The sequence below is a fragment of the Rutidosis leptorrhynchoides genome, chromosome 1, assembly GCF_046630445.1.
Source record: "Rutidosis leptorrhynchoides isolate AG116_Rl617_1_P2 chromosome 1, CSIRO_AGI_Rlap_v1, whole genome shotgun sequence".
NCBI lineage: Eukaryota > Viridiplantae > Streptophyta > Magnoliopsida > Asterales > Asteraceae > Rutidosis > Rutidosis leptorrhynchoides.
This window is the reverse complement of record NC_092333.1, coordinates 671,292,272-671,436,450: the sequence shown is the minus strand read 5'-3', so window position 1 is coordinate 671,436,450 and position 144,179 is coordinate 671,292,272. Positions and strand designations below refer to the sequence as shown.

Here is a 144,179-nt window from a genome sequence, read left to right as displayed (position 1 = left end):
ATCCTATTAGTTTTTAAAAAGAAAGAAAAATTATATAAGTTATCCAATTAATAGAATTTTCTGATTTTGCCCACGTTTCGAATAGCCAAAAGATGCAGCAGAGGGGCAGGATTCGTTTGGTCTCAATATAATTGAGGACTCTTTGGCTCCAATAACCCGGTCCACGTACAAATCCAACTATTACTACGAACCAGAAAATTTTGATGTCTATCAATTTAACCACTTAAAATAAATTTTCGTAATTTTAAGAAATTTAGATAAGAAGTAGAATAAAAATCTATGTCCTAAAACTAGAATGACAAGAAATAAGAAAGAAAAAGAGTGCGTCGGAAAAAGGTCGAAAAATAAAAGATCGAAAAAAAAATAAAAGGCGTCGAAAAATAAGAAATAAAAAGAGTGACTTATAAAACTTTAAAACACTTGCCTAACCCAACCTTATTACTACCACTAACTTAAAATTATAATCGCAAATTGAGATTACTAATTGGAATGATAATTGATACATAGGTAAAAGGTGTCTAAAAATATTAAAGCTTACAAGAAAAACTATATCCCAAATGAAAATATCTTAAAAAGAGGTACTAAAACTTAAAAAGGCGTCACAAAATTCTAAGCACCTAAATCTTAGTCTAAAGAAAAAGTACTTAAGGAATTTTACGGCAAAGCCTAAAAATCTAGAAGTAAAAAAAATAACTATGGCAAAAACTATATCTTAAAACTAAATACGAGCGAAAAATACAAATATTACGCTAAAATAATTAAAAAGGGAGAAAATATAAAAATATACAAAAAGTTGTAAAAAGTACAATTTTTATAAAAATATTATTTTTATATTATTTATTTTATTAAACTATTAATTTTATATTTTAATTAAACTAATTTAACTAAAATACAATTTAATTTAAAAACTTAAAACTAATTATAATAATAAATAAGTAATTAGGGTTAATAATAATAAATAAATAATAATTACCCCGTATTTAATGCTGATTAGGGTTTCTGTCACGTGTGTCAGGGAGGCTCCGCGAGTTGCGGTATTCGAAGCTGCAAACTCCGCGAGTCGCGGGGTTCCAAAATTCAACTCAGGTACAGGATTTAATTCGACGTGTTTTTTTTTTTTTTATAAAAACAAAATATTTAAATAAAACTTATATTTTTATAAAATAAAAATAAAGAAACTTTACAAAACTCAAATATTTAACAAATTCTTAAAAATATTTATATTTTTGTTTTCTTTTTATGTTTTCGAATAATTAAAAACGTATTTTTACAAAAGTGAATTTTAATAAAAGTAAACTAAAAATAATTTTTTTTTTTTTTAAATTGAGCGTTACGTTTCCGGCTTTTAAGCTAGATTGTTCCCCGGCAGCGATGCCAAAAATACTTGATGTTATGCGAGGTGTATATAAAATAGCTTTATATTTTACAAGAAAATACTATTAAATACGATACAATTTTACACAAGATATTTATCTATTTATTGAATGGATATACTTAAACCTTGCTACAACACTTATAGGCAGTATACCTAATCGTACAGTAGTGTAGTTTTTAGTAAGTCCGGTTCGTTCCACAGGGAATCTTTTTCACAAAGCTTAACGCTATATTAGTTTAAATTTATAAAAATACAAATATATATATAAGTAATATTATTATTATAAAGGGGGGTTTTTACCGTTTAATGACCGGTTTGTCGATTTTAAAAACTTTAGTTGCAGTTAAAACAAAATATTAAATAAATAAAATACTTAATTTAAAGCGTAAAGTAAATAACGATAATGAAATTGCGAATAATAAAAGTGCGATAAAATAAACTTGCGATAATTAAAAAGTACGATAATTAAAAGTGCAATTAAATACAATAACAATAAATAAAAATGCGATAATTAGAAGTGCAATTAAATATATAATAAAGGAAATTAAATATGAAATAAAAGAATTATGCTTATTTAAACTTCCGTAATCATGATTTTTGACGTGTTGATTTTAGTTTTATGCCCATGGGTTAATTGTCCTTTGTCCTGGATTATTTAATATGTCCGTCTGATTTTGTCCATAACAGTCCATCAGTCATAAATATAAAGTGCGAGTGTCCTCGTCAAATTATCCTTATACTCGAAGTTTAAATATTCCAACTAATTGGGGACTTAAACTGTAACAAGATTTTAAAACTTTGTTTAATAATTACACCAGGATGTCGACTGAGTGTAACCCAAGGTTTTAATACTTTGTTATCAATTATGCCAAGTGTCCTTGTACATAATTTCACCCCTGTTTTAATAATTCTAGTGGCTATTAATCCATTCCCGTGTCCGGTTAAATGAACGATTATTCGTACATATAAATACCCCGCCCATCGTGTCCGATCGAGTGTATGTGGTTATTTATAGGGACGTCCAATTGTAAATCTTTATATTAACATTAACAAATTATCATTTAGTTAAACAAATATAAAGCCCATTAATAGCCCATAGTCTAATTTCCACAAGTGTCATTCTTTTGTCCAAACCCCAATTATGGTGCAAAGCCCAATTACCCAATTTTAGTAATTAGCCCAACATCATGATTACTTCATTTTAAATAAGCATAATAATAACTTAGCTACGAGACATTAAATTAAAAAGGTTGAACATAACTTACAATGATTAAAAATAGCGTAGCGTTACACGGACAGAATTTCGACTTACACCCTTACAACATTCGCTAACATACCCTTATTATTAGGATTAAAATTAAAATTAAAATTAAAATTAAAATATAAATTATAAATATAAATATTACGTATAGATAGATGGATGGATATATATTGATGATTAAAATGATCAGAATTCGTTTGCTTTTATAGGGAATTGAGTTCAGGGGGTCTCCGCGACTCGCGTAATTTTTGCACTGCAAACTCCGCAACTCGCGGAGTTTGCTTTTACAGCTCACACAAGTTTGGAGCCTTTCTTGCCGACGGTTTATAATATATTATATAATATATAAATAATTATAAAAATTATTTAAATATTATATTATATTTATGTGCATAGTTGACTTGTAATTTTTAGTTCGTTGCGTCGAGCGTTGAGAGTTGACTCTGGTCCCGGTTCCGGATTTTCGAACGTCCTTGCGTACAATTTAATATCTTGTACTTTGCGTTTTGAATCTTGTACTCTTGTAATTTCGAGACGCTTCTTATCAATAATTGGAACCACTTTGATTGTATTTTGTACTTTTGAGCTTTTTGGACCTTTGCGTCTTCAATTCGTCGAATCTGTCTTTTGTCTTCACCTTTTATTATTTAAACGAATATCACTTTTAAATAGAACAATTGCAACTAAAAGTTTGTCTTTCTTGAGAAATAATGCTATGAAATATATGTTCATTTTTAGCATTATCATATATATATATATATATATATATATATATATATATATATATATGATTTCAAGTTATTTAGTAAACGATGGTAACATTCGATTATTGATTCGATTGATATTTAGATAAGTTAACTAAAATGTTTAAGATGAATCAGTAAAACACTAAATTGCTACAGTATTTTCGAATTGCTACAGTACCCGAAAAGCTACAGTGTTTTTGAAAATCACTATTTGCTACAGTAAAATACTATTTCAAAATGAAAAATGTATATATGTATATGTATATACTACGAGACGATGATTTATAGAAGTAAATGACCAAAACACTCGAAAGTTTAAGATACATTTTGAGTGGTATAGTTTATGGATAATTTAAGACTATATTTTGACAAAGGTACGATTCGTGAAACGAAAAGTATTAGTTTTCTAAGCATGCGAAAATGCGTTCGAGAAACCGGAACCGGGACATAAGTCAAGTGATGACGTACGACTTATCGGGACAAAAATTACAAGTCAACTATGCACGTGAATTTAATATAATATATAATTAATTATATAAATTAAATATATTATATATAATATAAAAACATGTCGACAACATAGGACAAAAGGGATTGTGAGCTGGAAATGGGGCTCATGCGATCACATGAGATCCCCCACACATTCTCATGCGATCGCATGAGGTGTGTGGACAGGCCAACTCCTATAAAGTTCGAACGTTTTGCATTTTTCAGATTCATTTTCATCTATCTCCCTCGTACCTATATGTATATTTATATTTAAATTATTATTATTATTATTATTATTATTATTATTATTATTATTATTATAATTATTAAGATTAATATTATTATTATTAATCTTATTATTATTATTAGTAGTATTATACATAAAATATTACGACGAGGTCATGAGCGGGTCACTTTCAAAACTAGTTTTCAAACGGGATAGAGCTAAGAAAATTATGAGTTATAGCTATGGAGGTTATGGGCAATATTCATGGGTACTGTTCGCAAGTCAAACCTAGTGTTTATCATCTCTGTTACGTCTACGTACTTTTCTGCAATATTGAATCACAATATTGATATGTAAGCATTTATATTTTATCTTTTATATATTAATTGTGTATCCATGTCTAGTGCTCGAGTATATATATTTATACATGTTTGTATGCTAAATTTCGTCGCTAAACAGTTTATAATGAATCACGAATTAAATACATATATTACTGGTAAAAAGTATATAATATGCATGTTTTTGGAAAGCTGGCGAAAAATCGATGACTTTTCATTTAGATATCGAATAGTTTCGATGAACGGATTAAAAGATATGATCAACTGAATTATGATTGACGATAATTAAAATTGCTTTTGAATATGCAATTAAGATTTAAACAACTTGTTTACAAGATTGATAAAATGGATTTTTAAATACTACCAGCCGAGTAAATGAATCTTTATATAAGGTACATCTCGTTTGTTGAACTATTGTCAAAATTAACTTTTTGAAACAACATTGGATAACTTTTGTATGACGATATCGAGCATTAGGATTGTGATACACTATGACCTGACCTAGCTTGATAGACATTTATTGACCAACATATGTTCTCTAGGTTGAGATCTACGATTATTTGGTAATCCGAGTTTCGGTCACATTACGATGAACAACTTTATATGCTGCTAAGGTGAGTTTCATATGATCCCTTTTACTCAATATATTTTTGGGCTGAGAATACATGCGACTGTTTATAAATACTGAAAATACTAGATTTATATGCGTGAGTTTCATTGCTCCCTTTTTAATTGCTTTTGCAATATATATTTTTGGGCTGAGAATACATGCAATTTATTTTAAACGCAATGGATACAAGTACATACTTAATTCTACACTGAGTTTGAACCGAAAATCCCTTAGCTTTGGTAACTAGTAGCTGCCAGTACATAGGATATGGACTGGTGGGCGCGAATAACAGTATATGGATCCATAGGGCTTGACATCCCCGTCCGAGCTAGAGCGCTAGCCTTTTAACGGACGTGTGTTATTTGAGTTTAGGACACGTTGTTTTGCGTGTATTAAAACGAATGGGGTATTTATCATTATAACGTTAAAGTTTAGTTACCAGGGTGCTCTGTTATGTAGAATCTATTGATAAACGTTTCTGGATGAAACAACTGAAATCTTGTGATCCACTTGTATATACAGATTATGCGAAACACTAAAACTATAAACTCACCAACCTTTGTGTTGACACTTGTTAGCATGTTTATTCTCAGGTTCCCTAGAAGTCTTCCGCTGTTTGCTTATATGTTAGACAAGCTATGTGCATGGAGTCTTACATGGCATATTTTTTAAGGAAACGTTGCATTCACCAAATCATCACCATGTATCTTATTTTGACTGCATTGTCAACGGAAGTACTATTGTAAAATATTATTTACGGTGATTGTCTATGTGTAGAAATCATCAGATGTCGAAAACCTTTGATTTAAATATTTATTTATGGTGTGCCTTTTCAAAAGAATGCAATGTTAACAAAACGTATCATATAGAGGTCAAATACCTCGCAATGAAATCGATGAATGATGTGTTCGTCCATATGGATTTGGAGCGATCGTCACAGTTGGTATCAGAGCGTTGGTCCTAGTGAACTAGGTCTTGCATAAGTGTGTCTAACTGATAGTTGTTAGGATGCATTAGTAAGTCTGGACTTCGACTGTGTCTGCATGTCAAAAGTTTTGTTTATCATTTCTTGTCAGAAATTACCTGTCTATCATCTTAAGTCTAAACGCGTCTTATTGCATTGATTGCATAGATAGTGTATAGACAAAATTCATATCTTGGCATATCTATTACGGTAAACTTTGACTGCCATCTTTCGAAAATTTCTCCGTAATTTACGGGATTTTGGTATTATATATACATATGTAAATTATGTATTGAAGAGTACCAATCAAATTCTATAATCTATTTCATATCAAAAAATTATCTCTCTAATTATACAAGACGGATCCCGTATCTAGTTCAAATTCCTTAAATTCCGACAGCTATTCCGATATGGATATTCACCTGAACTCTGAAGAAAGTGTAACCGGAATGGATCAACCAATCAGCCATCACCTATTCTGGATGAATTGGGGATGGGTTCGTAGCCTACTTAATTATTGGAGATAAGAAGAAGGCGATCCCTTCCATCCACCACATTGCCCTCTTGGCGAAGAACCTGAAGCACTTACCGGCGAACCTGTTCGAGACACCATTTTCTCTCTCATTTCCAGAGTATCTCGTCACGATAATATACTATCTCAAATTCTGGATCTTATTCATCCGCTCGTCCGAACCGCCAATCATCCCGGTGTAGTAGAAGAAGTCAACGAGCTTCGCGCTCGGGTAGTGGCTTTGGAGAATATGGTGCAAAGGTTACAAGCACCAGCAGCATTACCGGCATCAACAGTACCACCGACAACAACACCAACAGTACCATTACCACCACCAACAATATTCGCATCGCAAACCTCAACTTCACAATCTGTTCCACGAGAATCAACGTCATACGCACCGTAGTTACCAAGAAATACCAGCAACAATAACCGATGAAGTATTAACTCATTTCCCCTGAAGAAATTTTATGTATATTTAATATATATGAATTTTGAAATCAAAATAAACCTTTTCATACTAAGCTATTACGTGTGAATCTTAACTGGTAGGTACTACTCGGTTAGTTCATATTACTAATATGCAATGATGTACATCCTTCCATAACAACTTAACCATTGTTAACTACAATCTCTGTTTCAACTTAATGAATTCCATTTCATAATAAACCAAGTGTATTATTCAATTACATAATTGATTTTACATTTTCATTTTCGATATACTCGAAACTTTCCAGAAAACATCATTTTTACCTTACGAAGTTAGCAAGAGTTCCATAAGCACCAACATGATTCACTAAGGAAATATCAATAAAACTGAATAACTAAGTATTGATTACATTAGTAAAATACTCCACGAAGATTATGAAATCTTTAATGTTTTAGAGATTATTCATTTCTAATCCAGCCAAAAATTAAATGAGCTTAATATGATATTAACTCATTAAATCTGTGTTACATCTGAAGAAAACATACATACATATATTTTCATAAAGACGGTAATAAAAATTCTTTTGTACAAAGTATTAATTGTGAAATCTTTAACGGGTAGGTAATACCCGGGAAATATATAAGTTCGTAATTAATATGTTACACTGTACATTCTTCAACTTTGATTCACAAATTTATTAACCATGCTCACAACGATATACAATAGTTTTCATACAAATTCAATTACATATCCTGATATTGACGGATCAGAATCCAAGTCATAACTCTAAACCAGTGACATCATTCTTAGATCACTACATCTTTCAAAACTATACCTTGACTTCAAAACTGTGCAAGATCCTTTAATGTTGTCATTACCAAAAATAATCTTGCAAATCCTTTTCAAAGTATCCAGTTTTACCACACTTCCAACCAGTCAACTTCGACTTTTCAGATCTGCCTTATTATAACTTTGACATATACGTTCTTGTTACTGGGGAACCTTTCATGTTCCACCACATTAGCAGTAAACTTATCAGCAACCGTAATGATCTAGGATTTTCTGAAAAATTGTTATATTTATCAGAACCCTATCATTTACTCATCCACATCTTGTAACGGTAATTGCCATACCAACTACCGGGAATTAGCAATCAGTATTTTGAATCTCGCAACATTTTCTACGACAACAGTTATATATAGATAACATCTATCTTCTAGACTTACATACTTCGAATGTGAAGTTTCTGAAAAACATCCCAAACTATGAAATAGTTCTCTGAAATTGGAACAATGCTGATGAAGCAGCAAAAACTGTAAACGACCCTAACAGTCAAAAGTTTGATGATAAAGAATAGTATGGTGGTAAAGCTGAGAAAAAGAGAAGGTTTGGAACTGAAAAACGGATTGAGCAGACCATGAAGGAGGCTGTGGACAAATCACAAAGAATAAACCTGCCTTAAAAGAATCCAAATGATTCAGTATCTGCTGAAGCCATTAACTAATACCTTGCTTCCGAATCTAAACCCTTGCGGACAATATTCTTCATCATCCTCTGATATTAGAAATTCTAAGATATCATCGTATCTTTCATTATAAATATCCTCCATATTTCTGGAGATAATTCCATAATCATTCTTATCGGAAATCAATTTTCTCCTGGCGATATCTGTGTAACATCATAAAAGAAACTATTTTAGTTTCTAAATTCTGAAACCTTCGAGTTTAAAATATGAATATTTTGAAGTGGTGTTGGGAGCTGAAGCATAAGTTAGTATAATATAATGACACTTGATCAATGTGATTATATTACAGTAAGTCAAGCTGAGTTTCTAATGGAACGTGATAAAGGTTCACAGATCCCACCCTCATCATGAACCATGTTACATAACTCTTTCATTCTATATAATCTCTAAATATATCAAGAAAATATATTTCTTGATGATTCGGTCTTTTCCGGATATTCTGGTAATTTGACAAATCAAGATCGTGTCATTACAATTCTTTTCTTAGAACATTAACCATGTTCATTTCAAAATCCATACCTACGAATTCTGGATCATTATTCGCTTGACTTAAAGTCGGGAAGAGAAATCGAAAACATGGAGCTCTGAAATATAAAGGAGAATATAAGCCCGATAACAAACCCGAAATTTACAAACCGTGTATATCAATGCGTATAGCAATATAAAGACACGTGAGAATGAAAAACACTATAACCCCAAGGTAGTGATAGAAGAAAATAACTTTCTCTGGTGGTAGATGAAAAAGAAGAATGACAGATATGAAAGTTAGGAGTATATCAAGAATCAGAACTGGATGAAGCATTTTCACAATCTTTTGGAAGTATGAAATAAGGAAGAAGATTATAGGAGTGGTAAAAATAAATGAAATGGAAGAGGTCAATTTATAGCGAAATATCAGACATAGCAATCGAGGCAGATTACACATTTAATCAAAGAAAATCCTAATTTCCGCAAATTTCAAAGAATTAAATCTTATTTAAATTAAGAAGATTTTCTATTCCTTAAATTCCGGAAATCAATCGTTACTACGTCAAGAGTTAAAGCGAATCTCTATTTTCTCATTTCACTCTATTACGATAACTTCCCTCATACGCTTCAAGTAATTGGATTGTTTTATCCATATTATTCAACGGTGATAAAACTCTAATTATCAACTAATATTTGTCATGAAAACATTTTTATTGTTAGCTATGACGACCTCACTCAAATTTCGGGACGAAATTTCTTTAACGGGTAGGTACTGTGATGACCCGGAAATTTTTGACCAAATTTAAACTTTATCTTTAAATGATTTAATGTTTTCGACACGATAAGCAAAGTCTGTAATGTTGAGTCTCAAGTTTTGGAACTATATTTGTAGTGACCCAAACTTTTTCATGTTTATATATATATTAAATGAAATTGTTATTTACATGATTAAGTGTTTCCAATATGTTAAGCAATCAAACTTGTTAAGACTTGATTAATTGAAATAGGTTTCATATAGACAATTGACCACCCAAGTTGACCGGTGATTCACGAACGTTAAAACTTGTAAAAACTATACGATGACATATATATGGTTATATATATAGTTAACATGATTTTATTATAAGTATGTATCTCATTAGGTATTTTAACAATGAGTTATATACATAAAAATGAGACTATTAATTTAAGAAACTCGAAAACGATATATATAACGATTATCGTTATAACAACGTCTTACTAGGTACATATGAATCATATTAAAATATTGATACACTTGGTTAATTATGTTAAATGATAAGTAAATATATTATTAAGTGTATTAACAATGAAATACATATGTAAAAATAAGACTACTAACTTAATGATTTCGAAACGAGACATATATGTAACGATTATCGTTGTAACGACATTTAACTGTATATATATATCATACTAAGATATATTATATATCATAATATCATAATAATATAATAATTTAACATCTCATTTGTTATAATAAACAATGGGTTAACAACATTCAACAAGATCGTTAACCTAAAGGTTTCAAAACAACATTTACATGTAACGACTAACGATGACTTAACGACTCAGTTAAAATGTATATACATGTAGTGTTTTAATATGTATTCATACACTTTTGAAAGACTTCAAGACACTTATCAAAATACTTCTACTTAATAAAAATGCTTACAATTACATCCTCGTTTAGTTTCATCAACAATTCTACTCGTATGCACCCGTATTCGTACTCGTACAATACACAGCTTTTAGATGTATGTACTATTGGTATATACACTCCAATGATCAGCTCTTAGCAGCCCATGTGAGTCACCTAACACATGTGGGAACCATCAATTGGCAACTAGCATGAAATATCTCATAAAATTACAAAAATATGAGTAATCATTCATGACTTATTTACATGAAAACAAAATTACATATCCTTTATATCTAATCCATACACCAATGACCAAAAACACCTACAAACACTTTCATTCTTCAATTTTCTTCATCTAATTTATCTCTCTCAAGTTCTATCTTCAAGTTCTAAGTGTTCTTCATAAATTCCAAAAGTTCTAGTTTCATAAAATCAAGAATACTTCCAAGATTGCAAGTTTACTTCCAAGTTTTCTAAATCCATTCCAAGTAATCATCCAAGATCAAGAAACCTTTGTTAATTACAGTAGGTTATCTTTCTAATACAAGGTAATAATCATATTCAAACTTTAATTCAATTTCTATAACTATAACAATCTTATTTCGAGTGGAAATCTTACTTGAAATTGTTTTCGTGTCATGATTCTGCTTCAAGAACTTTCAAGCAATCCAAGGATCCTTTGAAGCTAGATCTATTTTTCTCATTTCCAGTAGGTTTATCCAAGGAACTTGAGGTAGTAATGATGTTCATAACATCATTCGATTCATACATATAAAGCTATCTTATTCGAAGGTTTAAACTTGTAATCACTAGAACATAGTTTAGTTAATTCTAAACTTGTTCGCAAATAAAAGTTAATCCTTCTAACTTGACTTTTAAAATCAACTAAACACATGTTCTATATCTATATGATATGATAACTTAATGATTTAAAACCTGGAAACACGAAAAACACCGTAAAGCCGGATTTACGCCGTCGTAGTAACACCGCGGGCTGTTTTGGGTTAGTTAATTAAAAACTATGATAAACTTTGATTTAAAAGTTGTTATTCTGGGAAAATTATTTTTATTATGAACATGAAACTATATCCAAAAATTATGGTTAAACTCAAAGTGGAAGTATGTTTTCTAAAATGGTCATCTAGACGTCGTTCTTTCGACTGAAATGACTACCTTTACAAAAATGAGTTGTAACTTATTTTTCTGACTATAAACCTATAATTTTTCTGTTTAGATTCATACAATAGAGTTCAATATAAAACCATAGCAATTTGATTCACTTAAAACGGATTTAAAATGAAGAAGTTATGGGTAAAACAAGATTGGATAATTTTTCTCATTTTAGCTACGTGAAAATTGGTAACAAATCTATTCCAACCATAACTTAATCAACTTGTATTGTATATTATGTAATCTTGAGATAACATAGACACGTATACAATGTTTCGACCTATCATGTTGACATATCTATATATATTTCGGAACAACCATAGACACTCTATATGTGAATGTTGGAGTTAGCTATACCGGGTTGAGGTTGATTCCAAAATATATATAGTTTGAGTTGTGATCAATACTGAGATACGTATACACTGGGTCGTGGATTGATTCAAGATAATATTTATCGATTTATTTCTGTACATCTAACTGTGGACAACTAGTTGTAGGTTACTAACGAGGACAGCTGACTTAATAAACTTAAAACATCAAAATATATTAAAAGTGTTGTAAATATATTTTGAACATACTTTGATATATATGTATATATTGTTATAGGTTCGTGAATCAACCAGTGGCCAATTCTTACTTCCCGACGAAGTAAAAATCTGTGAAAGTGAGTTATAGTCCCACTTTTAAAATCTAATATTTTTGGGATGAGAATACATGCAGGTTTTATAAATGATTTACAAAATAGACACAAGTACGTGAAACTACATTCTATGGTTGAATTATCGAAATCGAATATGCCCCTTTTTATTAAGTCTGGTAATCTAAGAATTAGGGAACAGACACTCTAATTGACGCGAATCCTAAAGATAGATCTATTGGGCCTAACAAACCCCATCCAAAGTACCGGATGCTTTAGTACTTCGAAATTTATATCATATCCGAAGGGTGTCCCGGAATGATGGGGATATTCTTATATATACATCTTGTTAATGTCGGTTACCAGGTGTTCACCATATGAATGATTTTTATCTCTATGTATGGGATGTGTATTGAAATATGAAATCTTGTGGTCTATTGTTACGATTTGATATATATAGGTTAAACCTATAACTCACCAACATTTTTGTTGACGTTTAAAGCATGTTTATTCTCAGGTGAATACTAAGAGCTTCCGCTGTTGCATATTAAAATAAGGACAAGATTTGGAGTCCATTTTTGTATGATATTGTGTAAAAACTGCATTCAAGAAACTGATTTCGATGTAACATATTTGTATTGTAAACCATTATGTAATGGTCGTGTGTAAACAGGATATTTTAGATTATCATTATTTGATAATCTACGTAAAGCTTTTTAAACCTTTATTTATGAAATAAAGGTTATGGTTTGTTTTAAAAATGAATGCAGTCTTTGAAAAACGTCTCATATAGAGGTCAAAACCTCGCAACGAAATCAATTAATATGGAACGTTTTTAATCAATAAGAACGGGACATTTCAATATTCATGTAATCAATTATTCTTTGACTATTCTCGAAGATTCACGAACAATATATATATATAACTTAATGTGTGTGTGTGTATATATATATATATATATATATATATATATATATATATATATATATATATATATATATATATATATATATGATTTCAAGTTATTTAGTAAACGATGGTAACATTCGATTATTGATTCGATTGATATTTAGATAAGTTAACTAAAACGTTTAAGATGAATCAGTAAAACACTAAATTGCTGCAGTATTTTCGAATTGCTACAGTACCCGAAAAGCTACAGTGTTTTCGAAAATCACTATTTGCTACAGTAAAATACTATTTCAAAATGAAAAATGTATATATGTATATGTATATACTACGAGACGATGATTTATAGAAGTAAATGACCAAAACACTCGAAAGTTTAAGATACATTTTGAGTGGTATAGTTTATGGATAATTTAAGACTATATTTTGACAAAGGTATGATTCGCGAAACGAAAAGTATTAGTTTTCTAAGCATACGAAAATGCGGTTGAGAAACCGGAACTGGGACATAAGTCAAGTGATGACGTACGACTTATCGGAACAAAAATTACAAGTCAACTATGCACGTGAATTTAATATAATATATAATTAATTATATAAATTAAATATATTATATATAATATAAAAACATGTCGACAGCGTAGGACAAAAGGGATTGTGAGCCGGAAATGGGGCTCATGCGATCGCATGAAATCCCCCACACATTCTCATGCGATCGCATGAGGTGTGTGGACAGGCCAACTCCTATAAAGTTCGAACGTTTTGCATTTTTTAGATTCATTTTCATCTATCTCTCTCGTACCTATATGTATATTTATATTTAAATTATTATTATTATTATTATTATTATTATTATTATTATTATTATTATTATTATTATTATTATTATTATTATTACTATTATTATTACTATTATTATTACTATTATTATTATTATTATTATTATTATTATTATTATTATAATTATTAAGATTAATATTATTATTATTAATCTTATTATTATTATTAGTAGTATTATACATAAAATATTACGACGAGGTCATGAGCGGGTCACTTTCAAAACTAGTTTTCAAACGGGATAGAGCTAAGAAAATTATGAGTTATAGCTATGGAGGTTATGGGCAATATTCATGGGTACTGTTCGCAAGTCAAACCTAGTGTTTATCATCTCTGTTACGTCTACGTACTTTTCTGCAATATTGAATCACAATATTGATATGTAAGCATTTATATTTTATCTTTTATATATTAATTGTGTATCCATGTCTAGTGCTCGAGTATATATATTTATACATGTTTGTATGCTAAATTTCGTCGCTAAACAGTTTATAATGAATCACGAATTAAATACATATATTACTGGTAAAAAGTATATAATATGCATGTTTTTGGAAAGCTGGCGAAAAATCGATGACTTTTCATTTAGATATCGAATAGTTTCGATGAACGGATTAAAAGATATGATCAACTGAATTATGATTGACGATAATTAAAATTGCTTTTGAATATGCAATTAAGATTTAAACAACTTGTTTACAAGATTGATAAAATGGATTTTTAAATACTACCAGCCGAGTAAATGAATCTTTATATAAGGTACATCTCGTTTGTTGAACTATTGTCAAAATTAACTTTTTGAAACAACATTGGATAACTTTTGTATGACGATATCGAGCATTAGGATTGTGATACACTATGACCTGACCTAGCTTGATAGACATTTATTAACCAACATATGTTCTCTAGGTTGAGATCTACGATTATTTGGTAATCCGAGTTTCGGTCACATTACGATGAACAACTTTATATGCTGCTAAGGTGAGTTTCATATGATCCCTTTTACTCAATATATTTTTGGGCTGAGAATACATGCGACTGTTTATAAATACTGAAAATACTAGATTTATATGCGTGAGTTTCATTGCTCCCTTTTTAATTGCTTTTGCAATATATATTTTTGGGCTGAGAATACATGCAATTTATTTTAAACGCAATGGATACAAGTACATACTTAATTCTACACTGAGTTTGAACCGAAAATCCCTTAGCTTTGGTAACTAGTAGCTGCCAGTACATAGGATATGGACTGGTGGGCGCGAATAACAGTATATGGATCCATAGGGCTTGACATCCCCGTCCGAGCTAGAGCGCTAGCCTTTTAACGGACGTGTGTTATTTGAGTTTAGGACACGTTGTTTTGCGTGTATTAAAACGAATGGGGTATTTATCATTATAACGTTAAAGTTTAGTTACCAGGGTGCTCTGTTATGTAGAATCTATTGATAAACGTTTCTGGATGAAACAACTGAAATCTTGTGATCCACTTGTATATACAGATTATGCGAAACACTAAAACTATAAACTCACCAACCTTTGTGTTGACACTTGTTAGCATGTTTATTCTCAGGTTCCCTAGAAGTCTTCCGCTGTTTGCTTATATGTTAGACAAGCTATGTGCATGGAGTCTTACATGGCATATTTTTTAAGGAAACGTTGCATTCACCAAATCATCACCATGTATCTTATTTTGACTGCATTGTCAACGGAAGTACTATTGTAAAATATTATTTACGGTGATTGTCTATGTGTAGAAATCATCAGATGTCGAAAACCTTTGATTTAAATATTTATTTATGGTGTGCCTTTTCAAAAGAATGCAATGTTAACAAAACGTATCATATAGAGGTCAAATACCTCGCAATGAAATCGATGAATGATGTGTTCGTCCATATGGATTTGGAGCGATCGTCACAGTTGGTATCAGAGCGTTGGTCCTAGTGAACTAGGTCTTGCATAAGTGTGTCTAACTGATAGTTGTTAGGATGCATTAGTAAGTCTGGACTTCGACTGTGTCTGCATGTCAAAAGTTTTGTTTATCATTTCTTGTCAGAAATTACCTGTCTATCATCTTAAGTCTAAACGCGTCTTATTGCATTGATTGCATAGATAGTGTATAGACAAAATTCATATCTTGGCATATCTATTACGGTAAACTTTGACTGCCATCTTTCGAAAATTTCTCCGTAATTTACGGGATTTTGGTATTATATATACATATGTAAATTATGTATTGAAGAGTACCAATCAAATTCTATAATCTATTTCATATCAAAAAATTATCTCTCTAATTATACAAGACGGATCCCGTATCTAGTTCAAATTCCTTAAATTCCGACAGCTATTCCGATATGGATATTCACCTGAACTCTGAAGAAAGTGTAACCGGAATGGATCAACCAATCAGCCATCACCTATTCTGGATGAATTGGGGATGGGTTCGTAGCCTACTTAATTATTGGAGATAAGAAGAAGGCGATCCCTTCCATCCACCACATTGCCCTCTTGGCGAAGAACCTGAAGCACTTACCGGCGAACCTGTTCGAGACACCATTTTCTCTCTCATTTCCAGAGTATCTCGTCACGATAATATACTATCTCAAATTCTGGATCTTATTCATCCGCTCGTCCGAACCGCCAATCATCCCGGTGTAGTAGAAGAAGTCAACGAGCTTCGCGCTCGGGTAGTGGCTTTGGAGAATATGGTGCAAAGGTTACAAGCACCAGCAGCATTACCGGCATCAACAGTACCACCGACAACAACACCAACAGTACCATTACCACCACCAACAATATTCGCATCGCAAACCTCAACTTCACAATCTGTTCCACGAGAATCAACGTCATACGCACCGTAGTTACCAAGAAATACCAGCAACAATAACCGATGAAGTATTAACTCATTTCCCCTGAAGAAATTTTATGTATATTTAATATATATGAATTTTGAAATCAAAATAAACCTTTTCATACTAAGCTATTACGTGTGAATCTTAACTGGTAGGTACTACTCGGTTAGTTCATATTACTAATATGCAATGATGTACATCCTTCCATAACAACTTAACCATTGTTAACTACAATCTCTGTTTCAACTTAATGAATTCCATTTCATAATAAACCAAGTGTATTATTCAATTACATAATTGATTTTACATTTTCATTTTCGATATACTCGAAACTTTCCAGAAAACATCATTTTTACCTTACGAAGTTAGCAAGAGTTCCATAAGCACCAACATGATTCACTAAGGAAATATCAATAAAACTGAATAACTAAGTATTGATTACATTAGTAAAATACTCCACGAAGATTATGAAATCTTTAATGTTTTAGAGATTATTCATTTCTAATCCAGCCAAAAATTAAATGAGCTTAATATGATATTAACTCATTAAATCTGTGTTACATCTGAAGAAAACATACATACATATATTTTCATAAAGACGGTAATAAAAATTCTTTTGTACAAAGTATTAATTGTGAAATCTTTAACGGGTAGGTAATACCCGGGAAATATATAAGTTCGTAATTAATATGTTACACTGTACATTCTTCAACTTTGATTCACAAATTTATTAACCATGCTCACAACGATATACAATAGTTTTCATACAAATTCAATTACATATCCTGATATTGACGGATCAGAATCCAAGTCATAACTCTAAACCAGTGACATCATTCTTAGATCACTACATCTTTCAAAACTATACCTTGACTTCAAAACTGTGCAAGATCCTTTAATGTTGTCATTACCAAAAATAATCTTGCAAATCCTTTTCAAAGTATCCAGTTTTACCACACTTCCAACCAGTCAACTTCGACTTTTCAGATCTGCCTTATTATAACTTTGACATATACGTTCTTGTTACTGGGGAACCTTTCATGTTCCACCACATTAGCAGTAAACTTATCAGCAACCGTAATGATCTAGGATTTTCTGAAAAATTGTTATATTTATCAGAACCCTATCATTTACTCATCCACATCTTGTAACGGTAATTGCCATACCAACTACCGGGAATTAGCAATCAGTATTTTGAATCTCGCAACATTTTCTACGACAACAGTTATATATAGATAACATCTATCTTCTAGACTTACATACTTCGAATGTGAAGTTTCTGAAAAACATCCCAAACTATGAAATAGTTCTCTGAAATTGGAACAATGCTGATGAAGCAGCAAAAACTGTAAACGACCCTAACAGTCAAAAGTTTGATGATAAAGAATAGTATGGTGGTAAAGCTGAGAAAAAGAGAAGGTTTGGAACTGAAAAACGGATTGAGCAGACCATGAAGGAGGCTGTGGACAAATCACAAAGAATAAACCTGCCTTAAAAGAATCCAAATGATTCAGTATCTGCTGAAGCCATTAACTAATACCTTGCTTCCGAATCTAAACCCTTGCGGACAATATTCTTCATCATCCTCTGATATTAGAAATTCTAAGATATCATCGTATCTTTCATTATAAATATCCTCCATATTTCTGGAGATAATTCCATAATCATTCTTATCGGAAATCAATTTTCTCCTGGCGATATCTGTGTAACATCATAAAAGAAACTATTTTAGTTTCTAAATTCTGAAACCTTCGAGTTTAAAATATGAATATTTTGAAGTGGTGTTGGGAGCTGAAGCATAAGTTAGTATAATATAATGACACTTGATCAATGTGATTATATTACAGTAAGTCAAGCTGAGTTTCTAATGGAACGTGATAAAGGTTCACAGATCCCACCCTCATCATGAACCATGTTACATAACTCTTTCATTCTATATAATCTCTAAATATATCAAGAAAATATATTTCTTGATGATTCGGTCTTTTCCGGATATTCTGGTAATTTGACAAATCAAGATCGTGTCATTACAATTCTTTTCTTAGAACATTAACCATGTTCATTTCAAAATCCATACCTACGAATTCTGGATCATTATTCGCTTGACTTAAAGTCGGGAAGAGAAATCGAAAACATGGAGCTCTGAAATATAAAGGAGAATATAAGCCCGATAACAAACCCGAAATTTACAAACCGTGTATATCAATGCGTATAGCAATATAAAGACACGTGAGAATGAAAAACACTATAACCCCAAGGTAGTGATAGAAGAAAATAACTTTCTCTGGTGGTAGATGAAAAAGAAGAATGACAGATATGAAAGTTAGGAGTATATCAAGAATCAGAACTGGATGAAGCATTTTCACAATCTTTTGGAAGTATGAAATAAGGAAGAAGATTATAGGAGTGGTAAAAATAAATGAAATGGAAGAGGTCAATTTATAGCGAAATATCAGACATAGCAATCGAGGCAGATTACACATTTAATCAAAGAAAATCCTAATTTCCGCAAATTTCAAAGAATTAAATCTTATTTAAATTAAGAAGATTTTCTATTCCTTAAATTCCGGAAATCAATCGTTACTACGTCAAGAGTTAAAGCGAATCTCTATTTTCTCATTTCACTCTATTACGATAACTTCCCTCATACGCTTCAAGTAATTGGATTGTTTTATCCATATTATTCAACGGTGATAAAACTCTAATTATCAACTAATATTTGTCATGAAAACATTTTTATTGTTAGCTATGACGACCTCACTCAAATTTCGGGACGAAATTTCTTTAACGGGTAGGTACTGTGATGACCCGGAAATTTTTGACCAAATTTAAACTTTATCTTTAAATGATTTAATGTTTTCGACACGATAAGCAAAGTCTGTAATGTTGAGTCTCAAGTTTTGGAACTATATTTGTAGTGACCCGAACTTTTTCATGTTTATATATATATTAAATGAAATTGTTATTTACATGATTAAGTGTTTCCAATATGTTAAGCAATCAAACTTGTTAAGACTTGATTAATTGAAATAGGTTTCATATAGACAATTGACCACCCAAGTTGACCGGTGATTCACGAACGTTAAAACTTGTAAAAACTATACGATGACATATATATGGTTATATATATAGTTAACATGATTTTATTATAAGTATGTATCTCATTAGGTATTTTAACAATGAGTTATATACATAAAAATGAGACTATTAATTTAAGAAACTCGAAAACGATATATATAACGATTATCGTTATAACAACGTCTTACTAGGTACATATGAATCATATTAAAATATTGATACACTTGGTTAATTATGTTAAATGATAAGTAAATATATTATTAAGTGTATTAACAATGAAATACATATGTAAAAATAAGACTACTAACTTAATGATTTCGAAACGAGACATATATGTAACGATTATCGTTGTAACGACATTTAACTGTATATATATATCATACTAAGATATATTATATATCATAATATCATAATAATATAATAATTTAACATCTCATTTGTTATAATAAACAATGGGTTAACAACATTCAACAAGATCGTTAACCTAAAGGTTTCAAAACAACATTTACATGTAACGACTAACGATGACTTAACGACTCAGTTAAAATGTATATACATGTAGTGTTTTAATATGTATTCATACACTTTTGAAAGACTTCAAGACACTTATCAAAATACTTCTACTTAATAAAAATGCTTACAATTACATCCTCGTTTAGTTTCATCAACAATTCTACTCGTATGCACCCGTATTCGTACTCGTACAATACACAGCTTTTAGATGTATGTACTATTGGTATATACACTCCAATGATCAGCTCTTAGCAGCCCATGTGAGTCACCTAACACATGTGGGAACCATCAATTGGCAACTAGCATGAAATATCTCATAAAATTACAAAAATATGAGTAATCATTCATGACTTATTTACATGAAAACAAAATTACATATCCTTTATATCTAATCCATACACCAATGACCAAAAACACCTACAAACACTTTCATTCTTCAATTTTCTTCATCTAATTGATCTCTCTCAAGTTCTATCTTCAAGTTCTAAGTGTTCTTCATAAATTCCAAAAGTTCTAGTTTCATAAAATCAAGAATACTTCCAAGATTGCAAGTTTACTTCCAAGTTTTCTAAATCCATTCCAAGTAATCATCCAAGATCAAGAAACCTTTGTTAATTACAGTAGGTTATCTTTCTAATACAAGGTAATAATCATATTCAAACTTTAATTCAATTTCTATAACTATAACAATCTTATTTCGAGTGGAAATCTTACTTGAAATTGTTTTCGTGTCATGATTCTGCTTCAAGAACTTTCAAGCAATCCAAGGATCCTTTGAAGCTAGATCTATTTTTCTCATTTCCAGTAGGTTTATCCAAGGAACTTGAGGTAGTAATGATGTTCATAACATCATTCGATTCATACATATAAAGCTATCTTATTCGAAGGTTTAAACTTGTAATCACTAGAACATAGTTTAGTTAATTCTAAACTTGTTCGCAAATAAAAGTTAATCCTTCTAACTTGACTTTTAAAATCAACTAAACACATGTTCTATATCTATATGATATGATAACTTAATGATTTAAAACCTGGAAACACGAAAAACACCGTAAAGCCGGATTTACGCCGTCGTAGTAACACCGCGGGCTGTTTTGGGTTAGTTAATTAAAAACTATGATAAACTTTGATTTAAAAGTTGTTATTCTGGGAAAATTATTTTTATTATGAACATGAAACTATATCCAAAAATTATGGTTAAACTCAAAGTGGAAGTATGTTTTCTAAAATGGTCATCTAGACGTCGTTCTTTCGACTGAAATGACTACCTTTAAAAAAATGAGTTGTAACTTATTTTTCTGACTATAAACCTATAATTTTTCTGTTTAGATTCATAAAATAGAGTTCAATATAAAACCATAGCAATTTGATTCACTTAAAACGGATTTAAAATGAAGAAGTTATGGGTAAAACAAGATTGGATAATTTTTCTCATTTTAGCTACGTGAAAATTGGTAACAAATCTATTCCAACCATAACTTAATCAACTTGTATTGTATATTATGTAATCTTGAGATAACATAGACACGTATACAATGTTTCGACCTATCATGTTGACATATCTATATATATTTCGGAACAACCATAGACACTCTATATGTGAATGTTGGAGTTAGCTATACCGGGTTGAGGTTGATTCCAAAATATATATAGTTTGAGTTGTGATCAATACTGAGATACGTATACACTGGGTCGTGGATTGATTCAAGATAATATTTATCGATTTATTTCTGTACATCTAACTGTGGACAACTAGTTGTAGGTTACTAACGAGGACAGCTGACTTAATAAACTTAAAACATCAAAATATATTAAAAGTGTTGTAAATATATTTTGAACATACTTTGATATATATGTATATATTGTTATAGGTTCGTGAATCAACCAGTGGCCAATTCTTACTTCCCGACGAAGTAAAAATCTGTGAAAGTGAGTTATAGTCCCACTTTTAAAATCTAATATTTTTGGGATGAGAATACATGCAGGTTTTATAAATGATTTACAAAATAGACACAAGTACGTGAAACTACATTCTATGGTTGAATTATCGAAATCGAATATGCCCCTTTTTATTAAGTCTGGTAATCTAAGAATTAGGGAACAGACACTCTAATTGACGCGAATCCTAAAGATAGATCTATTGGGCCTAACAAACCCCATCCAAAGTACCGGATGCTTTAGTACTTCGAAATTTATATCATATCCGAAGGGTGTCCCGGAATGATGGGGATATTCTTATATATACATCTTGTTAATGTCGGTTACCAGGTGTTCACCATATGAATGATTTTTATCTCTATGTATGGGATGTGTATTGAAATATGAAATCTTGTGGTCTATTGTTACGATTTGATATATATAGGTTAAACCTATAACTCACCAACATTTTTGTTGACGTTTAAAGCATGTTTATTCTCAGGTGAATACTAAGAGCTTCCGCTGTTGCATATTAAAATAAGGACAAGATTTGGAGTCCATTTTTGTATGATATTGTGTAAAAACTGCATTCAAGAAACTGATTTCGATGTAACATATTTGTATTGTAAACCATTATGTAATGGTCGTGTGTAAACAGGATATTTTAGATTATCATTATTTGATAATCTACGTAAAGCTTTTTAAACCTTTATTTATGAAATAAAGGTTATGGTTTGTTTTAAAAATGAATGCAGTCTTTGAAAAACGTCTCATATAGAGGTCAAAACCTCGCAACGAAATCAATTAATATGGAACGTTTTTAATCAATAAGAACGGGACATTTCAATATTCATGTAATCAATTATTCTTTGACTATTCTCGAAGATTCACGAACAATATATATATAACTTAATGTGTGTGTGTGTGTATATATATATATATATATATATATATATATATATATATATGATTTCAAGTTATTTAGTAAACGATGGTAACATTCGATTATTGATTCGATTGATATTTAGATAAGTTAACTAAAACGTTTAAGATGAATCAGTAAAACACTAAATTGCTGCAGTATTTTCGAATTGCTACAGTACCCGAAAAGCTACAGTGTTTTCGAAAATCACTATTTGCTACAGTAAAATACTATTTCAAAATGAAAAATGTATATATGTATATGTATATACTACGAGACGATGATTTATAGAAGTAAATGACCAAAACACTCGAAAGTTTAAGATACATTTTGAGTGGTATAGTTTATGGATAATTTAAGACTATATTTTGACAAAGGTATGATTCGCGAAACGAAAAGTATTAGTTTTCTAAGCATACGAAAATGCGGTTGAGAAACCGGAACTGGGACATAAGTCAAGTGATGACGTACGACTTATCGGAACAAAAATTACAAGTCAACTATGCACGTGAATTTAATATAATATATAATTAATTATATAAATTAAATATATTATATATAATATAAAAACATGTCGACAGCGTAGGACAAAAGGGATTGTGAGCCGGAAATGGGGCTCATGCGATCGCATGAAATCCCCCACACATTCTCATGCGATCGCATGAGGTGTGTGGACAGGCCAACTCCTATAAAGTTCGAACGTTTTGCATTTTTTAGATTCATTTTCATCTATCTCTCTCGTACCTATATGTATATTTATATTTAAATTATTATTATTATTATTATTATTATTATTATTATTATTATTATTACTATTATTATTACTATTATTATTATTATTATTATTATTATTATTATTATTATTATTATTATTATAATTATTAAGATTAATATTATTATTATTAATCTTATTATTATTATTAGTAGTATTATACATAAAATATTACGACGAGGTCATGAGCGGGTCACTTTCAAAACTAGTTTTCAAACGGGATAGAGCTAAGAAAATTATGAGTTATAGCTATGGAGGTTATGGGCAATATTCATGGGTACTGTTCGCAAGTCAAACCTAGTGTTTATCATCTCTGTTACGTCTACGTACTTTTCTGCAATATTGAATCACAATATTGATATGTAAGCATTTATATTTTATCTTTTATATATTAATTGTGTATCCATGTCTAGTGCTCGAGTATATATATTTATACATGTTTGTATGCTAAATTTCGTCGCTAAACAGTTTATAATGAATCACGAATTAAATACATATATTACTGGTAAAAAGTATATAATATGCATGTTTTTGGAAAGCTGGCGAAAAATCGATGACTTTTCATTTAGATATCGAATAGTTTCGATGAACGGATTAAAAGATATGATCAACTGAATTATGATTGACGATAATTAAAATTGCTTTTGAATATGCAATTAAGATTTAAACAACTTGTTTACAAGATTGATAAAATGGATTTTTAAATACTACCAGCCGAGTAAATGAATCTTTATATAAGGTACATCTCGTTTGTTGAACTATTGTCAAAATTAACTTTTTGAAACAACATTGGATAACTTTTGTATGACGATATCGAGCATTAGGATTGTGATACACTATGACCTGACCTAGCTTGATAGACATTTATTGACCAACATATGTTCTCTAGGTTGAGATCTACGATTATTTGGTAATCCGAGTTTTTGTCACATTACGATGAACAACTTTATATGCTGCTAAGGTGAGTTTCATATGATCCCTTTTACTCAATATATTTTTGGGCTGAGAATACATGCGACTGTTTATAAATACTGAAAATACTAGATTTATATGCGTGAGTTTCATTGCTCCCTTTTTAATTGCTTTTGCAATATATATTTTTGGGCTGAGAATACATGCAATTTATTTTAAACGCAATGGATACAAGTACATACTTAATTCTACACTGAGTTTGAACCGAAAATCCCTTAGCTTTGGTAACTAGTAGCTGCCAGTACATAGGATATGGACTGGTGGGCGCGAATAACAGTATATGGATCCATAGGGCTTGACATCCCCGTCCGAGCTAGAGCGCTAGCCTTTTAACGGACGTGTGTTATTTGAGTTTAGGACACGTTGTTTTGCGTGTATTAAAACGAATGGGGTATTTATCATTATAACGTTAAAGTTTAGTTACCAGGGTGCTCTGTTATGTAGAATCTATTGATAAACGTTTCTGGATGAAACAACTGAAATCTTGTGATCCACTTGTATATACAGATTATGCGAAACACTAAAACTATAAACTCACCAACCTTTGTGTTGACACTTGTTAGCATGTTTATTCTCAGGTTCCCTAGAAGTCTTCCGCTGTTTGCTTATATGTTAGACAAGCTATGTGCATGGAGTCTTACATGGCATATTTTTTAAGGAAACGTTGCATTCACCAAATCATCACCATGTATCTTATTTTGACTGCATTGTCAACGGAAGTACTATTGTAAAATATTATTTACGGTGATTGTCTATGTGTAGAAATCATCAGATGTCGAAAACCTTTGATTTAAATATTTATTTATGGTGTGCCTTTTCAAAAGAATGCAGTGTTAACAAAACGTATCATATAGAGGTCAAATACCTCGCAATGAAATCGATGAATGATGTGTTCGTCCATATGGATTTGGAGCGATCGTCACAATATACATATAACAGTAGGTAAATATATATATATATATATATATATATATATATATATATATATATATAAATAAAAATAAACAATAAGTTATACCTTTTTTCTTTTTTTCGTGTTTGCGAGTAGCCCGAGGTTCTTGCACTTTTTGCGATTCTTGTGATTGGGATTGAGAAGTTGTTTGTTGGGTTTGAATATTATGTTGTGTTTGGTTTGGAACATTTGTTGGCTTTGGAACAATTGTTGTGATTGGTTATGGAACATTTGTTGATTTTGCATCATTTTTTTTTTGGTAAAGGGTTACCCCGGCAAATATTATTAAAAAATAAAGAATGTGAACAATACAAAACCGCTGCTACTAGAGAGCCTAGCAGCCAAGCCAAACAACCAACTAGCAACACACAGCGCCTAAAACAGACGCAAGCAACTAGACAGACCAAACACATAAAATAACAACCTAGCCAAGGTGCCAGTCAACTTTAAGCCGATTCACATCACTAGACGGTTTAAAGCGAACAGTCATCAATTTTAACCGAACATTAAGATAAATGCTCTCATAAACTTGATCCTCCGAACGACGACTTTTCTTAAAAATCCTATTGTTTCTCTCCTGCCAAATGCAATACACAGTCGACGCGAAACAAAGTTTAGTAATCACCATCTTAGCCGAGTTACAGTTTGAAACCTACAATATCGACCCTAAAATGTCCTTCCATTTGTTGCTCAGAATAGGAAATCGAACAAGCCTGATCACTTTACCCCATATCTTAGTCGTATATCTACATTCAAAAAATAAATGATCATGGGAGTCCATACATGACCTACAAAAAACACACTCTAATACCGGATTAGCTTTCAATTCCCACGCTTTAAGCTTGTCTTGCGTCTTTAATCTCTCACCAACAAGTAACCACATAACAAATGCATGTTTAGGAATGCATTGAGAAAACCAAATCACATCAAACCATGGAACCCGATTACCTGCAGGTCTAATAGAGTTCCAAACCACTCTAACCGAACACTTATGAAACACATCATCGTTATCTCGCCAACCCAACAGATCAAACGAATTAGTAATTTGAGGAACACATACATCACGTAGAGGAGGGAAGCAATGGTACCAGTCACGAGGCAAATTCATGCCCTCCTGACTAACGATCTCACACACTTTAGCATTCAGTTGGTAGCCTGCACGAAGGATCTCATACACAGGGATAATATCAGCAATAGGCCCCACAGAATTCCAAGAGTCAAACCACGCTGATGCAGTCTTGCCATCACCAATTTGAAACACAAAAAACTTGCGAACAACCTGTCGAATATTAAGAAGCTTACGCCAACTCCAAGAAGAATCAGGTTTGGCATAAACTTCCCATAAACTTGTGTCAGCTAAACGATACTCATGGATCCATCGCACCCATAAAGATTGCTTGGATGACATTAATCTCCATAAGTGAGAAACCATTAGCGCAATATTCCAATACTTTAACCTTCTAATACCCAATCCTCCTTCCTCTTTAGGGAGACAAACATCATCCCATTTAACCTTAGCTTTACCTTTTTTGAACTCACCTTGGCACCACAAGAAGCCCCGAAGTAACTTTTCAATATCTTTAACAATCGCCATAGGGAGGATAAAGACCGAGCACCAATAGACTTGCATAGAGATCAACACTGAACTAATCAACTAAACTCTACCCGCAAACGAAAGAAATTTGTTCTTCCAATCATTAATTCGGTTACGGACCCTATCAACAAGAAGCTTACAATCATGATACATAAGTCTAGATGATACCAGCGGAATACCCAAATAACGGACAGGTAACGAGCCTTCTTCAAATGGAAGAATCACAAGAATCTGTCTCCTGATAGCCTCTCTAACCTTAGAGAAGAAAGCAGTACTATTCGGAAGACTTGAAGCTAAACCCGAGCATCTTTTGAACTCTTCAAGAGAATCCCGAATAACTTTCACCGAACCCGTATCACCATGGGAAAACAGGAACAAATCGTCCGCGAAACATAGATTCACAATACGCAACTTATCACATTTTGGGTGAAAGCGAAATCCATCCGACCTTGAAATATTACGATGCAACATAAGTGTTAGAACTTCCATAACTAGCGTAAATAAATATGGGGACATAGGATCCCCTTGACAGAGACCCCGCTTCCCTCTAAAGAACCCGTGTAGTTGGCCATTAACACATATCGAAAATGAGGTAGAAGATACACAAGCCATAATCTACTTCACCATTTTACTAGGATAACCAAAACAAATCAAAGTCGCTTCCATAAAATCCCAATCAACGGTATCATATGCTTTCTGAATGTCCACTTTAAATGCACATCTAGGGGTACCCCGGTTAATATGGTAATTCTTCATTATCTCTTGCGTTAAAAGAATATTATCAGCGATTCTTCTACCTGGAATAAACGCTGATTGATTATAACTCACCACCTCCTCAAGACTCCCCTTCATCCTAGCCGTTATGATCTTACTGATACATTTATATATAACATTGCAACATGAAATCGGGCGGTAATCAGTAACTAGGCTGGGCGATTGCACCTTGGGCAAAAGCGCAATAATCGTATTATTCACCTCTTTCAACAATTGACCATTGCAAAAAAAATCTTTAACCGCTCTAACAACATCAGCTCCAACTATATCCCACGCATCTTTGAAGAAACACGCAGTAAATCCATCTGGCCCGGGCGATTTGTTATTACCAATATCAAAAATTGCATCCTTGATTTCCTGTTCCAAAACTGGACGCACCATATAATCACTCTGAGACTGACTAATTCGTTTCGAGAATAGCGAACCTGGGTCTACAAACTCCTCACACCTGCTAGCACGCCCTAAGAAATTCTCGTAGTGTTTAACAAACACGTGAGGAACATCAGAACCTTCAAACAAACGACCATCAGCATCATTTGTTGGTGTTGTAAAAATGCCCATTGTTGTTGTTGTTGTTCATGAGTTAATGGCGGGACGATTTGTGGCGGTTGATTGAACCCAAATAAATTTCTAGTAACGGATAGCAATTGTTGTGGACTTGGTGTATGAAGAGGACGGTTTAACCCGGGACTATTAGGAGTCCCGAATGCCAAAAGATTTGATAACGGACGGGTACTTGAGAGTGGTGCATCGTGCTCATCAACATTTGCGTTTTGTGAATTGCTTGGAGTGTTAGCCATTTTTTTGTAAATAAAGATGAAATTGAGAGTGTTTGAGGTAAATTGTGTGCATTTTTGTTGAGTAAATTGGGGATATATATAATAGTAAAATTAATAATTAGTTTTTTTCCCCAACGGCTACCACTCCCAACGGATCAATTTTTTGCCAAATCAAATCGTACCACGTGGACTAAATGTCCGTTGTAATGTACGTTGGACTCGTCCCAACATCGGCCCAACGCCGGTCGGCAACGCGGCGATACGGCCGCCGGAAGGCGTTTTCGGGTGAACACGTCGGCAACAACGGGGTTGTTTAACCCCCGATACAAATGGTCTAAGGATGTTTGTATCGGGGTTGCTACAACCCCGTCGTAGCATATGTGGCACCCAAAAAAGCCCGACAAAAGCCATATCGCCGCATTGCTGTTTCCTTTTTTCGTGGCGTTTGAGTTGGTCCAACGGAGAGGGCAACGTACGTTTTGGCCTTTTTATTAATTTTTTATTATTATAAAAATATTATTTTTATCCCTTTTTTAATACTTGCCCAATTATACTTTGCCACATCAGCATTCTACTAACAAACAACACCAACATCTAACACCACCACTACTCCACTCACTAACACAACACAAACGATTGGAGATGGGTCTGCTACAGGTTTCTGGAACGAATTATGGGTGGGAAACAACAAACTTTGTGAATTATTTCCAAGAATTTTCAGATTGGAGGCTGAGAAATACGCATTAATCAGCAACAGGATCAGGTTCAAAAGTTTCTTGTGCTGTTTTTTCATGGAATTGGGTTCGTACTCTAAGTGGAAGATCTGCTGCGAGATGGATAATTTGATGCAGTTGTTGTCCGATTTCAGATTCAATCCAGATCACATAGAAGAATGGAGATGGGTTCTTGCAGGAGATAAACCTTTCACTGTTAAAGTTCTTTCATGTCTGATCGATGAGAAGTTATTGTTTAATAACACTGGTACTATTCCAACCTTGCGCAATAACCTAGTTCCAAAAAAACTGGAACTTTTCGTGTGGCCGTTAATTAATAAAATACTTCATGTTCGTTTGGAATTAGACAAAAGGGGCATCGATCTTCATAGTGTTATATGTCTCCTTTGTGATGATGACCTAGAATCAACGGATCATACCTTTATTTTTTGTTCGAATGTTTTGGATGTTTTGAATCGTGTGTTCGGATGGTAGAGGCTTGGGAATTTCATTCTCCTTAGAGGTAATGCATCGACCACAATGACTAGCTTTGGAAAAAAGTAGGTGCTTACGACATTTTAAAAAACCGAAACAATTTGATTTTTAGGGGTAAATCATGGAATTCATCGGTGGCGGTCAACGAGATCCAAATCAAATCCTTTGAATGGATTTCACAAAGATCGAGAGGAAAAAAGTTCGATTGGGCTACTTGGTTGAACAATCCAGTTGTGTATCTTACAAATTAAAATTTATGCTCGTGTCTTGACCGAGTTGCTTCCTTTGCAACCCGCTCAATATTAATGTAGATCTATGTAGTTGTGTATTGAATGATTCTCATCTGTGTTCTAATCTTATATAATGTTTCTTGTGTTTAATAAAATTTCTTTCTTTTCAAAAAGAAAAAAAATTATTACATAATTTAATCAGGTTGGATATATGAATTCCGGTAATTTTTAGTTATACAAATCATGTATGCAGACTTGTATCTAAAATTGTTCCCAAATTAAAACTATTGCCATACCTAGACTCGCTTATTTATTTATCCTATATACTAAATGTGGTCAATTTTTTGGGCATTTTTGCCATTTCCAACTTATCAAACGACAATTAATCAAAATTTACAAAACAGCCCCTAAACTATTGTACAACCTACAACATCTTCAGGGGTCATGTGGCACCTGTTTGTAATAACTTAACATTAGTTGCAATTTACATCGGGTTTGTAATTATCAATTTTGTCTTAATGAAAATGTTTTAATTAATATAATACTTTCGCAACGTAAAAAAATGGCGATGTCACAAGTTGGTATCAAAGCATAGGTTTGGCAGCAGACACATTGTGATTGAATGTCATCTTCTCAAAGTCTATGAAAGTAATGTCAAACATAACACGCAAGGGGATTGGCTAAGTGAATGTTAAGGCCGGAGATATTAGCATCGAAATGGGGGTACGGAGTGGCACGCAACACCGATGGAAACCATCGCCAAGAACACCGGTTACGAAAATGGTAGGTGAAAGAGGAAGATAAAAGATAGGTGGAAGAGGAACGAAATGGGAGTGAAAACCCTGGTCTGTATATATAAGGGATGATGAAATGACGAAAATACCTTCGAATATATTGATCAAATGACAATTCAGTCCAGTCCAAATAGTAACCCAACAACATTAGTAGTTTACCATCACGTACACCTACCGAATAACTCAATTAAGATATTCTAGCAATAAACTATGAAGAATTTCTTGATAAAAAATCTACAAGTACATTTAGACCCATTTATCCTTGCAACAAAACCAAGATTCAACACTTTGCAAATGTGTCATGTATGAAAACATGTGGGGAAAAAAAAATGAAAAAAAAAAAAAAACATGTGAAAAGTAAATATCCGGGTTAGAAAACATTCGGGTCCAAACACCTATTTCGGTACTCAATTCCAGCAGTGGATGCTTCTAGTGTAGCAAAATAAATAAATAAATAAAAAAATAAATAAAAAAATTACGCCGATGGTACCTGTTGTTTGTTAACTTTTTCATCAAAACACCTAAAGTATTTTTCTTGCGCCAATGGTACCTGTGGTTTCAATCTGTTTCTTGCTTAGTATGGCCTCTTAACAGACGTTTATAAACCTCATGGCAGCCCTCACATGTGCCACACATGTGAGGGTATTTTCATCCTTCAGCATTATATACCTATTAAAAGTGCACGTCAGTCCTCGGCATAATCCCAATCGACGAGTTATAAATCCCAAAGCAAATAAACCCTAATTTGACAAAAACCATAATCGGTTCCCATTTAATGAATTCGTGTCATATTCACAAATTGAATATCATAATGATTGTTTGCAGGTGTAGTAAAGCTGATGTAATTCGATGTTAGTGGTCAGATCTTAATCCTGGAAGACGCTATTATGGTTGCCCTATTAAGGTTTGATTATAACTTTTTTTCTTCCTCAGTCTAAACGAAAAGATTGGTACCTGTGGTATAATGGAATTTTTTTCACAGTGGTGGAATTGCCCTTTCATTGCTTGGTTTGATCCACCGATGGGCGAACGAGCAGCTATTGTTATTAGAGGTTTGTTGAAGTCCAAGAACAAGCTTGAAGCAGAGGTCAAAAGGCTTAAACGTCGAGATTTGATGATGAAGATGCTTTTGTTTATCATGTTGGTTGTCTATGTTATGAATGTTTTTTTGGTTGGGTAGATAGCTTATTGAAATTGTTCTTAATGCCCACCACTTTGATCATGTATTTCTTATGTAATGTAATTGAAAAGTGGTTATAATAAATTGTCTTTCACTTCAAATTTCTTGTTCTTTATTCTTTGTACATTGTTCAGATTTGTATATATATTAAAATGTGATTGTATAAGGTACTGTGATTAAGCTAAAGTGTATATGCATTTGGTCAGAAGCATAAGTGCATAAGGTAAAGTGTATATGCATTTAATAAACTGTATATGCATTTGGTCAAAAGCATAAGTGCATAAGGTAAAGTATATATGCATTTAGGATACTATGATTAAGGTACCCTGTATATGCAATTCATACTAAAACTGTCGACATGCATAAGTAGTGTGATGCACTGCCATAGTATTGTAATCCTGTGTGATTTGAAATTGATGGGAAATAGTTTGCAGATTGTATAAGTAGTGTGATGGAAATCGTTTGTTAGTTTGGATCATTTGTATTTGGAGTTTTATGGTTAGTGTATGCACTGCCATAGTATTGTAATGTTTGTGATGAAAATTAATATATCTCACTGTTTGAAAAAAAAAAAAAAAAAAAAACTGTCGACGAGCATAAGTGCATAAGTGCATTAGTCTAAACATGGTCATATTAAGCAAAATAAACATGGTCATATTAAGCATACTATATTGTGTCAACAGGCACTGTATATGCATTTGGTCATTTTTAAACCTGCCATGTATGTCAACAGGCCCTAATAAGCATACTAAATTGTGTCAACAGTCTCTATTGTGCATACTAAAACTGTCGAAACCATGGTCATAAGTGCATAAGTGTTTGAGTCAAAAGCTTGATGTCAACAGGTTGGTCATAAGTTTTCGCATACTAATGACAACACATGGGTGGTAAACATGACCCAAATCAGTCAAAGGTATATGGGTGGTTACCCAAATCAGTCAACATCTTTCTGGGTGGTAAACATGACCCAAATAAGTAAAAAAAAAAAAAATTATGTTCCTCTTTTTTAAGCTTTTTTTTACCTAATGACTAAAATGGGTGGTAAACATGACTCAAATCAGTCAAAAAAAAAATTTAATTTTTTTTTTCTCTGTTTTTCTTAATCTTTTTTAACCTAATGACTAAAATGGGTGGTAAACATGACCCAAATCAGTCAAAAAAATTTAATTTTTTTTTGTTCCTTTTTTCTTAAACTTTTTTAACCTAATGAGTAAAATGGGTGGTAAACATAACCCAAATCAGTTAAGACATTACATATCAGTCAACAACATTTGACCCAAATCATAACAATCAAAATCATTCAATAAAATAAAGGTTCAAAACCATAAGTACTTACATCAGAATCATAAAATCAAAAACATTCAAGGAATCCATCAAGGTTCAAAAGCATAAGTGCATACATTACATCATAAAAAGTAAAATAAAAATAAAGAGATAACTTTGACTTATGATGCTTGCACCAACATGAAACTTTGTCTTCTAAATGCCACCACTTTGCTTCTTCTTTCTTTTTGCTCTACTGCTTTCACCAACATTACCACTCTTGATGTAACAGTAGCAGTACAATTCTGAAAAATATTTGATAACATAATACATCAATGATACAGTAGCAAAAGCATTGGAAAGTATAAACCAAAAATTCTGAAAAAAATCGATGTAACCGTACAATTTCATAAAAAACGAATTAACAGTAGCAGTAGATTTCAATGGAATCGTACCATAAATCAAGTTGACATCAAAGGCGTTTAATTCGTTTCTCATCTTGTATAATGTTGTTTCCATTGTTCAAAATAGCTCTAGGATTCTTTAAGGTTTGTTATTGTGTGAAGAAGAAAACCATACGTCGGTTTTTTTTTTAACATGCCAGATAAGAAAGTCAGAAATTAAACGTGCACTTTTAATAAGTATATAATATAATATATAATATTAATATTAATTATTAATTGACTGAAGGACGAAAATACCCTCACATGTGTGGCACATGTGAGGGCTACCGTGAGGTTTGTAAACGTCTGTTAAGAGGCATACTAAGCAAGAAACAGATTGAAACCGCAGGTACCATTGGAGCAAGAAAAATACTTTAGGTGTTTTGATGCAAAAGAACAAACCACAGGTACCACCGGCGTAATTTTTTCTAAATAAATACTCCGTACATAATTTAAACTCGGGGAAAATTGGGGTTTCTACCACGAGAATCATCCGAAAGAAATTGAGCCAACTGGAAGCCCTAGGTTACGAAATCCTGAATTGGAGTATATCTTTTTCAACGTATCATCAGTCTAAGTAGCTAACAACTAGGGTTTCAACAGCAATTTCAATATGGTAATTAATCGTTTGCACATATCAATTTTAGTTCATACTCTATTATTTTCTACCTCTCTTCGCTTCCTCTGGTTTTTAATTTGAGGTCGTAAAGTTAGTTCTTCATGATCGGTGTATCACTTGGATGTGTTTTTAAGCTAAAACTAGTAACCTTCATCATAATTTATCATACAGTAAGCATGTAATTTTTATTTTCTTTAGTAGGAAAATTATTTATCAATATTTGATGCTTATTATCTGTCTATCGTTAGAAGTTTAAATAATGATTCTTATATTTATGTTGGAACAAGATGAGTGTGTTTTAGCATTACTAGATGGTCACTTGTGCTAATGTGTAGTTGTTTAATTAAAAAGTCATTTGTGCATATGTTTATTGATATAATGAACTCATCTATTATTTAACATGTTCACTATTACTGACAGAACAAATTGGGACGAGGGCAACGCGACAAGATTCAGCAGTTTATGACCATTACTGGTGCAAGGTGTGACCCCCTCCTCTTATTAATCTGTAAACTTGATTCACCTCTTTCACTGCATTTTTAGCGTTGGTCGCCTAATTATATGTAGCTTGTTCCCTATGTTTCTGGTCACAGTGAGAAGGTTGCTCTTCAAACATTGAAGACCAGTGATTGGCATCTTGAAGGAGCGTTTGAGATCTTCTACAGCCAGCCTCAACCTAAATCATCATATATCGACACAAAGCTTATAGAGAAACTTTACAATAAGTACAAAGGTAAGTTTATCAATCTGTTGTTGTTATTGTTTTGTGTTCTGCTATCTTTGGAGGAACTATATATTAATGATTTTTTAATGTGATCGGGTTACTTTTTTTGTTAGATCCTTATGCTGATATGATTATGGCTGATGGTATTAGTACTCTATGCAATGACCTTCAGGTAACTGCATCACACATATGCTCAAACTAATATTCGTTGAGGTTACTAGGGTTCTTGTTTTATATATGCACTACTCATAAGCTAGGTTGATAAACAAGTTTGTTGTTAGTTGGAGATTGTAACCATTAACTTTAGCTTTTTGTTGTTGTTCAATTGATGCTGGAGTCCTTTGTATACTGATTACTGTTCCTCTTACTTACAGGTGGATCCTCAAGATATTGTTATGGTATGTTTAGACTCAAGATGTATATTTATATATAAAGCATGGTTAATATATTTATGTAGATTTATTAATATGTGAGCTTCAACTTAATAAAAGCGAAAGCCGATAAGTAAAAGGTCCGATAGTAAAAGCTATCCCCTGATGTCCAACTCCTTCTGATACATCAAGAACGGCTAAGAGAGAGGGCATATCATTATGCACACATAAATTCTACATAAATAGAACTAATGTTTTGTTTTTGAAAATAATGAATTTTTTTTAATAATATTAAAATAAAGTTCAAAGAAGATAAAACCTCAATAGTGGACCTACAAGGTAAGATGTCTGACACAATTTGGTAATGCTATTTCAGTTGGTTGTTTCATGGCATATGAAAGCTGCTACCATGTGTGAATTTTCAAAGCAGGAATTTATTGGTGGCTTGCAATCTCTTGGGTAAATAAAGTTTGGTTTACACCCCTTTTTTGGTTGAATGTAAACTGAATTTTATCTTGTCTGAATTTTCTCGATCACCTTTCTTTACAGGGTAGATTCGTTGGAGAAATTTCGTGAAAAGATACCATTTATGCGGTCTGAGCTGAAAGATGACCGTAAGTATTATACCTTATCTTTTCTTTTTTTTAAATAGAAACTAGTTTAACTTAGTTGTTGCTCAGTCCATGAACTTGAACCAGTTTAATTCTATGAAAGAGCTGACTTTGAATTACTGAAATTTGTTGCTAATTTTGTTTTCTTTTTGTTATATTGTATCTTGTTACATCAGAGAAGTTCAAGGAGATATATGTTTTTGCATTTGGCTGGGCAAAAGAAAAGGTACTTAGTTGCATATCTTATTCTACTTGCTTCATTTTGTCAATTACGGTTTCCTGCATTTTTATTCATCCATAATACTTTGTGAGGTCTCATTGGGAGTTGGTATAGTAGGTCTTTTAGCTATTTAAAGCCACAAATGGTTGGGGAGTAACCTTAGCTTTAAAATTGGTTTATTTGTGTAGGCGTATAATTACATGAAAACATGTTTGCTTATGTGTATGTGAGCCTTTCTATATGCATACACACATATATGCATATTGCATGCTTACGGAGATTTAAATATCCACCGGGCCCATGTCAGACACGGAGGGGCAGTCGTTTGCACCATTTGTGCAGATATGTGTATATTTTAGTGGTGTGTATCGTATATGTAAATTTACATCTATCTATCTATATGTACGTATGAATTGAATAATGATACCCTTTTTGACTCGTTTAAAACATATTTGATTCGTTATTCGGATCCCGTGGGACAATTAAAGTGGCGTTTCCTTGTTGTGGGATCCTTAATTTTTTTGTTTTAAATTTTTCGGTTTAGACATTACTTTAGGGCTTCTTAATCTTTTCAAAATGGTTGCAACATACCCCTTTCTTGATTTCTTTTCATCAAAGAATCATACCGACGGTTGCTTGTGACATAATATAATATTAAATGAATAACCGGGTTGAATTTATAAACAAATTACTTCCTTTTAGGAATTATTACCAATATCAATCAATGATGATGAGGCCCCTTTGTTGATACAAGCTAAGCTATTATAAAGTGCTTGTATAATAATAATAATTTTTATGATTTCAGGGTCAGAAATCTCTGGCACTGGATACAGCTATAGGAATGTGGCAATTGTTGTTTGAAGTAAAGCAGTGGCCATTGGTTGAGCATTGGTGCCAGTTCTTACAGGTACCATATTATTTGTAATTTGATCATATTACTTATTTGTCTTATGTTACCAGTCTTGGTGATCAATTGATATCGTTTTGCATTGTTTTTTCATTGTAGGCACGGCATAATAAAGCTATTTCTCGGGATACATGGTCTCAACTACTGGAATTTTCTAGAGTAAGATAAAAGGCCTCAATCTTGTGTATAAACTTTATGCATACTTGCATAAATCTTGTCCAGATATGTGCTAGTACCGTTTTATGCATTGAAAATGCGCTTTGAGCTACTTACAACCTGTTTGACCCGTTCTCTTTTATCTATAAAAGTTCCTTATAACTAAATTTTCACTAGGAAGATAAACGGGCCCAGTAATGCTTCTAAGATCTTTTTGTCAATAAGATTTGATACTTTGTCCTTCTAGTTAATCCCCACTCATGCCTAAAGAACTGATATTTGGTCATTTTTATTACACTTTAAAGTATGTATTTTTATTCTGTTCTTTTGATATTCATGGTACCATAATTAGGAAGATAAACGAGTTGGAAACCATAACTTTAATATGTTCAAGGTTTAGATCTATGATGAATCTTTACTGTTGGTCTCCATCGATTTTGATGGTTTCTGTTTAATTTTATGCAGAATGTGGATCCTACGATATCAAATTACGATGCTGAAGGTGCTTGGCCATATCTTATTGATGAATTTGTCGAGTACCTGACTGAGAATGACATAATTCAACAAAAGCCCCGTGTGCTCGATTTGCTTGGCCGTATCTAATTGATGAACGCCCCCCAGAAATTCTAGCTGTCGGCATGATTTGGTGACTTCCAGTTGGTCTGATGCTCCAATTGATTTTACCAATAAGCCCCTCATAGATCCATCATTTAAGAAACAAGATAATATATTTCAAACCAAAGAGAAATAGATTGGTTCATTGCGATTGATACTTGAACGGGTCATATATGTGTAATTGCACGGGTAACTTATTCGGTAATCTTGTTGGAACCTGTAATTTATTATCTTTGTGGAATCTGTTTTTATGGAGTTCGTTTGGGTTGTTATTCCTAGTTTTTTTCTCTTGCATGTTACGAGTAGTTATCCTTCTACTTGTATGACAAGGTCTATGGCATTTATGCAGTAAGCAATTCAGGTGAACATTGTTCTTCCGCAATGAATTCTTAATCGCCTACTTACTCATCTCAACCTTTCGCTTTGAGGTATAGATATCACTTCGATCCATAATGCAAAGTTGATTTGGCATGTATTCCATTGGCGAGCTTATTGCATGGTTGAACGCTTGATATGGTTCAAATTTTTAAATTGCTCGGTTTCACGATATCATTGCTTCTCTTGACATAATGCAATGTTGATTTAGCATCGTATTAGAACCTGGACAAACATTATTGGCCCTTTTGTCCTTCTATTGGAAAGCATCTTGTATGGTTGGAACTATCGGCGTGTTTGTTCTTCCATTGGCAAGCGTCTTGTATGTTCGGACGCTTGGTCTGGTTCAAATTCTCAAAAAGAGCTGTTTCATAAATAATAATTAATAAATATTTTTCCTAAGGCACTGAAAACGACACTGATCGACTTCCCCAATTTCTCCTCAATGTCAGTTTTCAAGTGTCAATCTCGTCAATGTCTAATCCGTTATGAAGACACTAAAAGACATTGAAAACTAATCATCACAACACCCATGCTAGTTACTTCTTTGGATATGATTTGTTAGAAAAACACGAGACTTAAAAATCTGACTTTCTGAGTAAGGGAGAGTATAATTTGATTAGTTAAAAGTGCTTATTTTCAATATTTTAATGATTTTTTCTTCTTTAAATACTTACTACTCAGTACTTCCGTTCCAATTCAATAATCTAAAATTTTGTTTTGAATGATCCTAAATTAAAATTCCACTTTTTATAAATTGATAAAAATGAGTTAAATATTTTATATGTAATTAAGTATTATGCAAAATAAAAAGGTAGTTAAAAGTAAGGTGTTAAAGTGAATAAAATGTATTACTGTATAGTATAAGATGTTAAATTGTGTAATTTTTATTTGAGGACTATCAAACTGAAACAGAGAGTACAAAATAAGATGTTTTAAACGAAGTGTTTGGATTTGTTTCACTACTGTAATTTTATAAACATAAATACCTGAATAAACAATCCCAAACACCCTTTTAATTAGGGATGATTCTAACACACCCTTTTTTAATCCTCACACACCAATTTAAAGAAATGGAGTATTATTAGAAGAGTAAAAGGTTAAAATAGGTATGTGAGGATCAAAAACGGAGTAATTATTAATTAACTGACACAAACTACGGAGTACCATATTTGAAACTGATTTCATATTTTCGTTAGTAGATTTTTGGTAATGTCAAAGATAGTACTCCGTAGCTTGGATGAAAAGGTCAACTTGGATTGTCTAGTAAACTGATCTATAACATATATTTGAACAAAAAGTTCATCTGTTCCACTACTTGCTTTTGGTTCAACACTAACCACATTTAACCTGTTAAACATATTTCCGAATATATAAAGAAACAATGACACAAAGCAAACTAATCTGGTGGCGAAAGGCGACCAGGTGTCCTTTATTTCTAAAGTTATTATCAAGTCATGGCAAATTAGCTACCATAAGTTAATACATCATCATGTAAAAACATAATTCTATACCAACCCTTTTCACGAGAATGGCAAGTAAAAAAAAAATATAATCCTCTTAGTTGGAAGCTGCTGCAACCAACGCCATATGCTCTATCAGGTCCAACACCCGATTGCTACACAAATTCACATGCAGTCACGTCAGCAAAAAATCCAACAGTTTTTAGTAGTACCAAAATTGACAAAACAAAAGATGTATACATTACCTGTAACCCCACTCATTGTCGTACCACGACACCAACTTCACAAAAGATGCGCTTAGTCCTATTCCAGCTTTTGCATCAAAGATACTCGATCTGTGATAATCACATTAACATGAGATAATGATTGGTTACTATAAAATTTTCAATATAACATAAGCTAAATGCACATTTGGGTGGGTATATTTAGCTGGCGGAAATGAATGGACGGAACAGATACTGTAGGAGTATAACACGAGTTATCGTAGAAATTGTAAATTATAAAAATAATAATGCAAAATATTTGCATCTACTCCACCATTTAATAATGTTACTGATCTTTCTATGTGACTATATTACATGTTCAACTTAAATAAAATAATAACAGAAACTTGCATGTTCCAGTATTTTTCAAAAAAATTAATAAAGTAATTTGATAAAAGTTTTGAAATTCATAAGATTTATAAAGAACCTTACAGTTTCTAGTTTTTTTCCGAAGAATAGGGGACAAAATTACGAGGCATCTATGTGTTTACCGCGGATTTCATGTGGGGTCCCTAAACTTTTTTTGACATGCGGGGTCCTCGTACTTTACACTGGTTTCACAAGGGGTCCCTGTGAGCAAGGTTGCAAAATTCGCTATTCGGGGATTAATAGGCCGGGACTTTAAAAGGATTAATCGGTAATTCGGGGATTAATCGGATTGTACTTTATACATTTAAATACTAAATTTTTAAAATTATATGTGTAAATATAGAAAAAAACCATAAATATAAAAATAAACTCTAACGTAATTGTCTAAAATTATCTATTTGTCTCAAAAACTATAAAGTTCTAGTATAAATTCATGTTAAAATGTTAACCATTTTTAACTTTGACCAACTTTGATTACCAAATTCGATTTAGACCCATCAATTGACGTTGACCGTTTAATTAAACGGATTTTTGGAAATCGGAACGGATTGCTCTTAAAAATGATTAATCGGGGATTAATCGGCGAGTAATCGGGTTTTTTGCAACACTGCCTGTGAGTAACGTGCGGGGTCCCCTGTACATTTACACTCGTTAAGTTGTAGTATTTTGTAAACCACATAGACCCCTCGCGAAACGAGTGTAAAGTAAGGGGACTCTACATGTCATAAAAAGGTTTAAGGACCCCACATGAAATCTGGGGACCCCGCATGAAAGCTAGGGTAAACCACAAGGAAGCCTCATGTAATTCCGTCAAAACGTAATAAAGTAATTTGATTAACATTTTGAAATTTTTATATAACTTACATGTTAAATGTTAAAACTTAAATAACATTACAACAGAAACTTACATTTTCAAATTTTATTTCTGAAAAATAATAGTAATTTGATAAAAGTTATGAAATTCATAAGATTTAATGTTTAAAGCAAAAGTAATTGGAAAAAATCACATTTATCATAAATGGTCCACCCATATCCACCACACAAAACAACTCTTTTTATCCAATTAAATGGATCTCTATATATATTCCTTATCGAAATCCATACTATCAAACACACTACATAGATATAGATATACCTCGAATCACCAACAAAATCATTGGAGACAACATCTTCATCAGTGTACCCTAGAATTCCTTGCAGGGGACCCTCCGAAGCATACCTGGAATAACATGAATAACCATTCATATTAATCACAATCATGTTCGAGATGGTAAAAAAAAGAATAAATCTTTAAAAGACTTACTTCACTGCAGCTTTAACATCTTCATACGAAGCTTTTTTCTCAAGTCGACAAGTTAAATCCACAACAGAAACGTTCGCCGTTGGGACTCTAAACGCCATACCGGTAAGTTTCCCGTTTAGTTCCGGTAACACCTTCCCCACAGCCTGAAATTTCAACATAAAACCCAAACATACCAATCATATAATATATAGTAATATATAATATATAATATAATATATATGATCTCATTTTAAACATGGAGATGTTTATACCTTGGCAGCACCAGTTGAACTAGGGATGATGTTTTGTGCAGCACCACGACCACCACGCCAATCCTTCATTGATGGCCCATCAACAGTTTTTTGTGTTGCTGGGCGAATTTAAACATCACAACAAAATCAATCAATCAAAACACCAAACATATAACATGCCCAAAAACCAATAAAAGCCACACACACACACACCTGTGGTTGCATGAACAGTTGTCATCAAACCTTCAACAATACCAAACTCCTCATGAACCACCTGTAAAAAAAAAACAGCATTTCAACATAGATTTTAAATATATTCCCAACCATTATATAAAATAATTTTGATACAAAAAAAAAAAGTTGGGGAAGAATCTAAAAAAAAAAAAATCATACCTTGGCTAAGGGAGCCAAGCAGTTAGTAGTACAGCTGGCGTTAGATACAATATCCATGTTTGGTTTGTATGTAGTCTCGTTTACTCCTACAACAAACATAGGGGCATCGGCAGATGGAGCTGAGATCACCACTTTTTTGGCCCCACCCTGCACATTATTATACCAAAATAATATCAACCCGTGTGTGCAAATATCTTCACAAACATTATGTAAACCAAATCTTACGATTTACTTACCTTCTTATGTGCTGCGGCCTTATCAAGTGTTGTAAAAACCCCAGAAGATTCAACAACATAGTCAGCTCCAAAATCACCCCACGGAATTGCACCTGGGTCTCTGAGCACAACTTATGATATTTAGTAACTAACCATACCCTCATTTGTATATATAATATAATCATCAGCGGAATGTCATTTAATTACCTTTGACTAGTAACTTTAATTTGCTTCCCATTAATTTCCAAAGTTGTCTCGTCAACAACTTTGATGGTTCCTTTGAATAAGCCATGAGTAGAATCATATTTCAACATGTAAGCCTGAAGAAGACAATCATTTACATGGTTATTAAAAATAGATGTAAAACTACCTTACCGCCCATAACTTTAAGCATATAATTATCTGATTTTCATTCTTCCATTCACAATAACCGCAATAAGATACATAAAAAACTGTATCTGTATGACTGGTAGCATGTTAAACTGATAATAAACTAATCCTTGCATAATAAAAACAGACATGAAGATCCCACAAAAAAACAAGTGATCGCTTGAAAAGAAAAGGAAATCAAACTTGTCTACTCGTCTCAATATACAATAAAGGGTTCTTTATCGTTTCATGAGAAGAAACATATTTCTATATTACTACTTTTCATGAAATAGACATCTAAACAGTCAACTAATCAAAAGTATACATGCTTTGTTGACTTATAATTTTTCCCTTTACCATATCTCTCACAAATCTATATTCTTGAAGCTCATCTTACCATGTACTTGGCGTCAATGAAAGGGTCATTGACAGCAACAACCTCAATATCATCTCTAAATGTTGCTATTCTCAATACCAACCTTCCAATTCTTCCAAAGCCTGCAAGGTCCAAACTACAATTAGATTGACCAAAAAATTAATCAAATTAACATATCATTATCAGTAAACATAACATAATGTTCCCATTTTCACACACAGTTACACACCCTAAAAACCAGCTCATACAATAACACCCAAAAACAAGTAAAGCTTGAGAAAACATACCATTGATTCCAACTCTGGTCTTCCCTTTGGTGCTAAATTCTAAGAAAAGTCAAAGTAGGTAAATTATTTCAGAGATGAACATTTAAACTGTTACTTAGGCATTTCATCGAACAGATAGAAGGCATGCTGATTAAGCTACTTACTTGGAACACTAGTTGGTGTCTGGGTTGCAGTAGCTTTGATTAAATTGTTACGGCTTGCATTAGACTTCCTATTATTACCAATCAAGTTAAAATCATTTCTTAATTAACAAAACACAAACATTTGACCAATTATCAACTATCAATATAAAAGAACAAGAATCTCAACTGTAAAGATAAAGATTGCCCAGAAACTGAAGCACCATGTGTGGATGAAAACTTTACAGATGACACCTGAAATAAAAAAATTACAGATTTTACATACAAGAAGGTGAAAATGAGCATAAAGCATTTAAATTTAAGATGTAGGATTATTAAAGAAGCAACTATGTATTGATTAACCTGCAAGCGTGTGGGAGTAGAGATAGATTGATGGGAAGATTGAAGAACAGCAGGTGATGGGTAGGTGGATCTAAGAAGAGATGAAAAAGCCATGAATGAATGTGGGGTTGGTAAAGAGAATAGCAAGAGAGATCTCGGTGGTGGTTGTTGTTTGAAAGGGGGTATTGTATTATGTAATGTGAAGACCAAAACCCTAGAAAGAAATAGTTTAGTATAAAAAAGGTGGCTTTTGGCGTTAAAGAAAAGGTTTTAATTGAGTATTTTTAAATTGGGGGTGAAGATCGGCTGAGATTGCAATGGAAAGGGCAGAGGCGGCTAGAAGTTGTAAAATGATAGTCGACCACCTTGACCACTGTTTATGTCAAAACTCAAAACCCTCAGATGTTCAAGAAGAAAGGGTTTGGTCATATTTTCCAATATTTGACATTTTTTATTTTCGTATTTATTTTTATTTTTATTTTTATACTCTATATATACTTCGACACTAGTTTTGATACGTAAGAATTTAACAATTTAAGGGTGTTAATCGGTTCGATTTTCTATTTACTCGCTTTATTCATTTAGGTTTTAAAATTTTAGAGGCAAAAACGAAAATCGAAATGAATACTAATCTAATTTTGAAAGCGAACTCAATTCGAATTCGTATTGGGTTGGGTTGCGGTTAAAATTGAAAAATTCAAAGAATTGGTATTTTAACCAAAATAATCATAAAAAATCAATTTTAAATTTGAACTTTCTATTCAAAATAAGTAAATCCGAACTCACCATCGAAACCTACATTTTGATATTTTATCGATCAAAATCCAAACCAAGTAGTTGTTAAGCGAAACCAGCTCATACATATCCGTCATACAAATAAAGGTGGTTTAAAAAAATAAGGGTACATTACATAAATGGCTCGCCTGGTTAACCCTCCATTCAAGTTTAGAAGTTAGACCTTTATAATCAAGAATTACACAATTGATCCTTTGAAATATTTGACATGACAATTCCACTTATTTAGTAATAATTTAATATATATTATATTAGTTGAATTCGAATTATTTCATAAATATCTAAATAATCAACAAGTGTACTTTAAAACAAATTATAAGCGATTATATATACATTTTGAAACACCTTCAAATGTTAGTTAAGAGATGTGGTATCGTTGCTGATTAGCGTCAATATAGTAGTAACGTGGTCTTTTTAATTATTACTATGTTACAAACTATGTTGGTTTTGTTTTTTTTTTTTTTTTTTTTAACGGCAAGCTTTGCATCACTGTATCATTAATTTCAACGGCAAACTATTTTGGTTTTAGGTTTCACTATTTGGCCAAAAGACATTAATTAGGAAGTAAATCATTGCTTCTACTCTCCATCCAATTGTAGAATATTGACAGATACATTTTTGTTATTAAAGTCACTCATCTCATTAGAATTGACGGTGAGGATTAGTTATACAGTTTTAGAATAAGAAAATCAAATGCACACCATGAATTTCAGCTTTTGCCATAAATAGAATTAAGATTAAGATGGCATATGCTGCTATGCCAAAATAAATCATTTGATTATTTTATTTCTCATGTTCTTTCTGTTTGGAAGTTTTAGTTGACTATTTCGTTTGATTTAGTATTATGGTAGTTGTTAATAATCCCTTATTATTAGGGTAGTTGTTTTTGAACTTTTCATAGGCACGTTGTTATTAGTGTTGAACCATTACTCTTTGTATGTGTTAAAATATTAATGTTTTTCTAGAAAAATCTAGATTAGTTTAGCATTATTTAGAAATCATTAGATATTAATTGATAGATATTTAAGAAGTACTTACTAGAAGTAAGTAGATGGGTTGACTAGTAAAAATTCTAGCAAATGCTAGATACATCACAACCAACATACATGGCTTATAAATAGGCAAATGGTGTTCCAAATTGTATACACTCAACACACAAACAAATCAACAATTCTCAATAAAGATTCAAACTTTCTAAATACCAAGTCTTCATATTTCTTTAACTAAACATCCCCTCATAAATTTAAATCAATATTAATCAACTACTAATTAATCTAAACTAAAACTACAACAATTCTAACAAGTGGTATCAAGAGCCATATCGGGCGTTCGTTCGAGTACACCATGACTACCGTTGGTGCATACAATATTCCCGTCCCCGTCTTCGATGGAGACAACTATGATTTTTGGAGCATCCGAATGAAGACATATTTCCAAGCACAAAGTTTGTGGGATATTGTCGAAGTCGGATTTACAACTCCAAAAGACGTCGAATCTCTGTCCGCGGAAGAACAAGAAAAATACAACAAAAATGTTGTAAGAAATGCTGCTGCTCTAGGCTATATTCAACAAGCCTTGACACCGTCCATCTTTCCACGAATCATGGGAGCTACGACAGCCAAAGAGGCGTGGAAGATCCTTCAAGAAGAATTTCAAGGAAATGTCAAGGTGAGATCTGTCAAACTACTAACTTTAAGACGGGATTTTGAAAATTTAAACATGAAAGACACCGAGACCGTAAAAGATTACTATTCTAGAATAAAAGAAATAGTAAATCAAATGAGAGCCTATGGAGATTCTATAACTGATAAAAGGATCGTAGAAAAAATACTTATCAGTATGACTGAAAAATACGATCATGTCATTACTGCTATCGAAGAGTCGAAAGACATCGAGACTCTGTCGGTACCAGAATTAATTGGCTCTCTTGAAGCATATGAGGCTAGACTGAGTCGGCGTAGTGAAAACTCACTTGAAAGTGCCTTTCAGTCTAAACTCAAATTACGGTCTCAAAAATTAAACAATGGGGGGAAAAGAAATCTTGAAGAAAATCCGAGAGGAGGAGAAAAACCCAGAACCGGGTTCGATCCGAGAAGAAAAACCTATCCTCCATGTGGTATTTGCAAAAGAAAAAACCACTTGGAGAAAGATTGTTTTTACAAAGGAAAGCCACAATGCAATAACTGCAAAAGATTTGGGCATCTAGAAAAAGATTGCCGTTTAAAACAAAATCATCGAGCTAACTTCACGGAAGAAAGTGAAGATATACCGGAGAACAAAAATCAGCTATTCTATGCCTGTCATGTCGCAAATAAACAGAGGGACGATACTTGGTTGATCGACAGTGGGTGCAGCAACCACATGACAGGAGATGAAAAGTTATTTGATAGTATCAACACGTCCGTAAAGTCCCGCGTCAAACTAGGGAATGGAGCGCTTGTTGACACTAAAGGCAAAGGTACAATTACTGTTCAAACTAATAACGTCACTCGATCTGTTAGTGACGTTCTTCTAGTACCAAGCTTAGCAAGTAACTTGCTAAGTGTTGGCCAAATGATGGAGCACGGATACTCTTTACACTTCGAAGATAAATCATGTGTTATTAGTGACAAGAAAAACAACTATAAATTAATAGCCGAAGTGCCAATGGAGAACCGTAACTTTCCGCTTCGTTGGCAGTATATCAGAGACAAAGCCATGAAAGTTCAAGTCGAAGAATCATGGCTATGGCATCGAAGATTTGGCCACTTTAACTTTCACGCACTAAAAATCCTTCAACAGAAAAATATGATGAGAGACTTGCCAAGCATAGAAGAAATCACTGACACGTGTGAAAGCTGTATGATGGGCAAGCAACATCGAAAACCTTTCCCTCGTGACAAAGCCTGGAGAGCGAAAGGTATACTAGAGCTGGTGCACACTGACGTTTGTGGACCAATGAGGACCCCGTCTCTTAACCAAAACAGGTACTTTATTCTCTTCATTGATGATTTTTCTAGAATGACGTGGGTTTATTTCATGCGTGAAAAATCGGAAGTATTTACGATATTCAAGAAGTTTAAGAACTTCGTAGAAAAAAGCAGTGGCCATTATATTAAAACACTAAGGATTGATAGAGGGAAAGAATACACCTCTACACAATTTAATAAATTTTGCGAAGATGAAGGTGTTAAACGCCAACTCACAGTTGGTTACGCACCAGAACAAAATGGTGTCTCTGAACGCAAAAATAGAACTGTAATGGAAATGGCCAAAACAATTATACATGAAAAAGGCCTTCCAAACAGTTTCTGGGCTGAAGCTGTATACACAGCTGTATATATACTAAATCGATGCCCCACGAAAGCCGTCGAAAACAAGACTCCGATAAAGGCATGGAGTGGAAGGAAACCGTCGGCGAAACATCTGCGAGTATTTAGATCTATCTGCTACATCCATATTCCAAAGGAGAAACGTCACAAGCTCCAAGAAAAATCAGAAAAAGGAATATTCTTGGGCTACAGCACACAATCTAAAGGCTACCGAGTCCATAACCTGAAGACTAATAACATCGTGATCAGCCGAAACGTGGAGTTTGATGAAGACGCTTCTTGGAACTGGGAAAAGGACAAAGTTGAAAAACAAACATATTTGCCTCGGATATCTATGGAAACTCTAGCCCAACAACCACTACAAGTTGAGCATTCTGAACAACAAGAAAGTACTGGTGAAACAAGCCCTGCTACACCAACTTCTCCATCAACAAGATTACCTTTGGCGCAAGACGAGTCAAGTCCAGAGTCAACACCTGGAAGAGTCAAAGCGTTAGCAGAGATATACGAGACTTGCAACTTTACAACTATAGAACCTGAAAGCTATGAAGTTGCAGCCAAAGATGAAAAATGGGTGACTACTATGAACGAAGAAATAAGAATGATCGAGAAAAACAACACATGCGAGTTAGTTGATCCTCCAGAAAATAAAGAAATCATTGGAGTTAAATGGGTTTACAAAACAAAGCTCAACCCTAACGGTTCTATACAAAAACACAAAGCAAGGCTAGTAGCTAAAGGCTACTCACAACAACAAGGAGTCGACTACAACGAAACTTTTGCACCAGTAGCTCGACTTGACACTATAAGAGCACTTGTGGCATTAGCAGCTCAACGAAGGTGGAAGATTCACCAACTAGATGTAAAATCAGCCTTTCTAAATGGATTTCTCGAAGAAGAAATATACGTCGAGCAACCACAAGGGTTCATTCAGAAAGGAAAAGAAGACCAAGTCCTGAAGCTAAAGAAAGCTCTATATGGACTTAAACAAGCACCACGTGCTTGGTATAGCCGCATTGACAGCTACTTCACAAGTACAGGATTCAGGAGGAGTCAAAGTGAGCCCACACTCTATATCAAAACCCAAGGTAACTCTGACACTCTCATTATTTCCTTGTATGTTGATGATCTTATATATACGGGAAACAATGAGAGAATGATACAAGAGTTTAAGGAAGACATGATGAAAACGTTCGAGATGAGCGACCTTGGTTTGATGCGCTATTTTCTTGGCATCGAAATCAGTCAAGAAAAGGAAGGCATCTTCATATGCCAAAGGAAATACACAGAAAATCTCCCGAAAAAGTTTAAACTATACGGTTGTAAAACCGTAGCCACGCCACTAGTTGCCAATGAGAAGATGAGACAAGAAGATGGATCTGAGAAAGCAGACGCTTCAAGATTCAGAAGTCTCATTGGAAGCCTACTCTATCTGACAGCAACAAGACCAGACATCATGTACGCAACCAGTCTACTATCCAGGTACATGCAAAATCCAACTCAAATACATTATGGAGCTTCTAAAAGAATATTAAGATACTTGCAAGGTACCATGGACTATGGAATATGGTACAAGCCCACTATAGATGCGAAGCTTCATGGATACACAGATAGCGATTGGGCCGGATCGGTGGATGACATGAGAAGTATTTCCGGATACGCATTCACACTTGGATCTGGTGCATTCTCATGGACATCAAAGAAACAAGAAACGGTGGCACAATCGTCAGCCGAAGCCGAGTACGTCGCAGCCGCTAACTCAGCTAATCAAGCTAAATGGCTAAGAAGAATACTTGAAGACATGGGCAAAAAACAAGATGAAGCTACTCAAATATTATGCGACAACAAGTCTGCAATTGCAATGGCAAAGAATCCTGTGTCTCATGGTAGAACAAAACACATTGATATCAAATATCACTTCTTACGAGAAGTCACCGCTAAGAAAGATATTGAATTACAATACTGCAAGACCGAAGAGCAGATTGCAGATATTTTCACCAAAGCGTTGCCAAGACCAAAGTTCGAGTTTCTACGCAACAGGCTTGGAGTAACATCGAAAAACATTAAGGAGGGGTGTTAAAATATTAATGTTTTTCTAGAAAAATCTAGATTAGTTTAGCATTATTTAGAAGTCATTAGATATTAATTGATAGATATTTAAGAAGTACTTACTAGAAGTAAGTAGATGGGTTGACTAGTAAAAATTCTAGCAAATGCTAGATGCATCATAACCAACATACATGGCCTATAAATAGGCAAATGGTGTTCCAAATTGTATACACTCAACACACAAACAAATCAACAATTTTCAATAAAGATTCAAACTTTCTAAATACCAAGTCTTCATATTTCTTTAACTAAACATCCCCTTATAAATTTAAATCAATATTAATCAACTACTAATTAATCTAAACTAAAACTACAACAATTCTAACAGTATGGTTATATATAGCCTCATTTGCTATTCAATAAATTCAAGCTTTAGAGCTATCAAAGTGAGTCATATAATTCAATTATAACACTTTCATAGCAATATCAACTGCCACTAGTTCAAACATAAAATCAGCTGTTCAATTCTATACTATCACTTTCACAAAGACAGCCCAAGAAAAAAAACTCATAAATATTTCAGTTGGAGGCAGCCACCAACGCCATATGCTCTATTAGGTCTAACACCCGGTTGCTACAACACAATTAGTTGAACACAATCGTTTAATACCCACACTAGATGTGGGAAAATTGGGTGGGCCAAGCAGGTTTGGGAACGGGTCTATATAGTTCTTAACACGTACTCAACTAAGTCGTGCTAGGCCGGCCAACTAACACTTTTTACTCCATATCTTCTTTTGAGTTTTTAAATAATCATAATCAATGTATTAAATAAATAATGTAAATTTAATATTAAAATAACATATATAGTTTTTCAAAACTTAGGTGACTACCCAAATTCAATATAGGAAAGTCTTAAATTCAATCTGTTGGACCCAACCAGGCAACCCATGTTGACCATTTTAAGCAAATGGGTCAAAACTGCCCCATCTAACCCAAAGTGGCCACATAGGGGCACAAATCAGACACTTTCCTAGATGAGGGGAATAACCAAGAGAGGTGTATTACGTACCTGTAACCCCACTCATTGTCGTACCATGATACGAGCTTCACAAATGATGCACTTAGCCCTATTCCAGCTTTTGCATCAAAAATACTTGACCTGGGAAAACGCAAATTGAATACAGTATTAAATACCAGATATATAAGAATTACCGCATATAATTTGCAAAGAGATGATTCAAATATAAAAAAAATGTAAAGAAATAATCAAGTTTAAGAACCTAGAATCGCCAACAAAATCATTGGAGACAACATCCTCATCAGTGTACCCAAGAATTCCCTGCGTGGGACCCTCAGAAGCATACCTTCGATGACATCAAAAACCATATTAATTAATTAATTTTCAACTTATATTATAAGATATAATAATAAGGGATGGAGAGATATAAGATATTAAGATGGCATACTCAATTGCAGCTTTAACATCTTCATAAGAAGCGCTTTTCTCAAGTCGGCATGTTAAATTCACAACCGAGACATTTGCGGTTGGGACCCTAAAGGCCATACTAGTGAGCTTCCCATTTAGTTCTGGCAACACCTTCCCTACAGCCTGATATCAAAACACGAACAATATAATATTTAGCAAGTTTTAACTTTTGCATGTTTCAGAAAATCATAAGTATGAAGACTTTTACCTTGGTAGCACCGGTTAAACTCGGGATAATGTTTTGTGCCGCACCACGACCACCACGTCAATCCTTCATTGATGGTCCATCCACAGTTTTTTGAGTAGCTGAACAATATATTTACATTTTCTACCCCTGAAAAGTGTAAACTTTGAGGGGTCGATATTAAAACTCGTGAAAGTTGAGGGGCCGAGTGTAGTGTGAACGCAAACATGAAACGACATCCGAAATGACCAAACAATATAAACACAATTAAAAACAAAATGTAAAGAACACAAAACAGAGGTATATAGTTTATACACATTCATATGCACAAATATAAAGGTAGACAGACATGTGGTTGCATGCACAAATGTCATCAAACCGTCAACGATACCAAACTCCTCGTGAACCACCTGTACAATGGTTGAAGAAAAAAATGTAAAAAATAAAAACCTATTGATATGGATTTGTTGCTCTATTTTGTAAGCCTGTAAGAAAATGAGGCCGTTAAATGCAAAAGAAATAAATAATAATAATAATGGAGTACCTTCGCCAACGAAGCCAAGCAATTAGTGGTGCAGCTCGCGTTAGATACAATATCCATGTTTGGATTGTATGTGGTCTCATTTACACCAACAACAAACATAGGTGCATCAGCTGATGGAGCTGAATCACCACCTTCGCACCACCCTGCACGTTTTAGCCAATTAAGATCAACTTAGGACTTTAGAACTATTATTGTCTTGTAGAACTTTTAGTAAACCTGAATCACGTGTTATACCTTCTTGTGTGCTGAAGTTATTTCAAGTGTTGTAAAAACCTCTAAAGATTCAACAACATATTCAGCTCCAGAATCACCCCACGAAATCGTTGTTGGGTCTCTGAGAACAGATGAAATTATGTTTTAGAGTAAAATAAACAAAATTTCATTGTACAAGTACCAAAAGTGTAAATTTTAGCGATGGATGATCATCTAACTACCTTTGGCTAGTCACTTTTATGTGTTTTTCGTTAATTTCCATAGTGGATTCATCAACAACGTTGATGATTCCTTTAAATAGACCATGAGTAGAATTATACTTCCACATGTAAGCCTGAAAAAGGGGGATCATCTCATAAGTTATAATAAAATACATTGGTGCAATATAACCAAATATATAACAGCCCCAACACAATTAAATACAGACCAAGTAATCTGTAACACCCCGTTTTCCCCGTATATGATTTATAGGTGTATTGTGTATGTACGATAGGCGTATGAAGGGTTCGGGACATGTTTGGGTGTTGAGGTCTTGTATGCAAGGAAAGGTGTCAGACCACGTTGAACGTCGCGGCGCGACGAAGGAGGCCGCGGCGCGGCAATTAACTGGAATCCAGATCAGAAGTCCGATTAAAAATGATCCCAGACCTAGGCAAATGTCGCAGCGCGACACTTAAGGCCACGGCGCGGCAATACGGGCAAACTGGTACCAGATTCTTGTAATTTTAAATAAGGTTTAAGGGCAAATTGGTTATTTCGCGTTTGAGCCAGATTTGAGGTTTTAACCTCATCCACTCATTTCATTTTCCTAATTTCCTTTTCCTTTTCTTTTCATTTTCCTCTCAAAACTCAAACACCCAATTGAATTCAAAGGGATTTTTGGAAAGGAAGAAGCGAGATTTGATCTTTGGCGTAGTTGACAAGTTTGTTCTCCTCGTTCTTAGCTACACGATGATACTAGTGGTAAGCTCTAACTCTGAATTTCGTTTTTGTGTTCATCATTCAAATTTGGGGCTTTTGATTGTATGATTCATAGATGGAACCCATTTAGTTGTTAATTGAAGATTAACACCAAGATTCGGGTTTATATGTGTTAAGGGCGGGTTTTGGGTTGGTTAATGATTTAACCATGTTTAAGACTTGAGAATGGTGTATAATCACTAGTATTAGTGATTATTGATGTTTTGGAGACTTCTAGGGTTCTTGTGGTTGACTTATTTTGACTAGAGTCAAAATTAGGGTTTGTTGATGGTTATGACTCGAATGTCGATTCGTTGAGGTTTATAAACTTAAAATGGATTAAGTTGAGGTATGAAACCGAGTTAAATATGTTTTGGTGTTAAAACTTGTAAATGGTGAGATTTTGACTTAGTGGGTCAAAATTAGGGTTATGGGCGATTTTGAGAACGATAAGTGTTTAACACTTGTGTTCGGGTTTAATTGGCATATTAGGACCATTTTCACTCGTGTTAGTGATTATTGGTTAGTTTGTGCGCGTTCGGTGTTTGGAAGTGCATTTGGGTCGAAATTGCACTAAGGGTAAATTGGGTTGGTTTGTAATTCAACCCTAATTGTGTATTGTTGTATTTGTGATAATGGAATAGGTACTTTCCATTGACGAGTCACAGATTACTTGGAAGCATTCATCAAGGCGACAAGGTGAGTGTTAATATCCTATATGCATATGTATGTGTAGGATGGGTGCGGGTCGGGTGAAGTGGTTCTCGGTTATAGAGCTCACTTCACATATAGGTGGAATTGATGGACTTGTGTACATGTCCAATTAGCACGGATGTGCATTTTGGTTGACCACCTTTGGTGAGGTGCACACTTCGTGTGTACATTATCACATGGGCTTGTGAGTGGAATAACTATATATGCATGTATATAATTTATTTACTTGTGGGGTATGGGTTAAAGTTCGATATTGACGATACCATACCCTAGAGTATATTGTGTTGTTGATGAGGGTTTAAAGTTCGTTGTTGACGATACCTCATACGTATGGAATTAAAGTTCGATGTTGACGATGCCATACGATTATTATAGTGACGTTGATGAGGGTTTAAAGTTCGTTGTTGACGATACCTCATATGTGGGTTTAAAGTTCGGTGTTGACGATACCACATTAATATAGGCGAATGGGATTTAAGTTCAATGTTGACGATACCATTCGTTGGGCTAGCCATGAGATCTTGAGTACTATGGATGTTGTGAACATCGATGTTTGTCGTATTGTTGTGTGTGTGTATATATATATATATATATATATATATATATATATATATATATATATATATATATATATATATATATTAATGTATTGTTGTGGTGTAGCTAAACCTTCGGGTGTAGCTTATTGGCGTTGTTCATATCGTCGTTGGTGAACTTATATTTTGTTGATGTATCTTTAGCTCGTTGCTTAGTGATCGTACGGTATGCTTAGTATTAGCTTGCCTTTATGCTTGGATGCTCTGGTATGCGGTATTTGATATTTTGTGGCGTGTCCATTTTATGCATATATATATATATATATGTATGTAGTATATTTCCACTCACTAAGCGTTAGCTTACCCTCTCGTTGTTGATATTTTTATAGGTTCGCATGCTTGGCGGCTCGGGTGAGCTTGGGGATGATCTTGGCTAGGTTGCTTTAGAAGATCTTGCTTTTGTACTCGATTAGGATTTGGGTAGCGTAGTCCCAAATCACCATTGAAATGTCCCGTTCTTATTGATTAAAAACGTTCCATATTAATTGATTTCGTTGCGAGGTTTTGACCTCTATATGAGACGTTTTTCAAAGACTGCATTCATTTTAAAACAAACCATAACCTTTATTTCATCAATAAAGGTTTAAAAAGCTTTACGTAGATTATCAAATAATGATAATCTAAAATATCATGTTTACACACGACCATTACATAATGGTTTACAATACAAATATGTTACAACAAAATAAGTTTCTTGAATGCAGTTTTTACACAATATCATACAAGCATGGACTCCAAATCTCGTCCTTATTTAAGTATGCGACAGCGGAAGCTCTTAATAATCACCTGAGAATAAACATGCTTAAAACGTCAACAAAAATGTTGGTGAGTTATAGGTTTAACCTATATATATCAAATCATAATAATAGACCACAAGATTTCATATTTCAATACACATCCCATACATAGAGATAAAAATCATTCATATGGTGAACACCTGGTAACCGACATTCACAAGATGCATATATAAGAATATCCCCATCATTCCGGGACACCCTTCGGATATGATATAAATTTCGAAGTACTAAAGCATCCGGTACTTTGGATGGGGTTTGTTAGGCCCAATAGATATATCTTTAGAATTCGCGTCAATTAGGGTGTCTGTTCCCTAATTCTTAGATTACCAGACTTAATAAAAAGGGGCATATTCGATTTCGATAATTCAACCATAGAATGTAGTTTCACGTACTTGTGTCTATTTTGTAAATCATTTATAAAACCTGCATGTATTCTCATCCCAAAAATATTAGATTTTAAAAGTGGGACTATGAAATGTCCCGTTCTTATTGATTAAAAACGTTCCATATTAATTGATTTCGTTGCGAGGTTTTGACCTCTATATGAGACGTTTTTCAAAGACTGCATTCATTTTAAAACAAACCATAACCTTTATTTCATCAATAAAGGTTTAAAAAGCTTTACGTAGATTATCAAATAATGATAATCTAAAATATCCTGTTTACACATGACCATTACATAATGGTTTACAATACAAATATGTTACAACAAAATAAGTTTCTTGAATGCAGTTTTTACACAATATCATACAAGCATGGACTCCAAATCTCGTCCTTATTTAAGTATGCGACAGCAGAAGCTCTTAATAATCACCTGAGAATAAACATGCTTAAAACGTCAACAAAAATATTGGTGAGTTATAGGTTTAACCTATATATATCAAATCATAATAATAGACCACAAGATTTCATATTTCAATACACATCCCATACATAGAGATAAAAATCATTCATATGGTGAACACCTGGTAACCGACATTAACAAGATGCATATATAAGAATATCCCCATCATTCCGGGACACCCTTCGGATATGATATAAATTTCGAAGTACTAAAGCATCCGGTACTTTGGATGGGGTTTGTTAAGCCCAATAGATATATCTTTAGGATTCGCGTCAATTCGGGTGTCTGTTCCCTAATTCTTAGATTACCAGACTTAATAAAAAGGGGCATATTTGATTTCGATAATTCAACCATAGAATGTAGTTTCACGTACTTGTGTCTATTTTGTAAATCATTTATAAAACCTGCATGTATTCTCATCCCAAAAATATTAGATTTTAAAAGTGGGAATATAACTCACTTTCACAGATTTTTACTTCGTCGGGAAGTAAGATTTGGCCACTGGTTGATTCACGAACCTATAACAATATATACATATATATCAAAGTATGTTCAAAATATATTTACAACACTTTTAATATATTTTGATGTTTTAAGTTTATTAAGTCAGCTGTCCTCGTTAGTAACCTACAACTAGTTGTCCACAGTTAGATGTACAGAAATAAATCGATAAATATTATCTTGAATCAATCCATGACCCAGTGTATACGTATCTCAGTATTGATCACAACTCAAACTATATATATTTTGGAATCAACCTCAACCCTGTATAGCTAACTCCAACATTCACATATAGAGTGTCTATGGTTGTTCCGAAATATATATAGATGTGTCGACATGATAGGTCGAAACATTGTATACGTGTCTATGGTATCTCAAGATTACATAATATACAATACAAGTTGATTAAGTTATGGTTGGAATAGATTTGTTACCAATTTTCACGTAACTAAAATGAGAAAAATTATCCAATCTTGTTTTACCCATAACTTCTTCATTTTAAATCCGTTTTGAGTGAATCAAATTGCTATGGTTTCATATTGAACTCTATTTTATGAATCTAAATAGAAAAAGTATAGGTTTATAGTCAGAAAAATAAGTTACAAGTCGTTTTTATAAAGGTAGTCATTTCAGTCGAAAGAACGATGTCTAGATGACCATTTTAGAAAACATACTTCCACTTTGAGTTTAACCATAATTTTTGGATATAGTTTCATGTTCATAATAAAAATCATTTTCTCAGAATAATAACTTTTAAATCAAAGTTTATCATAGTTTTTAATTAACTAACCCAAAACAGCCCGCGGTGTTACTACGACGGCGTAAATCCGGTTTTACGGTGTTTTTCGTGTTTCCAGGTTTTAAATCATTAAGTTAGCATATCATATAGATATAGAACATGTGTTTAGTTGATTTTAAAAGTCAAGTTAGAAGGATTAACTTTTGTTTGCGAACAAGTTTAGAATTTACTAAACTATGTTCTAGTGATTACAAGTTTAAACTTTCGAATAAGATAGCTTTATATGTATGAATCGAATGATATTATGAAAATCATTACTACCTTAAGTTCCTTGGATAAACCTACTGGAAAAGAGAAAAATGGATCTAGCTTCAATGGATCCTTGGATGGCTCGAAGTTCTTGAAGCAGAATCATGACACGAAAACAAGTTCAAGTAAGATCATCACTTAAAATAAGATTGTTATAGTTATAGAAATTGAACTAAAGTTTGAATATGATTATTACCTTGTATTAGAATGATAACCTACTGTAAGAAACAAAGATTTCTTGAGGTTGGATGATCACCTTACAAGATTGGAAGTGAGCTAGCAAACTTGAAAGTATTCTTGATTTTATGAAACTAGAACTTTTGGAATTTATGAAGAACACTTAGAACTTGAAGATAGAACTTGAGAGAGATCAATTAGATGAAGAAAATTGAAGAATGAAAGTGTTTGTAGGTGTTTTTGGTCGTTGGTGTATGGATTAGATATAAAGGATATGTTATTTTGTTTTCATGTAAATAAGTCATGAATGATTACTCATATTTTTGTAATTTTATGAGATATTTCATGCTAGTTGCGAAATGATGGTTCCCACATGTGTTAGGTGACTCATATGGGCTGCTAAGAGCTGATCATTGGAGTGTATATACCAATAGTACATACATCTAAAAGTTATGTATTGTACGAGTACGAATACGGGTGCATACGAGTAGAATTGTTGATGAAACTGAACGAGGATGTAATTGTAAGCATTTTTGTTAAGTAGAAGTATTTTGATAAGTGTCTTGAAGTCTTTCAAAAGTGTATGAATACATATTAAAACACTACATGTATATACATTTTAACTGAGTCGTTAAGTCATCGTTAGTCGTTACATGTAAATGTTGTTTTGAAACCTTTAGGTTAACGATCTTGTTAAATGTTGTTAACCCAATGTTTATAATATCAAAAGAGATTTTAAATTATTATATTATCATGATATTATGATGTACGAATATCTCTTAATATGATATATATACATTAAATGTCGTTACAACGATAATCGTTACATATATGTCTCGTTTCAAAATCATTAAGTTAGTAGTCTTGTATTTACATATGTAGTTCATTGTTAATATAATTAATGATATGTTTACTTATCATAATATCATGTTAACTATATATATAACCATATATATGTCATCATATAGTTTTTACAAGTTTTAACGTTCGTGAATCACCAGTCAACTTGGGTGGTCAATTGTCTATATGAAACCTATTTCAATTAATCAAGTCTTAACAAGTTTGATTGCTTAACATGTTGGAAACATTTAATCATGTAAATATCAATCTCAATTAATATATATAAACATGGAAAAGTTCGGGTCACTACAGTACCTACCCGTTAAATAAATTTCGTCCCGAAATTTTAAGCTGTTGAAGGTGTTGACGAATCTTCTGGAAATAGATGCGGGTATTTCTTCTTCATCTGATCTTCACGCTCCCAGGTGAACTCGGGTCCTCTACGAGCATTCCATCGAACCTTAACAATTGGTATCTTGTTTTGCTTAAGTCTTTTAACCTCACGATCCATTATTTCGATGGGTTCTTCGATGAATTGAAGTTTTTCGTTGATTTGGATTTCATCTAACGGAATAGTGAGATCTTCTTTAGCAAAACATTTCTTCAAATTCGAGACCTGGAAAGTGTTATGTACAGCCGCGAGTTATTGAGGTAACTCAAGTCGGTAAGCTACTGGTCCAACACGATCAATAATCTTGAATGGTCCAATATACCTTGGATTTAATTTCCCTCGTTTACCAAATCGAACAACGCCTTTCCAAGGTGCAACTTTAAGCATGACCATCTCTCCAATTTCAAATTCTATATCTTTTCTTTTAATGTCAGCATAGCTCTTTTGTCGACTTTGAGCGGTTTTCAACCGTTGTTGAATTTGGATGATCTTCTCGGTAGTTTCTTGTATAATCTCCGGACCCGTAATCTGTCTATCCCCCACTTCACTCCAACAAATCGGAGACCTGCACTTTCTACCATAAAGTGCTTCAAACGGCGCCATCTCAATGCTTGAATGGTAGCTGTTGTTGTAGGAAAATTCTGCTAATGGTAGATGTCGATCCCAACTGTTTCCGAAATCAATAACACATGCTCATAGCATGTCTTCAAGCGTTTGTATCGTCCTTTCACTCTGCCTATCAGTTTGTGGATGATAGGCAGTACTCATGTCTAGACGAGTTCCTAATGCTTGCTGTAATGTCTGCCAGAATCTTGAAATAAATCTGCCATCCCTATCAGAGATAATAGAGATTGGTATTCCATGTTTGGAGATGACTTCCTTCAAATACAGTCGTGCTAACTTCTCCATCTTGTCATCTTCTCTTATTTGCAGGAAGTGTGCTGATTTGGTGAGACGATCAACTATTACCCAAATAGTATCAAAACCACTTGCAGTCCTTGGCAATTTAGTGATGAAATCCATGGTAATGTTTTCCCATTTCCATTCCGGGATTTCGGGTTGTTGAAGTAGACCTGATGGTTTCTGATGCTCAGCTTTGACCTTAGAACACGTTAAACATTCTCCTACGTATTTAGCAACATTGGCTTTCATACCCGGCCACCAAAAATGTTTCTTGAGATCCTTGTACATCTTTCCCGTTCCAGGATGTATTGAGTATCTGGTTTTATGAGCTTCTCTAAGTACCATTTCTCTCATATCTCCAAATTTTGGTACCCAAATCCTTTCAGCCCTATACCGGGTTCCGTCTTCCCGAATATTAAGATGCTTCTCCGATCCTTTGGGTATTTCATCCTTTAAATTTCCCTCTTTTAAAACTCCTTGTTGCGCCTCCTTTATTTGAGTAGTAAGGTTATTATGAATCATTATATTCATAGATTTTACTCGAATGGGTTCTCTGTCCTTCCTGCTCAAGGCATCGGCTACCACATTTGCCTTTCCCGGGTGGTAACGAATCTCAAAGTCGTAATCATTCAATAATTCAATCCACCTACGCTGCCTCATATTCAGTTGTTTCTGATTAAATATGTGTTGAAGACTTTTGTGGTCGGTATATATAATACTTTTAACCCCATATAAGTAGTGCCTCCAAGTCTTTAATGCAAAAACAACTGCGCCTAATTCCAAATCATGCGTCGTATAATTTTGTTCGTGAATCTTCAATTGTCTAGACGCATAAGCAATCACCTTCGTTCGTTGCATTAATACACAACCGAGACCTTGCTTTGATGCATCACAATAAATCACAAAATCATCATTCCCTTCAGGCAATGACAATATAGGTGCCGTAGTTAGCTTTTTCTTCAATAACTGAAACGCTTTCTCTTGTTCATCATTCCATTCAAATTTCTTCCCTTTATGCGTTAATGCAGTCAAGGGTTTTGCTATTCTGGAAAAGTCTTGGATGAACCTTCTGTAGTAACCAGCTAGTCCTAAAAACTGGCGTATGTGTTTCGGAGTTTTCGGGGTTTCCCACTTTTCAACAGTTTCTATCTTTGCTGGATCCACCTTAATACCTTCTTTGTTCACTATGTGACCGAGGAATTGAACTTCTTCCAACCAAAATGTACACTTTGAAAACTTAGCTTACAATTCTTCCTTCCTCAATACTTCTAACACCTTTCTCAAATGTTCACCGTGTTCTTGGTCATTCTTTGAGTAAATAAGTATGTCATCAATGAAAACAATGACAAACTTGTCAAGGTATGGTCCACACACTCGGTTCATAAGGTCCATGAACACAGCTGGTGCATTAGTTAAACCAAATGGCATGACCATAAACTCGTAATGACCGTAACGTGTTCTAAAAGCAGTCTTTGGAATATCATCTTCTTTCACCTACATTTGATGATACCCGGAACGTAAGTCAATCTTTGAATAAACAGACGAGCCTTGTAGTTGATCAAATAAGTCGTCGATTCTCGGTAGTGGGTAGCGGTTCTTGATGGTAAGTTTGTTCAACTCTCGGTAGTCGATACACAACCTGAATGTACCATCTTTCTTCTTGACAAACAAAACAGGAGCTCCCCACAGTGATGTGCTTGGTCGAATGAAACCATGCTCTAAAAGTTCTTGTAATTGGCTTTGCAGTTCTTTCATCTCGCTGGGTGCGAGTCTGTAAGGAGCACGAGCTATTGGTGCAGCTCCTGGTACAAGATCTATTTGAAATTCAACGGATCGATGTGGGGGTAATCCCGGTAATTCTTTCGGAAATACATCGGGAAATTCTTTTGCGACGGGAACATCATTGATGCTCTTTTCTTCAGTTTGTACTTTCTCGACGTGTGCTAGAACAGCATAGCAACCTTTTCTTATTAGTTTTTGTGCCTTCAAATTACTAATAAGATGTAGCTTCGTGTTGCCCTTTTCTCCGTACACCATTAAGGGTTTTCCTTTTTCTCGTATAATGCGAATTGCATTTTTGTAACAAACGATCTCTGCTTTCACTTCTTTCAACCAGTCCATACCGATTATCACATCAAAACTCCCTAACTCTACTGGTATCAAGTCAATCTTAAATGTTTCGCTAACCAGTTTAATTTCTCGATTCCGACATATATTATCTGCTGAAATCAATTTACCATTTGCTAATTCGAGTAAAAATTTACTATCCAAAGGCGTCAATGGACAACTTAATTTAGCACAAAAATCTCTACTCATATAGCTTCTATCCACACCCGAATCAAATAAAACGTAAGCAGATTTATTGTCAATAAGAAACGTACCCGTAACAAGCTCCGGGTCTTCCTGTGCCTCTGCCGCATTAATATTGAAAACTCTTTCGCGGCCTTGTCCATTCGTGTTCTCCTGGTTCGGGCAATTTCTAATAATGTGGCCCGGTTTTCCACATTTATAACAAACTACATTGGCATAACTTGCTCCGACACTACTTGCTCCGCCATTACTCGTTCCGACACCATTTGTTCCTTTCGTTCTATTAACCCCTAGTCCGTAGACCTCACACTTCACCGCGCTATGACCATTTCTATTACACTTGTTGCAAAATTTGGTGCAGAACCCCGAGTGATACTTTTCACACCTTTGGCATAGCTGCTTCTGATTGTTGTTGTTGTTGCGGTTATTATTGTTGTTGGGATGATTGTTGTAGTTGCTGTTGCTGTTGTTGTTGTTGTTGTTGTTGTTGTTGTTGGGCCGTTTGTTGTAGTTGCGATTGATGTTGCGATTGTTGGGATAATTGTTGCGATTATTGTTGTAATTGCTGTTGTTGTTGTATTGGTGATTCTTATCACCGTTTTCCTCCCACTTTCTTTTGACTTGCTGCACATTGGCCTCTTCAGCAGTCTGTTCTTTAATTCTTTCTTCAACCTGGTTCACTAGTTTGTGAGCCATTCTACATGCCTGTTGTATGGAGGCGGGCTCGTGTGAACTTATATCTTCTTGGATTCTTTCCGGTAATCCTTTCACAAACGCGTCGATCTTCTCTTCCTCATCTTCGAATGCTCCCGGACACAATAGGCACAATTCTGTGAATCGTCTTTCGTACGTGGTAATATCAAATACTTGGGTTCGTAACCCTCTAAGTTCTGTCTTGAGCTTATTGACCTCGGTTCTGGGACGGTACTTCTCGTTCATCAAGTGCTTGAATGCTGACCACGGTAGTGCGTACACATCGTCTTGTCCCACTTGCTCTAGATACGTATTCCACCATGTTAACGCAGAACCTGTGAAGGTATGCATAGCGTACTTTACTTTGTCCTCTTCAGTACACTTACTTATGGCAAACACCAATTCGACCTTCTCGGTCCACCGTTTCAATCCGATCGGTCCTTCGGTTCCATCAAATTCCAAAGGTTTGCAGGCAGTGAATTCTTTGTAGGTGCATCCTACACGATTTCCTGTACTGCTAGATCCAAGGTTATTGTTGGTATGTAGCGCAGCCTGTACTGCGGCTATGTTTGAAGCTAGAAAAGTACGGAATTCCTCTTCATTCATATTCACGGTGTGTCGAGTAGTCGGTGCCATTTCCTTCAAAATAGTCAAATGGAACAAGTTAATCATACAGAATATTAAGAGTAGTTAATAGTATTTCGTAGCATAATATGAACTCATTTATAAAAGCTTTTTCTTCATATTAGCGTTTTATAAGTTTAAATTCGGGTAGTACCTACCCGTTAAGTTCATACTTAGTAGCTAATATACAATTCAACTACTACAATTCTATATGAAAAACTGATTATAATAATATTTCGCGTTCAAACTTTTATACAATATTTTACAAACTTACAATACCGCTTATTTTACATAAAGCATGAAATATAGCACACAATAACTTTGATACAAGATAGTTGTGAAGATAATTCTAGCTAGTACACAAGTCGTTCAGCAAAGGCAATAAAGATACGTAATTCATACGTCCAGAAACAAATCATGCATTCTGGTTTTACAAGGACTACTTCCCATCCTTTGTAGTGACCCGAACTTTTCCATGTTTATATATATTAATTGAGATTGATATTTACATGATTAAATGTTTCCAACATGTTAAGCAATCAAACTTTTTAAGACTTGATTAATTGAAATATGTTTCATATAGACAATTGACCACCCAAGTTGATCGGTGATTCACGAACGTTAAAACTTGTAAAAACTATATGATGACATATATATGGATATATATATATATATAGTTAACATGATACTATGATAAGAAAACATATCATAAAGTATATTAACAATGAACTACATATGTAAAAACAAGACTACTAACTTAATGATTTTTAAACGAGACATATATGTAACGATTATCGTTGTAAAGACATTTAATGTATATATATCATATTAAGAGATATTCATACATGATAATATCATGATAATATAATAATTTAAAATCTCATTTGATATTATAAACATTGGGTTAACAACGTTTAACAAGATCGTTAACCTAAAGGTTTCAAAACAACACTTACGTGTAACGACTAACGATGACTTAACGACTCAGTTAAAATGTATATACATGTAGTGTTTTAATATGTATTTATACACTTTTGAAAGACTTCAATACACTTATCAAAATACTTCTACTTAACAAAAATGCTTACAATTACATCCTCGTTCAGTTTCATCAATAATTCTACTCGTATGCACCCGTATTCGTACTCGTACAATACACAGCTTTTAGATGTATGTACTATTGGTATATACACTCCAATGATCAGCTCTTAGCAGCCCATGTGAGTCACCTAACACATGTGGGAACCATCATTTGGCAACTAGCATGAAATATCTCATAAAATTACAAAAATATGAGTAATCATTCATGACTTATTTACATGAAAACAAAATTACATATCCTTTATATCTAATCCATACACCAACGACCAAAAACACCTACAAACACTTTCATTCTTCAATTTTATTCATCTAATTGATCTCTCTCAAGTTCTATCTTCAAGTTCTAAGTGTTCTTCATAAATTCCAAAAGTTCTAGTTTCATAAAATCAAGAATACTTTCAAGTTTGCTAGCTCACTTCCAATCTTGTAAGGTGATCATCCAACCTCAAGAAATCTTTGTTTCTTACAGTAGGTTATCATTCTAATACAAGGTAATAATCATATTCAAACTTTGGTTCAATTTATATAACTATAACAATCTTATTTCAAGTGATGATCTTACTTGAACTTGTTTTCGTGTCATGATTCTGCTTCAAGAACTTCGAGCCATCCAAGGATCCATTGAAGCTAGATCCATTTTTCTTTTTTCCAGTAGGTTTATCCAAGGAAATTAGTGTAGTAATGATGTTCATAACATCATTCGATTCATACATATAAAGCTATCTTATTCGAAGGTTTAAACTTGTAATCACTAGAACATAGTTTAGTTAATTCTAAACTTGTTCACAAACAAAAGTTAATCCTTCTAACTTGACTTTTAAAATCAACTAAACACATGTTCTATATCTATATGATATGCTAACTTAATGATTTAAAACCTGGAAACACGAAAAACACCGTAAAACCGGATTTACGCCGTCGTAGTAACACCGCGGGCTGTTTTGGGTTAGTTAATTAAAAACTATGATAAACTTTGATTTAAAAGTTGTTATTCTGAGAAAATGATTTTTATTATGAACATGAAACTATATCCAAAAATTATGGTTAAACTCAAAGTGGAAGTATGTTTTCTAAAATGGTCATCTAGACGTCGTTCTTTCGACTGAAATGACTACCTTTACAAAAACGACTTGTAACTTATTTTTCCGACTATAAACCTATACTTTTTCTGTTTAGATTCATAAAATAGAGTTCAATATGAAACCATAGCAATTTGATTCACTCAAAACGGATTTAAAATGAAGAAGTTATGGGTAAAACAAGATTGGATAATTTTTCTCATTTTAGCTACGTGAAAATTGGTAACAAATCTATTCCAACCATAACTTAATCAACTTGTATTGTATATTATGTAATCTTGAGATACCATAGACACGTATACAATGTTTCGACCTATCATGTCGACACATCTATATATATTTCGGAACAACCATAGACACTCTATATGTGAATGTTGGAGTTAGCTATACAGGGTTGAGGTTGATTCCAAAATATATATAGTTTGAGTTGTGATCAATACTGAGATACGTATACACTGGGTCGTGGATTAGTTCAAGATAATATTTATCGATTTATTTCTGTACATCTAACTGTGGACAACTAGTTATAGGTTACTAACGAGGACAGCTGACTTAATAAACTTAAAACATCAAAATATATTAAAAGTGTTGTAAATATATTTTGAACATACTTTAATATATATGTATATATTGTTATAGGTTCGTGAATCAACAGTGGCGAAGTCTTACTTCCCGACGAAGTAAAAATCTGTGAAAGTGAGTTATAGTCCCACTTTTAAAATCTAATATTTTTGGGATGAGAATACATGCAGGTTTTATAAATGATTTACAAAATAGACACAAGTACGTGAAACTACATTCTATGGTTGAATTATCGAAATCGAATATGCCCCTTTTTATTAAGTCTGGTAATCTAAGAATTAGGGAACAGACACCCTAATTGACGCGAATCCTAAAGATAGATCTATTGGGCCTAACAAACCCCATCCAAAGTACCGGATGCTTTAGTACTTCGAAATTTATATCATATCCGAAGGGTGTCCCGGAATGATGGGGATATTTTTATATATGCATCTTATTATTGTCGGTTACCAGGTGTTCACCATATGAATGATTTTTATCTCTATGTATGGGATGTGTATTGAAATATGAAATCTTGTGGTCTATTGTTACGATTTGATATATATAGGTTAAACCTATAACTCACCAACATTTTTGTTGACGTTTAAAGCATGTTTATTCTCAGGTGAATATTAAGAGCTTCCGCTGTTGCATACTAAAATAAGGACAAGATTTGGAGTCCATGTTTGTATGATATTGTGTAAAAACTGCATTCAAGAAACTGATTTCGATGTAACATATTTGTATTGTAAACCATTATGTAATGGTCGTGTGTAAACAGGATATTTTAGATTATCATTATTTGATAATCTACATAAAGCTTTTTAAACCTTTATTTATGAAATAAAGGTTATGGTTTGTTTTAAAAATGAATGCAGTCTTTGAAAAACGTCTCATATAGAGGTCAAAACCTCGCAACGAAATCAATTAATATGGAACGTTTTTAATCAATAAGAACGGGACATTTCAGTTGGTATCCGAGCGTTGGTCTTAGAGAACCAGAAAATTTGCATTAGTGTGTCTTATCGAGTTTGTTAGGATGCATTAGTGAGTCTGGACTTCGACCGTGTTTTCTTTAAAAATGATTGCTTAACATTTTTGTTGGAAACTATATATTTTTAACATATGAATATTATGTGATATATTAATCTCTTAACGTGTTTGATATTATGTGATAGATGTCTACCTCTAGAACAAGTCCCATTGACTCACCTAATAATAATGAAGAGTCAAATGTAAATTGGAATGATTTGTGGACTGATTCACAAGTTCCCGAAGAGGAACCGGAAGAAGAGTCGGAACCGGAAGAAGAATCGAAACCGGAAGAAGAATCGGAACCGGATGAAGAAATAGAACCGGTGGGGGAAATAATAAAACGGTTAAGTAAAAGAAAATCCTCAACCAACCGACCAAAGTTAATTATGGTCAATGGTGTTTCCGCCAAGGAAGCAAAATATTGGGAGGATTACCAATTCTCCGATGAATCGGATTCCGACGAGAATTCCGATGATGTTATAGAAATTACCCCAACTGAATTTAAAAAGGCAAAAGAAAATAATAAGGGAAAGGGCATAAAAATAGAGAAATCTAATTCCAACCCCGATGAACTTTATATGTATCGTCAACCCCCGAAGTCCTTAAGTTGTAACAATGACCCGGGAACCTCTAAACCACCAGGTTTTTCTAAACCAATGTGGACAACGACGGCTCGTATTAGGGGAACATCATATATCCCTAGAAACTTGGCAAAACGAACCAAAACCGAAGAAGAAGAAACGAGCGAGTCGGAATAAGATAGTTGTATTCGTGTGGTGTAATATATGTAATATAGTGTTCTTATGCTTTATGATATATGTAAAAATTGCTTGTATTAATAAGTATTTTTTTATGAATCTAACTCTTGTCTATTTTACAGTTTAAAACCACAAAATGGATAGACAACCCAATATTTTAAGAGACCTACCCGGAGACATGATTGATGAAATCTTGTCTAGAGTCGGCCAGAATTCTTCGGCACAACTATTTAAGGCGAGATCAGTTTGTAAGACATTCGAAGAACGTTCCAAGAATGTCTTGGTTTATAAGAGACTTTCGTTTGAAAGATGGGGGATATCACATTGGGAAACCCATAAGTTACGATGTGTTTACTTTGACGCATATATTGCGGGGAACCCAAATGCTATTTTACGCAACGGGTTAAGAAATTATTTTGACTCAATATATCCGAATATTGGACTTCGTGATTTAGAAAAAGCGGCTAACATGAAACATAAAGAAGCATGTTATGCTTACGGATTAGTAATGTTCGCTTCTCACCAAAGTGAGAACAAGAACATCGGGCTACAACTATTAAACAAAACGTTTCCACAAGTGACGGAGTCGGTAATTGGGGTAAGAAATGAGGTTTTTAGATTATTACGGGACTGTTGGACATTACGTAACCCTCGTCCCTTTGATGACGTTACAACACGCTGTCTTATCAACGGCCATAACGGTTATGTTTGAAATGTCCCGTTCTTATTGATTAAAAACGTTCCATATTAATTGATTTCGTTGCGAGGTTTTGACCTCTATATGAGACGTTTTTCAAAGACTGCATTCATTTTTAAACAAACCATAACCTTTATTTCATCAATAAAGGTTTAAAAAGCTTTACGTAGATTATCAAATAATGATAATCTAATATATCCTGTTTACACACGACCATTACATAATGGTTTACAATACAAATATGTTACAACAAAATAAGTTTCTTGAATGCAGTTTTTACACAATATCATACAAGCATGGACTCCAAATCTTGTCCTTATTTAAGTATGCGACAGCGGAAGCTCTTAATAATCACCTGAGAATAAACATGCTTAAAACGTCAACAAAAATGTTGGTGAGTTATAGGTTTAACCTATATATATCAAATCGTAACAATAGACCACAAGATTTCATATTTCAATACACATCCCATACATAGAGATAAAAATCATTCATATGGTGAACACCTGGTAACCGACAATAACAAGATGCATATATAAGAATATCCCCATCATTCCGGGACACCCTTCGGATATGATATAAATTTCGAAGTACTAAAGCATCCGGTACTTTGGATGGGGTTTGTTAGGCCCAATAGATCTATCTTTAGGATTCGCGTCAATTAGGGTGTCTGTTCCCTAATTCTTAGGTTACCAGACTTAATAAAAAGGGGCATATTCGACTTCGATAATTCAACCATAGAATGTAGTTTCACGTACTTGTGTCTATTTTGTAAATCATTTATAAAACCTGCATGTATTCTCATCCCAAAAATATTAGATTTTAAAAGTGGGACTATAACTCACTTTCACAGATTTTTTACTTTGTCGGGAAGTAAGACTTGGCCACTGGTTGATTCACGAACCTATAACAATATATACATATATATCAAAGTATGTTCAAAATATATTTACAACACTTTTAATATATTTTGATGTTTTAAGTTTATTAAGTCAGCTGTCCTCGTTAGTAACCTACAACTAGTTGTCCACAGTTAGATGTACAGAAATAAATCGATAAATATTATCTTGAATCAATCCACGACCCAGTGTATACGTATCTCAGTATTGATCACAACTCAAACTATATATATTTTGGAATCAACCTCAACCCTGTATAGCTAACTCCAACATTCACATATAGAGTGTCTATGGTTGTTCCGAAATATATATAGATGTGTCGACATGATAGGTCGAAACATTGTATACGTGTCTATGGTATCTCAAGATTACATAATATATAATACAAGTTGATTAAGTTATGGTTGGAATAGATTTGTTACCAATTTTCACGTAGCTAAAATGAGAAAAATTATCCAATCTTGTTTTACCCATAACTTCTTCATTTTAAATCCGTTTTGAGTGAATCAAATTGCTATGGTTTCATATTGAACTCTATTTTATGAATCTAAACAAAAAAAGTATAGGTTTCTAGTCGGAAAAATAAGTTACAAGTCGTTTTTGTAAAGGTAGTCATTTCAGTCGAAAGAACGACGTCTAGATGACCATTTTAGAAAACATACTTCCACTTTGAGTTTAACCATAATTTTTGGATATAGTTTCATGTTCATAATAAAAATCATTTTCTCAGAATAACAACTTTTAAATCAAAGTTTATCATAGTTTTTAATTAACTAACCCAAAACAGCCCGCGATGTTACTACGATGGCGTAAATCCGGTTTTACGGTGTTTTTCGTGTTTCCAGATTTTAAATCATTAAGTTAGCATATCATATAGATATAGAACATGTGTTTAGTTGATTTTAAAAGTCAAGTTAGAAGGATTAACTTTTGTTTGCGAACAAGTTTAGAATTAACTAAACTATGTTCTAGTGATTACAAGTTTAAACCTTCGAATAAGATAGCTTTATATGTATGAATCGAATGATGTTATGAACATCATTACTACCTTAAGTTCCTTGGATGAACCTAATGGAAAAGAGAAAAATGGATCTAGCTTCAATGGATCCTTGGATGGCTCAAAGTTCTTGAAGCAAAATCATGACACGAAAACAAGTTCAAGTAAGATCATCACTTGAAATAAGATTGTTATAGTTATAGAAATTGAACCAAAGTTTGAATATGATTATTACCTTGTATTAGAATGATAACCTACTGTAAGAAACAAAGATTTCTTGAGGTTGGATGATCACCTTACAAGATTGGAAGTGAGCTAGCAAACTTGAAAGTATTCTTGATTTTATGAAACTAGAACTTTTGGAATTTATGAAGAACACTTAGAACTTGAAGATAGAACTTGAGAGAGTTCAATTAGATGAAGAAAATTGAAGAATGAAAGTGTTTGTAGGTGTTTTTGGTCGTTGGTGTATGGATTAGATATAAAGGATATGTAATTTTGTTTTCATGTAAATAAGTCATGAATGATTACTCATATTTTGTAATCTTATGAGATATTTCATGCTAGTTGCCAAATGATGGTTCCCACATGTGTTAGGTGACTCACATGGGCTGCTAAGAGCTGATCATTGGAGTGTATATACCAATAGTACATACATCTAAAAGCTGTGTATTGTACGAGTACGAATACGGGTGCATACGAGTAGAATTGTTGATGAAACTGAACGAGAATGTAATTGTAAGCATTTTTGTTAAGTAGAAGTATTTTGATAAGTGTATTGAAGTCTTTCAAAAGTGTATAAATACATATTAAAACACTACATGTATATACATTTTAACTGAGTCGTTAAGTCATCGTTAGTCTTTACATGTAAGTGTTGTTTTGAAACCTTTAGGTTAACGATCTTGTTAAATGTTGTTAACCCAATGTTTATAATAACAAAAGAGATTTTAAATTATTATATTATCATGATATTATGATGTACGAATATCTCTTAATATGATATATATACATTAAATGTCGTTACAACGATAAACGTTACATATATGTCTCGTTTCAAAATCATTAAGTTAGTAGTCTTGTTTTTACATATGTAGTTCATTGTTAATATAATTAATGATATGTTTACTTATCATAATATCATGTTAACTATATATATAGCCATATATATGTCGTCATATAGTTTTTTTACAAGTTTTAACGTTCGTGAATCACCGGTCAACTTGGGTGGTCAATTGTCTATATGAAACCTATTTCAATTAATCAAGTCTTAACAAGTTTGATTGCTTAACATGTTGGAAACATTTAATCATGTAAACATCAATCTCAATTAATATATATAAACATGGAAAAGTTCGGGTCACTACAGTACCTACCCGTTAAATAAATTTCGTCCCGAAATTTTAAGCTGTTGAAGGTGTTGACGAATCTTCTGGAAATAGATGCGGGTATTTCTTCTTCATCTGATCTTCACGCTCCCAGGTGAACTCGGGTCCTCTACGAGCATTCCATCGAACCTTAACAATTGGTATCTTGTTTTGCTTAAGTCTTTTAACCTCATGATCCATTATTTCGACGGGTTCTTCGATGAATTGGAGTTTTTCGTTGATTTGGATTTCATCTAACGGAATAGTGAGATCTTCTTTAGCAAAACATTTCTTCAAATTCGAGACGTGGAAAGTGTTATGTACAGCCACGAGTTGTTGAGGTAACTCAAGTCGGTAAGTTACTGGTCCGACACGATCAATAATCTTGAATGGTCCAATATACCTTGGATTTAATTTCCCTCGTTTACCAAATCGAACAACGCCTTTCCAAGGTGAAACTTTAAGCATGACCATCTCTCCAATTTCAAATTCTATATCTTTTCTTTTAATGTCAGCGTAGCTCTTTTGTCGACTTTGGGCGGTTTTCAACCGTTGTTGAATTTGGATGATCTTCTCGGTAGTTTCTTGTATAATCTCCGGACCCGTAATCTGTCTATCCCCCACCTCACTCCAACAAATCGGAGACCTGCACTTTCTACCATAAAGTGCTTCAAACGGCGCCATCTCAATGCTTGAATGGTAGCTGTTGTTGTAGGAAAATTCTGCTAACGGTAGATGTCGATCCCAACTATTTCCGAAATCAATAACACATGCTCGTAGCATGTCTTCAAGCGTTTGTATTGTCCTTTCGCTCTGCCCATCAGTTTGTGGATGATAGGCAGTACTCATGTCTAGACGAGTTCCTAATGCTTGCTGTAATGTCTGCCAGAATCTTGAAATAAATCTGCCATCCCTATCAGAGATAATAGAGATTGGTATTCCATGTCTGGAGACGACTTCCTTCAAATACAGTCGTGCTAACTTCTCCATCTTGTCATCTTCTCTTATTGGTAGGAAGTGTGCGGATTTGGTGAGACGATCAACTATTACCCAAATAGTATCAAAACCACTTGCAGTCCTTGGCAATTTAGTGATGAAATCCATGGTAATGTTTTCCCATTTCCATTCCGGGATTTCGGGTTGTTGAAGTAGACTTGATGGTTTCTGATGCTCAGCTTTGACCTTAGAACACGTCAAACATTCTCCTACGTATTTAGCAACATCGGCTTTCATACCCGGCCACCAAAAATGTTTCTTGAGATCCTTGTACATCTTCCCCGTTCCAGGATGTATTGAGTATTTGGTTTTATGAGCTTCTCTAAGTACCATTTCTCTCATATCTCCAAATTTTGGTACCCAAATCCTTTCAGCCCTATACCGGGTTCCGTCTTCCCGAATATTAAGATGCTTCTCCGATCCTTTGGGTATTTCATCCTTTAAATTTCCCTCTTTTAAAACTCCTTGTTGCGCCTCCTTTATTTGAGTAGTAATGTTATTATGAATCATTATATTCATAGATTTTACTCGAATGGGTTCTCTATCCTTCCTGCTCAAGGCATCGGCTACCACATTTGCCTTCCCCGGGTGGTAACGAATCTCAAAATCGTAATCATTCAATAATTCAATCCACCTACGCTGCCTCATATTCAGTTGTTTCTGATTAAATATGTGTTGAAGACTTTTGTGGTCGGTATATATAATACTTTTGACCCCATATAAGTAGTGCCTCCAAGTCTTTAATGCAAAAACAACCGCGCCTAATTCCAAATCATGCGTCGTATAATTTTGTTCGTGAATCTTCAATTGTCTAGACGCATAAGCAATCACTTTCGTTCGTTGCATTAATACACAACCGAGACCTTGCTTTGATGCGTCACAATAAATCACAAAATCATCATTCCCTTCAGGCAATGACAATATAGGTGCCGTAGTTAGCTTTTTCTTCAATAACTGAAATGCTTTCTCTTGTTCATCATTCCATTCAAATTTCTTCCCTTTATGCGTTAATGCAGTCAAGGGTTTTGCTATTCTGGAAAAGTCTTGGATGAACCTTCTGTAGTAACCAGCTAGTCCTAAAAACTGGCGTATGTGTTTCGGAGTTTTCGGGGTTTCCCACTTTTCAACAGTTTCTATCTTTGCCGGATCCACCTTAATACCTTCTTTGTTCACTATGTGACCGAGGAATTGAACTTCTTCCAACCAAAATGCACACTTTGAAAACTTAGCGTACAATTCTTCCTTCCTCAATACTTCTAACACCTTTCTCAAATGTTCACCGTGTTCTTGGTCATTCTTTGAGTAAATAAGTATGTCATCAATGAAAACAATGACAAACTTGTCAAGGTATGGTCCACACACTCGGTTCATAAGGTCCATGAACACAGCTGGTGCATTAGTTAAACCAAACGGCATGACCATAAACTCGTAATGACCGTAACGTGTTCTGAAAGCAGTCTTTGGAATATCATCTTCTTTCACCCGCATTTGATGATACCCGGAACGTAAGTCAATCTTTGAATAAACAGACGAGCCTTGTAGTTGATCAAATAAGTCGTCGATTCTCGGTAGTGGGTAGCAGTTCTTGATGGTAAGTTTGTTCAACTCTCGGTAGTCGATACACAACCTGAATGTACCATCTTTCTTCTTGACAAACAAAACAGGAGCTCCCCACGGTGATGTGCTTGGTCGAATGAAACCACGCTCTAAAAGTTCTTGTAATTGGCTTTGCAGTTCTTTCATCTCGCTGGGTGCGAGTCTGTAAGGAGCACGCGCTATTGGTGCAGCTCCTGGTACAAGATCTATTTGAAATTCAACGGATCGATGTGGGGGTAATCCCGGTAATTCTTTCGGAAATACATCGGGAAATTCTTTTGCAATGGGAACATCATTGATGCTCTTTTCTTCAGTTTGTACTTTCTCGACGTGTGCTAGAACAGCATAGCAACCTTTTCTTATTAGTTTTTGTGCCTTCAAATTACTAATAAGATGTAGCTTCGTGTTGCCCTTTTCTCCGTACACCATTAAGGGTTTTCCTTTTTCTCGTATAATGCGAATTGCATTTTTGTAACAAACGATCTCCGCTTTCACTTCTTTCAACCAGTCCATACCGATTATCACATCAAAACTCCCTAACTCTACTGGTATCAAATCAATCTTAAATGTTTCGCTAACCAGTTTAATTTCTCGATTCCGACATATATTATCTGCTGAAATTAATTTACCATTTGCTAATTCGAGTAAAAATTTACTATCCAAAGGCGTCAATGGACAACTTAATTTAGCACAAAAATCTCTACTCATATAGCTTCTATCCGCACCCGAATCAAATAAAACGTAAGCAGATTTATTGTCAATAAGAAACGTACCCGTAACAAGCTCCGGGTCTTCCTGTGCCTCTACCGCATTAATATTGAAAACTCTTCCACGGCCTTGTCCATTCGTGTTCTCCTGGTTCGGGCAATTTCTAATAATGTGGCCTGGTTTTCCACATTTATAACAAACTACATTGGCATAACTTGCTCCGACACTACTTGCTCCGCCATTACTCGTTCCGACACCATTTGTTCCTTTCGTTCTATTAACCCCTGGTCCGTAGACCTCACACTTCGCCGCGCTATGACCATTTCTTTTACACTTGTTGCAAAATTTGGTGCAGAACCCCGAGTGATTCTTTTCACACCTTTGGCATAGTTGCTTCTGATTGTTGTTGTTGTTGCGGTTATTATTGTTGTTGGGATGATTGTTGTAGTTGCTGTTGTTGTTGTTGTTGTTGTTGTTGTTGGGCCGTTTGTTGTAGTTGCGATTGATGTTGCGATTGTTGGGATAATTGTTGCGATTATTGTTGTAATTGCTGTTGTTGTTGTATTGGTGATTCTTATCACCGTTTTCCTCCCACTTTCTTTTGACTTGCTTCACATTGGCCTCTTCAGTAGTCTGTTCTTTAATTCTTTCTTCAATCTGGTTCACTAGTTTGTGAGCCATTCTACATGCCTGTTGTATGGAGGCGGGCTCGTGTGAACTTATATCTTCTTGGATTCTTTCCGGTAATCCTTTCACAAACGCGTCGATCTTCTCTTCCTCATCTTCGAATGCTCCCGGACACAATAGGCACAATTCTGTGAATCGTCTTTCGTACGTGGTAATATCAAATCCTTGGGTTCGTAACCCTCTAAGTTCTGTCTTGAGCTTATTGACCTCGGTTCTGGGACGGTACTTCTCGTTCATCAAGTGCTTGAATGCTGACCACGGTAGTGCGTACGCATCATCTTGTCCCACTTGCTCTAGATAGGTATTCCACCATGTTAACGCAGAACCTGTGAAGGTATGCGTAGCGTACTTCACTTTGTCCTCTTCAGTACACTTACTTATGGCAAACACCGATTCAACCTTCTCGGTCCACCGTTTCAATCCGATCGGTCCTTCGGTTCCATCAAATTCCAAAGGTTTGCAGGCAGTGAATTCTTTGTAGGTGCATCCTACACGATTTCCTGTACTGCTAGATCCAAGGTTATTGTTGGTATGTAGCGCAGCCTGTACTGCGGCTATGTTTGAAGCTAGAAAAGTACGGAATTCCTCTTCATTCATATTCACGGTGTGTCGAGTAGTCGGTGCCATTTCCTTCAAAATAGTTAAATGGAACAAGTTAATCATACAGAATATTAAGAGTAGTTAATAGTATTTCGTAGCATAATATGAACTCATTTATAAAAGCTTTTTCTTCATATTAGCGTTTTATAAGTTTAAATTCGGGTAGTACCTACCCGTTAAGTTCATACTTAGTAGCTAATATACAATTCAACTACTACAATTCTATATGAAAAACTGATTATAATAATATTCCGCGTTCAAACTTTTATACAATATTTTACAAACTTACAATACCGCTTATTTTACATAAAGCATGAAATATAGCACACAATAACTTTGATACAAGATAGTTGTGAAGACAATTCTAGCTAGTACACAAGTCGTTCAGCAAAGGCAATAAAGACACGTAATTCATACGTCCAGAAACAAGTCATGCATTCTGGTTTTACTAGGACTACTTCCCATCCTTGGTCTTGTGCAACATAACCGTTATGGCCGTTGATAAGACAGCGTGTTGTAACGTCATCAAAGGGACGAGGGTTACGTAATGTCCAACAGTCCCGTAATAATCTAAAAACCTCATTTCTTACCCCAATTACCGACTCCGTCACTTGTGGAAACGTTTTGTTTAATAGTTGTAGCCCGATGTTCTTGTTCTCACTTTGGTGAGAAGCGAACATTACTAATCCGTAAGCATAACATGCTTCTTTATGTTGCATGTTAGCCGCTTTTTCTAAATCACGAAGTCCAATATTCGGATATATTGAGTCAAAATAATTTCTTAACCCGTTGCGTAAAATAGCATTTGGGTTCCCCGCAATATATGCGTCAAAGTAAACACATCGTAACTTATGGGTTTCCCAATGTGATATCCCCCATCTTTCAAACGAAAGTCTCTTATAAACCAAGACATTCTTGGAACGTTCTTCGAATGTCTTACAAACTGATCTCGCCTTAAATAGTTGTGCCGAAGAATTCTGGCCGACTCTAGACAAGATTTCATCAATCATGTCTCCGGGTAGGTCTCTTAAAATATTGGGTTGTCTATCCATTTTGTGTTTTTAAACTGTAAAATAGACAAGAGTTAGATTCATAAAAAAATACTTATTAATACAAGCAATTTTTACATATATCATAAAGCATAAGAACACTATATTCCATATATTACACCACACGAATACAACTATCTTATTCTGACTCGCTCGTTTCTTCTTCTTCGGTTTTGGTTCGTTTTGCCAAGTTTCTAGGGATATATGATGTTCCCCTAATACGATCCGTCGTTGTCCACATTGGTTTAGAAAAACCTGGTGGTTTAGAGGTTCCCGGGTCATTGTTACAACTTAAGGACTTCGGGGGTTGACGATACATATAAAGTTCATCGGGGTTGGAATTAGATTTCTCTATTTTTATGCCCTTTCCCTTATTATTTTCTTTTGCCTTTTTAAATTCAGTTGGGGTAATTTCTATAACATCATCGGAATTCTCGTCGGAATCCGATTCATCGGAGAATTGGTAATCCTCCCAATATTTTGCTTCCTTGGCGGAAACACCATTGACCATAATTAACTTTGGTCGGTTGGTTGAGGATTTTCTTTTACTTAACCGTTTTATTATTTCCCCCACCGGTTCTATTTCTTCATCCGGTTCCGATTCTTCTTCCGGTTCCGATTCTTCTTCCGGTTCCGACTCTTCTTCCGGTTCCTCTTCGGGAACTTGTGAATCAGTCCACAAATCATTCCAATTTACATTTGACTCTTCATTATTATTAGGTGAGTCAATGGGACTTGTTCTAGAGGTAGACATCTATCACATAATATCAAACACGTTAAGAGATTAATATATCACATAATATTCATATGTTAAAAATATATAGTTTCCAACAAAAATGTTAAGCAATCATTTTTAAAGAAAACACGGTCGAAGTCCAGACTCACTAATGCATCCTAACAAACTCGATAAGACACACTAATGCAAATTTTCTGGTTCTCTAAGACCAACGCTCTGATACCAACTGAAATGTCCCGTTCTTATTGATTAAAAACGTTCCATATTAATTGATTTCGTTGCGAGGTTTTGACCTCTATATGAGACGTTTTTCAAAGACTGCATTCATTTTTAAACAAACCATAACCTTTATTTCATCAATAAAGGTTTAAAAAGCTTTACGTAGATTATCAAATAATGATAATCTAATATATCCTGTTTACACACGACCATTACATAATGGTTTACAATACAAATATGTTACAACAAAATAAGTTTCTTGAATGCAGTTTTTACACAATATCATACAAGCATGGACTCCAAATCTTGTCCTTATTTAAGTATGCGACAGCGGAAGCTCTTAATAATCACCTGAGAATAAACATGCTTAAAACGTCAACAAAAATGTTGGTGAGTTATAGGTTTAACCTATATATATCAAATCGTAACAATAGACCACAAGATTTCATATTTCAATACACATCCCATACATAGAGATAAAAATCATTCATATGGTGAACACCTGGTAACCGACAATAACAAGATGCATATATAAGAATATCCCCATCATTCCGGGACACCCTTCGGATATGATATAAATTTCGAAGTACTAAAGCATCCGGTACTTTGGATGGGGTTTGTTAGGCCCAATAGATCTATCTTTAGGATTCGCGTCAATTAGGGTGTCTGTTCCCTAATTCTTAGGTTACCAGACTTAATAAAAAGGGGCATATTCGACTTCGATAATTCAACCATAGAATGTAGTTTCACGTACTTGTGTCTATTTTGTAAATCATTTATAAAACCTGCATGTATTCTCATCCCAAAAATATTAGATTTTAAAAGTGGGACTATAACTCACTTTCACAGATTTTTTACTTCGTCGGGAAGTAAGACTTGGCCACTGGTTGATTCACGAACCTATAACAATATATACATATATATCAAAGTATGTTCAAAATATATTTACAACACTTTTAATATATTTTGATGTTTTAAGTTTATTAAGTCAGCTGTCCTCGTTAGTAACCTACAACTAGTTGTCCACAGTTAGATGTACAGAAATAAATCGATAAATATTATCTTGAATCAATCCACGACCCAGTGTATACGTATCTCAGTATTGATCACAACTCAAACTATATATATTTTGGAATCAACCTCAACCCTGTATAGCTAACTCCAACATTCACATATAGAGTGTCTATGGTTGTTCCGAAATATATATAGATGTGTCGACATGATAGGTCGAAACATTGTATACGTGTCTATGGTATCTCAAGATTACATAATATATAATACAAGTTGATTAAGTTATGGTTGGAATAGATTTGTTACCAATTTTCACGTAGCTAAAATGAGAAAAATTATCCAATCTTGTTTTACCCATAACTTCTTCATTTTAAATCCGTTTTGAGTGAATCAAATTGCTATGGTTTCATATTGAACTCTATTTTATGAATCTAAACAAAAAAAGTATAGGTTTCTAGTCGGAAAAATAAGTTACAAGTCGTTTTTGTAAAGGTAGTCATTTCAGTCGAAAGAACGACGTCTAGATGACCATTTTAGAAAACATACTTCCACTTTGAGTTTAACCATAATTTTTGGATATAGTTTCATGTTCATAATAAAAATCATTTTCTCAGAATAACAACTTTTAAATCAAAGTTTATCATAGTTTTTAATTAACTAACCCAAAACAGCCCGCGGTGTTACTACGATGGCGTAAATCCGGTTTTACGGTGTTTTTCGTGTTTCCAGGTTTTAAATCATTAAGTTAGCATATCATATAGATATAGAACATGTGTTTAGTTGATTTTAAAAGTCAAGTTAGAAGGATTAACTTTTGTTTGCGAACAAGTTTAGAATTAACTAAACTATGTTCTAGTGATTACAAGTTTAAACCTTCGAATAAGATAGCTTTATATGTATGAATCGAATGATGTTATGAACATCATTACTACCTTAAGTTCCTTGGATGAACCTACTGGAAAAGAGAAAAATGGATCTAGCTTCAATGGATCCTTGGATGGCTCAAAGTTCTTGAAGCAAAATCATGACACGAAAACAAGTTCAAGTAAGATCATCACTTGAAATAAGATTGTTATAGTTATAGAAATTGAACCAAAGTTTGAATATGATTATTACCTTGTATTAGAATGATAACCTACTGTAAGAAACAAAGATTTCTTGAGGTTGGATGATCACCTTACAAGATTGGAAGTGAGCTAGCAAACTTGAAAGTATTCTTGATTTTATGAAACTAGAACTTTTGGAATTTATGAAGAACACTTAGAACTTGAAGATAGAACTTGAGAGAGTTCAATTAGATGAAGAAAATTGAAGAATGAAAGTGTTTGTAGGTGTTTTTGGTCGTTGGTGTATGGATTAGATATAAAGGATATGTAATTTTGTTTTCATGTAAATAAGTCATGAATGATTACTCATATTTTGTAATCTTATGAGATATTTCATGCTAGTTGCCAAATGATGGTTCCCACATGTGTTAGGTGACTCACATGGGCTGCTAAGAGCTGATCATTGGAGTGTATATACCAATAGTACATACATCTAAAAGCTGTGTATTGTACGAGTACGAATACGGGTGCATACGAGTAGAATTGTTGATGAAACTGAACGAGAATGTAATTGTAAGCATTTTTGTTAAGTAGAAGTATTTTGATAAGTGTATTGAAGTCTTTCAAAAGTGTATAAATACATATTAAAACACTACATGTATATACATTTTAACTGAGTCGTTAAGTCATCGTTAGTCTTTACATGTAAGTGTTGTTTTGAAACCTTTAGGTTAACGATCTTGTTAAATGTTGTTAACCCAATGTTTATAATAACAAAAGAGATTTTAAATTATTATATTATCATGATATTATGATGTACGAATATCTCTTAATATGATATATATACATTAAATGTCGTTACAACGATAAACGTTACATATATGTCTCGTTTCAAAATCATTAAGTTAGTAGTCTTGTTTTTACATATGTAGTTCATTGTTAATATAATTAATGATATGTTTACTTATCATAATATCATTTTAACTATATATATAGCCATATATATGTCGTCATATAGTTTTTTTACAAGTTTTAACGTTCGTGAATCACCGGTCAACTTGGGTGGTCAATTGTCTATATGAAACCTATTTCAATTAATCAAGTCTTAACAAGTTTGATTGCTTAACATGTTGGAAACATTTAATCATGTAAACATCAATCTCAATTAATATATATAAACATGGAAAAGTTCGGGTCACTACAATGTTGCACAAGACCAAGGATGGGAAGTAGTCCTAGTAAAACCAGAATGCATGACTTGTTTCTGGACGTATGAATTACGTGTCTTTATTGCCTTTGCTGAACGACTTGTGTACTAGCTAGAATTGTCTTCACAACTATCTTGTATCAAAGTTATTGTGTGCTATATTTCATGCTTTATGTAAAATAAGCGGTATTGTAAGTTTGTAAAATATTGAATAAAAGTTTGAACGCGAAATATTATAATAATCAGTTTTTCATATAGAATTGTAGTAGTTGAATTGTATATTAGCTACTAAGTATGAACTTAACGGGTAGGTACTACCCGAATTTAAACTTATAAAACGCTAATATGAAGAAAAAGCTTTTATAAATGAGTTCATATTATGCTACAAAATACTATTAACTACTCTTAATATTCTGTATGATTAACTTGTTCCATTTAACTATTTTGAAGGAAATGGCACCGACTACTCGACACACCGTGAATATGAATGAAGAAGAATTCCGTACTTTTCTAGCTTCAAACATAGCCGCAGTACAGGCTGCGCTACATACCAACAATAACCTTGGATCTAGCAGTACAGGAAATCGTGTAGGATGCACCTACAAAGAATTCACTGCCTGCAAACCTTTGGAATTTGATGGAACCGAAGGACCGATCGGATTGAAACGGTGGACCGAGAAGGTTGAATCGGTGTTTGCCATAAGTAAGTGTACTGAAGAGGACAAAGTGAAGTACGCTACGCATACCTTCACAGGTTCTGCGTTAACATGGTAGAATACCTATTTAGAGCAAGTGGGACAAGATGATGCGTACGCACTGCCGTGGTCAGCATTCAAGCACTTGATGAACGAGAAGTACCGTCCCAGAACCGAGGTCAATAAGCTCAAGACAGAACTTAGAGGGTTACGAACCCAAGGATTTGATATTACCACGTACGAAAGACGATTCACAGAATTGTGCCTATTGTGTCCGGGAGCATTCGAAGATGAGGAAGAGAAGATCGACGCGTTTGTGAAAGGATTACCGGAAAGAATCCAAGAAGATATAAGTTCACACGAGCCCGCCTCCATACAACAGGCATGTAGAATGGCTCACAAACTAGTGAACCAGATTGAAGAAAGAATTAAAGAACAGACTGCTGAAGAGGCCAATGTGAAGCAAGTCAAAAGAAAGTGGGAGGAAAACGGTGATAAGAATCACCAATACAACAACAACAGCAATTACAACAATAATCGCAACAATTATCCCAACAATCGCAACATCAATCGCAACTACAACAAACGGCCCAACAACAACAACAACAACAACAACAACAGCAGCAGCAACTACAACAATCATCCCAACAACAATAATAACCGCAACAACAACAACAATCAGAAGCAGCTATGCCAAAGGTGTGAAAAGAATCACTCGGGGTTCTGCACCAAATTTTGCAACAAGTGTAAAAGAAATGGTCATAGCGCGGCGAAGTGTGAGGTCTACGGACCAGGGGTTAATAGAACGAAAGGAACAAATGGTGTCGGAACGAGTAATGGCGGAGCAAGTAGTGTCGGAGCAAGTTATGCCAATGTAGTTTGTTACAAATGTGGAAAACCAGGCCACATTATTAGAAATTGCCCGAACCAGGAGAACACGAATGGACAAGGCCGTGGAAGAGTTTTCAATATTAATGCGGTAGAGGCACAGGAAGACCCGGAGCTTGTTACGGGTACGTTTCTTATTGACAATAAATCTGCTTACATTTTATTTGATTCGGGTGCGGATAGAAGCTATATGAGTAGAGATTTTTGTGCTAAATTAAGTTGTCCATTGACGCCTTTGGATAGTAAATTTTTACTCGAATTAGCAAATGGTAAATTAATTTCAGCAGATAATATATGTCGGAATCGAGAAATTAAACTGGTTAGCGAAACATTTAAGATTGATTTGATACCAGTAGAGTTAGGGAGTTTTGATGTGATAATCGGTATGGACTGGTTGAAAGAAGTGAAAGCGGAGATCGTTTGTTACAAAAATGCAATTCGTATTATACGAGAAAAAGGAAAACCCTTAATGGTGTACGGAGAAAAGGGCAACACGAAGCTACATCTTATTAGTAATTTGAAGGCACAAAAACTAATAAGAAAAGGTTGCTATGCTGTTCTAGCACACGTCGAGAAAGTACAAACTGAAGAAAAGAGCATCAATGATGTTCCCATTGCAAAAGAATTTCCCGATGTATTTCCGAAAGAATTACCGGGATTACCCCCACATCGATCCGTTGAATTTCAAATAGATCTTGTACCAGGAGCTGCACCAATAGCTCGTGCTCCTTACAGACTCGCACCCAGCGAGATGAAAGAACTGCAAAGCCAATTACAAGAACTTTTAGAGCGTGGTTTCATTCGACCAAGCACATCACCGTGGGGAGCTCCTGTTTTGTTTGTCAAGAAGAAAGATGGTACATTCAGGTTGTGTATCGACTACCGAGAGTTGAACAAACTTACCATCAAGAACCGCTACCCACTACCGAGAATCGACGACTTATTTGATCAACTACAAGGCTCGTCTGTTTATTCAAAGATTGACTTACGTTCCGGGTATCATCAAATGCGGGTGAAAGAAGATGATATTCCAAAGACTGCTTTCAGAACACGTTACGGTCATTACGAGTTTATGGTCATGCCGTTTGGTTTAACTAATGCACCAGCTGTGTTCATGGACCTTATGAACCGAGTGTGTGGACCATACCTTGACAAGTTTGTCATTGTTTTCATTGATGACATACTTATTTACTCAAAGAATGACCAAGAACACGGTGAACATTTGAGAAAGGTGTTAGAAGTATTGAGGAAGGAAGAATTGTACGCTAAGTTTTCAAAGTGTGCATTTTGGTTGGAAGAAGTTCAATTCCTCGGTCACATAGTAAACAAAGAAGGTATTAAGGTGGATCCGGCAAAGATAGAAACTGTTGAAAAGTGGGAAACCCCGAAAACTCCGAAACACATACGCCAGTTTTTAGGACTAGCTGGTTACTACAGAAGGTTCATCCAAGACTTTTCCAGAATAGCAAAACCCTTGACTGCATTAACGCATAAAGGGAAGAAATTTGAATGGAATGATGAACAAGAGAAAGCGTTTCAGTTATTGAAGAAAAAGCTAACTACGGCACCTATATTGTCATTGCCTGAAGGGAATGATGATTTTGTGATTTATTGTGATGCATCAAAGCAAGGTCTTGGTTGTGTATTAATGCAACGAACGAAGGTGATTGCTTATGCGTCTAGACAATTGAAGATTCACGAACAAAATTATACGACGCATGATTTGGAATTAGGCGCGGTTGTTTTTGCATTAAAGACTTGGAGGCACTACTTATATGGGGTCAAAAGTATTATATATACCGACCACAAAAGTCTTCAACACATACTTAATCAGAAACAACTGAATATGAGGCAGCGTAGGTGGATTGAATTATTGAATGATTACGACTTTGAGATTCGTTACCACCCGGGGAAGGCAAATGTGGTAGCCGATGCCTTGAGCAGGAAGGACAGAGAACCCATTCGAGTAAAATCTATGAATATAATGATTCATAATAACCTTACTACTCAAATAAAGGAGGCGCAACAAGGAGTTTTAAAAGAGGGAAATTTAAAGGATGAAATACCCAAAGGATAGGAGAAGCATCTTAATATTCGGGAAGACGGAACCCGGTATAGGGCTGAAAGGATTTGGGTACCAAAATTTGGAGATATGAGAGAAATGGTACTTAGAGAAGCTCATAAAACCAGATACTCAATACATCCTGGAACGGGGAAGATGTACAAGGATCTCAAGAAACATTTTTGGTGGCCGGCTATGAAAGCCGATGTTGCTAAATACGTAGGAGAATGTTTGACGTGTTCTAAGGTCAAAGCTGAGCATCAGAAACCATCAGGTCTACTTCAACAACCCGAAATCCCGGAATGGAAATGGGAAAACATTACCATGGATTTCATCACTAAATTGCCAAGGACTGCAAGTGGTTTTGATACTATTTGGGTAATAGTTGATCGTCTCACCAAATCAGCACACTTCCTACCAATAAGAGAAGATGACAAGATGGAGAAGTTAGCACGACTGTATTTGAAGGAAGTCGTCTCCAGACATGGAATACCAATCTCTATTATCTCTGATAGGGATGGCAGATTTATTTCAAGATTCTGGCAGACATTACAGCAAGCATTAGGAACTCGTCTAGACATGAGTACTGCCTATCATCCACAAACTGATGGGCAGAGTGAAAGGACGATACAAATGCTTGAAGACATGCTACGAGCATGTGTTATTGATTTCGGAAACAGTTGGGATCGACATCTACCGTTAGCAGAATTTTCCTACAACAACAGCTACCATTAAAGCATTGAGATGGCGCCGTTTGAAGCACTTTATGGTAGAAAGTGCAGGTCTCCGATTTGTTGGAGTGAAGTGGGGGATAGACAGATTACGGGTCCGGAGATTATACAAGAAACTACCGAGAAGATCATCCAAATTCAACAACGGTTGAAAACCGCCCAAAGTCGACAAAAGAGCTACGCTGACATTAAAAGAAAAGATATAGAATTTGAAATTGGAGAGATGGTCATGCTTAAAGTTGCACCTTGGAAAGGCGTTGTTCGATTTGGTAAACGAGGGAAATTAAATCCAAGGTATATTGGACCATTCAAGATTATTGATCGTGTCGGACCAGTAGCTTACCGACTAGAGTTACCTCAACAACTCGCGGCTGTACATAACACTTTCCACGTCTCGAATTTAAAGAAATGTTTTGCTAAAGAAGATCTCACTATTCCGTTAGATGAAATCCAAATCAACGAAAAACTTCAATTCATCGAAGAACCCGTCGAAATAATGGATCGTGAGGTTAAAAGACTTAAGCAAAACAAGATACCAATTGTTAAGGTTCGATGGAATGCTCGTAGAGGACCCGAGTTCACCTGGGAGCGTGAAGATCAGATGAAGAAGAAATACCCGCATCTATTTCCAGAAGATTCGTCAACACCTTCAACAGCCTAAAATTTCAGGACGAAATTTATTTAACGGGTAGGTACTGTAGTGACCCGAACTTTTCCATGTTTATATATATTAATTGAGATTGATATTTACATGATTAAATGTTTCCAACATGTTAAGCAATCAAACTTTTTAAGACTTGATTAATTGAAATATGTTTCATATAGACAATTGACCACCCAAGTTGATCGGTGATTCACGAACGTTAAAACTTGTAAAAACTATATGATGACATATATATGGATATATATATATAGTTAACATGATACTATGATAAGAAAACATATCATAAAGTATATTAACAATGAACTACATATGTAAAAACAAGACTACTAACTTAATGATTTTTAAACGAGACATATATGTAACGATTATCGTTGTAAAGACATTTAATGTATATATATCATATTAAGAGATATTCATACATGATAATATCATGATAATATAATAATTTAAAATCTCATTTGATATTATAAACATTGGGTTAACAACGTTTAACAAGATCGTTAACCTAAAGGTTTCAAAACAACACTTACATGTAACGACTAACGATGACTTAACGACTCAGTTAAAATGTATATACATGTAGTGTTTTAATATGTATTTATACACTTTTGAAAGACTTCAATACACTTATCAAAATACTTCTACTTAACAAAAATGCTTACAATTACATCCTCGTTCAGTTTCATCAACAATTCTACTCGTATGCACCCGTATTCGTACTCGTACAATACACAGCTTTTAGATGTATGTACTATTGGTATATACACTCCAATGATCAGCTCTTAGCAGCCCATGTGAGTCACCTAACACATGTGGGAACCATCATTTGGCAACTAGCATGAAATATCTCATAAAATTACAAAAATATGAGTAATCATTCATGACTTATTTACATGAAAACAAAATTACATATCCTTTATATCTAATCCATACACCAACGACCAAAAACACCTACAAACACTTTCATTCTTCAATTTTCTTCATCTAATTGATCTCTCTCAAGTTCTATCTTCAAGTTCTAAGTGTTCTTCATAAATTCCAAAAGTTCTAGTTTCATAAAATCAAGAATACTTTCAAGTTTGCTAGCTCACTTCCAATCTTGTAAGGTGATCATCCAACCTCAAGAAATCTTTGTTTCTTACAGTAGGTTATCATTCTAATACAAGGTAATAATCATATTCAAACTTTGGTTCAATTTCTATAACTATAACAATCTTATTTCAAGTGATGATCTTACTTGAACTTGTTTTCGTGTCATGATTCTGCTTCAAGAACTTCGAGCCATCCAAGGATCCATTGAAGCTAGATCCATTTTTCTCTTTTCCAGTAGGTTTATCCAAGGAAATTAGGGTAGTAATGATGTTCATAACATCATTCGATTCATACATATAAAGCTATCTTATTCGAAGGTTTAAACTTGTAATCACTAGAACATAGTTTAGTTAATTCTAAACTTGTTCGCAAACAAAAGTTAATCCTTCTAAATTGACTTTTAAAATCAACTAAACACATGTTCTATATCTATATGATATGCTAACTTAATGATTTAAAACCTGGAAACACGAAAAACACCGTAAAACCGGATTTACGCCGTCGTAGTAACACCGCGGGCTGTTTTGGGTTAGTTAATTAAAAACTATGATAAACTTTGATTTAAAAGTTGTTATTCTGAGAAAATGATTTTTATTATGAACATGAAACTATATCCAAAAATTATGGTTAAACTCAAAGTGGAAGTATGTTTTCTAAAATGGTCATCTAGACGTCGTTCTTTCGACTGAAATGACTACCTTTACAAAAACGACTTGTAACTTATTTTTCCGACTATAAACCTATACTTTTTCTGTTTAGATTCATAAAATAGAGTTCAATATGAAACCATAGCAATTTGATTCACTCAAAACGGATTTAAAATGAAGAAGTTATGGGTAAAACAAGATTGGATAATTTTTCTCATTTTAGCTACGTGAAAATTGGTAACAAATCTATTCCAACCATAACTTAATCAACTTGTATTGTATATTATGTAATCTTGAGATACCATAGACACGTATACAATGTTTCGACCTATCATGTCGACACATCTATATATATTTCGGAACAACCATAGACACTCTATATGTGAATGTTGGAGTTAGCTATACATGGTTGAGGTTGATTCCAAAATATATATAGTTTGAGTTGTGATCAATACTGAGATATGTATACACTGGGTCGTGGATTGGTTCAAGATAATATTTATCGATTTATTTCTGTACATCTAACTGTGGACAACTAGTTATAGGTTACTAACGAGGACAGCTGACTTAATAAACTTAAAACATCAAAATATATTAAAAGTGTTGTAAATATATTTTGAACATACTTTAATATATATGTATATATTGTTATAGGTTCGTGAATCAACAGTGGCCAAGTCTTACTTCCCGACGAAGTAAAAATCTGTGAAAGTGAGTTATAGTCCCACTTTTAAAATCTAATATTTTTGGGATGAGAATACATGCAGGTTTTATAAATGATTTACAAAATAGACACAAGTACGTGAAACTACATTCTATGGTTGAATTATCGAAATCGAATATGCCCCTTTTTATTAAGTCTGGTAATCTAAGAATTAGGGAACAGACACCCTAATTGACGCGAATCCTAAAGATAGATCTATTGGGCCTAACAAACCCCATCCAAAGTACCGGATGCTTTAGTACTTCGAAATTTATATCATATCCGAAGGGTGTCCCGGAATGATGGGGATATTCTTATATATGCATCTTGTTATTGTCGGTTACCAGGTGTTCACCATATGAATGATTTTTATCTCTATGTATGGGATGTGTATTGAAATATGAAATCTTGTGGTCTATTGTTACGATTTGATATATATAGGTTAAACCTATAACTCACCAACATTTTTGTTGACGTTTAAAGCATGTTTATTCTCAGGTGAATATTAAGAGCTTCCGCTGTTGCATACTAAAATAAGGACAAGATTTGGAGTCCATGTTTGTATGATATTGTGTAAAAACTGCATTCAAGAAACTGATTTCGATGTAACATATTTGTATTGTAAACCATTATGTAATGGTCGTGTGTAAACAGGATATTTTAGATTATCATTATTTGATAATCTACATAAAGCTTTTTAAACCTTTATTTATGAAATAAAGGTTATGGTTTGTTTTAAAAATGAATGCAGTCTTTGAAAAACGTCTCATATAGAGGTCAAAACCTCGCAACGAAATCAATTAATATGGAACGTTTTTAATCAATAAGAACGGGACATTTCATCCTTGGTCTTGTGGAACATAACCGTTATGGCCGTTGATAAGACAGCGTGTTGTAACGTCGTCAAAGGGACGAGGGTTACGTAATGTCCAACAGTCCCGTAACAATCTAAAAACCTCATTTCTTACCCCAATTACCGACTCCGTCACTTGTGGGAATGTTTTGTTTAATAGTTGTAGGCCGATGTTCTTGTTCTCACTTTGGTGAGAAGCGAACATTACTAATCCGTAAGCATAACATGCTTCTTTATGTTGCATGTTAGCCGCTTTTTCTAAATCAAGAAGTCCAATATTCGGATATATTGAGTCAAAATAATTTCTTAACCCATTGCGTAAAATAGCATTTGGGTTCCCCGCAATATATGCGTCAAAGTAAACACATCGTAACTTATGGATTTCCCAATGTGATATCCCCCATCTTTCGAACGAAAGCCTTTTATAAACCAAGGCATTCTTGGAACGTTCTTCGAATGTCTTACAAACTGATCTCGCCTTAAATAGTTGTGCCGAAGAATTCTGACCGACTCTAGAGAAGATTTCATCAATCATGTCTCCGGGTAGGTCTCTTAAAATATTGGGTTGTCTATCCATTTTGTGTTTTTATACTGTAAAATAGACAAGAGTTAGATTCATAAATAAAAAAAATACTTATTAATACAAGCAATTTTTACATATATCATAAAGCATAAGCACACTATATTACATATATTACACCACACGAATACAACTATCTTATTCCGACTCGCTTGTTTCTTCTTCTTCGGTTTTAGTTCGTTTTGCCAAGTTTCTAGGGATATATGATGTTCCCCTAATACGAGCCGTCGTGATCCACATTGGTTTAGAAAAACCTGGTGGTTTAGAGGTTCCCGGGTCATTGTTACAACTTAAGGACTTCGGGGGTTGACGATACATATAAAGTTTATCGGGGTTGGAATTAGATTTCTCTATTTTTATGCCCTTTCCCTTATTATTTTCTTTTGCCTTTTTAAATTCAGTTGGGGTAATTTCTATAACATCATCGGAATTCTCATCGGAATCCGATTCATCGGAGAATTGGTAATCCTCCCAATATTTTGCTTCCTTGGCGGAAACACCATTGACCATAATTAACCTTGGTCGGTTGGTTGAGGATTTTCTTTTACTTAACCGTTTTATTATTTCCCCCACCGGTTCTATTTCTTCATCCGGTTCCGATTCTTCTTCCGGTTCCGATTCTTCTTCCGGTTCCGACTCTTCTTCCGGTTCCTCTTCGGGAACTTGTGAATCAGTCCACGAATCATTCCAATTTACATTTGACTCTTCATTATTATTAGGTGAGTCAATGGGACTTGTTCTAGAGGTAGACATCTATCACATAATATCAAACGCGTTAAGAGATTAATATATCACATAATATTCACATGTTAAAAATATATAGTTTCCAACAAAATTTGTTAAGCAATCATTTTTCAAGTAAACACGGTCGAAGTCCAGACTCACTAATGCATCCTAACAAACTCGATAAGACACACTAATGCAAAATTCTGGTTCTCTAAGACCAACGCTCTGATACCAACTGAAATGTCCCGTTCTTATTGATTAAAAACGTTCCATATTAATTGATTTCGTTGCGAGGTTTTGACCTCTATATGAGACGTTTTTCAAAGACTGCATTCATTTTAAAACAAACCATAACCTTTATTTCATCAATAAAGGTTTAAAAAGCTTTACATAGATTATCAAATAATGATAATCTAAAATATCCTGTTTACACACGACCATTACATAATGGTTTACAATACAAATATGTTACAACAAAATAAGTTTCTTGAATGCAGTTTTTACACAATATCATACAAGCATGGACTCCAAATCTCGTCCTTATTTAAGTATGCGACAGCAGAAGCTCTTATTAATCACCTGAGAATAAACATGCTTAAAACGTCAACAAAAATGTTGGTGAGTTATAGGTTTAACCTATATATATCAAATCATAATAATAGACCACAAGATTTCATATTTCAATACACATCCCATACATAGAGATAAAAATCATTCATATGGTGAACACCTGGTAACCGACATTAACAAGATGCATATATAAGAATATCCCCATCATTCCGGGACACCCTTCGGATATGATATAAATTTCGAAGTACTAAAGCATCCGATACTTTGGATGGGGTTTGTTAAGCCCAATAGATCTATCTTTAGGATTCGCGTCAATTCGGGTGTCTGTTCCCTAATTCTTAGATTACCAGACTTAATAAAAAGGGGCATATTCGATTTCGATAATTCAACCATAGAATGTAGTTTCACGTACTTGTGTCTATTTTGTAAATCATTTATAAAACCTGCATGTATTCTCATCCCAAAAATACTAGATTTTAAAAGTGGGACTATAACTCACTTTCACAGATTTTTACTTCGTCGGGAAGTAAGACTTGGCCACTGGTTGATTCACGAACCTATAACAATATATACACATATATCAAAGTATGTTCAAAATATATTTACAACACTTTTAATATATTTTGATGTTTTAAGTTTATTAAGTCGGCTGTCCTCGTTAGTAACCTACAACTAGTTGTCCACAGTTAGATGTACAGAAATAAATCGATAAATATTATATTGAATCAATCCACGACCCAGTGTATACATATCTCAGTATTGATCACAACTCAAACTATATATATTTTGGAATCAACCTCAACCCTGTATAGCTAACTCCAACATTCACATATAGAGTGTCTATGGTTGTTCCGAAATATATATAGATGTGTCGACATGATAGGTCGAAACATTGTATACGTGTCTATGGTATCTCAAGATTACATAATATACAATACAAGTTGATTAAGTTATGGTTGGAATAGATTTGTTACCAATTTTCACGTAGCTAAAATGAGAAAAATTATCCAATCTTGTTTTACCCATAACTTCTTCATTTTAAATCCGTTTTGAGTGAATCAAATTGCTATGGTTTCATATTGAACTCTATTTTATGAATCTAAACAGAAAAAGTATAGGTTTATAGTCGGAAAAATAAGTTACAAGTCGTTTTTATAAAGGTAGTCATTTCAGTCGAAAGAACGACGTCTAGATGACCATTTTAGAAAACATACTTCCACTTTGAGTTTAACCATAATTTTTGGATATAGTTTCATGTTCATAATAAAAATCATTTTCTCAGAATAACAACTTTTAAATCAAAGTTTATCATAGTTTTTAATTAACTAACCCAAAACAGCCCGCGGTGTTACTACGACGGCGTAAATCCGGTTTTACGGTGTTTTTCGTGTTTCCAGGTTTTAAATCATTAAGTTAGCATATCATATAGATATAGAACATTTGTTTAGTTGATTTTAAAAGTCAAGTTAGAAGGATTAACTTTTGTTTGCGAACAAGTTTAGAATTAACTAAACTATGTTCTAGTGATTACAAGTTTAAACCTTCGAATAAGATAGCTTTATATGTATGAATTGAATGATGTTATGAACATCATTACTACCTTAAGTTCCTTGGATAAACCTACTGGAAAAGAGAAAAATGGATCTAGCTTCAACGGATCCTTGGATGGCTCGAAGTTCTTGAAGCAGAATCATGACACGAAAACAAGTTCAAGTAAGATCATCACTTGAAATAAGATTGTTATAGTTATAGAAATTGAACCAAAGTTTGAATATGATTATTACCTTGTATTAGAATGATAACATACTGTAAGAAACAAAGATTTCTTGAGGTTGGATGATTACCTTACAAGATTGGAAGTGAGCTAGCAAACTTGAAAGTATTCTTGATTTTATGTAACTAGAACTTGTAGAATTTATGAAGAACACTTAGAACTTGAAGATAGAACTTGAGAGAGATCAATTAGATGAAGAAAATTGAAGAATAAAAGTGTTTGTAGGTGTTTTTGGTCGTTGGTGTATGGATTAGATATAAAGGATATGTAATTTTGTTTTCATGTAAATAAGTCATGAATGATTACTCATATTTTTGTAATTTTATGAGATATTTCATGCTAGTTGCCAAATGATGGTTCCCACATGTGTTAGGTGACTCACATGGGCTGCTAAGAGCTGATCATTGGAGTGTATATACCAATAGTACATACATCTAAAAGCTGTGTATTGTACGAGTACGAATACGGGTGCATACGAGTAGAATTGTTGATGAAACTGAAAGAGGATGTAATTGTAAGCATTTTTGTTAAGTAGAAGTATTTTGATAAGTGTATTGAAGTCTTTCAAAAGTGTATAAATACATATTAAAACACTACATGTATATACATTTTAACTGAGTCGTTAAGTCATCGTTAGTCGTTACATGTAAGTGTTGTTTTGAAACCTTTAGGTTAACGATCTTCTTAAATGTTGTTAACCCAATGTTTATAATATCAAATGAGATTTTAAATTATTATATTATCATGATATTATCATGTATGAATATCTCTTAATATGATATATATACATTAAATGTCTTTACAACGATAATCGTTACATATATGTCTCGTTTAAAAATCATTAAGTTAGTAGTCTTGTTTTTACATATGTAGTTCATTGTTAATATACTTAATGATATGTTTACTTATCATAGTATCATGTTAACTATATATATATCCATATATATGTCATCATATAGTTTTTACAAGTTTTAACGTTCGTGAATCACCGGTCAACTTGGGTGGTCAATTGTCTATATGAAACATATTTCAATTAATCAAGTCTTAACAAGTTTGATTGCTTAGCATGTTGGAAACATTTAATCATGTAAATATCAATCCCAATTAATATATATATACATGGAAAAGTTCGGGTCACTACAACCATGCTCGGTTTTGGTTGGAAACTAAACTAGTCGGGTCGTGTATGTCCGTTTGGACAATTAACTAAAGTATTATCTAAAGCGTATTAAAAGGAAAAAATTTATTGGCCAGTTTTAATACGGGTTGGGATGTTTCAAGTGGTATCAGAGCATGGTCTAAGGGATTTAGGTGACTTGAGATAGGTGCCTAGACTTAGACTTTTGTGTGTGCTTATTTGTTGCGGGACTTGTAGGTGTACGGGTCAGAATGGGTTATAGTTAGTGGCTTGTTTATAGGTGAACTAACGTTTATATTAGTAATGCGGATATTATTAATATACTAATGTGTCGTGATAATAATCCTTGCGTGTGTTTGTATCGCGTAGAATTTTGTTGTGTTGGTTTATATCATCGAGCAAGATAGTCGTTGTACTAACAAGTTGATACGGCATGTGTGCGTAATAAGGATTTGCAAACCTTATTACGGGTGTAAATCGTGTCTAACAAGTGATGTACGACGAGTGTTTAGCAAGATGGAGCGGTGTTGTGTGTGTGGTTTTATACGTTCGTGATCTAATCGCTTTGCATTCCTTAGAATGGCGACGGGAAACGGGATCGAGACGAACGATTTGGAGTTTAACGCTAGAGTTGCGGCCGTCGTTGCGGGGCAAATGAGTGCGTTTCGATAAGAAATGGATAGGAAGTATTCCGAATCTCGGAGTAGTGGTGAAATGGAGCATTGTCTTAAGAGCTTCATGGGGACTAAACCCCCGATGTACGACGGGAAACCGGATCCTTTGATAAGCACAACTTGGATCTAGAATGTCGGAGGGTGTTTTCGCACTATTGAATGCCCTCCCGAGAAAAAGACGAGACTCGCTACTAGTTTTTTGCGGGGTAGGGCGAAGGATTGGTTGGATGGTAAGATTGATCTTGTCGGTGGCGAAACGTTTATGGCGTTATCATGGGACGAGTTTAAGAAGGAATTCTTCGAGGAGTTCCGGACTTCAGCCGATTTGTCGGAAATGCGTAATGAGTTGCGAAATTTGCAACAAGGTTCTATGGACTTGAATACTCTCAAGACGACCTTTATGGCCAAGGCTCGTTTTTGCCCGGAGTATTTGGGGAATGATTATTTGTTGATGCAAGATTTCTATCGGACTTTGAATGATGACTTGAAGAATAAAATTAGCCGGGGTCAAGCGAAATCATTTGCGGAATTATTCGACTTGGCTAGAGGGTTCGAGTCGTATTCGCGATCGAAGAAGGGTGAACCTTCAAGTGAGAGAAGGGTTGTTTCGTATGGTGCTCCGAGTAAGAGGACTAAGGGTCCGAGTGTGAGCACGGATGGTACACGGACGAGTATATCGGATTCTAGTGCGTCTAGATATTATAATTGTGGCGTGAGGGGTCACAAGTCTTGGGAATGTTCGGTGCCGAGGGGTGATGGCATGGTGTGTTTTATTTGCCAAGAGGAAGGACATCGTAAGTCGGAATGTCCCAAGTTAACGGGGACGGGTGCGGCAAGGAGACGTTAAGGTACGTTTCGTTTTAATAAATATGTCCTTTGATTATCTATTATGTGCCGTTTGAGTTCGGATGTGTTAAATGCATTGTGTTGTGGATGTTATTGTTGTGGGTGACGTTCCTAATGGAAGTACCCTATGGTGACGTTTTGATTGTCGGGCGAAGGGTGTAAGACTTGGTGCAACCAAGCATTCCTTAGTATTGAGAAATGTTCTACCAAGCCTTGGGAATGGGTTTTGGTGTTCGGATGTTAGAGCGTGTTCGCTCTCGTGTTAAAATTGATGAACCACGAGGTTCGACGGGTGGTTAAAACCCTTGAGATCGAGTGTTTTGGATCTCGATGTATGTTGGTTCAGGAGTCTACATGACGCGACATTAGGTGCCTCTTTTATACCTACAAGCGTGGTGTTCGACTCCGATTGTGATGCGGTTACATAGTACTTAGGGTACCGAAGTGAAACCCTTAGGTACATGAGTGACCGGGTGAATGTTGACGAGCTAAAGCAATTGGATGATTGCGAGAGTATAGTTGTGTAAATTGTGGTACACTTTTCGTTCGCGGTGTTTAAGGATTTGTTAAAAATCCTTTGTGTGCTCGCGGTTGGAGCAAGACGTGGTGATGGGTCGTGTGAACCCAATTATTGGTAAAGCCTACCTTTGGTAGCATTGTACGGTTGTACAAGGTGCGGTTATGGAACATAGTTCCAAGTGGGGGAGTTACACTCCCGCACGAGGAGGAGGTTTTAGTGTGAGATTGCGGATGATGCTTTTGATAGATCCGGAATTCGTGTCGGGACCTAGTTTTGGTCGATTTGTAGTAGAGTACAATTTTGGTTAAATTGTACTTATGAATTTGGATTTGAAATATCACCGGGGTGGTAATGTGGTGAATCTCGTTGGGAGATAATGGGCGTATTTGACGAGCAAGGTGAAATCTCTCGGTTAAGGGATGTGTGTGTCGGGTTCTCTTCTAAGAGAAATATTGTTTTATGCCTATGGGCGTGATAGGTGGTTCTTGCTCGATCTTGTTAGCAATGTTTTATGCCTACTTATGGTTCGTGTGCAGGAGATTCCAAGTTGAGTGGAATGATTCTATGTATGCGTATATACTTAGTTTGCTTGTTGTATTGTGGCAAGTGCTATCCAATGGCGAGGATTCACTTTTCGTTAACCACGGTTGGAATGTGATAAGTAGTAAGTGTTATCCGTTAGGATTCGCTTTTCGTTGGCTACTTATTGGTATGTGGAATGCGTTTTCCGTTAGGAATCGCTTTGGTTTGGCCATGTGTGAGGCATGTGACGAGTGATTAATGTTTGACTTATCGCTCTTCGTCGGTCACATGTAGGTAGTTGGTTATGTGGCGAGTGATTAACGTTTGACCTATCGCTCTTCGTCGGCCACATGTGTGATTGAGGTAAGTGTTAACGCCTCGGTGGCACTTTTCGTCGGCCTCGTCGGTCACGTGCGCGTTGCGATGGTTGGTGAGTGGTTAACGTATTTGACCTACCGCTCTTCGTTGACCAACATCGAGTCGAATGTCGACATTGCGTATTGTTGTTGATGTGTGATCTATTGGGTGTTTTATACGCCAATGGTGGGGTCGTGAGGACCATGTTGTATGATTAGTGATGCGATAGCCGTGTTTCGCTCACCTGTTGCTACGGGCGTGACGATAGTCAATTTTGTACACCTTGGGTTAGCGTTACCATGGTCGTTTTGGGCGCTAACGGTTTTAGCCGTTGCTTGTGATGTTGTACGGTAGTTACGTATTGGTCGTATTGCGCATTATAAGGGATGTTTAGTGATTGGTGTTATCCGTAAGGATTCGTTTGGTTCGGTCTTCATCATTTCGGGTTGTTGACCTTAGGTTTAGACTGGTTGCTTTTAGCGTTGTACTCGGTAAGGGTACGCTAAGGTGTGATGCCCCGTACAAAACCATCGTATACGAATCATCAACAACAGGATCATTACAAGGTCAAGTACTACATGCGTTTTCAAAAAGAGTTTGCATTCAATAATAAAGTGATGTCTAAACCAACATCGAATGTTTTACAATCCAAAAGCAGGCTTCACTAAGTAGAAGCAAATAATAAGTGTATGTGACCACAACGGTCGTTACAAGTCATAGTTCAAAAGTACGAAAGTTTGAATGCAAAATAAAGTAGTTCATGCGTTGTCAACTCTAAGCAGCGGGTGTCTACAGCACAACAAGTACACAGCGGAAGTAAACCTTAGGCACCTGAGAAAAACATGCTTAAAATGTTAACACAACGGTTGGTGAGCTATAGTTTAAGTATAACAGTAATGTAAGTAGGCCACGAGATTTCAGTGCTACAACGAGCGTTTCAAAAGTATGTAAAAGTATATGCTTAACCGTGGGCACTTGGTAACTAACTTAACGTTTATACCCCCTGAAAGTACACTTGGCAAGTGCGTATGATTACAAAGTATTAATCACTCGTTAAATGCTAGGGCGACTAGCCCGAGTGGGGATGTCAAACCCTATGGATCCATATCTAAGATTCGCGTTCACGGTTCAAAAACCAATGATTAAACGTTACCGAGCTAAAGGGAATGTTTATGTCGTTGTATAACCCACACATATATAAGTTTTAAGTACTCGTGCCTAGTATGTAAAACATAAAAGCGCATGTATTCTCAGTCCCAAAATAGTTAAAGTAAAAAGGGATGCTATAACTCACAATGATAATGTAGTCGTAAAGTCGGTTCGGAAAAGGTGTGCAAGTAATCGGTCCGAAGGTCCTCAACCTAAGTCAAATAGTACTAAGTCAGTAAATCATCCGAATAGTTTTAAAAGTATGTAATTAAGGTCTTAAGGGTCATCATCATTCATCATTTAACAAAAGGCGTAAAGTGAGTTTCGTTTATGAATGTATTTTAAAACAAAGACTGACTTCAGTCAGTCACCACGGCCTCTAACCTCACTGAATTAAGGTGAGACCAGTGGCCATGGCTCTGTCTATGAGTCCCTAAAGTGTGGTAAAAATTCCAGAAGCAAACTCGTCTTTGTTTGACCGTGGTGACGGTTTAAGTGCGAGTAGGTCTGAAATTGCTGCACAACGTTAAAAGGACCTAGTGACGATCAGAGGGCCATAAATCCTAAACCGTAACTCAGATGAAGACGAGTCTTATATGAAAAGTTATCTACACGAACTGAGCTATCTGAAAGTAAAGGTTACAGTAGCCCAGGTGTACTTGTCTGTTACAGAAACCAGAAAAACAGAAACTGTAAACAGAAAACAGAAAAGTAAATGGACATAGTGACGCTCGGAGGGCCGTAGATTCTAAACCGTAACTCGGATTAAGACCAGTCTTATATGAAAAGTTATCTACTCTAAAAGTTCTATCTAAAAATCATGGTCTCAGTAGCCCAGGTCTACTGGTCTATTACAGAAACAGAAGGTCAGTAGGGTTTGGACAGAACAGTAAGTTTAAGTGAGTTCCGGTGGTCTTGGTGCTTGATGTTCATCATGGTTCTCATCCTTGATGCATATAGATTCAAGTGTACAACTCATTGATGTGTTTGCATCGTCTTAACCAAGATTTGGCCATCATAACACTAGTGTAAGTCTATGATACGAAGCATAACTCACTTAAGAGTTGTATGAAGTTTGATGAACCAAAGTTGCATCAAGATCATAGATTCAACACATCATGAATTAGAAAGGTGATATTGTACCACAAACTTGAAAATAATAAGTGGTTAGTTTGATCTTGAAGATCCAATACCCAAAAGTTAGATCAAACATATGTGTACAAAGTTATAATTAAAAGTTTCATTTGCATGTTCTTGAACTTTTAACTTTAGTTCAAGATAAATGAGGTCAAGGTTAACTAGTAACACTTTGATCATTATAACAAGAATCATGAAATTAAAAGTGTATGAAACGAAGAAGTAAACTAAATTTACAAGTAATAAGTTCATGGTTATTCATACTTTAAAGATTCAAGCCAAGGCTTTGATTCTTAAGAAAGTAAACCTCAAGTTTACAAACATGAATGCATGTATGATTTTTAGAACTTATGAACTTTAAATCTTTAAAACATCAATTGTAGAACCATAAACTAGAGAGTTTAGGTTCTTGCTTGTTCTTGAATAACAAGATAATATGAAGAACAAACTAGGGAGTTTGATTCTTTAAAACAACAAACAACTTCAAGAAGGTAATCAACAACAAGAACAAGTAATTAAACAACAACACAACCAAGTAAAAGAATACTGATGGTGGCGGTTTTAGATGAAGAGAAAGAAGAGAAAATAAATCTTGTTACTTACCAAGTAGAGAGAAAAATGTGAGAAAAATGAGAGCAAGTAAGAGTGTGTGTAAGAGTGGAGTGAATGCTAGTAATATGTAGTCAAAAAAAAACTTTGAATCCTCCCCCTCATACCCACCAAGGTCACGGCCATATGGCCCTCCAATGGGGTGGTCAACATGCTAGATTCTTGCATGGGGTGTGGTGTTTGTGTGGAATGGGAAAAGGGAAATATATGGGGGAAAGATGACTAGCATGCTTGTAAGTAACTTGTCTTCCACCTAGTTAATTATTCCAAGTGTCTTAAACTAACTATTTTATGTTTGAAAGTATTACTTACAAGTGTGATGGGCTAAATTAAGTCCATTTAATATGTAGGGTGGGCTTATAAGCCTTATTCATGAGTCCATTAGCTTTGTCAAGCCCAAGTTCAAGTATTTAACAAATAAATCCAATTAAAGCCCAAGTAACTAATTAATCACCATAGTTAGTCAAAATGATTACTAAAACTAATCATGAATGTAAATAATATGTGAAAATATTATTCGTGTAAGTTCCGGGTGTCACAAAGACGTTTCGGGCATTAAAGAATCAAGTACGGGCAATCATGGCAACAAGTAAATGTAATAACATACATTCGTTTAAATCACCCGTATTAATAATAATAATTACTAATAAATAAACGTTGGAAAATCCAGGGTCGTTACATCACCCACCTGTTAAAGAAAATTTCGTCCCGAAATTTTAAGCTGAGGTAGATGGAGGAGTCGGGAAAAGGTGAGGATACTTCCGCATCATTTGATCCTCTCGTTCCCAAGTAAACTCAGGTCCTCGTTTGGCATTCCATCGTACTCGGATGATCGGAATCTTGTTGCGCTTCAAAGTTTTGATCTCATGATCCATAATTTCAACAGGTTCCTCCACAAAGTGGAGTTTGTCGTCAATCGTAAGTTCCTTAAGTGGTATGATAAGTTCGGGTGCAGCAAGACACTTCTTCAAGTTTGACACGTGGAAGGTAGGATGAACTGAACTCAATTGTGCTGGTAGATCCAAACGGTAAGCAACGGGTCCAACATGTTCCAAGATTTCAAAAGGGCCAATGTATCGTGGGTTTAACTTTCCACGTTTTCCAAAATGGATCACACCTTTCCAAGGTGCAACCTTTAACATTACACGATCACCAACGTTGAATTCAAAGACCTTACGTTTAAGATTGGCATAACTCTTTTGGCGATCACGGGCAGTCTTAAGTCTAGCTTGAATATGAGCAATCTTCTCCGTGGTTTCGTGGACTACCTCGGGTACGGTGATTTGCTTTTCGCCTACTTCAGCCCAACAAATAGCAGATCGGCACTTACGGCCATACAACGCTTCAAAAGGTGCAGCATTAATGCTCGAGTGGTAACTGTTGTTGTACGAGAATTCGGCTAGTGGCAAATGCCTTTCCCAGGCCTTTCCAAAATCAATGACACATGCACGCAACATGTCTTCCAATGTCTGAATCGTTCATTCACTTTGCCCGTCAGTCTGAGGATGATAAGCAGTACTCATGTCAAGACGAGTTCCCATGGCTTCTTGCAAAGAACGCCAAAATCTAGAGGCAAAACGGGGATCGCGATCTGAGATGATCGATAAAGGTACACCATGACGTGATACAACCTCTTTGATGTATAGTTGAGCAAGTCTCTCCATCGTATCTGTTTCCTTCATCGCTAGAAAGTGTGCAGATTTAGTAAGGCGGTCAACAATAACCCAAATAGTATCGTATCCGCCCACCGTCTTTGGTAGCTTGGTGATGAAGTCCATTGTTATCCTTTCCCACTTCCATTGTGGGATTTCCGGTTGTTGAAGTAAACCAGAAGGTCTCTGATGCTCGGCTTTAACCTTTGAGCAAGTCAAACACTTACCAACATAAGTCGCAACGTCCTTCTTAAGATTCGGCCACCAATACTGTTCTTTAAGGTCGTGGTACATTTTGCCCACTCCAGGATGAATCGAATATCTCGATTTGTGTGCTTCATCAAGTATAAGGTTCCGTAGATCTCCATAATGAGGTACCCAAATTCTTCCGGCATAACATCGGAGTCCAGTATCTCTAACCTCGAATCGAGAGATAAGTATGTTCAAATGTTCATGAGATATATTCTCCTCCTTGAGAGCCTCATCTTGGGCTACTCGGATCTGATTGTTGAGGTTCGAATGGATGGTGATGTTCAGAGCCCGAACGCGAAGAGGTACCGTCCTCTCCTTTCGACTCAAAGCGTCAGCTACAACATTGGCCTTGCCAGGGTGATAACGGAGTTCACAATCGTAGTCGTTAAGCGTCTCGATCCATCGACGTTGTCTCATATTCAGTTGCTTCTGATCGAAGATGTGTTGAAGACTCTTGTGATCGGTGAAGATAGTACTTTTAGTTCCATACAAATAGTGTCTCCATAATTTGAGCGCGAAGACAACGGCTCTAAGTTCGAGATCGTGAGTTGTGTAGTTCCGCTCATGAATCTTCAATTGTCGGGATGCATAGGCAATAACCTTTGATCTTTGCATCAATACGCAACCAAATCCATTCTTCGATGCATCGCAATAAACAACAAAGTCGTCACTGCCCTCAGGAAGCGATAGGATAGGTGCGGTGGTTAACTTCTTCTTCAAGGTATGAAATACTGATTCGTGTGCGGGTTCCCAAATGAACTTCTTGCCCTTGTGAGTCAGTGCGGTCAAAGGACGCGCAATCAGAGAGAAACCTTCGATAAACCTTCGGTAACAACCGGCGAGACTTAGGAATTGGTGAATATGAGTCGGAGTGGTGGGGGTTTCCCACTTGCTGATAGCTTCAATCTTCGCGGGATCAACTTTGATACCCTGGTCGCTCACAACATGGCCCAGAAACTGTACTTCCTTCAACCAAAATTCGCACTTGGAGAATTTGGCGTAAAGTTGCTCTTATCTTAAGAGTTCAAGCACTAATCGGAGGTGTTGCTCGTGTTCCTCTTCGCTTTTGGAGTAGATGAGGATATCATCTATGAAGACGATAACAAACTTGTCCAAGTATGGCTTGCAGACACGATTCATGAGGTCCATAAATATGGCAGGTGCATTGGTCAATCCGAACGGCATTACGAGAAATTCATAATGACCATAGCGTGTCCTGAATGCAGTCTTCATCACGTCACTCTCTTTCACCCTCAACTGGTGATAATCGGATCGCAAATCAATCTTAGAGTAAACGCTCGATCCTTGCAGCTGATCGAAAAGATCGTTAATTCGTGGTAGTGGATACCGATTCTTGATTGTCAATTTGTTGAGTTCACGGTAGTCGATACACATACGGAAGGATCCATCCTTCTTCTTCACAAACAAAACAGGTGCGCCCCACGGCGAAGAACTTGGTTGAATAAACCCTCGATCTAGGAGTTCCTGTAGTTGGCTTTGTAACTCTTGCATCTCGGAAGGTGCAAGTCGGTACGATGCGCGAGCTACAGGTGCAGCTCCTGGCACTAAATCGATCTGAAATTCCACTGCCCTCGGTGGTGGTAGTCCCGGTAACTCCTCTGGAAAGACATCAGGAAACTTGTTCACAATCCGTACGTCGTTCACACTCTTCACCTCGGTTTCTACCGTTTTCACATGTGCTAGGACAGCAAAACGTCCCTTCTTCATAATCTTTTGTACTTTCACGCAACTAATGAGGTTCAACTTTGACGTACATCTCTCCCCATAGATAATCAGCGGCTCGCCATCTCCTTGTGGTATACGAAGAGCTTTATATCCACAAATAATATCGGCCCTTACTTTGGTCAACCAATCCATACCGACGATCACGTCAAAACTTCCCAGTTTGATAGGTATCAAGTCAATTTCGAAATTCGCACCAGCTATATTAATAATAGCCCCTCGGCCAATTTGGTCAATCTTTTCAAGTTTACCGTTGGCTACCTCGACAAGCATACTTTCTTTTAAAGGGACTAATGACCAATTTATCTTATCACATAAGTGTCTACATACATAACTTCTATCGGCACCAGTATCAAATAGGACAGAAGCTAAAAGATTGTTGATAGTGAATATACCTGTCACCAAGTCGGGGTTCTCGCGTGCATCCCTTGCATTAACATTAAAAACTCTACCTCGCGGTGGTCCGCCGTCTTTTCGCTTGTCGGGGCACTCATTCCTGAAGTGACCCGTCTTTCCGCATCCGTAGCACTTCTTTGGCCCGGTGGGGTTCGCCCTTGCATTCAAAGTTGTGACCTTGCAATCCTTGCCTATATGTCCAGACCGTTGGCACTTCTCACAAACCACGTTACAATACCCAGTGTGGTGTTTGTAACACCTCTTGCATTGCGGTAGGGTACCTTTGTAGTTCGGGTTGGAGCTTGTGCCGGGGTTGGGATTTCCACCGTTGTTGTGTCTCTTAGCGGGGGTTTGATCGTAGTTTCTCCCCCTGTTGTTGTTGTTGTTGTTGTTGCTGTTGTTGTGATTGTTGTCCCATTTCCTCTTTTCGCTACTACCAGCCTCAAACTTAGCCTTCTCCGGCTCATCAATAAGAATCTGATTCATGAGAGTATGCGCCATGCGCATTGCTTCGGGAACATTCGGTGGTTTGGACGATGTGACATTTCCTTTGATGGACTTAGGGAGTCCCCAAAAGTATCTCTCCATACGCTTGAATTCCGGGGTGACCATTGTCGGACACATAAGAGCTAACTCAAGAAACCTCCTGTTGTAACCATCAAGGTCGTTCCCAATGGCCTTTAACTGCATGAATTCCATTTCCATCTTCTGAATTTTGGTTCTCGGACAGTACTCATCAATCATAGCAGCTTTGAATTCCTCCCATGGCGTAGCATACGCCTCATCAATGCCCTTCGCTTGAGCTAACGTGTTCCACCACGTTAGCGCGCCGTCAGATAGTGTGCAAGATGCAAACTTGGTCTTGTTGTCCTCCGAACAGTTGCTAACTCGGAATACTGATTCAAGTTTCTCGAACCATCTGGTGAGACCAACCGGTCCCTCGGTTCCACTGAAGTTATGCAGTTTGTAGCTCTGGAATTCCTTGTAAGTACACCCATTTCGAACGGGTGGGATAACCGGTGGTGGTGGCGGTGGAGCTTGGAGATTTCTTTCAGCTAGGGCTGCAGCGACCCGTTCGTTGATCATGTCCTCAATCTGGGCGGCGGTAGGTGTGGATCTTCCGTTGGCCATGGTATTCTAAACAAACATTTTGACTCAAGTCAAAATCTAGTATGCAAATAGTAATAATACAGTATATAGTAATCAACATGGAATCAAAACATCTCATGTTATTAAATAACGCATCTAGGTACAAATACCACAGAATCATCGTACAGTAATGTAAATAGAACATCGTGCAAGAATTAAATAGCGCAAAGTTCCATTCATTAATAATAATAAGTTTCATACATCTGAATAAGTCCGTACAATACATGAGTAATACAATAAACTACAACTAGATTACATATCGAAATCTAAATACAAAAGTCCTACGGTGAAGGCGGGTGAACTGCTCCTCGAGCCAACTGCTCCTCGAGCTCAGTGACTCGAGCTCGGAGAGTCTCAATCTCCCTCATCAGTTCCTCGTTAGAGGGAGGTGGTGGGGCAGGCGGTGCAGGTGGGGCGGGTGGTACGGGTGGTGCCGGTGGTGCGGGTGGTGCCGGTGGTGCGGTGGTGCTGAAGTAGATGGTCCGGCTCCGGATGTAGACGGTACGTCCCTAGATGTAAGTGGTCCGTATCTAAATCTAGGTGGTACGGTTCCAGGAATAGTCAATACGTAACGGGGAACCTTACGTATCTGTGGGTCGGCAGGGTATGGCACAACTCGTTTACGAGCAGTAACCCTACGACGATGGCCAAATGTGTCAGTAAAAGCGCGACCTCCATTCACCCCTGGAATGACGGTGCCGTCGAAACGGTACCGCTTCTTCGGCGGGGTGGAGGGTGCCTGAATAGGTCTATCAGCATGATCCTCATCATCGCTGGAGTCGTCTGATGATGAAGAATCGGCGGATGATGAGTCATCCGAATCGTGTGGTGGTGATACTGGTGGCTGAGCTGGTAATCCGAAGCATCTGAAGGCGGCCAACATCTGTCTGTGTCTGCCTGGCGGAATCACGACTAAACGTTCGTCGGGAGTGCGTCGGCAAGGCGTGCGCATGTGGTTACGAAACGGCCCTTCCCCGAACTCCGCGGGGATCTCAATACCACCAATGCGGGGCTGTGACCTCGAGGGTCCGGGAGAAGACACTGAGGCAGGTGCACTAGTTCCAGCTCCGGAAGTAGAAGCGTCGGGATCACTAGTGGGTGTCAGGGCCGGTGTATCGGCAGTAGCAGCAGTAAGTGGTGTGGTGGAGTCTGAGTCTGAACTGCCCAAAACGCTAGCAGGTGGTACATCCGACATCTGAACAAGGAAAAATAAATTTTCCATGTCAGTAAGTCATAAAGCAAGCACGTATTAGGCCAACAGTTTAAATCATGTATAACAATAAGTAGCATGGCAATAATAGCAAATCGTACGAAAGTAGCATGCAATCGAAAGCAAGTAATATCATAGAGTAGTGAAATCATGTAGTAGCATATGGCATATAGCAGTGAAAGCAAGCAGCAGCATGCAGTAAGTTCAGCGGAAACACGTAAACTAGCAAGTTGTAGATTAGTCCTATTAGTGAATCCTACTCGGGTCGGTCTTAGACTCACTAATGCATCCTAATTCCCTATAACCAATGCTCTGATACCAAATGTGATGCCCCGTACAAAACCATCGTATACGAATCATCAACAACAGGATCATTACAAGGTCAAGTACTACATCCGTTTTCAAAAAGAGTTTGCATTCAATAATAAAGTGATGTCTAAACCAACATCGAATGTTTTACAATCCAAAAGCAGGCTTCACTAAGTAGAAGCAAATAATAAGTGTATGTGACCACAACGGTCGTTACAAGTCATAGTTCAAAAGTACGAAAGTTTGAATGCAAAATAAAGTAGTTCATGCGTTGTCAACTCTAAGCAGCGGGTGTCTACAGCACAACAAGTACACAGCGGAAGTAAACCTTAGGCACCTGAGAAAAACATGCTTAATATGTCAACACAACGGTTGGTGAGCTATAGTTTAAGTATAACAGTAATGTAAGTAGGCCACGAGATTTCAGTGCTACAACGAGCGTTTCAAAAGTATGTAAAAGTATATGCTTAACCGTGGGCCCTTGGTAACTAACTTAACGTTTATACCCCCTGAAAGTACACTTGGCAAGTGCGTATGATTACGAAGTATTAATCACTCGTTAAATGCTAGCACGACTAGCCCGAGTGGGGATGTCAAACCCTATGGATCCATATCTAAGATTCGCGTTCACGGTTCAAAAACCAATGATTAAACGTTACCGAGCTAAAGGGAATGTTTATGCCGTTGTATAACCCACACATATATAAGTTTTAAGTACTCGTGCCTAGTATGTAAAACATAAAAGCGCATGTATTCTCAGTCCCAAAATAGTTAAAGTAAAAAGGGATGCTATAACTCACAATGATAATGTAGTCGTAAAGTCGGTTTGGAAAAGGTGTGCAAGTAATCGGTCCGAAGGTCCTCAACCTAAGTTAAATAGTACTAAGTCAGTAAATCATACGAATAGTTTTAAAAGTATGTAATTAAGGTCTTAAGGGTCATCATCATTCATCATTTAACAAAAGGCGTAAAGTGAGTTTCGTTTATGAATGTATTTTAAAACAAAGGCTGAATTCAGTCAGTCACCACGGCCTCTAACCTCACTGAATTAAGGTGAGACCAGTGGCCATGGCTCCGTCTATGAGTCCCTTAAGTGTGGTAAAAATTCCAGAAGCAAACTCGTCTTCGTTTGACCGTGGTGACGGTTTAAGTGCGAGTAGGTCTGAAATTTCTGCACAACGTTAAAAGGACCTAGTGACGATCGGAGGGCCATAAATCCTAAACCGTAACTTGGATGAAGACGAGTCTTATATGAAAAGTTATCTACACGAACTGAGCTATCTGAAAGTAAAGGTTACAGTAGCCCAGGTGTACTGGTCTGTTACAGAAACCAGAAAAACAGAAACTGTAAACAGAAAACAGAAAAGTAAATGGACATAGTGACGCTCGGAGGGCCGTAGATTCTAAACCGTAACTCGGATTAAGACCAGTCTTATATGAAAAGTTATCTACTTGAAAAGTTCTATCTAAAAATCATGGTCTCAGTAGCCCAGGTCTACTGGTCTGTTACAGAAACAGCAGGTCAGTAGGGTTTGGACAGAACAGTAAGTTTAAGTGAGTTCCGGTGGTCTTGGTGCTTGATGTTCATCATGGTTCTCATCCTTGATGCATATAGCTTCAAGTGTACAACTCATTGATGTGTTTGCATCGTCTTAACCAAGATTTGGCCATCATAACACTAGTGTAAGTCTATGATACGAAGCACAACTCACTTAAGAGTTGTATGAAGTTTGATGAACCAAAGTTGCATCAAGATCATAGATTCAACACATGCATGAATTAGAAAGGTGATATTGTACCACAAACTTGAAAATAATAAGTGGTTAGTTTGATCTTGAAGATCCAATACCCAAAAGTTAGATCAAACATATGTGTACAAAGTTATAATTAAAAGTTTCATTTGCATGTTCTTGAACTTTTAACTTTAGTTCAAGATAAATGAGGTCAAGGTTAACTAGTAACACTTTGATCATTATAACAAGAATCATGAAATTAAAAGTGTATGAAACGAAGAAGTAAACTAAATTTACAAGTAATAAGTTCATGGTTATTCATACTTTAAAGATTCAAGCCAAGGCTTTGATTCTTAAGAAAGTAAACCTCAAGTTTACAAACATGAATGCATGTATGATTTTTAGAACTTAATAACTTTAAATCTTTAAAACATCAATTGTAGAACCATAAACTAGAGAGTTTAGGTTCTTGCTTGTTCTTGAATAACAAGATAATATGAAGAACAAACTAGGGAGTTTGATTCTTTAAAACAACAAACAACTTCAAGAAGGTAATCAACAACATGAACAAGTAATTAAACAACAACACAACCAAGTAAAAGAATGATGATGGTGGCGGTTTTAGATGAAGAGAAAGAAGAGAAAATAAATCTTGTTACTTACCAAGTAGAGAGAAGAATGTGAGAAAAATGAGAGCAAGTAAGAGTGTGTGTAAGAGTGGAGTGAATGCTAGTAATATGTAGTCAAAAAAAAACTTTGAATCCTCCCCCCCCATACCCACCAAGGTCAAGACCATATGGCCCTCCAATGGGGTGGTCAACATGCTAGATTCTTGCATGGGGTGTGGTGTTTGTGTGGAATGGGAAAAGGGGAATATATGGGGGAAAGATGACTAGCATGCTTGTAAGTAACTTGTCTTCCACCTAGTTAATTATTCCAAGTGTCTTAAACTAACTATTTTATGTTTGAAAGTATTACTTACAAGTGTGATGGGCTAAATTAAGTCCATTTAATATGTAGGGTGGGCTTATAAGCCTTATTCATGAGTCCATTAGCTTTGTCAAGCCCAAGTTCAAGTATTTAACAAATAAATCCAATTAAAGCCCAAGTAACTAACTAATCACCATAGTTAGTCAAAATGATTACTAAAACTAATCATGAATGTAAATAATATGTGAAAATATTATTCGTGTAAGCTCCGGATGTCACAAAGACGTTTCGGGCATTAAAGAATCAAGTACGGGCAATCATGGCAACAAGTAAATGTAATAACATACATTCGTTTAAATCACACGTATTAATAATAATAATTACTAATAAATAAACGTTGGAAAATCCAGGGTCGTTACATAAGGGATCGATATCTTAGTAAGAGATTGGTTGAGTTTCCCGATGTGAGGGATTGAGCAAGTTTTAGTGCTCGGATTGTGGAATTGATAAATTGCGGGTGACGATTTAGTTGGTAAAGGCAATTCATTGGGAAGAATTGCTTAGGAAAGTCGGTTGGGACTTATGTTTGAGGACCGTGAAGTGTGGTCCGTTTGGTTAAGTGACGAGGATCACGAGGACGTGATCGAGTCTAAGTGGGGGAGAGTTGTAACACCCCGTTTTCCCCGTATATGATTTATAGGTGTATTGTGTATGTATGATATGCGTATGAAGGGTTCGGGACATGTTTGGGTGTTGAGGTCTTGTATGCAAGGAAAGGTGTCAGACCACGTTGAACGTCGCGGCGCGACGAAGGAGGCCGCGGCGCGGCAATTAACTGGAATCCAGATCAGAAGTCCAATTAAAAATGATCCCAGACCTAGGCAAATGTCGCAGCGCGACACTTAAGGCCACGGCGCGGCGATACGGGCAAACTGGTACCAGATTCTTGTAATTTTAAATAAGGTTCAAGGGCAAATTGGTTATTTCGCGTTTGAGCCAGATTTGAGGTTTTAACCTCATCCACTCATTTCATTTTACTAATTTCCTTTTCCTTTTCTTTTCATTTTCCTCTCAAAACTCAAACACCCAATTGAATTCAAAGGGATTTTTGGAAAGGAAGAAGCGAGATTTGATCTTTGGCGTAGTTGACAAGTTTGTTCTCCTCGTTCTTAGCTACACGGTGATACTAGTGGTAAGCTCTAACTCTGAATTTCGTTTTTGTGTTCATCATTCAAATTTGGGGCTTTTGATTGTATAATTCATAGATGGAACCCATTTAGTTGTTAATTGAAGATTAACACCAAGATTCGGGTTTATATGTGTTAAGGGCGGGTTTTGGGTTGGTTAATGATTTAACCATGTTTAAGACTTGAGAATGGTGTATAATCACTAGTATTAGTGATTATTGATGTTTTGGAGACTTCTAGGGTTCTTGTGGTTGACTAATTTTGACTAGAGTCAAAATTAGGGTTTGTTGATGGTTATGACTCAAATGTCGATTCGTTGAGGTTTATAAACTTAAAATGGATTAAGTTGAGGTATGAAACCGAGTTAAATATGTTTTGGTGTTAAAACTTGTAAATGGTGAGATTTTGACTTAGTAGGTCAAAATTAGGGTTATGGGCGATTTTGAGAACGATAAGTGTTTAACACTTGTGTTCGGGTTTAATTGGCATATTAGGACCATTTTCACTCGTGTTAGTGATTATTGGTTAGTTTGGGCGCGTTCGGTGTTTGGAAGTGCATTTGGGTCGAAATTGCACTAAGGGTAAATTGGGTTGGTTTGTAAGTCAACCCTAATTGTGTATTGTTGTATTTGTGATAATGGAATAGGTACTTTCCATTGACGAGTCACAGATTACTTGGAAGCATTCATCAAGGCGACAAGGTGAGTGTTAATATCCTATATGCATATGTATGTGTAGGATGGGTGCGGGTCGGGTGAAGTGGTTCTCGGTTATAGAGCTCACTTCACATATAGGTGGAATTGATGGACTTGTGTACATGTCCAATTAGCACGGATGTGCGTTTTGATTGACCACCTTTGGCGAGGTGCACACTTCGTGTGTACATTATCACATGGGCTTGTGAGTGGAATAACTATATATGCATGTATATAATTTATTTACTTGTGGGGTATGGGTTAAAGTTCGATATTGACGATACCATACCCTAGAGTATATTGTGTTGTTGATGAGGGTTTAAAGTTCGTTGTTGACGATACCTCATACGTATGGAATTAAAGTTCGATGTTGACGATGCCATACGATTATTATAGTGACGTTGATGAGGGTTTAAAGTTCGTTGTTGACGATACCTCATATGTGGGTTTAAAGTTTGGTGTTGACGATACCACATTAATATATGCGAATGGGATTTAAGTTCGATGTTGACGATACCATTCGTTGGGCTAGCCATGAGATCTTGAGTACTATGGATGTTGTGAACATCGATGTTTGTCGTATTGTTGTATATATATATATATATATATTAATGTATTGTTGTGGTGTAGCTAAACCTTCGGGTGTAGCTTATTGGCGTTGTTCATATCGTCGTTGGTGAACTTATATTTTGTTGATGTATCTTTAGCTCGTTGCTTAGTGATCGTACGGTATGCTTAGTATTAGCTTGCCTTTATGCTTGGATGCTCCGGTATGCAGTATTTGATATTTTGTGGCGTGTCCATTTTATGCATATATATGTATGTAGTATATTTCAACTCACTAAGCGTTAGCTTACCCTCTCGTTGTTGATATTTTTATAGGTTCGCATGCTTGGCGGCTCGGGTGAGCTTGGAGATTAGAGATCTTGGCTAGGTTGCTTTAGAAGATCTTGCTTTTGTACTCGATTAGGATTTGGGTAGCGTAGTCCCAAATCACCATGCTCGGTTTTGGTTGGAAACTAAACTAGTCGGGTCGTGTATGTCCGTTTGGATAATTAACTAAAGTATTATTTAAAGCGTATTAAAAGGAAAAAATTTATTTGGCCGGTTTTAATACGGGTTGGGATGTTTCATAATCCATTTCGGATAACTGTTAACCTGGTCCTGAAAAAGGGGAATCATCTCATAAGTTAGCATCAAATACATTGGTGCAATATAGACCCATATATAACAGCTCAAACACGATTGTGATAACCCGGAAAATTTCCGATTAAATTTAAACTTAACTTCGATTGTTCCCGACAATTCACGAACAATTGTTATAAATAAATATATATACTTATTATATAAATAATAACTTGCAATATTAATATATCAAATTACAAGTTAAATCATAGTTGTTATACTCATATTATTATTACCTTCGTTGTTATTATAAATCTTAACATTTATATCAATATTATTATTTTCAATAATAATATACTTGATACACATAATTAATTTTATATATTAATATTACTATCAATATTAATAATGTTAATATCTTTATTATTACGATTAAGAATTAAATTAATATTATTATCATTATTGTTAGTATTATTAATATCATTATTTGTTTACTAATATCATTATTAATATTATTAGTATTGACATTATTACTAAAATTATTAAAATTATTATAAATATCATTATTATTATCAACATTATTTTTGATAATTAACATTATTTTTGTTATTACTAGTGTTATTATTATTTTTATTATTAATACTAATATTAAAAGTATTATTATGTTTATATATATTTATATTTATTATTAATTGAATATAAAAATAAAATCAGATAATGGATAAATTAGGTAAACCTGCTTTTTATTTTTTTTATTTTTTCTTTTTGATCGTGATTGCTTTTTTTTTTTTTTTTTTTTGGTTTTGGATCGTGACTCAATATCGACCACCATATTGCTACCAGACAATTATGATCGATTTTAAATACTACAGCCATTATACATTCACATAATATAAATTACCTACTGCAATTCATAAAACAAAACAAGAAAATATATAATAAAAAAAAACTGTCGAGCTCTGTTCTTAGTTCAATTTTACAAAAATTCGATTTCGAAACATTTTTCAAAATCTATAAATGCAATAATGTTAGGAATCTCATACTAAAACTATCTGGAAAGTTTCAAAAGCCAATTCGTAAAATCGAGTACGAATTTTGAAGTCAAAGGTAATTTCTAAAAAAGTCAAAATTTATGTTCATCGCAAAATCTGTATTCGTTTTAATGTTTCTGTTGAAATGGATGATTCGTAAAGTTTATATGAACAATTTAGAACCTAGTTCATGTTGAAATAATTGTCCAATTCATGCTTGAAATCGAAAACATTAAATTTTTTTAAAAAAAAGTGTAGCGACAGCAGCAGCACTCTTAATATATATATATTTTTTTTGTTAATTAATCTCAAATAACTGGTTTCTATGTTGGATATTAAATACTAAAATCGATTTTTATTAAGATTAAAATGTTTTTTTTTTTGGGTTCTGTCGATTTAAGTCCGAGGAAGAAGATGAGAAACAGATAGATATATCGAATAAATAAATTTAGGTTGAGAGTTTAATCAGAAAAACAGACAGCAGAGCTGTGGTTTGGGTATGTGACGGGTGAGCGAGAGGTCGCGTGTTCGAGCCCCGTCTTGGGCATTTGTTTTTAGAAAAGCTTTTCAAGGTAGTTTCCTTTATCACAGTTTTTATTTTAATTATTATTGTTATTGTTATTATTATTAGCATTATAATTATTATTATTATTATTATTATTATTATTATTATTATTATTATTATTATTATTATTATTATTATTATGATTTTAACTATTATTATTACTAATAAAAGTTATCAAGTATTATTAACATAATTAAAATTATAATTATAATTACTATTATTATTATTAGTACTAAAATTATTATTACTAGTATTATTAGTAAGTATTATTATTAATATTATCATTAGTATTATTAAAATTATTACTAATTTTACCATTTTAAGTATTATTATTATTATTATTATTATTATTATTATTATTATTATTATTATTATTATTATTATTATTATTATTATTATTATTATTATTATTATTATTATTATTATTAGTAAACTATTATTTTCAAAACTATCATTTTAACAAAGAAATTTTTTGTATATAAAAATATACTTATTACATATACTATAACTATATTAATATTACATATACATTATATATTAAACCTAATAACATGTTTACATAAATATTTACATATAACAAATTTTTGATTTAACAATATAATATTAATTATATATGTATTAGTATAACTATATGTATAAATATTAATATACAAAATAAATATATATATATATATATATATATAACCTTTGAAATAACAAATATATTACTAAATTAAATAAGTAATATACATAAACTAGTTTGATTATTATTACATATTAATTATATGAATTAATAAATATACAACTGATATAGGTTCGTGAATCCGAGGACAACTCTGCACTTGTTCAGTACCGTCATATGCATATTTACTACAAACTATCATATCGTATCGTGAATTTCATTTGCTTCCTTTTTATCTATATTTTTGGGCTGAGAATACATGTACTATTTTTATAACTGATAGACACAAGTGCAAACTATTATGCGACCAACATGAGTACTTTTATTGTGTTGATATGTAACATGTTATTGTGTTCATATGAAACATGCAAAACTCTGCTTTGTAATATCATTAATTGCTAGATAATGAAGAGGCAAATGGAATTATTATAGATAGCGCTATTGGGAGTAACGTCCCGCACTGTTGACCTCAGGTCAATTGGTGGTATAATAATGATCTCGACAATTACATATGTATTGTCTCGGGGTAAAATCGTTTAGTTTTGATATTATAAGTTCATGGCATACTTTAGATATACATGATATATCGACTTTTATTATATTAAATCTTGTGATCTATTACTGAAATCATTATTTATGACAAACCTATTAACTCACTCAACCTCGTGTTGACTTTTTAAAGCATGTTTATTCTTAGGTACTTAAATATTGCTTCCGCTGTATATCTACTGCTTTGATGATGATTGCTTGCTATGCTTGGAGTCTTCATTACATATCATATCAATTAAAGACATTTAATGCTCTAAATACAATGTAATCTATTTATCTTCCGCTGCAAAACTCAATAAACGTCTCATATAGAGTCGTTCTCATTTATACGACTGTGATTTGATATAATTAGTCACAAATACCCCAGACCCTATTTGGAGGTGTGACAATGATTAAATACAGCCCAAGTAATCCATTTCAGATAACTGTTAACCTGGGACATAAAAATGTTTTACGGGTTGAAATATGGTGTCCAATTATAAATATATAGATCTAATTAAACAAGACATTTTTAAAACGGGCTTTGTGGTTGGTTGGATGAGGATATGGATGAAATGTCCATAAAATCATACTACCATGTTTTACATTAGACTAATAAACAAACTCATACTTTAGATTATTGCTCTTATTTTTATTGTTATTAATATTAATATTAATACATGTAATATACTACTACTATACTAAGGGCCTGTTTACTTGTGCATTATTGGGCTTAAGTGAATGAATGCCTTTTTCGGTCAGTCCATTTGAGTGTTTACTTGGCCCTTAAATTAATGAAATACCTTACTAGATGCATTATTCGGTAATTTGAAAAACCACGGTTGTCCCCATCTGGCCATTCTTTTCCCATTCTTTCTCTATACTACCCTTATCTTTATCTTCTTCTTCCATCTTGCTAATCCTTCAAAACTCTAGCTATTGAAGAATCTTTGTTCCTCGTAAGTACTTTTTTCTTCTATTTTTTCGAGATTATGTATTTTAATCATTTGTAGTGTTGATATCATTGATTAGTCTGATAATATTGTTTATATTTTAAAGATGATGTTCTTGATTGGTGTATGTGTATTTTGTGTTTTTAAGGTGTTTGATGAAAGTCCCAAAAGAAAAATAAGTTTTACCCTATTTATCATTTTCACAAATCTAAGGGGTTTTTAAAGATTTTGATTTTTAGGGTTTTGGAACAAACAAATTTATCTTCAAAATCATGAAAGATTCTGTTGTGTATACATCTGCTAGCTAGATTATGTTGTGTATTTTGTTGTGCATTTTGTATATAGATTTTCAACTTTTCAGTTTTTTTGTATGTTTATATGTAACAAGAATGAATTTGTTGGATCAAACAAACTTTTCTTAAAACAAAGTCATACTTTGAGGTTGTAAGAAAGTTTATACTATTGCTAACAAAATAGATGGGGATGTTACTCATATCAGTACATGTATCATTTATTTGATAGACAAGCTCTACATATAAATTAGTCAAGATTGGTGATATCTTTGTGCTTGTATGCACACAACACATGGCTTATATGCAGATGGAACAAGGAAGTGCGCCAACAAATCAAAAAAGAGTTAGAGTTAGTTGGAAGGATACAAATGTGGAAAAAACATTTATTGAAGCATGTCTTCAAGAAATTGCACGTAGCGGGCGAGAAGGAGGTGGTTTGAAGCCACTTTCATGGAAGAAGGTTGCTCAAGTCCTAAAAGAAACTCATAAATTTGATGTTGACCGTAAACAGATGACAAATCATTTAAGCTACTTGAAGGGAAAGTATCAAGCATGGTTGAAACTAAAAAATAAAACTGGAAACGTTTACGATTCATCCACCAACACATTTAACTTGACTGATGAAGAATGGGAGATAGAGTGCAAGGTGATTACTTTTATTTAATCTTTATTGAAGTGTAATACATTTAAGCTACTGTTCTTAATTGTCAATTATGTATGAAAATAAAAATGGCAGCTATTTCAAAGTTATGGTTTCATCAAGCTACATAGTGTTCTTACATATCATTTAACCTACTGTTTTTACTTATCATTTAAGCTAGTTGTTGTGCACTTCCTTTTGATTGCTAATACATCCCGAACTTTGTGCACAACTCTTTGATGGTGTGATTGCTACCGGTATTCAAAGTTATGGACCACATTCAACTGCTCCTATGCCGGAAGTACCAGTTGTTAATCATGTGGTGGTTGAACAAGTCGTAGAAGGTGCACCACAAATGGCAGGTTCATCTCATATCCAACTTAAGAAAAGGAAAAGAACTGGTAAGGAAGTATTCTCTCCTTTTGAAGAACAAATGATGGGTGTTCTATCTTTAATGGCTGCGAAATATGCTAAACCCGATCAACCTACCACTGATGAGTGCCTAACTAAACTGGATGAGCTTGGGTGGGAATCTAATGGCTTGTTGTATGATACAACAGTTGCCATTTTTAGTGAAGACGACCCAACATATAGGACAATTTGGATGAAACTAAAACAAGAAAGGTGCGAGAATTGGGTAAAGAATATTGCACGCATTAAAGGTCTACCACTGTAAGTTGAATATGCCATAATGGTATATTTATTTTTGGGTAGAATGTTGTTTCAGTGAAGATAACCCAACAATTGAATATATTTTAATAACTCTATTTTGCGCTAGTATCTATTGATTAGCAAAATGTACTTTTGTTAAATATTATAATTGTATTTTGGGATAAATGTTTATGAGAATGGGTTGTACTTTGATTTGTAATCTTAACTGTTGATGTTATTGAGTTTTGTAATGTAGTATAACTACTCATCTATCTTGACTTCATGTTGAACATATAATATGTGATAAGCTTATTTTCATTTATGTTCTTTGGTGTTACCAAGCTACCGGTATTAAAATTTATGATATGTTAATCAATTATTTGGATTATAAGTTCAGTGTAACTAACAAATATTCATATACCATATTTTGTATCAAAAGGGTAAAATAGTCACTGATTGTTATTCAGACCATTCATTCAGCATAAAAGTAAACAGTATTTGTTTTCTCTACTTACTGCATATAGCTACTCATTATCCATTCTGCCATCTATATCCATACAGTGATTAATGAGAAAAAAAGTAAACAGGCCCTAAGAGTAAGAAATGTCAAAAAACTAACAGGTTAACCCATCCCATTTGACCTATAATATAACCTGTTTTCAAAATTTTGAATTGCTACCCAACCCACCCATTTGAGCACCTGTGGTTGAGCTTTAGCAAACCGCATGCTTAAGCATACATAGTACATCTCATGGTTATCTAAGAAATAATTATGTTTAAACTATAGTTGCAATAAAAACAGCCAAACGCAATAAAAACAGCCAAAGTAACCATTTTGTTCAATTGCTTGGAAAGTATAGAAAAAAGAAGTGTGTGTGTGTGTGTGTGTATACACAATGAAAATGCATTATATGAGCCCTTCAAGAATACTCATCACACAACCATGACAAAAGAAATCTTAGACACGCAATCCTAAGGGAACTGTATGCTCTTTGTATTTCTACTATCTCTCTCTCTCGCTTATACATGTATGTTTACTCCGTATCATTCTATACTTGTACATTCCAAGAATCCAGCCATGGTTAGAAGTCCAACCTTTACATAACACATTATACAACCTTTGAAACAACCTCACATTCTAAATTTCTAGCACTATATCCAATCAAAGTATAATGTGTGTTATGTTGCATAGCATAATATCTAAAAAACCAGAGTTGGTCCAGTAATACTTTTACTTATCAAGGTCACAAAATAACAGCATTATACTATAGCCAAAAGAAGTCAACAAGCTGATCCAAGGCATATTTACAATGAACCTTAAGTCCTTACCATGTACTCGGAATTAATAAAAGGATCATTGACAGCAACAACCTCGATATCATCTCTAAATGATGCTATTCTCAACACCAGCCTTCCGATTCTTCCAAAACCTACGAGATTAAAGGTAACTCGATTATACACTTTAATTGCAAGACCACTCTAATAATTAATGATCATAAATTCATTATAACATTACTGTTTGGCTCACGGAATTCAACGGAATTCTGGCAGAATTGGAATTCAATTTAGACACGACGTGTATCTAAATTCAATTTTCATTCCTGGGGAATCCCATTATATTCTGTGAGCCAAACGGGTAGAACTCTCTCCATTGATTCCGACCTTGGTCTTCCCTCCAGAACCAGATTCTATTCAAAAATCAAGTAATGTAAATTAACGTAATTAATATAAATTAAAAGAGAAGGCGGGTTGAGCATTTTATCTGACAGTTGGAAGGCATGCTTACTTGCAACAGTTGGCAGTGTCTGAGTAGCAGTAGCTTTAATTGGATTGATGCATCATGTGTGAGAATTAGATACACTGCGTGATTAAACATATAAATACACGATACACGATCATTTTCACAACAAGAATTCGAAAGAAAAAATACGCTCAACTGTAGAGACGAAGATTCCCCTGCAGCAGTAGCAAATAAAGTAGATTGAAGCTTTAATGATGATCGAGTAACATTCAATGAAGAAGGTGATGAAGTGTGTTGCCTCGATTCATGAATAGGTGGTAGGTTACTTGTTGCCTCGATTCATGAATAGGTGGTAGGTTACTTGATTTAAGCATCGAGGAGAAAGCCATAATAATTTTGATTTTTGGTTAATTAATTAAAAACCCTTGACAGATAGAGACAAATATTTATATCTATTGAGATATAAAAGAAGGTGGCCCTATTTGTTGAGTATTTAAATGGCGAAAGTTGACTTAATGTAATTGAAGGTAGGTGATGGGTAATGTGGTTTATTATGTCTGTTTATGAACTACTATGTAACTACGGTTGGTTTGTGGTGTCTTGTGGTGGTTTGCAGTGGTGATATTGTCGAAAATATGGGAGAAAAAGGGTCTTTGTTTTTGATGTCAAAAGTGTCCTTACCTAACCATGCTCTTGACTTAATAAACCCTTGTAAACCTCGCCCATTTTTAATTTTTAATACGGAGTATTTCATTTCATCAAATCAATTTAATTACTGTAATAATTTGTTCTCATTATTTAAGTTCGTTGAAAGAAAAAAAAGGCGCTTGATGTTGCAATAGTAGTACTCCCCTAATATATTAGAACATTAATTATTTAATTCTTTTTGGGGATGGGTTCTTGTGTTTTATACAAACTTATGAAAATCTTCATTTAGTTCATTTTACGCCTTTATTACATGTTAAAACTTTACCTTTATTATGTAAATTGTAATATTGTAATAGCAATAGTAATTCATCTACGGCTTTAAATGACTATAAAATTGACTAAATTATCTATATATCTCAAGGTTGTAAAAGTCGCGAGTCAGTGACGCATCGGTCGAGACCTAAAAAGGTCGCGTCGGCCGAGTCGGTGACGCGTCAGTGACGCATCGGTCATTGACCAACGTTGACTTTATTAATAATTTCTTAAATATATATTTATATATGTATAAAATAGTTTATTTTGTACCATAAATTTCTTAAATAAGAACTTGAATTAAAATACAATCAAACTTCAAACTTAATTAATGTTACCAAGTACATAATCAGTAAGGACACGGAGAAAAGAGCGGCCCAAAAAATGAAAACAAACCCTAATTTTACAACATATCACATCTTGAAAATTTGACTGATTTTGACCGTTTTTGACCAACTTTGACCGTATTTGACAGACTTTGACCGAACTTTTAGCTTTGACCGTCTTTTGAGTCGTTTTTAGAAAAAACGAGACGGAGAACCTAAAAAATGACGCATCAGCCGACGCGTCGGTCAAGTCGGCCGACTTTTACAACATTGATATATCTAATAGACAAAACACTGTAGCACTATTCACCAATAGTAATCAGAGGTATTTCATCATTTCACCTTTTTTTTTCAACTATAAAAGAAGCAACTTTCGTAAAAGAACAAATCCTTCAATGTTACCAAAAGATGTCGAAAAAAATTCTTTTTTACAAAAAAATCAACTAATTTTTTTTCTCTCTTTTATTCCTCAACGATAAAAGAGACAACTTTCATAAAATGAACAACCCTTCAATGCTACCAAAAGATGTCGAAAAACATTCTTTTTTACAAAATAGATCAACTGACTTTAAAAAAAAATGAACGCTAAAAGAAGCAACTTTCACAAAAGTAACAATCCTTCAATGTTTGATGTCGAAAAAATTCTTTTTTACAAAATAGATCAAGACTTTTTTTTTAACTCGCATTCAAAACGGAGACCCCAACGCGAAGCGAGAGATCCACAACTAGTTATTATCAAGAGTTAATAAAAGGTCGTTAACATGACAGTTGGTGGTAAATCTTGAAAACCTTATGTCAGTTTCAAAATGATATATATATATATATATATATATATATATATATATATATATATATATATATATATAAACCACTTAACCAATATGATTTTACTGCTTATATTTAGATATATATCCAAATACTTTGGGAGGGCTATAACACACCCATGCTTTCCTCAAGATGTTGATAGTACTATCGTTGTGAGCCTTTCAATTATAAAGTCGATGGTTTAAGTCTTGAGATGAGATCGTTCTCAAGGGTTAACACCCACACATGCCCTCCTAAAATGCTTTTTGTAAACTTTATACAACAACAACAATACTCAATCCCGCATATGCGAGGTATGTGGGAGGTGAGATGTAGACAATCCTTCCTCTATTCTAGAATAAAAGATAAGTCGTTTCTTTAACCACGAGTCGAGAAAAAAAAAATCTCTACCCACATGAAGAAAAAGTCATCTCTCTCTATTCCAAGGTAGAGAGATTGCTTCCGTGAGGACCTCTGGCCTAAAAAAAATAAAAAATAAATAAAATTCCATGAAAATGGTAGAATCAAATTTCTATTAGTTTTAAAGCCTGTCTGAAAATCAAGGAACCCTCGAATAGCTACGAATGAATATTTCTATATTCTATAACCACCTCACCGAAATCTAGGTGAATATCTACGAATGAATTTCATGAAGTTGGAAGAAAGGAACCCTCGACTGATTATATTGGCTAGCAAACCCGATGTTCTTTGATGCAAATCCCCCTAATAAAGAAGACATAGACATCTGGGGTCCTTTGAAAAATGAAGAAAATTCTGTTAACTGTAAATATCTATCACATCTTTGATTTTAACTTACCTCTCGAGCAGTGGCGGATCTAGGATTGGTAGTCACTGGTGTCACCGGTTAAAATCTGAAAAATAATTCTACTCATGGCTTATTTCAATGGTGTCACTCAAAAAAATTTACACTATCCACTGGTGTCACTAGTTAAAAACCTAAATTTTTTTTTGCTACATCGCGTATTTGAGTGGTGTCCCGTGCAACCACTCGGAATAAAGTACATCCGCCCCTGCTCTCGAGTCTATAATTCTTTGTACATATTTTCGAGCAATAAAATTTTATTTGCTTAAAAAAAAAAACAACTCTATAACCACCTCTCTCCATCTAAATTGTTAATGGGTGTGAAATGTAAAAAACATTTTAAGAATAAATCCCTAAGAAACTCTCAACGGTTCGTCGTTAGAACCGCCGTTGCCCATTTTCATCAACGACGCCGATATTAGCACGATGTGCTTAGGCCGCCGTTGAATGACCGTCGTTCGTTTTATTGTTAGATGACAATTCCTAGCACGAGTAAAAAGTCACAAACGGCTATATTATTTGATTTTGGATTTTTATCAAACGGCTACTTTTTTTTTCAACTACACCTCATTTATATACACCCAACATCTATCTCTTTTCCATCAACATTCAACTCTCATTTTTATCAAACTTCAACTCAACTTCATCATCTCCATCTCATTTAACCATGTCTTCTTCCAACAAAAAAAAATCAAAACCGAAAACAAAAACAACAACAACAAAATACAACCGTCGATGAAGATATATGGAATTCGGTCCTCCAAGACACACTTCATCAACCTCAAACAAATCTCCAGCAACAATCTCTCATCAATATGAAACATCTATCTCCCATGGGCTCGTCTTCTAACCCCCATTATCAATCTCAATATCATCAACTAAACAATTGGCCCGTGAATCCTTTTTCCATATCTCATTATATGACTAATCCCCACTATCAATCTCAAACGCTACAATTTAACCAACCTCAAACGCCTCAATTTAACCAACCTCAAAGCCCTTGGATACCGTCTTTTGACACACCACCCGAAGAAGACGAATTCGACGTAGTGCAAGAAACACAACCCGAATTTGAGCATGTTGAAGAAACACAAGAAGTAGCCACGGCCAAAAAAGAAAAAAGGGCGAAGGTTTTGTGGTCGGACGAGGAAAGTAGGATTTTAGCCGAGTGTTGGGTGCGTACTACTCTAAACAATGAAGTCAGAAACTCCCAAACGCATCACTCTTTTTGGGGGGGCTTCCGAGAAGATTACAACTCTCAACTATTGGAAAAAATACGTATCGATCAAATAACGGGCAAGTGGAGCAAGATGGCCAAAGATATCAAGTTATTTATCGCTATTTATGACAAGCTCGTGAATCATTGGCCTAGTGGTAACAGGGTGGCATGCAAGAATGCATTTCGTGAACAACAAAAGAAAACTTTCGCGTACGAAGAAGCGTAGAGGGTTGTTAAAGACCCAACCTAAATTTTTAACTTATGAAACTGTGATGACCGCCAAATGTCGTGCAACCGATCCTGAACCTGCCAATTTGGGGCCCCAAGGAGGTGCAAGGAGTGCATCTGCTCGGGGCCCGTGATTTTAGAGGGCCCATTTTTATAAAACAAAATCGCAGCTAAAAATTTAAGTTTTGCTTCAATGGAGTTTTATGTGAGTTTCATTGGAATACGGTGAAGAACTGTGAAGAAGAGGGATAAAAAGAAAATGTGGGGTTCAAAGACTTTACTTTTAATTCTCATTTTCAATGAAAACAAGTATTACTTTAATATTTCACAATAACCCCTAAACTACTTAACTTTATTATTTTAACTCTACCTTTTTAATTTTTTTAATTTTACATATAAATAAAAAAGAAGTCTAGGAAATAGTAAATCAAATTACGGAGTATTACGCATAGTTAAGATTTTCACAATTCAATTTTGTTAGTGTATAATTTAAGATGCACTTTATTTTTTTATAACTAACAATTTGTTTATAACTAAAAAGTTAATATTAGTTAATTATCTTATTTTAAAATAAAAATACTTTTTATCTCATGTTTTGCTTTTCAACAAATCTTATATAGTAATATATAACTGGAATAACGAGAATCTTGAAAATATTAAATTAAAGATTAACATTAACAGGATAACGAAATTCAAAATCTTATATAAAAGTCAATGCAAGTCCTAAAAAATTCATGACGTCGAGATTAAATGCTTAGCTATTCAGTTAAAATTTCCAGTAAGGACATAATTGTTTTTCCGCACAGGGCCTCATATTACTCGGGACCGGCCCTGCCGATCAGACTCCGACTTCGACTGATACCCCGACAATCAAATTGGAGAATTTATTTCTAGGTCCATCGATCCGCCGTCCACCGGGTCGTGTAAAGAGTCAAAAGAGTTCTTGTTCGTCGGATGCGGCATCTCGTTGTTCAACGGAGGATGCTAGTGCATCTATTTATGATGGTGCAAATGTGATGCATGAGAAGATGAGGGCGATAAGGGAGGAGGCTGAAAAACGAACTAGAAAGTTGGAAGAGCAAGTCGACACTCATGTAATGTTGGAAATTTTGAATCTTCTATCGCAACCGGTGTCTTCCAACATTCCACTCTACCAATACGACTTGTTGATGCGAGCTAGGAGTGACATAACGAAGAAGTATTTGAGCAAGTTTCCGAATCAAAATTAGTGTTTATTGTTGTTAACTTTCATGTAATCGTTTTTAAATTTTCATGTATTGTATTCCTGTGTTTTTTAATGAAATAAATTGTTGTTTTGTTTTACATAATTATTTAACAAACAAACACACACAAAATAATAATAATAATAATAATAATAATAATAATAATAATAATAATAATAATAATAATAATAATAATAATATAATAATAATAATAATAATAATAATAATAACTTTTTTATATAAATAATAATATCATAATTTTTTATATATAAATACAAGTAATAAATAATAAATAAGTTTAATATAAAAAAATAAAGGTGAGACCAAGTGATGAGTACGTCATGGTTGTTAGCATTTAGTAGTTGGTTAGTGATGGAAAGAAGATGATGATGGGGCGCTGATGTGGCACTCCGTGATGCCATGACATTGCGTCATGGTTAAGAGTGGTCTAACTCTCAAATTAGTTTTAATGTGGTCCTAATTTCTCAAATCTCAATCAAATGGTTCCATCAATTTCTCATATGCATAGCTAACTGTCAAAATCATTTATATTACCTTCATGCGACCAAAATGACATGATAATTAACTGAGAAATTTGTATGTGAAATGACATTTTAATCAACCGAGAAATTTGTATGCAATATTGGATACAGTTAAGTTTATATATTCTGGTGATCCATAAATTCGAGGGTGAAATGGTATCAATAAAGGGTAAGAAAATGACAGAAATACCCTCAAAAATATTGGGTAAATGACATTTCAGTCCAATTGAAACAGTAACTCTACAGAATCCAGGCAGTCTGGTAATTAGTCTATGGAGGTAATTGATGCATCGTTAATAATTTAATGAAGTTTCCCTGCAAAATATTGGTTAAAGCATTACTTTAAAATCATTGCATCTTTATTAATTAATTGGAAGATGAAGACATGTTTTTCATGAAAAAACACGTTCGCATTCGTGACTAATTGATGCGTAAATGTTTAAACTGATGTACAATTGTCTAAAGGATACTGCATCCATAATTATTGGGTTGAGGGCTAAATAACAACATTAATTTAGAATGAAAAAAAAAAGTTGTTGATTTAATGTTAAAAAATTGGAACTTAAAATCTTATATAAACCAGATGTAGATTAAACCTACATAGTTATTGATGAAAAGACGTCGCATACGATAGAGAGTCAAGTAACCCACAACACTAAACGCAACTACACCGATCCGTTATTTAACATACATGGAGCTAAGATAGCACTTGACACCCAAAAACACCTATCAACTTGAAGAAAGTACAATAAACTTAATGATTTATAAGAATATAACCTCAATCTTCAGCACCCGTCTGCTTTTGGACTCCATGTTTGAGGACCAGATATAAACTAGGACCCACATATCAACTATGATATCTTCGTCAAAATTTGAGGAATGTTATTCAATTGCACCATAAATTAAACTGTTTTGCCGCTTCCAAATAAGCTTTAAAACGTATCAATGTGAGTATAACTTATTATGAGATTATTCATAGTGTCGATCTCATAATGTGTTTAATTTTAATCCCGTGAGTAGTTAATTCAACTTGAAGGTCTTTTAACTTGCTCACTTATCATGCTTTAAAAATAACAACTTTAAGTAAATAACATTACCACATTGATAAAACATAAGTTAGCGGTCGGTTAATTTGGCGTTTAAAGAATAACGAAATAAAAAAGGAAGTAAAAAAATGTTGTAAAAAAAAGGGAAAGAGTGTTGTAAAGAAAAGGGAATTTGTTTTTGTTCTTTCGATCGGTTAACGATCGGTGGTTTAGGTCAGTTAACAGTCGGTTAATTGGGCGTTTAGAAAATAATGAATTGAAAAATAAGTGGAAAAAGATTGTAAAGAAAAGGAAAAAAAAAGTTTGTAAAGAAAGGGGAAGAAAAGTTGCAAAAAAACTATAGATAATAAATGAAAAATTCCGAATTACCAAAATACCGCCGAAGTTAGGGGTATATATGTGACAACCCGAAAATTTCTGACTAAATTTAAACCTAATTTTTATATGATTTCGACACATTAAATTGAGTCTCAAATTTTTTTGAGATGATTCATTTAAACTTAAACAAATTCCGACGATTCACGAACAATTATTCGTAAATAATTATGCATTAGTATTAATTCGTTATATTAATATTATTATTAATATCATTTTTAATAATATATCACTAATCATTATCATTTACAAGTATTATTATTACAAATATTATTAATGTTATTATTATTAATAATTATTAATAATATTAATATTATTAGTATGATTACTTTTACTAAAATTATTAAGATTATTATAAATATCATTATTATTAATACAACTTATTATTAATACAACTTGTTATATTCTATGTGACTTTATAGATATGACCTTTGTGATATGGTGTCATGCTATTGTGAATTGTTTGTTATATGGCCTATTGTACTATATGTGAGATTACTGTTGGCCTAGACTAGAAGAATTGAAGTGAATGATTTGTAGTATTAACAAAAGACGAATATGAAGTCATTTCCTGACCGTTGACTGATGGGACACACGTAGTGACCCATAAAGACTGATTAGGGTAGTGACCCCTTGATGAGTAGTGAAAGTCTCGAACCCTATTGTGTAACTATGTGAAGTGTAGTCTTCATGCTTGGCGACCGTGACTGAACCAGTAGATGACGGACCCTATGATATTATAGTATGACGGGACTTGTTGTGTTGGACTTAGGTGAAATGTAATTCTTTCCCATGGATCGACGGGACACACGTAGTGGCCCGTAAGGATTGAAATGGAGTGGTAGTTTCCTTGACTTCTCATAAGAGGATCCGGACCCTGTTTATTGTTGTCATATGTAGGTGGTTTGCGTGTCACGTATGATGTTGACTTTTGGTTTAGATGATTGTGGCTGTAGTAAGACTTTGAAGAATCGTTTTCCTACCATAGACTAATGTGAGTTAGTGGTGACCTTTTGGAAGTAAGTTTGAATGGAGTTTTCCATGTAGTCTTGACTGAAAATAGGAAAACCGTGTTTTGTCGTTATGTGAGGAGTATTATTAGCCTGGATGTACTGTTGCAGGATTTGACTAGCTAAGTAGGACCTGTAGAGTTGTCCTGAGAAGTTGTTGATTTTTTTGTGAATTGATATGACTCATTAGATGTCAGTATGTAAGACGTTCGTTTAGTGACTTTCTTGGAAGTAGAGCAGACCTTAACGGGAATAGAAATTCAGTTCAAGCTGAATTATGATGAATCTTGACTAGGTCGGGAGACGTGATTAGAACATTGATCATATTACTGTTAAGATAGAAGCATTGATCTGGTAGTTCGATAGTGACCGTTGTGAATATTTTATCTTTTGAAGATTTGAATATAAGGTCGAGGACGGACAATAATAGCATTTGAAAATAAGACGAAGTAAGTAGGTATAGTTTATTGGATGTTGGATCAGAGTTACTAACGTGGTTACTAAAGAGGACTTAGTAGAATTAAGATCGAATTAGAACCGAGTTAGGTGTTTTCTTTCAAGACTTTTGCGGTTTTGATAGCCTTAGATTGTAAAATCTATTAGTTTGGGATATAGTGGAGATTTATAACTACCGATGACTTAAGAAGATAGACCGTGTTGTTTTGATGAACTCGACTAAGATCTTGTTCCGAAATACTCGAAATGAAAGTGTGATTTAGAATGATGTACTACGTCTGGCCAACGGAGATACATTATAGTAAATCCTACAGTAGTTTTGAGAGTCGGAAGAGATGTAACGAGTGTTAGATCGGGTGTTATTTAACGATGAATGTGATTTTCGATGAACTGTTGACCGAGTGTAGACTTTTCTGACATAGTAATGTTAGTTGAACAATATTTGGACCTAGGCTATTGATGATCGAATAAGCCTTAGTTTTGAATTTTGATAAAGTTCGAAGCAAAATAAAGTCGATGCAGAGATAGTTTTAGTGGTGTCAAACGCGTGCATTGATATCATTTGACGGACTTAATTGTTAGATGGATGTTTATTGCTTGTGGCAGTGGATATTGTTGACTTGAAATCCATGTTCGAATGATTAATGTTGGGTTAATATTGCAATTGTAAGTGTTTCTTTTAAGGATGATATGAATAAAGTCATACTTTAAGTTATGAATTTTGGGTAAGTATCAACCTAGATAAGTGATTTATGACGAAACCCTTAAATGTCGAATTTGAATTAGGTATTTAATTGTGTGTTCTGGTAGCACTTTAACCAAGTGATGATCTTTCTGATGTAACTGTAGTAGTGTCGGGCATGTGTATTGATGTTACTTGAGGAAAATTAATACTTAGATATCTACTTTTAGAATGTATGGACGATTATCCTTTACTCAAGATTTGTGATGTAATGATTGAATTGATTTGAAATTGGGTTGGTAATCATTTCTACTATGATTGAGTTGATCAGAATAACGATTTAGTCGTTGAATAATTGGGGAACATTGAACCAGATAAGCGAATTTTAATGAAATTCTTGAATATCGGGATTGAAACAAGTATTAAATTACGGAATTTGGGTAAATTAGTGTAATCCGAGTTGATTAGGCTATGTTGTAGTGATGAAATTAGCTAAGTTTGTGTATTCTAAGGTAAATGATAGCCATTATTCAGTGTTTTAGAGTGAGTTGATCTAGGAAATTCAATGAAAGTGACTTGAGAATAACCTCAAATCATGATTGACAGATATAATGTAGTGGGTCATTAGTAGTGACTCGAGAGTTAGTGTGTAAAACCTAGACATGAGATGGAATTTTCGTGGTATTTCGTAAGATTATTGATAGATCAAGTTTGGAATTCAGACGAAATTATACTTGTTCAGTTATTAGATAGCGGCAGGTTGTCAGCATTGAATTTCTTTAGCTAGTGGTAAAGACTGTTTTCTAGACCAGAATGTGATGTAACAACCCGACTTCATAAACTCAAAACGCGTACCAAAAAAAAAAAATTTGTATGTCAGTACATCTGGACGGCGTCCAGAAACCTGGACGGCGTCCAGCTCAGAAAGGTGGGACGGCGTCCAACTTTTGGGGACGGCGTCCAGCTCAATCAACTAGGACGGCGTCCAAGCAATTGGGACGGCATCCCAATAGCCTTCCAGCTACTGATCACGGGTCCAACTCACACGAGCGGAAAACCCGCTTCCCGACACTTTCAAACGAAAACCTTTTTACCACAAGTCAATATAAGTGAAACTAAGAGATTTTCATCATCAAATCAAGTTTTACATCAACGGGCCCACATCGCCCCTTTTACGAGTTTCGTTCAAAAATAAAAGTTTCGACCAAATATAAGTTTAAGTTCCAAACGACGTTAGAGCATGGTATTTGGGGTTAAACTACCCAATCTCGGTCGAACTCCAAAAGCTAACACCCAAAAGCATCCCCTAACAAAACAAGCGGGAGATCACTAATCCAATTGAACGCTTTTACCCTTGTCAACGCCCGAGCCTATAAAAAAGGTAAACAACGAGAGGGTAAGCAAAGCTTAGTGAATGCAATAATTATACGAATACATATATAATTATACCTACTTGCATACACTTACACAACCGCAAACATGCTAGCAAACAACATTAGCTTATCGTCGCAATAACAAGCTATAATTCACCATTACCCCCAAGCTAGCATAACATCCACATATACATATAACTCGAATAATATAATATGCTTACAACACAAATAACCATGGTTAACCAATAGTACAAGGGAACGGCGCTCGCGAAAACGCCATCGGTGTTCACAACATCCGTTAGGGCACTTAACACCTCGCACCACTAACCCCTAGGGTGGCACCTTAACACCTCGGTACATCACCCCGAGTGGCATCTTAACACCTCGATGCATCACTCATTAATTTACGGAGTGGTGTCTTAACACCTCGACACTACACTCCTAGGTGGCATCTTAACACCTCGATGCTACACCTGAGTGGCATCTTAACACCTCGATGCTACACACTTCACGTGAAACATGGTGTCTTAGCACCTCGACACTACACATTTCACGCTACAACAAATAGATACATTATATACATACGCATATAATTATTCCACTCACCTCAAATTCTTCGTGTAAGATAACCGAACTTGCAACGTCAATGTAACGTACCTATTACATTTTAGCACATAATCAATTCACAACTCAAGTCGGTCAAGCAACTCACTTAACAATCTAGAGTCTTTTGACCCTAAGTGCAATCCCGACCCATTTTGCACCTTTAACCCTAATAATGGGTTAACTTCACCAAAAACCCTAACTTTAGCCAATTAAGGTCTTAACACACTTTTAACCACAAAGTTAACTCGTTTTCATACATGCAAGACAACCTAGGTCATCAAAGACCCATTTGACCTATTTCTAGGTCAACACACCCATTTGGGTCACCCACAACCCAAATCACACCCACTAACATTAACTATAAGTGTATTAGTATTTACTTAGGTCTTTAAGACCCATTTACACCATTTACCCTTTCAAAACCCTAGGTTAGTCACCATTTGGGTCTTCATGACCCAAACTTACCCAAAAACCCCAAATTACTCACAAATGGGTTTTATGTGTAATACTAACCCAAACCCTAACCCTTAAACACATTAAACTAAGGTAATCAAGTTTAGGGCTTACCACAACAATCAAAATGAAGCTAACGAGGAGCTGAACAACTTTAATGCTCGAGCTAAAACCCGAAACAAGCTTCTTCTTCTCCGATTTGAGCTTTCTCACACTTGAATCACACTCTCTCACTAGGATTTAAGTGGATGAAGTTTGGTGGTTAGGAATGGAGTAATGAGGCTCAACCAAACTGATCTAGGGCCTTTAATTCGTCCACCAAGTGAAATTACCAATTTACCCATCTAAGATATTTAAAAGCAAAAAGACATGCCTGCCAGCCATTCTGGACGGCGTCCCAAAATGTTGGACGACGTCCAGGTCTTCGATCTGGGACGGCGTCCCAAATTGTTGGATGGCGTCCAGGTCTTTAAACTGGGACGACGTCCCAAATGTTTGGACGGCGTCCAAACCCAAAAAGAAAACAAGATCTTACAACTCTCCCCCACTTGAACCAGATTGCGACCTCGCAATCCAAGCCGCATGACACGAGGGAAGATAAACTAACACGAACTCTTCGGGCTCCCAAGTGAACTCGGAACCTTTACTTCGCCGCCATTGAACCTTGAAAGTTCTCACCTCTTTATTCCTCAACATTTTCACCTTCTCGTCAAGGATAGCAATTGGTTCCTCGACATATTCTAACTTGTTGTTTAGCTCGATCTCGTCTAAAGGCATCCATGAGGAATCATCCGCAAGACACTTACGGAGGTGGGAAACATGAAATGTATTATGGATCCCCGCAAGTTCTTCGGGTAATTCCAAACGATAAGCAACTTCGCCAACACGAGCTAAAACTTTGAATGGCCCAATAAACCGAGGAGCTAACTTTCCCCGTTTTCGAAATCGAATAATACCCTTCCATGGCAAAACCTTAAGAATCACCATATCGCCTTCTTGGAACTCAATCAATCACCTACGTCTATCGGCATACGACTTTTGCCTATTTTGAGCCTTCTTCAAATGTTCCCGAATCAAATCGATCTTGCTATTTGTCTCTAAAACCAAATCGGTACTCCCGATCTCTCTTTGACCCACTTCTCCCCAACAAACGGGAGTTCGACACCTACGCCCATAAAGCATTTCGTAAGGTGGCATCCCGATACTAGTATGATAACTATTATTGTACGAGAATTCCACCAAAGGCAAATGCTCATCCCAACTACCACCAAAGTCAATGATGCACGCCCGTAACATATCTTCCAAAGTTTGATTCGTATGTTCGGTTTGACCGTCCGTTTGAGGATGATACGCCGTGCTCAACTTCAATTGCGTGCCCATATCTTCATGAAACTTTTCCTAAAACCGAGATGTAAAACGGGTATCTCGATCTGAAATAATAGATATAGGAACCCCATGTTGCGAGACCACTTCCTTGATAAACAACTTAGCCAAAGTCTCCGACGATATCGCTTATTTAATGGGAAGAAACAAAGCGCTTTTTGTTAATCGGTCAACTATAACCCAAATCGAATCGAATTGGGTTCTCGCTGTTTTAGGTAACTTTGTAATGAAATCCATGGTAATGTGCTCCCATTTCCATTTCGGGATTTCTAACGGTTGCAACTTACCATACGGCTTTTTGTGTTCGGCTTTTACTTGTAAACACGTGACACATTGCTCAACATACTTCACAACATCACGTTTCATGCCCGGCCACCAATAATCTTTCTTCAAGTCATGATACATTTTTGTCGCGCCCGGATGAATGGAGTATTTTGACTTATGTGCTTCATCAAGTAGCACTCGTCGGTAATCACCCATCTTAGGCACCCACACCCGTCCTTGGAAAGACAACAAACCACGCGGACCCATAGTAATAAACTCCGATTGGCCCACGATTCGCTCCGTATGCTTGTTGTGAACATAAGCCTCTATTTGAATCTCACCAAGCTTTTCAAGAAAATCGTTGGTAATAATCAAACGTAACGACCCTACTTTTATCGCCGGATGTTGACTCTTTCGACTCAATGCATCCGCGACCACATTTGCCTTACCCGGATGATAAATGAAAGGACCCGTTCATATACATTATAAACGATTCACAATAGTTGATTACATCGCAAGGTATTTGACCTCTATATGATACATTTTACAAACATTGCAATCGTTTTTAAAAGACAAACTTTCTTTACGACGAAAATTGACGGTATGCACACCATTTCATAATACATCCAACTATAATTGACTTAATAATAATCTTGATGAACTCAATGACTTGAATGCAACGTCTTTCAAAATATGCCATGAATGACTCCAAGTAATTTCCTTAAAATGAGCTAATGCACAGCGGAAGATTTCTTTAATACCTGAGAATAAACATGCTTTAAAGTGTCAACCAAAAGGTTGGTGAGTTCATAGGTTTATTATAACAGTCATTTCAATATATTAATAGACCACAAGATTTCCGTTTATAAATATATGTACACTCTCAAGTGTATAAAAGTATTCTATAAGTTGTAGGCACCCGGTAACAAGCCTTAACGTTCATGTTTTACCCTCTGAAGTACACCAGATCAGGTGTGTTTAAAATAACCTCGAAGTACTAAAGCATCCCATAGTCAGGATGGGGTTTGTCAGGCCCAATAGATCTATCTTTAGGATTCGCGCCTACCGTACATAGACAAGTAGTTTAATGTTACCAAGTTAAGGGTATATTTCTGGTTTAAACCCACGTAGAATTAGTTTTAGTACTTGTGCCTATTTCGTAAAACATTTATAAAAACAGCGCATGTATTCTCAGTCCCAAAAATATATATAAAAGGGAGCAAATGAAACTCACAATACTGTATTTTGTAGTAAAAATACATATGACGTCATTGAACAAGTGCAATGTTGGCCTTGGATTCACGAACGTATCAATATTGAGATTCAATATTGCAGGAAAAGTACGTAGACGCAACGGAGATGATAAACACTAGTTTGACTCACGAGCAATACTCCCGAACCATACCCATAACCTCCATAGCTTTAACCCATAATTTCCTCAGCTCTATCCCGCTCGAAAAACAATTTCGAAATCACTCGGACAGCACTCCGTCATAATATTTTATGTATACTTATAATATCTTGAAATAATACAGAGTAAATATATATATGTAAATCGATTGAGAGAGTTTAGAGAAAATATTTTCAAGTTTCTATCAAATAATGAAACCTATTGAATTCTATTTATAATAGATTTTTGAATTATTAAAGTGAATTATTAAAGTATGAATTATTAAAGTGAATTATTAAAGTATGAATTATTAAAGTGAATTATTAAAGTATGAATTATTAAAGTATGAATTATTAAAGTATAAATTATTAAAGTGAATTATTAAAGTATGAATTATTAAAGTGAATTATTAAAGTATGAATTATTAAAGTGAATTATTAAAGTATGAATTATTAAAGTGAATTATTAAAGTATGAATTATTAAAGTTAAGGTAAAGTAAAAATAAAGTAAATGTAAATTTTAAGTATAGTAAGAGTATAAAACTATGTACGTATAATACGCGTATAAATATATATAATATTAATTTAAATCGTTATATATATTTAATAAAATAAAATATAAATATCGTTATATATATTTAATAAAATAAAATATAAATATCGTTATCTTTATCATACTGGTTAAGTAATGAGTTGTTAAAAGTGGTTCTAGATATTTATAAAAGTTATATACGTTTTAATAATAAAGTTCTTTTTAAACTGAAAACGTTTTTGTACGTTTGAAACTAAATCAAATAAATATGATAATTTTGTTTTCCAAAACTAAATATATTTAAGAAGCATTTTGTTTAAAGGTTAAAATAATGGAAATCGTTATATCATAAAACGTTTTAGAAAAGTAAAATCATATATTTTCATAATAGGTTTTAAGTTTTTAAATTACAGTCTGTTGGTGAAGCATGCGATAAAGTTCAAAGGTTAAATAAACGTATGAAATAATCTTAATGAAAAATGTCGAGTTACTTAACTTGTCGATATCCAACATCTAAGTTATTTACACTCCACGTTCTTACTTATAAATCACTTTACCATTTTCCGAATGTCGTCAAAAAGAATAGATTTCTTAAATCACAGTGGACCTTATAACATAGACCGGTAATCATATCACAATGTATCTGATAAATCAATCATTTGATATTATCTTCTAATTCCATCGATAAACATATTGAAACAAATACGTTCATGTAAAGTATTATACGTTTAATACTTTATTAATATTTTTAAGTTATAATATATATATATATATATATATATATATATACATATTTATTTATATATAACGGTTCGTGAATCGTCGAAATTTGGTCGAGGTTATAATGAATGTATGAACACAATTTAAAATTCTTGAGATTTAACTTAACAAACTTTGCTTATCGTGTCAGAATAATATAAAGATAAAGTTTAAATTTGGTCAGAAATTTTCGGATCGTCACAGTACCTACCCGTTAAAGAAATTTCGTCCCGAAATTTGAGTAAGGTCGTCATGGTTAACCATAAAACTGTTTTCATGATGAATATTTGTTGATAAATAGAGTTTCATCATTACTGAGTAATGTAGATAAAAGGATTCGATTATGTGAAGCGTACGGGGGTAGCTGTCACAACAGTTTGAGATAGAAATTTAACTTTTGACGTAGTCACGGTGGATTTTTGGAATTCAAGGGATTTAAAGAAATCTTTAAAATCTGAATAAAATTTGATTCTTCAGAGATTAAGGAATAGGATCTTCTTTGGTTAAATGCGATAATCTGTTTTGATTGCTCTGTCGGATATTTCATTATAAATCCACCCTCTTTATTTCCTTTATATTTTGGAGTTCCATCCTTTTGTTTTCTCTTCTCGACTTTAAGTCAGCGAATAATGGTTCAGAATTCGTAAGTATGGAGTTTCGAATGAACATGACTAATGTTCTAAGGAAGAAATTGTAATAGCACGATCTTGATTGGTTAATTACCAGAGTTCAAGAGAAAAGACAGAATTATCAAGAAATTATGTTCTTGATATGTTTAGAGATTAGATAGAATGTAAGAGTCGCGGAACATGGCACATGATGACGTTATGGTATGTAAATCACCATGTTTCATTAGAAACTCACCATGACTTACTGTAATATAATCACGTTGATCAAGTGTCATTATATTATACTAACTCATGCTTCAGTTCCCAACACTACTTCGAAAACATTCATACTTCAAACTCGAAGATTTCAAATTTTAGAAACTAAACAGTTTCCTTTATGATATAACACTGATATCGCGAAGAGATAAATGATTTCGAACAAGAATACTTATGAAAATATCCTCAGAAATATCGAAGATATTTATGATGATATTTTTGGAATTTCTAAGATCGAAGGTTGATGAAGAAAGATTTTCCGCAAGATTTTAACATGACTTCGAAGCAGGATATTCTCTAAAGATTTCATCGGATCCAGAATTACCTGGATTCTTTGAATATAGGGTTTGGTCCTTGTATTTGTCCTTGGTCTCCTTCATGGTTAGCTCAATCTGTTTTTCAGTACCAAATTTTCTATCGAGCGTTCCCAACATTCCATTCTTTATTATCAAACTTTTGACCGTTTAGACCATCTACGATTTTGTTGTTTCCTCTGCATTTAAAGCTACCATATCTGGGTCATCGGTTATCAATCCGAGGTGGTTTCAAGAGAATTGTGTTTTTAGATGATTAAACGTCGATGGTAATATGGTGGAATATAAAAGGTTCCCCGGTAACAATAAAGAGCACGCATATATATATCAAAATTATGATATGGTTGTTTCGAACGAAAAGTCGAAGTTGATTTGCTGGAGCTGTGACAAAATTTGCTACTTTGAAAAGGAATTGCAAAGTGATTTTCGGTAATAACAACGCCCAGGGAGCTAGCACAGATATGTGTTAAACGTTTACTCAGGTTCCGAGTGTTTTCAGGTGCATAACTATATGCATCGATCTTTTCTTCCGTAGATGAAGTGCGGTTAGTTTATCCTCTCGATTGAGGTGTTTTCAAGAATCATGAACGATTTGAATGCAGATTGTAATCGTCAAGATACAAATGAAGTTTAGGATGAAATCAAGTGGCAAACTTGAAGAATTGTTTAGTTTCATATGTTATAATCAAAATTTTAATTCATTTTAATTGTCCAATGTTATTAGTCTACAGTCGATAGTCCACAATTAACAGTCCAATAATTCATATATAGTTTAATATATAATATTCGAATTAATTAATACGTATCGTGACCCGTATACATGTCTCAGACTCGATCACAACTCAAAGTATATATATTATTGTAGAATCAACCTCAACCCTGTATAGCTAACTCCAGCATTACTGCATATAGAGTGTCTATGGTTATTCTAAATAATATATATATATATATATATATATATATATATATATATATATATATATATATATATATATATATATATATATGCGTCGATATGATATGTCAAAACCTTGTATACGTGTCTCGATATTTAAAGTGCATAAAAATAAATAACAGAAATTAAATGACGATAAATAAAATTGCAAGAATATAAATTGCGATAAATAAAATGTAATCAGTTAGCTAGGAACAATTAGCTAGGAACAGTTAGCGTGGATTCTTAACAAAATTTCTCATAGTTAATTTGTTTGTTTCTAACAATTTTTATTTTGTCCAATGTTTTCTTCATTATGCCACTTGTTGGATTCTGATAGGCCAAAATCCAAATATAAAATTGGATGAAAATGATTATTCTGCGGTGAACGGATACGTATATCGGTGGTTGTAAGTAGGATAGTAAATGACTGTTGAATCAGATTCGAAGAATGTACAATGTAACTTATTAATGTGAAATCTAAATATTCCTCATGTATTACCTACCCGTTAAAATATTTTCACCATTAACAGTTTGTACGAAAGAATTTTTAATTACAATCTTTATGGAAAAAAAATATATATACCTATATATTTTTTTCGGATGTAATCATGGATTAATGAGTCAATATGATATTAAACTCATTTGATTTACCGTTAGAACAAGAATATATAATCTCTAAAAAATTAGAGATTACATAATTGCTATGTCGAATGAAAATAAATGATGTAGAACGTCATGTAGAACAATGATTATACTCGAGGTACAGAATGAGATGTCGAAGCTGGTGATGCGGATGTTGTTGTTGGTGGTACTAGTGCTGTTGGTGCTGAGGCTGGTGATGTTACTGGTGTTGGTGATACTGCAGGTGCTTGCAAATTGTGTACCGTGCTCTCTAAAGTTAACACTCGAGCTCCGAGTTCTTTAACTTCTTCTACTAACCCTGGTTGGTTATCGGTGTGAGGTAAAGGTCAGATATCTTCTCTAGTTCCGTTAATGGTAGTCTCAAGACGAAGAATTCTTGCAAAAAGGGTATAAATGGTGTTGCGAATGGGTTCGCCGATTAGCGGGTCAAGTACTCCAAGGTTAGGTGGTAGATTTGGTTCATGATATGGAGTACCTTCTTCCCTTCTCCATAGGGTGAGTATGTCACGAACCCACCCCCATTTTCTCCAGTAATCACGGTAGTTGATTGGTTGGTGTGCTCCTGTCACGCTGTCTTCGGAGTCAGAGGAACTTGGTCGATTCGTAGAGGCCATCTTAAGCGATCACATAAAAGATTTTTGGTATGAAGAGTTTAGTGATAGAAATTGATAGTTGGATGGTATTCTCAATGCATAATGTGCATAGATATATATAGTACCAGGATCCCTTAAATTACGGAAAAATTTACGAGAGATATCAGGCAAGGTCTACAGTAACAGATACGCTAAGATATGAATTTTGTCTATACACTTATTCATGCAATCAATGCAGTAAAAGGTGTCTAGACTAAGAATAATGAGCAGGTAATTTTTCTAAAGATGATAAGCAGATGATTTCCGACAAAAATGATAAGCGAAACTTTTGACATGCAGACACGGTCGAAGTCCAGACTCACTAATGCATCCTAACGACTATCAGTTAGACACACTAATGCAGACCTGGTTCGCTAAGACCACCGCTCTGATACCAACTGAAAGGACCCGTTCATATACATTATAAACGATTCACAATAGTTGATTACATCGCGAGGTATTTGACCTCTATATGATACATTTTACAAATATTGCAATCGTTTTTAAAAGACAAACTTTCTTTACGATGAAAATTGACGGTATGCGCACCATTTCATAATACATCCAACTATAATTGACTTAATAATAATCTTGATGAACTCAATGACTTGAATGCAACGTCTTTTAAAATATGCCATGAATGACTCCAAGTAATTTCCTTAAAATGAGCTAATGCACAGCGGAAGATTTCTTTAATACCTGAGAATAAACATGCTTTAAAGTGTCAACCAAAAGGTTGGTGAGTTCATAGGTTTATCATAACAATCATTTCAATATATTAATAGACCACAAGATTTCCGTTTATAAATATATGTACACTCGCAAGTGTATAAAAGTATTCTATAAGTTGTAAGCACCCGGTAACAAGCCTTAACGTTTATGTTTTATCCTCTGAAGTACACCAGATCAGGTGTGTTTAAAATAACCTCGAAGTACTAAAGCATCCCATAGTCAGGATGGGGTTTGTCAGGCCCAATAGATCTATCTTTAGGATTCGCACCTACCGTACATAGACAAGTAGTTTAATGTTACCAAGTTAAGGGTATATTTCTGGTTTAAACCCACGTAGAATTAGTTTTAGTACTTGTGCCTATTTCGTAAAACATTTATAAAAACAGCGCATGTATTCTCAGTCCCAAAAATATATATATAAGGGAGCAAATGAAACTCACAATACTGTATTTTGTAGTAAAAATACATATGACGTCATTGAACAAGTGCAATGTTGGCCATGGATTCACGAACGTATCAATATTGAGATTCAATATTGCAGGAAAAGTACGTAGACGCAACGGAGATGATAAACACTAGTTTGACTCACGAGCAATACTCCCGAACCATACCCATAACCTCCGTAGCTTTAACCCATAATTTCCTTAGCTCTATCCCGCTCGAAAAACAATTTCGAAATCACTCGGACAGCACTCCGTCATAATATTTTATGTATACTTATAATATCTTGAAATAATACGGAGTAAATATATATATGTAAATCGATTGAGAGAGTTTAGAGAAAATATTTTCAAGTTTCTATCTGTAACGACCCGGAAATTTCCGACCAAATTTAAACCTTCAGCTCTATATGTTTCCGACACGATAAGCAAAAACCTTAATTTTGAGTCTGAAAAGTTGAAATCTATATTCGGATAATCAGTTACCCTTTGACCAAGTCTGACGATTCACGAACAACTAAATTGTAAATAGATATATATATAATTTTATTTGAAATAATATATGATTATTGTTTTCATTATTAGTATTATTAGTTTATTCATATTAATTGTATTAATATAACTACACTTGATAATTATCAAAAATTTAAGAAATTGAGATATATATATACAATTATTTATATTTATATGTAAACACATATACTTAAATATTTTTAAGATATACAGATATTCATATCTAAGGACATAGTCAGATATATGAATATGAATTATATAAATTAATCTAGATAATTATGTACACAAACAATTATAAATACATGTAAATACAATTAAATACAGAAAAATCTCGTGAGCTGTTTCAATATATCTCCAGTTGTAACTGAGTCCTTTTCAGCCATCTAATACCAACAAATTTTTTTTTTTGAAATTGTAATCGTCTTTTTTATTTTTTTTTTGTTCCTTTGTTTGTGTACTAGCCGAATCACTTCACTTCTTTATATAAGCAACCCATTTCTTTTTATTAACAAAATCCATTCGAGTGTTTACCTTCTACATCAGATATAATCTCCTCCTCTATCTATATTTCACGTGTGTTTTGTGTATTTCCCTTTTGCTTTCTGTTACTAACGAAATCCCAAAACCAAAACCCATATTACCACCATCTTTACTGATGTCATCATCATACAATCACAAAGAACCACCACCGTCGACCTCCTACACATCCGGTATTGTTTTTTTTCTTCTTTCTTCTGTTTTGATTATAACCGAGAACAAACACCCAAAAACCAATCACCATGAACACCCCAATGAAACCATTCGATTTGCTGATGTCATATGCTATCCTGTTTCTATAAATTCTGTCCGAGAACAACTCAAGAATAGCTTGTCATTTGATCACCCAACAAGACCCGCCACCTCGATCAAGACCACCATAAACAACCGTTTTTTTCTCTCTTCCATGTTGTCCACCGAGAACCATGTATAACCACCACATCGGCCATTACCATATCCCCACCAAACACTACCGTGGGTCATCATCTACATCCGGCCATTTTTCTTTTCTCCTTCCCATCTCCTTCGTGATCACCTTTCATCACCAATGAACACCCTACCTCAAACTCCCTCTCTTAATTTTTTTTTAACCAAAGGACCATGATTATCAACACCCTCGTTAACCCATGATCATCATCTTCTTGAATCTGTCATCACC

At 34.6% G+C, this 144,179-nt stretch overlaps 2 protein-coding genes, 1 long non-coding RNA gene and 1 pseudogene across 3 annotated transcripts; 2 read left to right on the top strand and 2 right to left on the bottom strand.

Moving 5' to 3' along the window:
- Positions 1 to 34,859: 34,859 nt before the first annotated feature.
- On the top strand, positions 34,860 to 38,891 carry LOC139885930 (uncharacterized). The gene is made up of 11 exons (XM_071869677.1): positions 34,860 to 35,012; positions 35,436 to 35,497; positions 35,609 to 35,748; positions 35,853 to 35,911; positions 36,114 to 36,137; positions 36,487 to 36,569; positions 36,660 to 36,724; positions 36,898 to 36,947; positions 37,747 to 37,848; positions 37,948 to 38,007; positions 38,470 to 38,891. The coding sequence occupies exons 1-11, from the start codon at positions 35,010 to 35,012 to the stop codon at positions 38,605 to 38,607; spliced, it is 786 nt and encodes a 261-aa protein (XP_071725778.1). The 5' UTR covers positions 34,860 to 35,009; the 3' UTR covers positions 38,608 to 38,891.
- A 1,403-nt stretch (positions 38,892 to 40,294) lies between these two features.
- Positions 40,295 to 45,202, bottom strand: LOC139890934 (glyceraldehyde-3-phosphate dehydrogenase GAPCP1, chloroplastic-like). The gene is made up of 14 exons (XM_071873899.1): positions 44,745 to 45,202; positions 44,572 to 44,636; positions 44,406 to 44,473; positions 44,263 to 44,301; positions 43,997 to 44,097; positions 43,438 to 43,550; positions 43,252 to 43,351; positions 43,016 to 43,162; positions 42,836 to 42,896; positions 42,644 to 42,741; positions 42,393 to 42,535; positions 42,225 to 42,308; positions 40,703 to 40,792; positions 40,295 to 40,612 (listed from the first exon to the last, which is right to left on the bottom strand). The coding sequence occupies exons 1-14, from the start codon at positions 44,835 to 44,837 to the stop codon at positions 40,555 to 40,557; spliced, it is 1,260 nt and encodes a 419-aa protein (XP_071730000.1). The 5' UTR covers positions 44,838 to 45,202; the 3' UTR covers positions 40,295 to 40,554.
- A 6,255-nt stretch (positions 45,203 to 51,457) lies between these two features.
- On the bottom strand, positions 51,458 to 121,825 carry LOC139891021 (glyceraldehyde-3-phosphate dehydrogenase GAPCP1, chloroplastic-like; annotated as a pseudogene).
- LOC139891114 (uncharacterized) lies at positions 117,904 to 119,890 on the top strand. The gene is made up of 3 exons (XR_011773533.1): positions 117,904 to 118,117; positions 118,712 to 119,050; positions 119,226 to 119,890. It is a non-coding gene; the product is annotated as an uncharacterized lncRNA (long non-coding RNA).
- Positions 121,826 to 144,179: the final 22,354 nt, after the last annotated feature.

Excerpts from the sequence above, each read along its gene's own strand:
- LOC139885930 (XM_071869677.1), top strand. Across the intron at positions 35,498-35,608 it reads ATGACCATTACTGGTGCAAG|TGAGAAGGTTGCTCTTCAAA; the intron begins GTGTGACCCCCT and ends TTCTGGTCACAG. Across the intron at positions 36,570-36,659 it reads GGTGGCTTGCAATCTCTTGG|GGTAGATTCGTTGGAGAAAT; the intron begins GTAAATAAAGTT and ends CTTTCTTTACAG.
- LOC139890934 (XM_071873899.1), bottom strand. The coding sequence starts at position 44,837 with ATGGCTTTTTCATCTCTTCTTAGATCCACCTACCCATCACCTGCTGTT. Across the intron at positions 43,551-43,996 it reads TCATTGACGCCAAGTACATG|GCTTACATGTTGAAATATGA; the intron begins GTAAGATGAGCT and ends TGTCTTCTTCAG. Across the intron at positions 42,897-43,015 it reads GCTTGGCTCCCTTAGCCAAG|GTGGTTCATGAGGAGTTTGG; the intron begins GTATGATTTTTT and ends TTTTTTTTACAG.